Source organism: Clinocottus analis, unplaced genomic scaffold (assembly GCF_023055335.1).
Source record: "Clinocottus analis isolate CAN_PGR_092001 unplaced genomic scaffold, fCliAna1.0.p SCAF_5, whole genome shotgun sequence".
NCBI lineage: Eukaryota > Metazoa > Chordata > Actinopteri > Perciformes > Cottidae > Clinocottus > Clinocottus analis.
Genome location: NW_027176207.1, coordinates 14,231,841 through 14,376,019, shown reverse-complemented (window position 1 = coordinate 14,376,019; position 144,179 = coordinate 14,231,841). Strand labels below are relative to the sequence as shown.

The following is a 144,179-nucleotide window of genomic DNA, read 5'->3' as shown; positions in this document are numbered from 1 at the left end:
TCTCACTTCACAGTGATAATTTGACTCAAACTCGGCATCAACACGCACGCGCGCGTTCACACACACACACACACACACACACACACACACACACACACACAGTCTCTCACTAACATTACCTTAGGGCTTGCAACACCTTGCAGCTTAACTCCCTGATGCGGTGGACACTTGCAGAAAAGGTGGCTGCATGTCTTGCACACACAATTGTGGCTGCTAACTCTCCCACGAGGGTCAACTGCAGACTTGTGTGCTTTTTTGTTGGCAGGTTAAGTGGAGAGGGTATTGGTAGATTTAACAAGTCCATGCATCCATTTTTGTTGCAGCTAGGCGGATTGCATTTCAACCACAGAACCCCATGCACGCAAAGCACTAATTGTGTCAATTAATCATTAATGATCGGTTAAGTTTAATAGCGGTATTCACCATACATAACAATAATAATTATGAGTACTGTAATAAGTTGATAATGATTATAGTGTGGCTTAACTATTACTGTCGTCATTCAGTAAAGCAAAATGTATTTGTGTGAACCACAACTCTGGATCCAAAAAGGTTTTGGTTAAAAAAACAACCAGGAATATGAGGTTTCAAATGTTACATTTGCTTTTTAAAATTGGATGGTTTCTTTTGAATATCTTTCACAAATGATTGGATTTGCCAGTTCCCTTCTGTGAAAGCCAGGCTGACCCATGCGTCTGTCATGGCTGCATATTCTGAATCTTCACAGTGTGAATATAGATCTGGAAATAACCGTTTAATACAACACTTTAGCACAACTGGCCATGTGCTGTGTCTTTTATATATATATATATATATATATATATATATATATATATATATATATATATATATATATATATATATATATAGTATAGCTTAAAGGACAGTGATGGATTTTCTGATTTAACTTTTATTTAAATAAATAATACAATTACAATCATTAAGGATACAAACAAAACAATGTGTTTGTTTTCCATTATGAAACCAACATCCAGATGGGAAAACAACAATACAATTATCTCATCAAAACATGAATATGATGACATCTAGATTCCGATACGATGAATTATTGGAAATCACACCCCAAAAAAATCAAACTTTAAGCATTTGGGACTAAGTCATTATATCTTTTCAACTTCTTTTGCACCTTAACAAATCATGACGTTGTGTCAAAGTCATTGATTAAACACAGAGTAATGCTTGTCTATAATCATTATTTTATGTTCCGATTAGAGGGATTTTCCCAAATCAAATGTATTTCTGTATCTGGCATGTAGAGCTTTCAACCATACTCAACAAAACAAGTGATTGTTTCGTTTTTTATTATCATGAAACATTAGTGTGAAGCCTTTATGAAAGGGGAACAAACAATTTGATGGTTTAAGATGTAATCCATTAACCAAGGACTGTTCCCTTCACAGCTTTTTGAAGTCTCACAGACACAAATCCATCACACACTCACCAATGAAGATCGTTTACTGCAGGGAGTCAGTCTCTGCAGTACAGTATGTCATAGCTTCCAGTAGTCTGCAGGTTCAAGAAGCTGACCAGACATTGTTATTTTAATCCTGAAGCTTAAATGGAAAGTAATGGAAAGTGAAATATCTTTGGCAGGGGTTTATCATCTACTCTGTATATGTGGGACTTTGGTTTGTAGTGTTGCTTAAACGGCAAATATTTCCCTGGATTAAAAAAAAAAAAAACATTTCAAATCTTGGGCAAACTGTCTGAAGTGGAGAGACTCCCTCTTTTTTTGTCTCTCTCTCATTTGCGTTGCCACCAAACCCTCTCCCGCAAACCCCGGTCGCCGACCCTGCCCTTTTACACACACGCATGCACACTCACTCAGCAATATTACTTTGTCAGCCGACATTTAAAAAGATTAACCTCGGAATTGCCGAAGGGCATCCTGACTCCCCTCAGCCACTTCACCCGCCTCTCAGCCAGTGTTCCCCTCCCTGAAGCTCCCTCTCTGGGAATACTTGCGCAACAAGTGGCGCCGCTGTAGAGCCCCCTGGGCATTAGAGGGTTGAGTGGCGTCCCAGAGAGCCGTAATTACACCACCACTCAGGTGATTTAAAGGTCCGGGAACATGCTGACCCAAGCATGGCACCAGAGGTTTACACACATTACACCGACACCCGTGTTCTGTGTGTCAGGACACATTATTTATTCTCCCACCTTGCATGTAACAATCACACTAGTGTAATGTTTTCATAAGCAAACATGTACAAATCATTTCACATGTTTCAACAGAAGTCAAATGAACTTTGTCACATCCCTGCTAACATTTTGTTTTGTTTCGCCTGTCCTTTGAAGGCAATAGTCTGCAATGCAGGTCAGATTGTCTTTATGATGCCTGGTGCTTTGAATAACATCATCTAAAGTGGGTTCATTAAGCCTTTGTGTCTCCCTTCAAGTTAACACAGCTTTGTGATCATTTTTACAACTGCATTTTTATAGACCAATACTGCTGAGTGGACAGTTTAAAAAAATAATAATAATTGTATACAAATGATACTCGCAAGAACTTGGATTTGACAGGCTATAATTCAAGAGAAAGGCTTGATAATTAGGTTTGGTTGACTCTCCACCCCTCGCAGACATTGTGGTGACAACAGGGAATGCTTCTCTTTGAACAAGGTCGGGGCTAATAGTGGGTAATGGGAAGGGGATGTCCCTCTGCCCCAGTACTCTCAGCGCTCACCTCTCCTTAGTTCTCTCTCTTATCTTCTCTGTCTTTCAGTTTAACAAGTTGTTGAGACCGAGTGGTCACAGTGATGTAATGGAAATGCATTGCCGTCCCAGGACTGAAAGTTCCCCCTCTGGAATCTTTGAAGTTGCATTAAATCACTGACTTGCTGCACTTGTCATCAGCGACTACGCTATGCACCGACATTATGTCTAGCTTGGTGCAGGCGCAGAGGTGCATGGAAACCCAGATTTTGCTCGATACAAGTAGATGTATATTAGACAGAGAACCCTTGAGGTTCTCTGATGTCTTGGGCCAAAACACAATGAGTCACATAATAAACATGTGCCATATGTGTTAATTAAAAGATTTCAAAAGAAAAAGGAGGGGGAAAAGATTAAAAGACGAGCATTCGTACAAAGAGGGATTAGAAATAGTTTCCTTTCACTCAAGGTTTTCTCACTGTTAGCAAATAGTTTCCTTTCTTACTATAAAGGTTTGATTTCTGACAGCATTGGTTAAAGGAAGTATACCTTTTCAATTGTAATCCCTGCAATTAAAGCTGTAGGTGCAGCTCCATTACTTCAGTAGGTTTAGTAATGACCCAGGAGAGAATATAATTGCTTCTTAATTTGAAGTTTTGAAGTGCATAAACTACCTGAGGCTCAGCCTGCCGTCTCAGCAATGGTTAGTTCATAGATTAGCTGTCTTTTTTTTTTCCTACGGTCTCTCCTTTTCTTTCCCAAACCAGATCTTTATTGTATAATTATTGTGTTTTAATGACGATGTTTGCACTTGTGACATGCTCTCTGCACAGACGTCATTATGAGAGATCTGTTTCCCCTAATGCTTCAACTGGAAAAATACAGAAAAACCCATACACACATTGGATTTGCCAGTTCCCCTCTGTGAAAGCCAGGCTGACCCATGCATCTGTCACGGCTGCATATTCTGAATCTTCACAGTGTGAATATAGATCTGGAAATAACTGTTTAATACAACACTGGGTGTCAGTTGACACTTTATCTTAATTGTATGGAAAATGGCCAAGTGCTGTGTCTTTTAAGCTATGGTTATTATATATATATATATATATATATATATATATATATATATATATATATATATATATATATATATATATATATATATATATATATATATATATATATATATATATATATTCTTTAACACAGTATCATGTGAGTAAGAAAAGCATTTGTCTTAATTTGTAGAACTAACACTATTGTCACTCAGGCCATTGTGGTGAGTCTCAACTGTAACACCCTTTATTATTCAGGCCTGACATCTGTCCAAGCTGACTGATACCATATAATTACAAGGCCTTTGACCAGCCATAATGGCCTTTTAAAGCCCTGTCTTTTGTCCTCAGTGAGACTTATTCAAAGTGTCCATTAGTGACAATACAAGACTCGCAAGTGACACTTGGGAATAATTATTTAACTGTAGGGTACTAACATGATTGTCACGAGTTGAATATACTCCAAAAGAAATAACAAATTGAAAAAGACCATTCAAACTCCATTTTTCATAGTACTTATGGTTTGTATTTTTCCAGTCGTTTTGTATTGTTAGTTTCGGAGTCCATCATTCCAGCGCTGGATTCCATTTGCCTAAAAGGATGCATGTAATCCTGTTGCTATTTTTATTTTTATCCAAGTGATGTCAGAGTCATTGTAACAGAGCTGCATTAAGTTACTGCTAATTTAAACCAAACGGGTCCTACTACTGCCACAGTAGTTCACATTATAAGCCTTTATTAAAACAAGGTGGGTTTGTTTGGCTGCACTGTAACCACATGAGCCTCTTCTTTTGTACGACTGAAAAATAAGCTGTTTATCGTTGCAGTTGTGTAAAATAACCCGTTCTATTGCCACCACATCTATCGGCTAATCACCCAGGACCAGGAAGTGATATGCATAGCTTTCTAACATAGGTAGCTGACATCCGGGTAAGCTGCTCTACCTGTGTGTCCATGTAGTGCCCATGAACATCTTGTCAAGCCGCTTACCCATCAAAAACTCCTATCAAGCGCATGTAATGAGCTGTCAATCTGAGGGATGCGGTTTCACTTCTCAGGCACGTAAACACTCATCAAGACAAACGTCTGCGTCGAAAAAAACAACAACAGAATCATTTTCCCAGGGCTCATCATGTGGCCTGCATTGTTTGTGTGAGAATGAGGCACCACTGTTCTGATCCAACAAGCAGTAGAAAATGAAAAGAGGCTGACAAGCACAGGATGTCAATTACATGGCAGCAGTGAAATCCACACTTCATGTCGGCTTAAAGCTGTCAACTGTCAATAGAGAGGAATGCCAGACAGCAGTGCTGGAGCCTGCCTCGGAGAACAGAAGGTACTGTTTGTGTGTGTGTGTGTGTGTGTGTGCGTGTAGGTGTGTAGGTGTGTAGATGTGTGTGTGTGTGTGTGTGTGTGTGTGTATGCATGCATTTATACATGTAGTAACTGTAATCGGAAACAGTCATTCACCCATGCACAAGTGTTGCACAAACAACATTTTCACATGGGCAAAAAGACACCTCCTCTGACAGCAAATTCTTAGAAAAAGAAGTCATGTTCACATTTGCCAGTTCTCAGACGGATGCAATTATCACGTTAGTTATTTCCTGTGGTGGTGTTACCGTCAGTTACTATTATTGAAGACGAACAAAGATAGTTTTACACCTTGGTGTATATTCACATTTGCTAGTTGAGACAAACAAATAGAAGACAGTGCAGGGAGTAGGGTGTTACACTGTGTCTCTGTTGAATTGATTTCCTTGTCTTCTGTAAAATGGACAACGTGATTAAAACGACTAAAAGTCTATTGCTAATCTAGCGGCCCATAAGGCTCAATACACAAAAGACAATAACACTGTTAAATGTGTAGCATATGAAACAAATTAGCTATTCGTGGATCCTTCCAAATGTAAAGTTTCGCCCAAGGTTTTAAGGCCCTGTTCTTACCTAAATTTAGTATCCTTGTTGGGAGGAGATCAGGGAGAGTCACCCAAGAGACTGCTCTTTGTGTCCTGTGTGAACCAAGTACTTTTGCTGGATTAACATTACCAAGTACTTTTGTATTCAATTTTGTAGTAATTTTAAGCAAAACCATGATGTTTTTTTTATTTATAAAACCTGACTTATTTTTGTTGCATAATTCTAACCAAGTAACATCATAAAACAACTCGGGTTCCATCCCGGGCGTTCCTTCTGTGTGGACTTTGCCCGTTGTCCCTGTGGTAGTGCGGGTTCCCTCCGGGTTCTCCGGCTTCCCCCCACAGTCCAAAGATAAGCTAAATAGCATGTATAGTTGTGAATGTATTTGTGCCCTGCGATAAACTGGCAACCTTTCCAGAGTGTATCTATGAATATATGTAACCTGGGATCGGCTCCAGCGCCCCCACCAGTCTGAATAGGATAAGCGGTTCACCTCAAAAAGACACGTGTCCGCGATTTAAAGTTATGATTTTAAACTATCAAGTATTACTCAACGAGCCCAAAGACTTGCAAATGCTACGGCTAAAAACACTACTGCGCCAAAAGTTACTCACAACTTTACTTATAATATCCACTTAATTCTCCTTTATGACTACGCATTTGAACTTAAAAGAACATTAAAGAAATAAAGGCGCTAAAAACAAATTAAGTGGCTGAAGTGGCTCTCATCTTCCAATATTTACTCAAGTTGATTGCACTTAGCAGGAGATAAATACAGTGGGTCTTTAGTGACTGCTACTACACAATCAGACCCGTCTGCTTCCTGGCAGTGTGTAATCAACCAAAGCCCTTTTATTACTCTCTAAAAAGAGAACTGCTTTGATTAATGACAGCGGCCCTCCGTCTCCACGTGCTCCAATTAACCAACCTCAATAGGTTTTTTTAGCACACTCTGACTGTTAACACCCAAAACCTGCATGAATGGAGACAGGAATGGTCATATTGAGCTGTTTTCAATACATTACAAATAAACTTTCATTTAACTCGAAATCATTTGTTGAGATGATCGCAACATACATGTTTTAGTGGTCTTTACAAGTCTGAACAACCTTTAGTTGAATTATCCTCAAACCGGACCCCAGAATGTGTAGAGCAGGCAAGGACACGCACACACAAACCATAATTTAGTGAGGAAATAACTCAAACACGATTGGAACTTGCCATTGACATCGTGTGTGTGTGTGTGTGTGTGTGTGTGTGTGTGTGTGTGTGTGTGTGTTTGTGTTCTCTTGCGCGTGTTTCCACTAAATTAAGAACTTATTAGGACTTAAAAACCCTATCCTATTTCACGCTGAGAACCTCTGGGGGAAACGAGGATTACTCTTCAAAGCCTGCGGCCTGGCTCTTTTTATGTTGTAACACTTAATAGTTTATGTCAGTGTGATGGTTGGGACATTTAGAGAGGTCACATGTCATAGTTAGATGGTAACTCTGAATGCATTGCTCTTGCCACTAGCTAAGTGTATGTCTCATGGATTTGATCGTCCTAACAAAAAATAAATGACTTCCAATTCGCCAGGCTTGAATATATTTCGATGGCTTCGTTTCACCCCAAGCCACATTTTGTTTGGGTTTGCTGTTTGCTTGAATCAAATGTAATAATTTGACATATTTTGATGAATGCGACTCAATGTTTTAAAAACCAAACATCCCGTGAAGGTAATTAGAACTCAAGATTATAAGTTACATATTTATACTTTAGTTATTTTGATGACTTGATATTTAGCTTCTTTTTTTTTTTTTTTTTTACCATATCCTGAACAATTAATCCCAAACTGACTACTGTAATGGCTGATATTACATATAGACGATCTTATAAAGTTAGTATTGAGACATATTGAACTCTAATAATTATTCCCCGTCCCCAAAGCTTATTAAAAGCAAAGTTTCACACTGCTGTAAATATAGCAAGACGCTGCATTGAGGTTTTCCAAGACAACAAAGGACTCAATCAGGGCCCCATTATGCCTGCAGTTAATACATCTTCACATAAACGAGCACAGAAGGGAAATGTATTTCTGTTAAAGGGTGGTGTGAAGGCCCCTAATGACTTCAAGTCTGTTGCAAAAAAAGACCACAGTCATGATTAAAAAGACTTTCAGTCGTGAGCCACCACCACTAAAAGTGTTTACACACATCTTAATTTGTAATCAGACTTTTGTAGACTGGGGTGAAGGGAGTCCTCCGACTCCAAAGATTGCTGTCAAGTAAACATACATCTTTGAAATTATTGGCTAAACTTTAAGGAAGACAATTAAACATGAAAGTAATGTATTTGAAGTAAATATAGAAAGACAAGTAAATTAGTCTATTGATGAAAGCTGTGCAAATGAAAACAGATAATAGTGTTTTGCGCTCTTGTCACGTCATGTTTTATTCAATGGAGTCTTTTATTATGAACCAACCTCTGAGGAGATGTCTCTTCACCTCGCTCTGTCATCATATTGCATTAGCTTTCTGGTCTAAATGCACCGAGGGGGGGATATCAGATTTCTCACTGCGATGAGATAGAGATGGATTGTGAATCAAAAAGAGTGAGACAGGTCACTGGTGGAGAAGGTCCTTATGTTCCTCTTCACATCTGCTGCCAACAGCAGGACAGTTTGGGCCCTTTGTTATTTAGAGTCTCTGACACAACAAGGAAACTCTACCCGCCCTCATTATGATGGATTCACTCATAAATGTCGTGGCTCGGTTGCAAACAGGAGAACCTGTTTTGTGATTTTGTATGCCTGTCACTTAACCTGCTCAGTACTCATTAAAACTGTCTCTGGAGATGCATGCTGGGTAGGGTGTGGGTTTGGTGTGTGTGGTTAGGTTACCGCCCGGAAAGGAAACGGACTGTGTTTCACTTTTTTTTTTTTGTTGCTGGTTTTATTTTTTCTATTCAGACTCAAAACAGTTTCATCTTTTCAGGCAAATTGTGAAAAATTGAAATTGTATGTTTTGCGGGTTGCCATTTGTACATTTTCTCACTTTCATTGTCAGATGGACTTTGACCGGAGGGGGAAGTATAGAACAAATTGTTTAGATATTTAAAGTTCTGGAGCTCTTACATGTACAGTACAAGTTGAAACAAGTATCTTCTACAGTGGACCTTTAGCTCTATATGTCCTATGTTGATGTGGTGTCCTTCTTCAGCCTCCAGCCTCTTTCTACTGACTCCTGGTCAATAACTTTGACGTCTTCCTCGAGTTGATGCTCCAAGTCTGGAGTTCACAGCCAGCTACTGTCAGTTTTCTGGTTTTCACACCGTCTCTTGTCCAGGCTCCTAGCCGTTTCACATGAAGTCAGAGAGCTCTGTATGGAAGTGTAGACATTTTCTTAATAAGTTCTGTAGCTCTAGAAATGTAGTCCATCAATTTCAAGGTGACTGGTTAATTAATGGCTGTGTCGTGCATATGCAGTCCCGCAACAATAAAATACCAAACACCAACCTCCAACTAATTAGAACCTTTTGTATCCACAATCTTTCCACACACCCCTGATAACTACACCAGTACTCACTGGAGTACATGTATCCCTGATTAGGAAACAATGCTCTATCGCATCTGCGTCTATAGAAATATATGTTCACTAAACGTTTGCTAATGAGAGTGAGGTCAGTAAATTATCTTGTGCAAGTGCGCCCCCTAGTGGCAAGAGTATGTTCTCATAACAACAGGCTCTTCGTTCCCACAGGAGATCCTGGCGAGATGAGTGTACATTTGCCGTCTTGTTACAGCATCTGAGTGCAGTAGACAAAACATACCGAGGAAAAATCTTGAGGAGCCCAGTGTTACTTTCTCTCCCCAATTTATACAAAGTCATAGAGGAAGTTCACTGGAAAGAAAGAGAATGAATCAGGATGCCCCCAAAGTTAACTCTGAAGTACTAAACTTTCTTTTTTGTGGTAAAAAACCCCCAGCTGATTTGTGACTGAAATGTATAGACCCTGTAAACCTATTTCCTCAATCAGGTTCCTAATATGATATTAATGTAGCATTCTACATGGCATTCTCCAAATTTAATGGAGTTGTTGTTTCACTGAAGATATTTCTGTATTTCTTTCTCTCTGTGCTCTTCTCACTTGTTGGAAGTGGGTGGGTTGAATTTGCAAAAAACATGTATTGTCGTGTACACCATGTTACCAAGTGAATTAGGATGTGACGACAGTTGGTAATTACTGCCGCTGTCAATCCAATGTGATGAAACCACATCCGCACAATCCTGTTGAAGCAGATTAGCTCGGTGTTTAACTCTCAATGAAACCTGAAGATGTTTTTACATTTTAAATTCTTGCAAATTGAGTCACAACAATTGAATTTTTTGAAATCAGGAATGATAGATACCGATATTAGTGCAGAGAAAAGCAGCTCACAGCTTTGTTTTTCTAAAATGTTTTTATTCAGTTTGCAGAGGAAGCTAACTGTGAGTGTACATCATACAAATAAAAAGGGCTTCCCCCCCTGAAAGCTTGCTAAAAACCTGAATAAATATAAGCAGCCAGCAGATGTCCCTGTGCTTCCTCTGATGATGACGAGAGATGAGAAAACTATCACGGTTAGCAGATATTCAATAAACAGATAAAAGAAAGAGACAGTTAAAATGAGAAACTGATGTACCGTCCCAAACAATAATTGCTCTTATTCGACTGTTAGGTTTTTCCAATCACTGCACTCATTGTTTTTTAAAGCTCAGATTCTTTGAGAAATAACAAAAACTTCGTAAATTGGATTTCTGCGTTGTTGTTTTTCTTACTATTGTATAGGAGAAATAAAGAAAATAAATAAATACTCTACAATACTATGATGTATTTAAATGAATGTGATGTATGCTCAAAAAGAAAAAAAAGAAAGGCTTCAATATATTTTTATATAAGAGATAAAAGCAGAGTAATGTCGTATGTGTCACTCAAACAGTGTTTTATCAACAAGTTATGCTTTCTGCTTCTCCAGCTCTTGTGTGTAGTTGTTATTGTATTTGGTGTAACTGCTTCTGTGTTGCATAGGTTGCCAAACACTGCACCACAATCAGGGCCTGTACAGTCCAGCAGTTATTCAAACCCTGACCACGTACTTCAGAGTTGATTCATTCTCCTCAGGAGTGTGTGTGTGTGTGTGTGTGTGTGTGTGTGTGTGTGTGTGTGTGAGTGTGAGTGAGAGAGAGAGAGAGAGAGAGAGAGAGAGAGTTCTTTCAGTTATAATTGCTGCAGATAGAGGGGTCTCTCTCTCTCACACACACACACACACACACACACACACACACACACACACACACACACACACACACACACACGCACACACACACATATAAGAGAACATGCAGCTGTGCGCATGTACATTGGTTGTGACCAAACCAACATGGCTGTGTAATGATTAATCACTGAGCACAGTTTATGTCCCTTGCTGGAATAGCATTAATATCAAATACACACACACACACACACACACACACACACACACACCTCCTTAAAGCTTGGCCATGAGAGAGAGAGAGAGAGAGAGAGAGAGAGAGAGAGAGAGAGAGAGAGAGAGAGAGAGAGAGAGAGGGAGAGAGAGAGAGAGAGAAACAGAAAGAAATGAGAGACAATGGATTTGAGTGTAATTGTGAGTGAACAAAGCAATTATTGATTTCACTCTCTTAATAGCTTTACTGATTGCCTCTGCAAGTATTAAATGTAATTCAGTGAAGACACCATACAACTGGTCCATTAAATTAATTGCAGAGCATTTTAATTGCAGTTTAAAATCCTGGGTTGGTTAAAAATATGAACAGACGTTTGAGTGTGACAATAAAGCTAAGTTACGAAAACTATAAATGCTTTGTTGTCTTTAGGATATTTCATAGAAATTCATGATCTATGCTATCTATGCCTCCCAAGCACCGAACAGCCACTACATTGTACTCGTATGTTCTGCTTAAGACGCATCTGCAAGGTCATACAAATGGAACACATTAGCATTTAAATAGAGTAACAATGCCCTTTTTGGTCTGGTAAATGCATATCAACACAACTGCAGACTTACAGTCATACCTCTTCGTATGGGAATGCCATTAAAGTCCTCTGCTGTTTAATATCTGCACCTTCTACTGATGACACTGCAATATATCTAAAGGTTTGCCTTATCGTGCACATATTTTACAAGCTGGATCGACCAATCCAGCTTAGATGGAAATAGATATGTGCAGTGCAGTGGACATGTGCAACACCACTAATTTTCCCTGTGCCAAGTTGCTTGTCTATCAGGACTGAAGTTGCAATGTACACAAGTGCCTCAAAACTGTCAGCTGCTGTGTGGAGATGTCCGCTCATTGTTGTGCATACAGCTGATACTTCTCTACCGGTTTTGTAATAACTTTTAGTTAATTTAGAGCTGATTAACCCTCGAACACTAACGTTGGGTGATTTTCACCAGAGTGATTGTCGTCACAAAAAAGAAGAAGAACCCATCCAATATAACAGATAACGCCAACAATTGTATTTCTGCACATCGACAAAGTGTCAGCGCCACTCGAGAGGCCAAAGGAACAGATCGGGCTCAATATATTATTGGCAACATGTCAGAAAAAGGCTTTGATATGGGACTCAAGTCTTATATTTAAAAGGAGATTTCAATGTGCGTTCGTGTATACGTGTCAGTGCAAAATTAGAATGTGCCAGGATGTTTTTGATCAAATCGATCTTTGGCTTTGCTAAACCTTTTGTCGTCATTCCTCAAATGTTTTTACAACTTTTATTGTAGAAGGTTAAGACAAAAACTCATACACAACTCATCGCTTGTTTTATTGTCTCGATGGTTGAAGCTATATGAGGAAAGCAAGCAACACCAACACCAACAACTTTATTATGAGTGATGAACTAAGAAAGCCTTAAATCAGAGCTACTCATAGAGTATGGCGTTTTCTGACTTAAATAATCAGGATTTGATGGCAGAGGTTTCAACGCTTTACTTATTTAGACTGTTGAACCTGAGATTTATGAGATTTTTGACTACTTCTGACATCACACTCTTCATGCTTTGATTAATTAATTTCCACCTGTGTGTCTTCCTTTGTTTGTCTCTTGTGTTTTTGCATCAATGTGTCTCCTTTGTCAGAGGGGTATGGCAAGTGGCAAATCTCATTATCTATTAATAACTTGTGAGATTTATAATGTGGGGCTCATGACAAAGAATATCACTTGTCCTGCTATTCTTGTAGAGAGTGTTACCATTTGAAATCAATACATTGACAGATTAAAAAGAATGTGCTATGTAACCAAAGACACTCTCAAATGAACCTGTTTAATATGTTTTTAACAGGATCTGCATCGTATCCTCACCATGCTTTACTTACAATGTACAGAACAATCTTTAGAGTACATAAGGGAAATACAAACAACCCATAATATCCACCATCGACCCATCCATCGACACAGGTGTATGTAATAATTGCCTTGCTGCTTAATTAGACCCTTGATGAAGACTTAAAAGCATGCAAGGTCCTAATGACTTGATTATTTTGCATGTGAGGAAATGTTGCTGTTAGAATGCAGCATGGACATTTCACATAATGTGAAACAGTTTATACCAGACGTAGCATACATCATCTGAGAGCTGGCCGATGCAGCTGAGCACTTGGTGTCTTCTTAAGTTCTGCTCGTCATGAATCTGTAATAAACATTGTGTTTCGGTGAGGCCGGGGCTTCAGCCCCTCTGCGGCTCCCCGAGGCTTTGATAAAAAATAATAAGAAAATAAATAACGATTACTTTTATTTTATTTTCTGCAATCCTTGAAAAAGGGACCACCTCTTATCTTGGAGTTTGAGATGATACTGTGGATGATGATCACTTCTGTTCTAGAAACCGCTATAAAAAGCCTGGTAGTGTCAATAAAATGAGGAAAGCCAGACATCCTCTGAATGCCCTATGTCTCTGCCTTTTCTTTTTAAAGTCGCATGATGCTGTGATTACTTTGGAGGTCACAACCAGACATTTTTTACAATAACATCAAATCAGTTTTCAAGCAGTGGTGGGCCGTGCATTCCCTACCTACGACTTTAATGCCTCTCTACAGCTGAAAAACCTAATCACTCTATTAGCTGTTTAACAGCGTATTGCTGCTTCAGGGCAAACACAGCGCGATCTCCCTATTACGAGCATGGAGGGAGGTCACACACCTGCGGAGCTATTTTAACCACTTTGAAAAGGAAAAAAAAAGGCGCGGCCACTCGCACGGTGGCGCAATGTTCCATTACGCAGCGCTCGTCTTGCGATGTTGCGCATCCTGACTGACCGGCCCAAACTGGGTCAACAACAATGCATGTTGTAGAAATAACCACCAAACAACCAGTCACATTAAGTAATAACAAAACAATCCAACACAATTAAAACACTGCACACACACACACACACACACACCCAAGACAGCAGCAGCTGCACCGTGGAGTCCCGGCTGACCAGCACCAACAGCGCTGTTTATGATTAAATACAACAGCTGATGTCACTACATTTCCGTAATCCTCTGTGCAAAAGGTGTCATCAGTACACAAGTCATCAGTTAATCCACCAGCAAGGTAGCTTTTTGGTTCTAGGTCAAAGCTAGAAGTTTCGAGTAGCTTTGTGCCAAACTGACATATCAGACCGCATGTTGATGGTCACGCTGGGCCACTGACCAATCATATACATCCACGCCATTTTGCATGCCCTGCATGTCAAAGAATCTGCCCAGCTTCTCAAACTAAAGATCTGATTTGTTGAAGACCATGACAGTCAACCACAACATCCACTCTCAGTTTACTTTAATCTGCAAATGCCTGCTTAAACTGCTTTGCTGACATAGACACAAGAGAGGAAAAAATGTGATTGGATGAAAGCCTGGTGCCCTGAAAAGCAGTGCAGGCTCAAGACTGAAGGCAGAGCAACAGAGGAAGACAGGATCTGTGCAATGATAAAATATAGTGATAGGGAAAAATAATCATAAAAATATAATTTTGTAGTGTATACATCTAATGTATACACTACAAATAGTATAAACATGTAGTGTATTCATGAAAAAACAATTACATTATAAAATAGCTATAACTTTGTGATTCTGTTTAGGCCAGCAGTGAAGGCTTAGAGGGCCGTGACTACCACTGGTTTCAAGAAATGGTTACACTCCAATGAAATGGCTAATTTGATGACTAACATCACACATGAATATACAGTAATTAAGCTCATTTGATTGACAAGTGTCAACTTTTCAGCCTTGCTTAAGTTATGCAATTCTATTTAGGGACCCCATTATGCAGAAATAGTCAAATATATAATGTTTCCCCATTAAGGAACTAGATGTGAATGAAGTAAATGAATGGAAGCCTTTTTAATGTCTCTGCTACAGTGAGATCAACTTAGTTTAGCTTAATTACTCAAATGTATTTGGGATTAGTAGCAGCTCTGATCAAAGCAGCTTCCACCACCTTCCATCGTCACACACGCAAGAGCTCTTTGAATCCATTAATCTGTACGTCCCGTTTCCAGCCTTCATTCACATACTCAATCCCTGCCTTCCCGACTTACCGCCACTGATTCAGAGATGTTCTGTCCGACATACTGAGCTCACTGTCAGCCTCGAAGAAGTCACTTCCTGGCTGCGTTGAACAGAAGGAGAGAACCAGACAGGGCAATATGAAACAGATTGAGCTGGAAACAACAGATGTCAATGTCAGAGGTAGCAGACCTCCAGATGAGGTAGGTACAATCATGACCAACAAGCTGCTCTTTTTAAAAACATTTGTATAATTATATAATGTGTTTATTGCAGCTGTTTTAGATATGTGTGATGGTAACAAAATGTTGTGCAGTAAATACTACTTGAAGACAATAAGCCCAATACAGGCTCACAAAAACGTAAGGGCAGAGGTCAAGCTTCTGCAGATGCAATAACACAGAGTACCAACAGGCACAGTGGTCATGGATATCAATGTAACGTCACAAAGAAGTTCATACCTTGGAAAAAGCACAAGAAGTAAGACAAAAATAAAAGATACAAGTTGTGTTTAAAGCCCAATGAAACTGAAAATGCTGCATATTAGCTCAGAGATCTACATTGTTTCTGGATTATAAAATACATCTAGCATTGTTACCAATAAAGCAGTGACCTACATGCATTGTCATTACACCACCTTGATATTATCAAACAGGAAAGCTAACTATCATATTTAGGACTCAAGTATTACTAGGCTTTGTACAGTTTGCCTGACAACACAAAAAAAACTATATATTTACTCTCCCCACATTCAGACATAGTAATGTAATGGAAAGCCAAAGACAATCCTGGAGGCAACCGCCGACAACAATAGCAGCCTTATAGATCAATTTTCCTCCTTGTCGTTACCATGGTGATGACAATGTACTGGCTGCCTGCGATTTAGTTTCAGTTTTTTATACTCATCATTCCTTTGCCCTCTTCTCTTTTCTTCCCATTTTTGTCTATCTTTCAGGATGAAAGGCAGGGTATCAGCCTCTCTCCCCCTTTCCCATCCAGTCAGTTGCAGACCCAAGCAGTGAGAGGGATTATCCCTCTATTTCTATTAGTCACACGCTCATAAGCCATGTATCACTCTGAAGCTTTGTGTCAGCAACTCCACACCCAGAGTGGAGAGACTTCTCATTAATGGCGGATTGAGTGGTTTTAGCTTGCATCGGAAGCGCAATATTCTGAAAGTCAAATCGTGTTTGAAGCACGGCAAATGCATTTCACAGATTACAACATGGTTTCATATATTTTAACATTCATTGCTGCTCTGACTCCTTAATGGGTATATTAGTTAAACTTAGAGAACTATGGATGTATTAGACATGTTCTTTAAATATGCACATTTGTAAAGAAATGTTGGAAATATCATGAAGAGGTTTATGATGCAATGGGGTTGTATTCTATTTTAGCAGTATAACAACTACCATGGCTAGCTTTTTGTTTCAGTTATTTAGGGAAAGTGCTACTTCACAAATTGACAGATACAATCAGCAGTTCCAACAAGGCTCTTAAAGGCCGAATTTTGATGCAATCTTTTTGGTAATTGTTGCGTCGAGTAGTCATTCACCCACAGCCGACTTCCAACTACCATCCATCCGTTTCCTCATCTGCAAACACGGCCATGCTGCTCTTCTCCGACATTTCCCCTCATTAAACTGCGAGGGAAGCGGTAGCTCGACATGCAGGAAGACTGCAACGCTCTTTCCCACACTGCTTATGAGAGGCAGACGGATGGTTTTAATGTGCTGACCTTGAGTGTTTACCACAATCATTTTGCTCTCGGTCATTTTATAAGCCTCACTAACTTTTCTCTGTGAGGGTTGCTCATACAGTGATTCACTCTTCACTACAAAAACTTCCCTTCATCCTGATGAATTACATGTCTTAATTAGTTGTGTTTCTCCTCACTTCAATATACTTCCCTTGCAATTGTCATCAACCTGTGTGCAACATTAACACCGTGTGGGTTGTCAGTGAAGCTTGCACATTTGTGAATCTTTCTCTGCGCATTTACCATTATTGAGACTACTGGCTCCATACTACTGGTGCTTTGCTTGTAGCGAGTGTGTGCTGCGTGAACCGGTTTGCTAATCTCTGCTCACAGCTTCTGCCGTTGGCTTGCCACCTTGATCGAGGGTAAAACGAGGAGCCTGCTCCTGCCTGTAGCCTCTCCACCACCAAGAGTCCTGCAGTGCTTCCTCTTGGCCACACACACAAAAAACAACGGTCTCACCTACTACCACTGTGTGGACACGTTCTGGTGCCTGTGAACCGTTGTCCTGGCCATGGGTATGTAGTGGGAAACATTCCCAGAGAAGCCTTCGCTGGCTCCTCCCCTAATCAGCACCAAAATTAAAGACACCTGTTGGCACAGCCTCATTCCTTTTTGGTTCCTGTCCTGGCACAGTGCTGGCTCGTTGTGAGTTTTACATATATATTGCTGTTTTGCTTTAGTCTGTGTTGTGGAAAAATAACTTTGTTAATGATTAATATTCCCTAAAGATCGATAACTCTAATCTGTCTACTTAACTGACTGTGTGTTGAGAGTCCACCAGCCTCTCAGCAGACACTCGGCACCCCCACTGGACTCACAACACAGGAGAGAGACTGCGTTGACGTTCAATTCACGTCCCGAACAAAAACAGCTTCCAGTAGTTTGGACGATAGCACTCGCCAACATATTTCTAAAACAGCCTCCAAACCACGAAGGAACTTATTATTTATAACACACACACTCAGTGCAGGTAACGCCCTCGTTCATCCTGGTTACATATTTCTCGTCATTTGTTATGGACCATGTCCACCAATCAGTTCCCAGATATTAATGTCTTGATGATACATGATGTTATCCTGGCCTGTGGCCCATACTCTGGTTTTCCCGCTCGAAGCCTCGATTTGGGTCAGTACTTGGACACGCCCCAGGTCACGTTGACTGCTTCCAAGCACCTGAACTCTTCATCAGAGGAACTACGCAGTTTGTGATACGGCTGCATCCGGTTTTCTTAGATCGGCCTGACTTCTGCCCAAAATCTGTGTGTGTCCTTAGACAACCTATATATTAGGGTTGTTAAACTTGTATTTCTTGGGGTGCCAGTCTCCAGGTGGCACTGTCTGTTTCTTTTCATTCCCCCTTCCCCTAAGATCCCATCACAGGTAAATAACCCAATTGCCTGTTAGATTAGTGGTGCGCTAGAGCTGACGGTCTACTGCAGCCTAGATGTGGGACCCGTTTTCCTGGGAGCAACCTTTCCCACTGGGATGTACCTCATCATGGGGATGACGGCACTACTGGGGATGGCGCTCCCCCTCCTGCACATTAAAATCCTCCTTGAGCAGTTCTCCACCAGTTTGTATCACCAGCCTCCTCTGTAGCGGTGAATGTTTGGTAACCTACAGCCCTCGCATCATGTCATTGGAGAGCTTTCACATAAGCTGCCTCATGGGAATTATCTGTGATCATGTGCCTCATACTGATATAATGCACTCGCTAAGACTATATACATGCCCCATTTCCAGGAGAACTTGTAGGTCCACAACGTGAATATTCAGCCATCAAAGAACAGACCATTCAAGAGGTAGACATCACCATGGATTTAGGTCTGTGCGACTATAAATGAATTCTCCTCATGTCACTCGGAAAAAAAGTGAAATACCCTTTTTATACACATTCATCTTTAGGCACAGGAAATGTGTGCCTTTGTGCATTCAAACGTGAAAGAAGGTCCAAAGGCTGACGTAGAGGATAGTTTGATATGATTTAGTAACCTAATGTACCGTGAAAAATCCTTTGGAAACGGCCGCAGAGGAATAAACATGTTATGGATCATTCTAGGCTTGTGAAACAGAACTCCAATTTTGTCTGAGTGAAGGACAATTCAGAGTTTAACTTATTCTATTCAGAGTGTTGTGCCATTTCACACTATCGGTGCTATTCATTTGTTATATTGTCATTAAATACATTTCTTTAACACTTCTTAGTTTGATTTAAGTTAGTCTTTCACTACGAGTTGTATTTACTTCGTGATATGTCTCTTGATTGACTCAACGTATATGGTATTAGTGCATTTGTTTTCCCAAAAAAATCTGAGGCAGAAACGTCCTGTTTGTATTCTCTTGTTTTTTGTAGTGCATCTCATTTTCAGTGATGTGCTGGATTTTTGCTAAATTGTAGTGGAATCACATGAAAGGAACCTTCAGGTCTAAAATAAAGTAAAATCACAACAAAAAAATTCAGTGACCTATTTTCCCTTGAAGTCCACTGATTCAACAATTTTTTTTTTTTAAAAATCAATCAAAAAAATTCAGTGACCTATTTTCCCTTGAAGACCACTGATTCAACGATATATTAACGATGGCTCCGTTTTATTCATGTGCCCCAATAAGCCATGCCAGTGAGGCAGCATGCACAATACCAGGACCCTGAACCTGAAAAGGCCAAACGTAATTTCGGTATTATTCATTTATTATTTACACCTGAGCTTTTACTAATGTGACATGGCAGAATGCTCTCTGTGAAAGAGACAGTTATGTATAGTGTGAAACTGAACATATGAAAGGGCATTGTGAAATAACATGATTGCATGTGATTTATCAAACCATTTGTATGCGTTAATCGACTGTGAAGAAAGCCAAAAGAAATAAGGAAAAAACAAGTTGAGGCTTGCAATTAGTTTTTTAGTTTTGTATTGATTTTTTTTAGAATTGATATTATTCTCCTGGAGCAGTGGAAACAAGTTTTGAATACAACATTGACTCATCATTTCTCATTCTGTATGGTGAACCTGTACGTCGACAGTTGCCTCTTTACACATCCATCAGTAGTAAATCCAATATGAATTATCTTTTATCTCTGTTTTCGGTCACAATCAACTCCTGAGAGAAATATCTGTCTCATATGGGTATCAGATATATATTATAGCCATAGAAAAAAAAGAAGGAACAAAAAAAAGGATAAATTACTAACTCAATGAATGAGGAAGATGAGAGCGAACTCAACAAACAAAAAAGACCAACTAACTCAAATAGTTGTGGCTCTGAGTGGCTTTCAGCTTCACTTCATATACGGAAGACGTCAGTGAGACACTAACCGCCGCAGAGAGAGCAGATGATGCAGCACGCCTCAATTCTGATACCCCTCACATCTTTAACTACAGGGATCAATATTTTCTCTTGTCCAGTAAATGAACAAGAGATTTCAATTTTGGACATCTATTCTTTGTCACTTGATGTCAATTTCGATCTCTTTCTCACTGAAGTCTACAGAGTATTCAGGCGGAGTAGATTCGCTCACTGTTCTTATTGCAGACGATTCACAGATGAATTATCTTGCACTTTTTCAACACATGCAAACTAACCACAAGGTCATATTTAAGTTGCGACAAGGAACCTTGAACTCGTTATGAAACAATCCCAATTTAATACTGATGCCTCTCACCGCAAAGCTTTTGAACAATTGAATAATACACATTCATGTGAATGCTGAGCAATAACATGTGACCATATATCTCTTACATAACCTGGAAAAATAAAAAAAAAGAATCTGGATCAGCTGTAAGTAATTTGTATTATTGTACTCACCGAGTATGACCACATCTACTTCCTCAATGAATATATATTGAAAACTTATAGAATCCTCTTTTTTTGTGCTGAGGAGTCTGAGAACACAGTCATTATCTCTGAGTCTGTGGGTTGGAGTGATCCGGCCGGATGTGGTGAGGTATCAAACACACAGCAAAACAGTATGAGATGGAAACCTGTTGTATGCGGACCTATTTTTTGCTTGCACAGTGTGTGTGTGAGCCGGAATCATGGTAGAGTGGACACTTGTGGAAAAGAGGTCACTTCTTCATCTGAAACATCATCTGAAACATCGGAGAGAAGCCTTCCCGTTGAATGCTCCTGAAAGTGATTATATATATAAGGTGAATGCCTTTTGCTATTATATCTGGTGGCTAAAAGGGTGTGGAAGCTGCAATTATGTTTAATTCAACTTGCCTTGACTTCCAAAATACAGCCTGTAACTCAATTGTAGTGTGTTCCAGTGACTGTATGCAGTCTGGGGCGTGGTTGCCATTTTTTTGTGGGAGCATGTTTACCCGTCTGTGTGTGTGTGCTTAATGTTTTTTCATTGATTTTTGGGCAGTTATTCCCATTATAGATACACAGATGTTATATTCATTCAGAGACGCGACTGTAGAGGAAATAGTACATCAGCCACATTCAGATTTAATAATCTTACGTTGTGCAGCACACCTGAATCCAAAATGTGTCACTGCCCCCATCCCTCTCCTCCAGGCCCCACCCACGGTGCAGGCTATAGCGGATTCTGGTCACCGACCCGGTACTCTTCCGGCTGGCAGAGTCACAGAGCTTAGCTTGGAACCCCTGGAGGCGTCCGCACAAGGGGGGATGATTCATTTATCTCGGCTAAAGCCTCCCACCTTCTCTTCAATGAGCTGATGTTGCCACAGCACATGTACAAGGGAGTGTTCATCTATAGCAACCGCCATCCGGCTTCACAAAGCGTTCTGCCACAGTCGTTACCTCTGTCTACTCTTCCATGACTCTCTCTGTTCTTACTGTATTCTAAAGGAAAGTGTAGCAAATGTGGCATTAGATATTTACTGTATGTTAGCAGAATAATGGATATGTTTGGTAAAATATTTCTGGACACAAATAAAATGTAATGATACAGCTACATTATGTCACATCTGGAGACATTTATTTTATGTTACCTTCATATAAATGTCGGTCGTATGGGGATAAGTGATATTTAGTGACCTAGATTGTTTTGGGAGAATAAATATAAAACATGCAGATACTGTACAAACAAACAAAGGTTTTCCTTTAAATCTCTTAGTGGATATCCTTTATTGTTACATTATTCTTTGCACACCAACTGTATCCTTTTTGCATTGTATCAATATTGGTTCTGTGCAGCTGCATTGAACCCATTTTCCCTGGAGTCATTAAAGTTTCATCTACTTATCTAATCCAAGTCTTTCTAAATGGATAAAAAGCCAGCAAAGATTACATTTGGTCGACATTAGTTGATCGAAATCAAAGGACAAGAACAACGTTGACCTTAGATTTGGATGCTTTGCTCAGCGAGACAACGGTTGGCACAAAGGAAAGAAAAGAGGGCCGTTCCTTTGAACATGTTCTGAATTAATTTGTTCGTTGTTTGGCGGATTCTTACAGCACAGAGGTTTTAAAATACCTGGCAGGGGGGTAATTACTGGGCAGAGAAACAAACAGATTTGGAAGATATGAGGAGGAAACGGAAAGGAAGTAAGCAGTGATAGAGAGAAGGTGGGCATCCTGCAAGGTGTTTATGATGTGGCTAAATAAATGAAACAACAGGAATGTCACAGGCACTTTCAAGATGATGTCCATGTTCAATAACAGCCTTTGTTCGACAGCATGTAATTATCACACCCACTTGTTTTACAAAATAAATAGCAGCACTGCATGTCACTGGGGGGGAGGGAATTCGAGACCGGGTGAACAACTGCTCTGTTATTTTTGAAACCACATAAAATATAAGCTGAAAACAATTGTCTGTCAAAATAGTATGTACTAGCAACAAGTTTGTGTATTATTATTGTTGTTAGTTGCCTAAATACGTATTTTCTTGGTCCAGTGACAAATAAGGTGGCAACTTCCAAATCCAAGTTTCAACTTGTCACTTTACAAACCAGCAAGTCACAGATGTTATTCATGTTACAGTCAAACTGTATTACCTCTACATATTTGTGGCAGAGCTTTCTAGCTGTTGTCCAACTAACCGATGTTAGTGTAACAAACCCACCAGACACAAACACGTTCTGCCTCTGTCTCAGTTTACCAGAGTAGAAATAACCCCATCAGCAGAGGATAGTGTTCTCTGTTGTGAAAATTATTTCAACTTGTCCTTGAAGAATGAGATCAAAAGGGCCAAAGTGGACCTTGATGTGCTGACAGCTCGTATACATGTATGCTGGGTACACACAGTAGCCAGTTTACAAATGCACTAACGCAACAGCCACTGGCAGTTTGGTTAGATTTGGGTGCGCTATATACACTTGGGTGTAAATAGCCACATTGGCTTTTCCAAGCGGGTGCAAATAGTATTGTTGGCTTCTGACACCTGGGCGCTAATGGCGTCTCCATAATAAAATTACAGGTACCACAAATTACGGCCTTCAAAATGGCCATGCGGTACATTATAACATTCATACCAGCAGAATGTTTGTATTTAATTCATTTCCAACCTTTATCTGTTGTTCAACGGAGACCTGACCAAGATAGCAATATAAATAGTTAAACATGTTGTCCTTATCATTGCAGATCTGTTGTAAAAGGCAGTAGTTTTTATATGGATAGCGAATAAACGGACAGCTGATTGTATGAACAACATGTTAGAAGCTATTGCCAGCAGTATTACTATGAAGCTGTGGTGTAATGAGAGAGGGAGTCAGGAGTCGCTCTGCGGCTCAGACACGGTTAGAGGGAAAGCCGATAGCAGCTGAGTAAGGAGCAGTGCATGGTTCGGGGATTATAATTGACTACAAATGTCTAAATGCAAATATTGCTTTTACTGTAAGCACTCTGGGAAAGCATAAGCTAGCTAAAACAGAATCACGCTCCAAAACAAAGTAAAGCTTCATGAGTATTTGTGTTTGTGTGCAGCTGGTGGCACGTCTCAAAAATCATAACTGAATTAATATTACGTGCAGCAGTGACACCAGGTTGACTCACACTGCAGGGATTAATCCAGAATGTATTGTTCAAGAGGTTCATTAACATCCTGACAGTAGTTAATTACTTACATTGTAGAAACAATGAAAGACAATCACGATAACTTTTAGTTCTTCAAGCGGTTTCTTTCTGCAATTTCACCTCTCAGGGACCTGCAAAATGGTTTTACTTTCATTATTTGTTCTTGATAATTTAAAGAGTCACTTTTGGGCACTCTTGGAGTGTCACAGTTAAAGCTTTACTTCCACTCCTCACAGAGGTTTTGTTAGTTGGTGATGTAGCTTTGTGAGATGTTTGAAAACACAATGACAAATAAGCATGTTGTGTATACTGTAAGTGAAGCAAGAAAAACACTGAAGAACCTATTTTGGATACTTACATTAAGGTATTGCCAGAGAACAAAAAAATCCGGAGAACATACAAACTGCACACAGAAGTAACGCCAAAATGGGGATCGAACCCAGGCCCCGCTTGCAGTGAGGGGACAGTGCAAGCCACTACACCACTGTGCGGCCCAAAATGTGACATTATATGAGAAAATATAGGTACTTGAGTCATCGGATCTGTCGTCCTTGTATCTCAATACAAGGAATAAGTGAGCATGAGGGTGGATTAGACTCACAAAGCCACTCTTAAAGTCCCGCAACACAAATATCGTCCATATACTTTTTTATTATTCCAATCTGTGTTACATGAAGCCGCAGTTATAAATGTGCTGTTGACGGACGGACGCGAACATAGGAAATGCACGGCCCGCCACTGCCTTTTTAGTATGGTTGGTCCTTTTCCAGACGACAGGACTGAACAGTTGTGGTTGGAGATACCTATGTTTGTTACTTTGCTCAAAATGCAATATTATCAGAAATCTTCTGCTTCCTCTCTGCCTGATCACTGAAAATACTCTGTCCTTATCTGGTATTTGGGCACAGCAAATTGCTGTTGGGATTCTCTCCTGTAACAACAACAAAAGAGAAAAACATTGTATGACTCAACAAACTGACGCTACAAAACCTAGTGCCTGATTTGTGGTCTGCCTCTTTTTTTCTTTTCCCAACATCTGTGCATTTCTGTTATTATTGCTGGTCATCATGCCTCATTCAGTTTGTCATTAGTTGAAAGTATTGTCAATCTTTTAATCCATCAACTAATATTTAAAAATCAGGTCTATATATGCAGGTGCCATTTATTTATACAGTGCTTGAAAATAGAGTGTGGTAATATGAATACATGACTGTATATCACACTACGTTTATGTAGCAACAATGCAAGCCACTGTTCAGAGAAACTATCCGGATAGAACTTTCCTTTTTTCTATAAAGCATGTGAGACACTTACATGTGACAGCCTGAAGGCATTCTTCAAGTGTGGGATGTCCTTCAAATGATCTACTCAGCATTCTGGTAATAATGTATTTTTGGCTCATCCATCTTTCTTCACATCGAGGAGTGAAGTTCCCTGTTTGGACATTTTAAGATTCTAATTGGATTGTGGGAGTCGGGTGTTTCGTTTGATAGGAATGTTGCCCATCTGTCAGGATGTAATGCACCAAGCAACATGCTACCTAAAATGTAATCGATCTAATTTAAAATATTGTCTAAATATTGAATAAATAATAATAATACAAAGGTAATGAGCTTCTCTGACAAAATTGAAAATATTGAATATTTATGACAAAATCTACATTATTATTTTTAAGAAATCCAAACTCATAGTGGTCATGGACCAAAATACCGTCATTATATACATTTAAATTGCCATTTAAAACTCTACTTGGATATCAGATTCCATCTTGTACTTGTATTAAGGCCTTCAACATCCTCAAAAATAGACTAAGAAAAAGATCTGGCCACTCTGCTTGCTCTAAAGTCAGTGTATTGTTGATTTCTGAAAAAAAAAAAAATCAAAATTACAACATAGCATTATCAATGTATGCGTCACAATGCATATCACAGGATGGTTTATCCCTAAAGTTTATTTTACAAAACAAAATATGTTCTGGCTTCAGGTGTGCAAAACTCCATGTGTGAGGAGTTCCTGAAGTCAGAGCAATAACTTCTGGCAAATCCCCCGTCTTCCATGCTCGGTCAGGCTTTGTCTCTCAGGAAAATCCTTGTTTTCAATCAGCTCGTTCAGACAATATTCACAGAGAGGGGAGACAGGATAGGCAATGTCAGTATCTTCCAACACAGCAATGGGTTGCAAAATATGTTTTGCTTGTAAATCTTTTGAGCACAATAATAAGTCACGTCAAATTATTATTTTTTTAAACATGGTTGGCAACTTGTTTCACTGCCACAAGCAGTTGGCAGCATTGCATCCATTTGCAAAATGAAAAAAAAAGAAAAAAAAAGATGACCTTGTTAACAACAGTTAACAAGGTCATCTTTTTTTATTACGACGGGCTTGGAGTCAAGATTTTCAAACATAGCTTTTTAAAAAGAGTTTTAAATGTTTTAATGGGTTTTTAGTTCATCATGAAGACATGAAAAACACCCTCTACACTGGAGAAGTGGCCAACATCCATGTGCTTTACATATCCTGCCTTTTAAGGTTGCACTTAGGGTTGAAATGCTGCCACTGAGAATTAAGTGACTTGGAGCGGCAAGGGGTGTCAATCTGTGCCAGAATATAGATGCAACAATCTGAGTCAGTCCTTGGTTGTCTACAGTGTGGGGGTTGGTGTCCCGTAGCTGACCATCTTCAGAGATGCTAACTTCTAGATGTTAAATCACATTCAAACTGACTGAGAGGTGACACTACAAGCTAATTGAAATAAAAGAAGCTAAAAAAAGACATTTTTACATTAAAGAAAAACATATACTGAGAAGCTAGAGTTCAGAAAAACACCATGGTTGCGCTAAAAAGGTATGTAAGCACGTAAACCTTTTTGGCAACAAAACCAATAGGTACAAGTTAAACAACATAACAGATGCAACACAAAACAGCGTTCTCCTAGCTGAGAGTCCTGTTTGTTGGACCCCTCCATCTCCTTGTATGTGTTTTTTTTTCCATCTGTGCTTTACATCATCATACTCCTTGAGCATTTTCTCTAAACATCTCATATTTAGATGGTGGGTTTACATTTTGCTTACTTGAAAGCCTGCTGCAACTTATAGAGACGCTTGTAGGTGCCTTGTGTGTTGTGCGTCAGGCAATCGAAGCATCTTTAGTTTCTACATCTTGTATCATTCATGTTTGTAAGGATGTTCATGGGCAGGAAACTGTAATTACCTCATGGAGAGCCAGATTTATCCTGGCTATGCATTAATAGAAAACTGCATTTTCTTCTGATTCAGATCACTGAGAGATTCCTACACCTTGTAGCTACTCGTCATACTTGTTGCTACAAACACCTGAATGAACTGCACATGTGTGTCATAATACCGAGGATGATGAGTTGTGGTTAAAGCATTCATTTGCATATCAATCCTTTAGACCACAACCCGTCTCTGTGATTTTATCTCTGCTTCTAACCTTGTAGGTAATTTTAAGTTGTCACCTCAATTCTAGTGTCCTTGCTTTGTTATGAACACTGTCAGCTCCAGGAATGTTTTTTTGCATCACAGTTTCTGTGTACATTGATCGTGATAAACTGCTCTTAGTATCCCAGATTAAGATTACTCTGAGTTGAAACAGTATTTGTAGAAGTTGGTTTAACTCATGGTAGATATTGTCCATGCTCGAGGAAAATTCAATCTTTAAAGTCACTGAGCTACATCATCTGACCACAATGGATGTCCGCACAATCTTTTATGGCAATTCCTCCCGTAGGGTTTGAGATGTCAGTCTCCACAAAAAAGTAAACAGAGTGGAATGTAATGTCTATCTGATTATAGATAGCAGATTTTAACATCTCCAAACATCTATTTCATAATTCCCTGCATGGCAAACCCCCCTCAATTTCAGGAATTTCATGAAGTGAAGCTCCAACCCAGAAGGATAGTAAGAGGAAACACAATTATTGCAGTTGGAATAACCCCAGGTTGTCAAAAGCTGGACTTTGTCTCCAAGCAGCACCCAGAAGAAATGGTTGACATTCTGCACCTTCAGCAGAGGTGAATTTGCCAGATCATCATCATGAGATGTGTAGATTGGGCAAATGCTCAATCATAACTATGAGATAATCTCATAGTGGACTCTGTGTTACACAGTTAGGCCCTGACTCCGCTAGCGCATGTCGAAGTGTCCTTGAGCAAGACACTTAACCCTAAATTGCTCCCGTAGCTGTGCCTACGGTGTAGAAATGGGTCGTAGCGACAACAAAACAGGATGCTAGTCAACTCCTAGCTTGAGGGGGAGCTCAAATGCCTAGTTAGATAGATGAAAGTTGAGGATGGAAAATGTAACATATCAGAAATTTAATCCCAAACTGGAATCCTGTTTTTAAATGCACAGTTTTCTATATACAGGACGAGAGTGAGTCAATGCAATGATCTTCTCCCTTCGAGTCTAGTATGTTTCTTTATCGGTTTATATGGACTATTTATTCCCAAAGGGTTTCCTCGCACTGTTGTAGATGAGTCCGACACTTTGCAAACACCAGAGAAGAGATCCTGCAGCCTAGTTGTGTAATTGAATGGCTCTTCACGATGCATTTATCTTTCTCCTATCTCTTCCAACATGCTCACTACCTGCTCTCCTACACTTCCACTAATTGAAACTCCTCTCTCTTTTTCCGTCATTCATCTCTTCTAGTGAGAGTCTATTTAATCTCTGTGTGTGAGTATATGAGTTTTTTTAGTGTGTGTTTGTATTCTTCTCTGCATATGGTTTTCCGTTCAGTCTCTCTGATTCCACTCATCGCTCAGAAACTGTCTTTCATATGATAATTCAAATGACATTCAGTACTGTAGTTCAAGGTGTTTAGATGTATGGAAAGAGGCATGCAGAGCAGATGTGACATCGAGCATGAAACATGAATAGAAGAGGCCCAAACTAAAGAAGCAGTGACAGAAAAGCTAAATAATTGGCACATAAATATATGGAGATGGGCAAAATGCGTGGTATTGTATCTTAAAAACTGACAGATGTGTCTTGAATATAGGCTCCAGTATTATATTTCTACACTATCTTCATTTTTTATTTCAAAGCTAATGCTTAGGCCTGCAAAAATCTTTATCCTCTGGGACTAAAGTATCGTATCCTAGAACAGCTAATACAGGACTCAACTTTTGTCATGTAGTCTTACAAATGCATCATAACATTTCCAAATTGTTCACGTTGAAATGTCAAGAACAATAATATGTTGAAAAGGCAAAATGATTTCCTCTACTGTTCCATTACATGTAAATAGTGGAAATACCTGTGCGATCTAATTTAAATGAATCCGGGTCTGGATGTCTGGTGTGTTATTGAAATAAGGTAAGAAAGAGAAAAGCACGAGAAATTGGCAAAGTCCTGAACACATCATTTTAAGCACCAGGCTGCATTTAAATGTGTTTCATAGTCAAAATACCAAAAACTGTATTTACATTTTGTGACATTCAGTTTGGTTCTTGAATGGAGATTAGGATTATCAGCAGAGCAATTACCATTTCTAAAAAGAGCCTGTTTTTGACTTTAAACATAAGGATGATGTGAGAGAATTCTTCTGATACATTTCCCTCTTTGAATTTTATTCTGACAGAGCAGTGAACAGATTAGGGGGATTATAAAAAGCTCTCTTTCGCTCCTCGGTGCCATACACAGACTGGCATAACAATCATACGCTAATGTAGCGCCTGGATATGTGCCCGAATGTGTCATTCATTTTTGTGTCGATTAACTGGATATCAGTTAATGCAGTTGGTGTTGATTGGAAGGGCTCTATGTATATGAAGCATATTAACGCAATACATACTTATACAACAACTTTGTATTCAAGCATTGTATCTCAGCGTCACATTATTTTGAAATCGGTTCAAACTTGATTGAATACAAAAATAAAAACAGGGTCAAAATAGCTGAAAGACTAAATTTCATATGAAGCATGAGATATATAAATGTACTGATTAATTCATTTATAAAAATAACATATTTGGGAATAATCTTAGTTACTATTTGACAATCATGATGATAATGTTAAGTTACCATTTTGACTCTTAACTTTTAATATACAAACCCTGCAGCATATCACAAACAGTGTTTCCTCTTTTTAATGATCATTTACATGCTGTTAAAAACATGTTTCAATTCAGGCTGTTTGTCCGAGCCTCTTCTATTTATCAGAAGTTGTTACTCCACACAGAACAAGGTACAGTGATGCAGTTATTCATCAGTCCACCCATCAGAGTTGCTGTGGCAACAAGGTGAGCAGAGACGCTCAAACACCTTTTCTGCAGCTTGGTGAGGTGTCCTCAGGTGCTCATTGGCCAAATGAAGAATGTGTTCCCTCTCCAAGGAGAGTGGGGCCACGAGGCATCCAGACTCTGTACCTGAACCGTATCAACTGACTTCTACCAAAGCAAAGGAGTGGAAGCTTAGCGCCCAAAGAGCCTCACTCCATCACACAGACAGAGAAACCTAATCTTAGCCACTTAAGTGTCATGGCAGATGAGGGTAGAATTGAAGATTGGACAGGACGTGGGGAGCTTGGCTTCTCAATTTGTTTGTCCCAATCGTACATTCCTGCAGCTTCACAGTCATCGCAACCATTGCCTTTGCAGTCTCACACGTGGAGTTGCTGGTTGTCATGAATATCCACATCAGCACACTCCAGTGCACATCAGAGGTCACCAAAAAATAACGGCATCTGCAAATGAAAGAGCTCACTCGTAAATCAACAAGCTGGATGTGTAAGGCGCAGCGAGTACTTGAGTTCAGAGGCAGATGGCAGGCAAAGTGCTTTAGTTGTGTTGTCAGGCAGGAGTCAAAAACCAGGAGCTCAATCAGAACATGCAAACAAATCTGAGAAGGGGCAAGCAGAATGCAGCGTCAGCAAAACGGGGTCAGGACAGGTAGACAATAATACAAAAGTCCACTGGAGAGTTTGGCACTTAACGGACAAGACAATCTAGAGGACAAGTGCAAGTGAGGGGACCTAAATAGTGAGAGCCAATGAGGGAACGGGCTGCAGGTGAGATGGGCGTGAGGACCAGGTGACGGGGATGAGCGATAGTCAGGCGTGAGTGGCGGGATCTGAAATGACAGGAGAGTTAATTAAACTGGCAGACAGGCTGAAAACACTTTATGTGAAGGGAAATCCGTGACAAGATGTGCGTCAGACTTCAGATCCTGCATTTGAACGTCGCAAACAGAAGCAGCAATGGCTGCCCTTGTGAGGCCAAAGCCCACTTTGAATGTGGCCTTCTTCACCTGCCATAATGTATGTAGGGTCAATAATGCTTGGAACCACCAGGTCCCTTTTTAATACAATAACACCCCTGCTTTTGCTTCAGTCTCACATCTATTCACCCAGTGAGGTCAACGATGCTCAAAGTCGTCACTGTCGCAAGGACAATGTACCTTACTTCTTTGAACTGAAAGTAATATGCATTAGATCACATTTTATAAGTATATTCCCCATCTGTGCAGGCCATGCAGCAAGGTCAAGCAGTCTACTTGCATCGCTGTGTTTGAACTTGTGAGGTAAACACTACAATGTTAGGTCCTTTCTTCTTGCTTTTTCACTTCAGTCAAACTTTGAGCTTGAACTTGTTTGTTTTCCTTCTTCGTTGTTTAGACATTTTGCGCTCTAACGGACCTGTCTCGATTTTTTCCCAAAGACACACTTAAGAGGAAAGTTTTGAAATAATACCTGGATGAAAGCACCACTAGATGTCAAATATAATTCAAACAGACAGGCAATAATAGTTGTTTAGTAGCAAAGACCTTTCCACTGATCCATAAGGATGTAGAAGGATGTTTTATCTTTCAAACACACACTGACAAGCCAGGAGCTGGGTATTTTACTGTGTACTTTGAATGAATCAAATGACTAGTTGCAACCAGAAAATAAATCTACAATACCCTTTATCACTTTTTGTAATAGAACCCCTAAAACAGCGTTGCCTTCATCCTATACAGTTTTTGCCTACATGAAGGGCCCCCCAATATTTTAATCTCCTTCCAAAACTGTTTGCGATTATGAGTTTGTATTTAATTAATATGCAATAAAAGTGCATTTCACAGTGGGTATATCTTGTCAAATTTGGTTTGACCTTCCTTGAATTCTCTCTTCAGCCCTTCCCTCCAGTTTATGTCCTTACTGCTTAGAGAAGATTTATCCGCTGTGCTTAGATTGTCCCATAAAGTCTTCAAATCTTGGTTCCTGTAAGGTTTGCAAGATTTCTAAAAACCTTTATGTCTGTTAAATGCCTTCCTCATTTATAACATATTTATTCCATGCTATATCTACACAGCCACACAATCTTTTTGTACAAAGCATCTAAACACCTTTGGCTGTTCTTCTGCTGAATAAAGTCCAGCGGTATGAAGTTACATAGGCTAGAGGAGAAAAATGTATCTAAAAAAAAGTGGTGCATTTTTCCTGCTACATGGTAAATGTGAATCCTCAAGGCCTTACTTGAAACTTTAACATTAGTAGAGAATGGTCATGTATGTAGTATGTTACATCTATCGCCCAGTGAAGAGGAGCCCACCGCCTCATCTCTCAATTCACTTAAGGTGAAGACACAGAACCTCGCTCAATTATAAACGCCTTCATGTGGAGCAATACTATCGTCTACTACTCAAAGTAAATCAAAGTAAAGTGAAGAATAAAAAGAACGACATAGTGTAATGTACAGCCATAAGATGATATCCATTCTGACTAAATATTGCCTTTGTCTGGAGCAGATGGCCAGAGTCATAGGAGCTTTATTTATTCAGGCTTACTGTGTCTTAGAGAGCTACTGTACTGCTAATTTTAACGATAGAGGGCTGATTGTGAGACTATTTTATGCATTTTGGGATGGAAACAAATTAAATTGACTTTAAGAGTAGAAAAACATCAACTGAAATAAATAATGCAATGAATGAACGGACAGCGATGTGTCCCTCCCTCGGCGTTGGATATGTCAGCGGAGGACTGCACGGTTTCTACTTGGATGCACCCATCCAGTTCAGAAAGTGCCAGCTATGTCAGCCGCAGGATGTCGGGAGGACGCTGGAGTCCTCTGTGTGTGTGTGTGTGTGTGTGTGTGTGTGTGTGTTTTGTGCATTTTCAGATGCATATAGAGTCGGTGAATGTCACAAGGCGAGCACGTGCTGGACACGTATTTAATTGCTGTGGATATATTATTTATAGACACAAATATAGCTCCAAATAATAAACTCCCTCACAATACGTTCACGCTCCTTAATAAAAAAAGTGTATACACCTACAATTAAGTATGCTGCACTCACTGTGAGTCGCCTCAGGTAGGTGTGTGTTTCTGGAGACGTGGGTGAGCAGAACCTTGATTCTCTTGACATTTTCAGAGGAATGGCGATAGCTTTATTTTCGAGTCAAGAGAAGAGGTAGTATTTGTTTTTTTGAAAACATGTCTTGACCTCTGTAATATTGTGTGTCCTCTATTTTGTGACATTCCAAGTAACGTAAATTTAGCATTTGTGAGAAAGTTAACATGGCGCACAAAGTCTGATTATACTTAGCACTTCAGGCGCGTTTGTCCCGTCACATCATGTTTGTAGTGAGTGGACATTTTTACATTTTCTTTCTTTTTTGCTGTATTCTTATATTCCAAAAGAAAGACAAAATCAGGCTTATGAACCTTGTTTGACGATATTTAATAAGTAGAGCTGTGAAGGAAAACAATTCCATACAGCTATTTGATTGATTGAAAACTGGTTAGAAAATAAGTATTTGGAGAAGGAAGAGAAGATTGACATTGATTTTTCTCTCAGCTGAGGAGTGAGTTTGTTTAAGTTTTCCCTTGGATGCACCCGTCCAGCCAGTCACGTCAGCCTCAGGACCGCGAGACAGACAACAACAGTACATTGTGTGCATTTGTGTGTGTGTGTGTGTGTGTGTGTGTGTGTGTGTGTGTGTGTGTGTGTGTGTGTGTGTGTGTTAGAGGCAGACAGATAGTTTCCTTTGCTCCATGTGTGTGTGGTGTGCAAATCAAAACATATCTGTATCCACTGCATGTTACTGTGGCTGTCAGAGTGAGAGCTTGATTCGATGCAGAAGACCTGTCATGCCGGGAGTATCAAAGGGATGGGTCGAGAGAGAGAGAGAGAGAGAGAGAGAGAGAGAGAGAGAGAGAGAGAGAGAGAGAGAGAGAGAGAGAGAGAGAGAGAGAGAGAGAGAGAGAGAGAGAGAGAGAGAGAGAGAGAGAGAGAATGTACTCTACGCTATATGGCATGTGCCATATCTCATGTGATCTGCTGATTGATTCATGTGTCTCACTATAGTAGATGTCTCTGAACTATCACATATGGTTTATGATTTATTGAAGCTGCTACGCAAAAAAAACAACATAATATTAAATTGCCTGCCAATCCATATACACCTTCACCATATTGGACATGACACACAACTACATAATTTCCGTAATAATCAATTATCATTTACACTGTTAAATATCAGCCTCTCCTGTTGAAGTGAAACTAAAGTGTGTGGGTGTGTTTGTGGGTGTGTTTGTGTGTGTGTGTGTGTGTGTGTGTGTGTGTGTGTGTGTGTGTGTGTGTGTGTGTGTGTGTGTGTTTGGGGGAAGGGAGGGGTCTTTTCAGCTGAGTAAACGTATGCGTATTTAACAAATTAAGCAAGTGGACCAAATGAGCAAAGAAAGTGCAGAGTCCGTTGAGGCAGTTGTGATTAAATGCCAGACATTGTTTGATAGTTCTATTAGCACTGAAACAACAGCAGTATCAGAAATGTCAGCTCCGTTCAAAGTGCCTGAGGCAGTAATGCTGTATTAAAGCCTGTGGGGCTTCAGCGAAATAGCTTCATTATTTTCAATACATAATTAAATCATCTTTGATTTTTTTCTCTTGAATGTCAGCATGTATATGTTAATTACATGTCAGATGGACATGTTGTCTTCATTCTCTGCACAGAGTGTCTTTATTTATTCTTAAAAAGATGACCAGCTGTTGAGCATCACAATTAAGCATTACCCACAATGCTTGTTCTTCACATTGTGTTTTTACACACGGGGAAAGTATACCAGTAATACTTTTACAATGACACTGAAACAAAATACATACAATAACAACTAGAACAATTAAAGGCAGCATTATACAACATTCACTTTGCTGAAATTCTCAAAAAAAAAAAAATATACATATATATTTTTTGACAAAACATAATCCTACATATGCTAATTTGTTACTGCACATCTGCAGGATCCAGGCAGAGAATACTGAGGCATTTAGTGGGCAGACTATTTGCAGCTTGGTTTATCCCATTCTGCACCTGTGGTCGTCACTGTGTCAAATCTTAGCAGGATATTCTTCTATTCTGCAACCGCCAACTTCAGGAGAATTCTGCGGTCTTCCCTCTAACTCTCTGTCGCAGTGCATCTGTGCAAGTAACTTTAGCTTGCCATTCATTTATCTTTTCTCCCCTCTTTACAAGAACAACAACACTGGGACGTTTTTATGTGGAAGGCAGTCCTTTTGTAAAGAATTACAATTTAAGGATTTTACCTGAATCAGGATTTCCACCTTTGCTCTCTATTGTTTTTGCATCATTGGAAACGTGTATCTGACCATCATTGCTGTAGCCTGGAGCCGCCAGCCTCCAGCAGAGATGAGGACTGGCCTACAGCGGTCTGCTTTCTTTGTAACTCCAAACGCTCAGATTTTCTAACTTGTCTTCCGGCGAAAATATTACAAACAAAACAGCGACCGACAAATGCCAAACGTAATGCTTCAAAATGGTCCATAACCACTGGGTGATGTCATGGTGGCTACATCCACTTCTTTTCTCCAGTCGATGAACCCCATGAAACTGAATCTTTGGCTAAACTCCGAGGTAGAGATGCATGTAGTCACAGGCTTTGACAATCAAGAAGCATGGGTGGAATGAAAAATATAATATACCTGTTCTGCAAAATTAATTTTCATCCTTTTTTTTAAAAAAAACAAAAAAAACTTAACATTGTAAGAGTACCAAAATAGATGGATTACTCTTTTAAGGACACTTAAATACCTGCATATATTTTACAGTAAATTATCAACAAATCAATGCACCTCTGCAGTATTTTTTTGTTCATTCTCTCAGGTAGAAAACAAACACATTAGCTCATTGTCGGAGAAAACCATTCCTCATCAACAAGTGATGCGATTGCCCTCTCCTTCTCTCTTTTCTTCAACTAAAATGGAGCGGTTTCTCACTGTAATTATCTTACTTCCTGTGTGGTTACTCCTTGTATTTATATGACTCATCCAGCTCTCTTTTGCACTGCATGTTTTGTTCTCCAAATTCTTTCTGGCATTCTCTTCCCATTGATTTTATCCCTGTTTTCTGCAGAAGAAATGAGAAGTGAAAAATGTGGTTACCCAAAGCACAGTACACACTATGTACGTGTCATAGCTCCTGAAAGTGCAGATTGGAGGCCTGGAGTTAGTCAATTTGTTGGGCAAGGACTTTGACATGATCTTCCAGTTCATTAACTTTGCTGTCCTTGGCGGCAAGCTCACCTGTCGTCTGTAGTTCTATTGCTGTTAGTTTAATCTTGTGCTCAGCCTCAGCCTGGGTGATTTCGCTCTCCTTGTTTTTAAGCTCGGCTTCGGTCTCTATGTTCTTTTCTTCCAGATCCTTCCTTTCGCTGGATGTTTTTATGAAGAGCTTTTCGTGTTCTAGGACGACCTGGTTCATCCTCTTTTTCAAGATTGCACTATCCTCATCAAACCTTTCATCCTGGTGGGACTGGGACCTCCTCTGGCGTTCGATATCCTGCCTATCCATCACCTCTTGTCTCAGAGCGTTGGTATCATCCTGGTACTTCTTCTCGATGACTGTAATGGTCGCGCCTGTGCTTGCTTCCTTTCGATCTTTCCTCTCTGCTTTGAGAGCTCCAACTATTCTTCATTTTTCATCTTCCCATTTGAGCTCAGTGGAGCTGATGTGTTTCTTCAGGGAGTCGTTTTCCAAAGCCACCTCCTTAAGTTGCTTTGTAAGATCCTGGTGCTCCACTCCTACAACAGGGCTGGGACAATGTTCGAGTTTGCTGATGGCATCCTCCAACTCTTTTTTGATGGCTTTCTTGTCCGCCTCTAATGTTTTCCTATTAACTCTTTCGGATTTGAGAGCTTTTAGGATTTTCTCCTTCTCCTGTTCCCATTGGAGCTTCCTGTTTGCCATCTGCTTTTTAAGGCCCGCAATTCTGTGGTCCTGCATTTTTAGAGTTCAATTGCTGGTTGAGTACTGTAATGGTGGTTGAATACCACCATTACCAGTTATAATACCAAATTATGACTGGTTTTGGGTTACACCTCCACCCTTGTTTGTCGGAGGCCAAGAAAAATCCATTAAAATCTCAATCTGATCAAAAAGAAGCCCAAAGCCAAGACAGCATATACAGTCATTTAGGGCTATCAATGACTGGCGAGCATGTCTCCAACCCCATGCGGCTGAAGCCACACTGAAAGAACAAACAGTTTATTAACGCAGAGCAAAGCATTATTAAAACAATGTTTTTAAAAAAATCTTCATTTACACAAGTTTGTAAACAACAGAGTGAAAATAGTGGATTTCAACTAATATCATTGTTTTGTGCTTTCTAAGAATGACACCCTGAGTGTTGACAATCCACTTGAAGAAAAAAAAACTAAAAACAAACAATTAAAAAAGGTGCAAAATACAACTCCATGTTGCAGGCAGTGTGGTGAGACCAGTGGCAAACCTTTTACATTCATTTAAACTGAATTTTCTTTATATTAACAACAATTTGGTTCATGACACAGAGTTTATCTCGTCGCAGGTTTCCTGGTTTCAGCTCGTTATGAACAATCTGCATCCAATATTTCTAAATTTCTTAAAGCTTACCATCGCGGCCGACCCATCCGGGTTGCATATCTTCTACTGTTTGTCTACGGTGTGTGAAACAGCTGACGCTTCAAATAATCGTTACATTTTTTTTCCTGAAAGCCTTGGTTTGCTAATTCAATGCCACTAAAGTCGTTCTAGAAATGAACTGGAAAAGCATTATTACATCCATGAGCTGTGTTGTTGGAAAACTAAATGTGATCTTAATAGCTTTCAAGCATCTGAGAGATTCAAGTGATTCCCTGCTTAAAACCATGTGTTCTTTGTTGTTATACAGAAATAAATTGAACATGGTAAAAAGGTAAAACCTTGTGGTACGCTTTTGGAGAAGCACTGATGTTGAGCAGCGTGTGAGTGTTGCAGAAACACACAAAAGCCCCTGTGTGGTACTTTGAGGTTGCAGGTGCGGGCAAGTCCAAGTCCACTGTCCCTCGTATGACCTCACTGTACCTTTATGTCACCGGTACGGAGACAACGCCGGCCCTAGCTCACAAAATACTGCAGAGTACATCTCTTCACAGGCAGGGAAATGTGTGGCACAGTTTGCTGTCTGCTGCAAGCGGTGACTTGGCATCCATTCTTAAATATGACTGACATCTGACCAGGGATTATCCCATTGCCCCAGTTTCACTAAGACTGGCAAGCATGGAGTGCTGTGGAGCAAAAAAGCTCCACAGACTACACAAAGACCAGCGTGGGGGTTGTGTGTTTGTGTGTGTAAGTGCCTTTTATGTGTGATTGAGTATGAATGTCCATGTCCAATGAGCATATGTCTGCTTAGAGGCACAGCCTACCGCTCTGTCTGTTTTCAGCGAGTGTGTCTGTCTGTCTCCAGAATTAAGGTACTTAAGAAAAACTAATTAGGCATGATGAATGTATTTGCAGACCTATGACCTAATGAGTCTTGGAGGAAATTATGTAAACAATAAAAATCGGACTCATTGCTGAGCCATATTTCCTGTTTATTGCAATAACAAATACTACAGACAGACAGATTATTATGCTCTGAAGCGTCTCCCTGAGAGAGAGGCACAACTTGCATCCCATAACCCAGACATTTTTTCTAAATAATTGAGCTGCGCTGAGTATTTTTAATATTGTATGTATACGCAGCGGGAGTTTCCCAGCAGCAGTAAGAGGTTGTAGACTTAACTGACATGCCCGTAAATGGGTGGGAGGAACTAGGCTGGAACAAACATCTGTAAAAAAAAAAAAAAAGAGCCACATCTGTAGCTGGTAGGTATTACCATTCAGAGTCAGTCTGTCCATCACTAAGTGACCTTGACATTGGACCTTTTTCCAGTTCTCTTACATCAGATTCCAGCTATTGCTGACTACAGTGAACATAAACATGATTGATTCAGATAGCCTGCGATACATTTCTCAAGATTGGGAACACGTACACATTTTTGAGGTCATGTGGCGTAACAACACCACATCCACAAATATCAGATTAAAAGGACAATGTTCTATATCTAGCTATTTAAATGTTAAAAACCACCTGTGGTTAAGTTTTTCCATTCCTGGGATCTCTTGTGGGCATGACATTCATTTCTGTTCGCTCTCAGAGGCAAAGGCGGAAATAACGTGAAGTTATAGCGCTGGAAAGTCTCTTGGAAGCAGGCTGGGGTGGAGGGTTGCAGCATACAAAGAGACAGACTTTTACACAAGAGACTGCAGTTTATAGACTGTCTTCTAACTTTGGTCACATTATGTCACACATAACATGATTTGCAATCCTTCATATTCTGTTAGTGGCAATTTAGTGACTGGATTACTTTTTCAGTCATGTGAACATATGATCTGTTTTGCAGGGTCTTGCATGACAAACATTTATTTTTTTTCATTCAAGTTTTTCCTGACAGAGAAAAATCAGATCCTCATTAAAATTGAGAAGAATATTCAGTGTTTTGAAGTGACTCACCAGTAATCTGTAGTGCATAAAGTCATGTATTTGTGATTCGGATGGAAGAAAATAATATTTTTTCTGTTTTATATTGTATTTTCTCTGTAGTTGTATAGTTTAAAACTGTGAAACACTAATGGAACATTTTTTGTTTGACTTGATATTTAGTACAGCTAAAACACCAGACATGTGAAAGGTCACTTATTTTTGTTCTTTTTTTTCTCTTTGTAGCTTTAAAACGACACTACTTTTATGTTAAAACACATGTCCACAAAGTAAAGCTGCCATGAAATACCCCAGGAGTAAAACATACATTTGTCCTTTCAGCTCATATGTTGAGCACAATGTAATACATAACTGTCAGCATGTGCAGTGTGTAAGTCTGTCCAGTGCACTTTTGATAAAACTCCTGATGCCTCCTCTTGTAAATCCATCCGGCTCTGTTCCTCTCCAATGTTATTTTTCTCCTTCCATTCCTTCTATTTTCCTCTTCTAGACCTCTGAGAGCCAACTGCTGAGAAGCAGCCTTGTGTGACAGCAGGGGAGATGGCTGAGGGATGGATGGAGGTGTGTAACACAATGACACAGATGGCCATATGTGTGTGTGTCTGAGAGCCTGTGTATTTTAGTGTATGTGTGGGTGTAAAAAAACGGAGGACAAAGAAAAGACACAAGGCTGCACTGTTTCTTTGGTCATTGAATTACATTTTCTATTTGGATATTTGTTGTCAATATTTGGAGAGTTCTATCAAAAGCAACAAATGTTTGCTGAGACATTTATGAATGTCTTTTTTATAATTAGAATATTATACTATATAAAATATTGGAACATGTAGTCATATAAATAACTGGGGAGAATACAGTGCAGTGAGGTGGACTATACAGGATTCAGAGTCTTAATTTAGCTGCAAACCATTTGCTCTGTAAAGATAAAATAAAATGTATGTAGTAATGGCTAATGAATCTGCTCTCCTGTGTGTGTTGTAATCATAGATCTCCCCCATTGGTTTTGTGGACTGCCGTTTTGAAGTGCAGCAATTAGTTTTTTCCGCAACCAATGAACAGAAGTTTCCATACATGAAGTGTGGAGGAGTGATGTAGAGACACGTATACGGCTCTGAGAGCAACAGCAACCTCTGAATTAAAGTCAGAGCATACTCTGCTTTATGGTCTATTTAACTCTCAGATTTACCATGGTAAATTAACACATCATGCTGCATTAAATATGACTTAAAACTATCCATTGAAACCTTACATTTAAGTTTACAATGTTTACTGAGGGAGTAAATCAAGCTCAGTCTGTGTCGAGTGCCATATTGAGAGTTTTTAAGAGGCAATGGCCTTGCTTACAATCTAGTGTATAGCAGCTTCTTATTTTTTATGGCAAGGAGTTATTATTAAAAAGATGTTATTATGAAAAAAGAAACCATTGCAAATAGGCCCAAATAAATATTGGCAAATAAAACAGGGCCTAAAATAGAACCATATTCTACGTAATTAATTCAGTCTTGCATTGTGTTCATATTTAATGATCTTAATACAGATGCTAGGATTATTTTGAAGTGTTTTTTCTAAAGCATAAAAAGAAAAGTGTTGCATCAGTCCTGCCGATGACAATTTAAATCGACATAGAAACTAACCGTGGTATGTAGCTAAAATAGACATATATTGCTGCTCATTTCCACATGTCAAACCTTATTTCCCTCAGTGCAAATCAAAACGGAGCCTTTCTTCTCACCCTCTCCTTCCTCCAACAGCCCTCTCTACTGTGAGAAAACACCAATGACCTGTCTGCAACAATCAGTCCTTTCTCGGGTCAATATCTAATATCCTGCATTGGCAAAAAATTTGCATGAATTATACCACTGGAAGCCATTTGCTGTTATAATTAGAGAGCCAGAGAGAGAATTAAGCCACAGTTCATCCCATATCTGATTGCCAATTGTCCCTCGTAAGTAATCAGGGCCATAAGGTCTTTTAGATGAATGGTCTAATAAGGATCGTACGCTGACGCAGTGTGAAGAGAAGAAATGGATCCCACATTAAGCAGTCCTGCTAAAATCAGTGAGCTTAACAAATCATACATGTTATTGTCTTGTAGCATTGACAAAAGGAAATGAGCAGTTGTAAGCGAGGGCGTTTTTGTTACAAGATCCACTTAAAACTATGTTTTTTTGTGTAGCTATTATATTGATCTCTTTGTTGCCAAGGTTTATTGGCATTTAAAGGAACACTTTTTTGCAACAAAACCCCCATATTAAAGTTGCTGCTCTGAGCATTTGCAACCAACCAATCTGAGTCAGTTCTGTTGTGTATGTGGGAGGAAAGAAAACTGCAAACATCAGGATAACCATGAAAAAATCTAATGATCAGTTCTTCATTCTACCTCTTCTAACAACAACTTTACAGTTCATGCTTTTTGCTTACAATGAGGTGAGTCGCCACACACTCAGGTCCTCCTCAGCTTCAGCATGAACTGTAACACATTTGGTTGACGTGTGATGCTGAATTAAGATGAAGGAACATGGTAAAAATGATAGCTGCTTAACATCAGCATGTTGGCATTTTTGCTTTGACCGTATTATAGTAGCACTCCGCAATTATATACAATCAATGCAAAGAGGCAGATCACTAGACGAGAAAGGTTGAGCCAACTTGTATTTTCATTCGACACCTGACCAATAAACATGACGTCATTTCGATGTGTTTATTTTTAAGAGGAGATTATTTGCATAGCTGAAGGTGTTTCAATAAGCCTTATTGACAATGATCAACAACAGGTGCCCCGCCAAAGCTCTCTCAGAAGAACAATGAACTGGTGTGTCCATCAACTGGTTTGCGTAGAATACATTTGGCTCCAGCGTTTGGTCAGTGACCGGTGTAGGCCATGCTCTCAGTAACAGTATAGGAAATGTAGAGGTTGGGAACCCGAAACAAAACAATTCACCGTGGCCATCAAACTCAATAGCGATAGAAACATTTAGAGAGGTCTTCAGTAATTTGTTTCAATTGAGCGACTTTCAATTGTTGTTTCCTGCCAGAGAGAATTGGCCACAGTTCATTCTGTCCAGAGATGAAGGTAAGCAGTCGTGTGTTATGCAAATATCCCATTTTAATTTTCTGGCATTGCAACACTGCTGCCACTGATTGACTTGATTCAACATAAAACCCTGAAAACGTATTTTCATACTAACATTAAATTATCAATTATTATTGTCTGATTCTGCTTAACACGGTTTGATTGCGTGCGTCTCATTTCCGGTGCCCGGATCATTTATTACTATTTAAAGCCCATGTCCTGGACGGTTTAAATGTTTTGTCATTTTCTCCTTGTTGCGTTTCCTTCTCTCTCTTTTGCTGAACGCTCTGTTGCATTCAGCGGACGTTTCACACTGACAGATTAATTATAATACAAGCCTGTAATTAGAAAAGCTAGCTATTCTTGTCCCTTACTGAAGACACTGTTGTTTGTGCTGCTCATCAGAAGAACAGAGGCTGTATCTGCCATTCACAGTGTATACACTATGTAGATGCATAATGGATCCTATAGCCATTACAGATCCAGGTATTCTTCTGGTACTTTTTTGCTGTCAATCACAGCTAGTCATCATTACGACCAACAAATCTCTCTGCAGCTCTGCAACGTCCTATGCACAGACAACAGAAAACGCATCTAATGTAGTATGAATTTGAGTAGGAGTATGAATATCTGAATAATATAATGTGCTGCATGAAAAGCCCTTACTGCACTGCCTCGGGCTGCAATAAGTGTTGTGTGAGTGCTACAGAGACACAGCGGTAAGTGGGACTGACAGAGACACACTGTCCAGGTCACAGCTTGTTTTATTTTGAATTCAAACCAAGAGAACAGGAACAAGGATGCACACTGATAAATTACACCAGGTATTGCTACATATCAACTAACAACATCACAATATCTCATAAAAGCGCTCTTAACAACAGATCCAACATTACCAAATGAAAAAACAAAAACGCTACAGGAACAGAACTCGACTGCAGTTGAAGCCCATCAATAAATTTATCAAATCTCAATGGAAAAAGAGTGTGGGCAAGAGACGGTGATACGCACCGTATTTCCTTGCCCGTCTGCAACATTGTGGTTCATGGAGCTACAACACTGAAGCAATATTAACTATAAGTAACTTGCATGAAAGAATTGTAGGTCTGTAGAAACAGAATGAAAAACCTCCTAATAAAAGCTACTACACTGCATACACACAAAAGAACTAGTCTGAGCGCACAGTTGTATGTACAGTTTGGGTCACTGGGAGATATCAGGATTTAAATTGTATAACACAGCACATTGAATTTTCGCTGTATATCAGCTATCAAACAGCCAAGATGGAAAAATAAATTACATCAACTGAGGACGTGCTGTGGATCTGGACCCTGGCGTCGAGCCTTCCTCAGACAGTACAGCTAAAATGTGGTGTTTAAAAATGTGTTACAGCAATACAAGACCATACTGACATTTTTGGGGGGTTGGAATATGAAGAGATCTGATAAAAGGTGCTGTGAATGAGTTTACATTAACTACAGTAATACACTTGAAGAAAAAAAAACTTGAAACTTCTGAGAATCTCACTTAGAGGAAGCGTGAAATTCAGTATCGACTCGTGCCTTTGTACAAAGATAATCACATAAAAATCATCCATACATTACAGTAAAAAATAAATATATCAAGACAGTCAATGAATAATAAATTAAGGGGACGGGCTTAAAAACATGGTAACGAGAGAGCAGGCTGTGTTTGTATGTGGGAGTGTGTATCAGCAGACGATGATAATCCCAAGAAGGTTCAATGGGAAATGCCCCTCAGTAAGGAAGTGAGCACATAAATGGGCAGTCAAGGGAAATCAGAATAAGACCTAGCATGTGCTTGTGTGTTTTTATGTCTGCATGCATGTTTTCACTCTATACTGCCATTATAATGGATGTGTTTCTGTTGCGTCTCTTTTATCTATATCTATTAAAGATGTTCACCTACGTGTGTGTGTGTGTGTGTGTGTGTGTCTGTCTATCTATCTGCCCGTGTGTCTCCACGTCTGCATGTGTTTACTACACACTTTAACCGCTCGGCTAACTCAGTGGCCCTCGCCAGCGGGAGGTTTAGCGTCGTGCTGCTGCCCCGCCGGCCCTCCGGGCAGCCAGGGGGAGACGGAGTGCGAGGTGGTCTGCTTGGCCATGCTGTAGTGGCTGATCACTGTGTAGAATCGGCCCCTCGAGTTGGCATCCTGGGCAGCGTAGTAGGCCTCCAGAGACGCTGGGATACACCTCTTGTGCTTTGAGGGAGAAAGAGGAAAAATAAAAAAAATATATATAACATTTAAATTACAAGTCTGTAGTTGTGGTGTGCATAGTTTGAAACAAGATATGCTTGCACTGAGCATAATCACATTTATCTTATTTTTACATGAATATAATCGAGAGAAAATGATCCAGTTGTTGTTGTTGTTGTTGTTGTTGAAGTCGTCTCGGTCCTAACCCTTCAGGGACAAAGAAAATTCAAACTCTACATAAAATTGCACCAAGTCTATAATCTGTATTGTTGTACAGCCCTGCTTTTATTAGGGGAACGGGGATGAGATAGAAGAAGCCATTTACATTACTGACTCTAATGCAGCAACATTTGGAAGGGAGGGGACCCACAGGACATAATACTGTAATGCATGTGCATATTAGTGTATTTTGAGTCCATAGAGCATTATAATGTGCTTCAGTGTGTACACATTAACAACCTTTTGTGCAGTGCATGTGCCATATTGTGTGAGCGATTGCAAGTTTTTCTCTCAACACTTTTACACCCGGTGAACATACATGTGACACCGCTAATAATAGCTCTGCAGACCGCAGGCAGAGCCCCTGTAGAGACTCTGAGCCTGCAACCAGATTTATTCCACCTTAAAGAGCAGTTTTGTCTCGAGACACAGACTTCCAAGGTGACATTTTCACAAAGTACAAACTGGAGAAGAGAGGTGCAGAGAGAGGAAAGGAAAGGTAAAGCTGTGTGGGTCATATGCCGCAGAACTTTGAAGATTCAACACTAATACTGTGTATATATGGAAAGCATATTGTTGGATAGAACGACTGTATGAGACAATTTCTTCTGTGACCTAATCCATATAAATTGGGGGTTAATGATCCTAATGTGGTCATTATTGTCAAATAGGCCGTAAGTCTAATTTGCATCTAATAGTCGACATGGCTAATGGCATATGAGAGCAGGCTCAATAGAGTCTCTTTCTTTGGATTCTGTGTCAAGGAACAAAAGCCTGAATTACATTTAATTATACTGGTCATAACAAAATCACTGATATTACCGATTGATGATTGCTTTAGCTTCCTCTAACATGACCTCAGAAATGAGTCACAGTAGGGAGGGAGTTCTCCTCATGGTGACAGGCAGTACGCTCCCCTTTACTTCTTTATTTAGATTAGAAAGAGAGGAGATTGTATAGAAAGGAGTCAGTGCCTTGCACAAGGACTCTTAGATATAGAGGATATGCAACTCTAGTGCTCAGAAGGATAGTTAATTGGTCAATTACTGGAATAAATCATTTTGGAAATACATGTATTAATTATTTTGTAAACATTGATACCACACATATTTGTTCATTAAATGTAAAGAGTGGAGAAGGAGGCTGTGTGTTAAAGACTGGAAACAACAACAAAGAAACAATAAGAAACAGGGTTTGGCTCTGTGCAAAGAAACCAAATCCTCCAGCCAGAATCTTCAAACGTTCCAAATTGCTCATTCTTTACGGTCCAATTTGCAACTTGACCAGATTGATTCACAAGTAGCCGGTTTACAAGCAGATTTGTAAACAAATAAAAAGCAAAATCATTGCCGGAGGGGTTTCGAGATTGCGTTTCTGTTAATGCTTTCCAACTCTTTTGCTTTCCACACGGACTGTTTACCTTCATTCAACCACAGCCTGCTGAAACTTGATTGGTCAATACTCGTCTACAAACGGAGACCTGAATGCTTCCAATACCAAAATCTTCAATGTATGAATGCAAAATCTGTTGATAGAGCTTTCATAACAAAGCCATCATAACATGGACAATTATTGTTCTTCGTCTTTGTTGCTTGTGGGGATTAAACACTAGAAAGCGTCAGAGGTGTTGCAAGGTGGAATTTGAATTTCCCCCTCAAGTTAACCAGCTCCTTCCTGCAGCTTCATATCACAAGGCCAGGTTTAAGAGTAATATCGGTCTTCTCTAACTCAAATAGAAAGCAAATACAAATTGTCTCCCAAGGTGTCAACCGTTTACCTAAATTGATTGACAAATGGCAATAACTAATCATGTTACCCCTTTTTCCTTCATGTGTTTGTTTTTGTTTCCACAAAACCAGTAACCTGACAACGTAACCTCAGGCTGTTGGAAATGTCTACCTATTTTAGGGTATTTTAAAAACTTAAAAATCCAATTAAAACCTGTATCAATAATTAAAATGATCATTACCCATAGTTGGAGCTCCATTTTACTCATCCTGTGGAGGCTTACTTTCAACACACTGTACTTTACAGCTGCCCTGTTAACCACCTGACTTTCTCTGAAATGTGAGTAGGTGTGTTGTAACGCCGTAAAATGAAAAACTAGCCACTTATGGGTCTTACCTTGTAAATGAATCCATCTGGGCAGGCGTGGTCGTAGGTGAAGGCTTTATAAACCACCAGGAACACGATGCAGGCGAGGAAGGCCAGGGCAAGGATGATTAGAATTGTCACCTGGGGGGAGGACAAACGCTGGTCAGTGTGTGCGTGCGTGTGTGTGTGTGTGTGTGTGTGTGTGTGTGTGTGTGTGTGTGTGTGGGTGCCAGAGCAATAAAACAGGATTGAGAATGTGTGTCTTATATGTGAGGCAGGGTAGGGTGAGACAGTGAAAAAGATGGAGTGTGTGTGTGCGTGTGTGTGTCTAGTCATAATAAATGGTACAGTAAGAGGCCACTGACTGAGGTGAATGGCCCCTCAGGGCAAGGTGTTCCTGTTGAGTTGCGTGATGGATGACTCGGGTTGTGACCGAGCACCAAGACCTGTGCCTTATAGTATAATAGACCCTTCGCACAACAGATTTATCATAGTAGGAAAAGCACCGGTGCAACTAATAACATTAACAATGACTCTGTTCTTTTCAAGTGTCCCAGCAAGCCATGACAGCAAGCCAGTGACCCAGAATGCACAGTGCCATGACCCTGAAACTGAAGCAGTAATGTAATTCAACCGTCTTTAAGTCAATCGTCAAACATCTAGCTATGCTTTTCCTACTGACATGTTAAAAAAAGGTCTTCAGAGAAAAAGTGTATATGTAGGTACAAATCAAGAAAAAAAACATGGTATACATCCCCCTCCCCTCCTCCCCAAAAAAAACATGCCAGATATCAAATTAAACATAAAAATCAGGGCTACAATACTATATAATAATCATGTAACTACTAAACACAACTCAAACATAAATAACGGTTTAATTAATATGGTTGAAAATGTTCTGAAAGTTTCCTTATTAGATTACAAAAGTAAAAGAGCACTAAAGCTAAAGCAGACTTGTCTCGGCTTGCGTAAAATCTTTGTGTAATCCTAAAAGATATCCCCTCCTGTCATGCAGATGGGGACATTTTGTCATGTGATGTGAGCTTAATATAAAGGACTTCCTTAAGTCAAGCTGTGTCTCCATAAAGACCTAATGAATTACAACTGGGCCATGATCAATTTGTGTGTATCAGGTCTAATATCATCACATTACATTCATTTGGCTTTTGTGTATAGTTTTTGCATATATACATATTGTATTGTACAGAGCATTTAGGCATCTTTATTAAGGACTTCATTATGTTTCACAACAGTTTGTTTTTCTCTACTGTATTTATTATTTCAAGCAAAAAATGTGAATCAAAACTACATCATTTTTCACTTTTAATATGAGGGTTTATGAGGGTTATGAGGGCAAACATATTGTTACATACGCTGGTGCTGATGATTGTGAGAGTGTAAATGCATGGATTAATGTTGTTGTTGTGTGTGTGTGTGTTTTTCTTCAGCCTCATGAATCAAGCAGTCGTGTTGATTGTCAGTGCACTCAAGTCAACGAGAAAAATCAATTAGCTCCCAGCTGTTTTTGGCGAGATACAGAAGAATGGAAAAAAAAAAGCTCTTCCCTTTTTTCTTGTAAATAGGAAAGTGGCAAACTGATTTATGACTTTTATTTTTGGAGATTGCAAGCAGCTTTGATGTTTTCAAGTGTGCCAATGTAGCCGTTCAATAGCTGGCATGAAGAAAATCTATTAGTTAAAACAAACTAAAGAGTTTTGGTCAGTTTTCACAACATTTATAAAATGTTATCAAGATTTGCTTCGAAAAGATCAAAATGCATCTGCAGTGTAAAAATGCTTAATAGCAGCCCAAAAGCACAGCTAATCTAAAATGATGCAATAACACTTTTATGTATGTGCACTGTATCAAATACCTCTGTGTAATTTGAGGTACGAAATATTAATTTTCCTGACAGGCTAGACAATGTCATAGTAAAGCAGATTAACATATAAAAGGATTTACTCCTACTTTCTACTTGACACCCTGATTGGGTCCTTCTGAGCAAGCATTTAATTAGAATTATGCAAATAAAATGCAAATGATAGCTCTGTTTAAAAATGGTGCTGTCTGCCAAGTCACACATGCCAGTGCAGATGTGTTCAACGTGCATGTATGTATCTGCGTGTGGCCATGTACCCGTTGACCCCACACGCTCTGGAAAAGAAGAGAAAAAAAAATCCAACCTTCCATAGTGGATGAATGTTTCTAATTTCCATTCCTGGATTTTATTTAAAGCCGTTCCCGATTTACAGCTCTATATGGTCAGTCCCTGTGAGATGTCAGAGCAATTACACACACATGGGTGTGATCATTAGTCTCCATCAGCGTTATGGGGGTGGACAGGGACACGCAGGCTAAGTGACTGTTTACTCGGTGTCAACTGGGGGACACGACTCTCAGCCTTGGTTGCTGCTGACACTCTCTAAATGACATCTCCCACATCACACACTGTGATACACTAAAAGGACACATTAAAAGTCATGACAGTCCGCCTTTTGGAGCAGAAACAGACGTAGAAGGAATGATTAAGACTCACTCTGGCCCCCTTTTTGAAATATGAGGCATATGAAACAGCTTATTAAGGAGAGGGATTACTGTAAAGCTCCCAAATCAGACAGCAAGCAATCAGAGTCTTATTCATGTACAGACCCGACTTTGCACACACTTTGGAACATGAAACGAAGACTTAAGTTGCTAATGACTGAAGAGATTAGCTTTTTTTCTTTGCACAATTAAAATGAGGGAAATTACAACGGCACATATTTGAATTATGTGTCTGTGTAGCCCACCCTTCGGAAAAAGCCAAGCAGAATTAAACTTCTTCCTGCAACATATTTGATCTGTCAGGAAGGGGGCCGAACAGAAGAAATGGCGTGACCCTTTCTAAAAAGGTCCCTTGACCTCTCATCTCTGAATGAAAATGGATTCTATTGTTACCCATTAGCGTCCACTTTACAGACATGTCCACTTTATGCTAATTCCAGTCAGTTTTTTCCAGTCAGTTTTCAAAAACCATGCTCCTTTTCTAAAATGTTATATATTTCTGCATCCCTGAGTCCCTAAACAGTCTAGGATATGCATGAATTGGGTATGGCTAGAAAGCTGAGACTCTTTTCTGAAGTAAAATTGTATTCATATGTGATATTGTTAGTGCCCATAGCAGCTGTTTCATTGTAGTTAGACCATTTTGTGTAACTTACTGTTCAAAATGACCTGTTGTAACTTCTGGGATAATCACAGTCTCATGAAACAAGGTCAATCTGGAGCCTGAGGGCATTCAGAGAATGTATGGCTGAGGTATCTCGACTCTACCAGTGTTTCTGAGCAGCTCTTAGAACAGAAGTGCTCACCATCTAATTGTTGCTGCAACAACTCATGAGACATAATTTGATTAATTGATAACTTTGTTAAAATATCAGACTCATGACGAGAACAACTGAAGACACACTGCTGAGCTGCATCTCAAATTAATGTGCACAATGTTTTGATTTAGAGGATGTATGCCTGACCCCCTCAGGCAAGAACACACCCCGCCCTTAGTGAGGGAACTGATCGCTCCAGAATCCTTGTAGATGCAGTTACGGCCATGTGGTCCATAAATCCATTGAAAATCTATCCTGACCTTTCTCCATTATTCATAATCTGGCCGAATCCCGCAGTAAACCCAAGGAGGTTGTCAGGGTAACGCTACAGCTCACGGATGAAGACTCCCTCCGTGCATACTAGTATGTCCTGATGTAATATTCCTCTATGATGAGACAGTGCTCTAATACTTCTGATAGGGCTGTCTGAATCTGTGCCCACATATAAATATAATAGAACAGAACCAAATACAGTTGTGTTTAGTCACTACAAGGCTATAATATGTCCCAGAATGGCAGCTTCTCCCACACACATCAACATCATCGTATTATCTGTTGAACAGTCGATGGAGATGTTTTGTCATTAGCGCTCCAGTATGTGCCATCCGACGCTATCGCCACCAACACAACCGTCATCGTGTTCTCTGTGAAGCACAGATAACACACAGACGTTTGTTTTTTTCTTGGATGCAGGTAGAAGCACAGCATGCTGCTGTAATTTGGACTGAAAGCAACATGTGCTTCTAACAAGAATTGGCTCCATCAAAAAATAATGGATTGACTACATGGCAGGTGACCGTGTCCGCTGGGCTCTATTTGTTTCACTTACTGCAATCCACTCAGGAACCGATAGAAAAACCTCTCTTCCACTATATATATATATATATATATATATATATATATATATATATATATATATATATATATATACACCTTAAAGACAATATACAATCTTCAGATTTACAAAAGGCAAATAATGCTTGATTAAACCTGCTAAATTTCCTAAAGACATTTTACATTTTAACTAATAATATATTAATATAATTCCTTGATTTGATCTTATAAATGTACATTTAATTCATTGCTCGCTATTCTTTCCATCAGTTGAATTTATTATACTGCATATATTCAAACACATGTTTTTCCCGTCCTTTGTTTTTCCACAGAGCGTGCAGCTGTTGACGGTTGTGTGTTATAGAATAAAACAAACAATCAAACTGAATAATTACACATCCACTGGGATTGTTCCTCATCTCTTTCAAGAACACCACCTGCTTACTTTTTCTAACGCCGCATCCCTCTAGGTTGTCGAAAATCATTGATTTATAATGCATAGTTTCCACAATATACATTATTTACGGCTGTAGAGGTATTTTAAATTCAAAGGCAGTACCTTTCTATGGATGTTCTTCTCCACGGCCTATTTCACCACCATTTAACATATGATTTCTCTCCTTTTTTTAACAGCATGCTATGTTAGAATGCAACACACCTCCCACACTCTCACTACTGGAACTTGACAGGCCATATGGGGGGAGCAGACACCTTCTCATATTCGCTCGAGGAAAAGAGAAGAATATGTAAGTGTGTGTTTGAGCGAGAGAACAGGAAGTTGGGCGTGTGACAGGAGAGTGGTGTGCGAGAGAGAGAAAAATGACGCTGATAAAAACAGATAACAGAGTGACAAAGTGAGCCAAGTGAGAAATAAAGGAGGCGATGACAGAGAGACTGAAGCAGCAAGAGTAAGGAAAGCAGAGAGCGAGTGATGGAGATCCAGGGGCAGATGGAGAAGCGTGTTCCCTCTCCTGGAAGCAGGTGACAGAGACGGACAGACAAAGAGGTGGGCAGGCGGCAGCAAACACAGTGGGATATTGGTTGACGCATCAATCAATACATCAGTGATGGAAGCATAAACCACTGTTTTTCATTGATCTCCCTATTACTCTTTGACACTTTCTCGGTAGCAGCACTAAAGGCAGCTCAATTCCTTAAATCTTCATGGAAAATGTTCTTTTGCTCTACAGAGAAGCCTTGTGCTGACACGTCAAGATGCATGCATGAAAAAAGAGCTATTAATATTAAATGAGAAAGTTCTAATATTAAACACATTTTCTTTCGGCTGTAATAACCTCCAATGTCTTCAGGCTAAGTTTGTTGATTAATGAAATTAATGAACTCGGTGACAACGTGCGGTAGTACGAAGAGAAAGCGTTCTCTTAAAGGACAAATTAAAAAAAAGAGAAGCTTGAAGGTCACTGGTCAGATGGCGGCAGAAAACAGTATATGTGCACCAGATTTGACAGTAAAAGTTATGGTTGGGGAGTGCCCCGTAAAAGGTTTGGCCATCAATCTATTATATAAGCTTTGTGCTCACCAAGTTAATTGGAAAATTGGGATATTCTAACTGTCTGTTGTAAATATCCATCAAGGTTTATGGACTATATTCTCGGTCAAATTTGACCTCCACTATTTTGGCAGTTGGACAGTTTTCCCCATCTGTCATTGTGAGGTATTATTCACAAAAAGACTATTGCACTCACACATATACGTAACTGCATATATTATTTTCCCTTCTTCCTTGAGTGCTTCTTTTATATAATTTGCTCTATTGTATTGTTTAGACTCTACTCTGATTCAAACCTGTTCAAAATCTGTTCATACATTTCCTGTGTATGTATCATGGAGAGGGAACTACATTTTATTGTGCAATCACATACCGTATTATGACAATCATGCATAAATCCTTCATTCATTTAGGTAATTTAATATTCTTAACCTGAATCAGATGTTTATTTAATTTATTTTGAAAGGTGTTGTTGTGATATATACAGTATGTAAGCACAACCGATAAAAACATTGGACAAAACAACACAAAAAGGACACAAGGTAAAATTAACTGTTGCTTTCATCAGCAGATTCAAATAACAATCCGCTGTATTGCCGAGTGTGTTTTGACACACAACAACCTGGGCCTTCACTGCTATGACAAAAAAAAGTCGCATTTGTCAAGTAAAACATTCTCTAAACAATTTTCTAGTATTTTATAGTAAACCTCAGATAATTAATATAATTGTTGCAGCCATAATCTTAACTGACGACTTAACTGTTCCTACATTAAATATAAAAAAAGTCAAACAAATATTGTTTTTTCATTCCCTCTGGAACCCATAATTAGATGGAAATGTATGACACTTTCATCGAGACACTAAGCCCCCGCCTATAAGCGATCAAATCAGGGATCAGCTTGCTACATCAAAATGTAAATGAAATATTCTCTCGTCCTCCAAGGCAATTTCGTAATGATAAATTAATGAAGCGGGTAACCACATACCTATTAGGGCAAGTGGTTGGAATCTACAACCGATAAATGAAAGGTCGTGCATTTGATCCCTGCGTGTCCTTGAGCAATACACAGAGCCCCCAGCTATGTCACGGCGCATGGAATATAAATGTGTCGGTAGTGGATAAGGGCATTAGATAACTGGCAAATGGTGTAGTGTGGAACAAGATAGCAGTCATTATTCTGGGTGCAGAAGATATCTCTAACCCTTGTGGGTTTTCAGTGAGGGAAGAAATATTTAGTTTGAGTAAAAGTACCATAATAACAGTATACAAATACTGTAGTCCTGCTTTCAAAATCATACTTCGATTTTAAATGCTTTTGTTAGTCTCTGCGGACAAAGACTGTACTTTTTCTGAGCACCAGAGTCCATTCAGAAAACATCACATTTAACAGCAACACCACCTGGACCTCCAGCAGCGAGGTGTTGGTTCGGCCGAGCAGGGAGTCGAACTCTGCACCTGCTGCTGCCGGGCAGATAGCTCTTCACCTCCTGCCGGAGCTCTGAAGCCGGATGTGGGTCTGTCCTCAGTGGACAGTGGACTTTCTGGTTAACCTGCATCCTTTTGTCTGATTCAACCCGGTGGCACCAATGACAAGAATTAAGCATAACTTTTTTAGAAATAGCCAATATTTTCACTAGTGGTCTTTGTCATAGAGGCATTAGTATTACATTGATTGAGACATTGTTTTATAACAAGTTCAACGTTTCTGGCAGCAACTTTAAGTAAAACTTCAGCAGTATTGAAAGAAAAAATGTACTTAATGAAATTACTGGTGCAGAAGAAATATGACTGAAATAGATGATGTATGCTGTTGGATATGTTTGTAACTGGAGTTAGTTTTAACAACCTTTTCTACAGTTGAGTAGTTTCGTCAAGTCACATCATCACAGGGGCACAAGGTAAATCTAAGGGTCATGAGGGGATCCATAAGATCGGTTATCCAATAGTTTGATCTCTTTGAGCAATAGAAACATCATGAGAACCACTGGTTTCATAAGTATGAAAAGTATAATACACCCCCTTTATATCAGTGAGGTAGCAGTATAAATCATAAAATGTTACACACCTAAAAATACTACTGGCACCGTGCAAGAGAAATTGATTTTTCGAGCACTACATGCCAGAAAAGACACTTTTTTCCATTGATTTTCTTCCAGGAAATTCTTTGCAGGCGTGACTGCTAAACTCTTTGCTCCTAAAGCGTCCTAGTGCAAAGTTCTCATTGTTATCATTCAATGGAACAAAAACAACTCTCAAAGCAAAGATCTCTGAGAAGCCAGCTACCTGAGAGCGGAGTATCCGAGATGGCGAAGAGGGACGTCAAGGTGACGTGTACAAACGTGACAAAACACATGATTTTCCTCCTCTGATCTCGGGTCATTGTTCAATATTTTGCATGAACAATGAATAGAACATGGATTTAGTGGATACTAAGCTGTGTTCCTTTTTTATATGTGAAGGGATTTTATGATAGATATACATTTTTACATAAAGGTCATATGGATGCAATAAAGAAACAGCTCCCATGTTAAAGCTACGTTTGGGTGTACATGTAGGGTCACTTGTCTTGGATCACAGAAATCCAGGAAATCCAGGATCCCTTTGCCAAATATACATAAACAAATACATTAATGCACAAGTTCTGGCATAAAGGAATATAATATATTTCTGTGTGGTTGTGCACACCCAGAAGTGAATGACTTACAAACACTGTGTACTTTACGTCCTCCGTAGCCTCCCCCATAAAAGTGTAGTTGGAGTTGCTGACTTTCCTTTTAAGGTAAACCAGGTCGGCACATTGCAGTTGCAAACTAAGGGCTCTGCAGCTTCAAATATGTGTGTTCAAGCCTTAAGGGCAATAAGCCATTTAAAAAAAAACAACCGAGGCAATTTGAAAATATGAATCAGGCGTGTGATAACTGATTTAAAAATACATGTAAGAAATTCAACATCTCAGCTGTAATCATGAAGAATCCAACTGTTCTGATGCTTAGCTCCTTAAATGCTGCACACTGAGAGACAATTGCTGCATGCTAAATTTCAGAGCTCTCTTTACAATCATGGGAAGGTTATGGTATCGTAATCAGCTTGTATCATATGTAGTGCGTTGGGATTTTTCTCAGGGATAATGCTTTTTAGAAACAGGCAACTATAGTTGAACAATGACAGGGGTTTGACTGGAAATGTAAGGTGTTTTTTTTATTTCCGCTGTTTTGAAGTTACATCAAAAGTCTTTCTTTCACATGAACACGTAATCCAATAGTTCAGTGCACAGTGAAACAGTGCATGTTCAGCAGTAGATAGATGCTAATTATGCTAATATATCCCAATTAAGCAAGGTCTCTATGGAGACAAAGCTTCAAAGGTTTTGTCTGAGCCTGCTGTCATATTGGTTAGAGGAGAATGTGCCCTTGGGGGTATAGACTCCAAATAGCAGGTGGCCTTAAAGTGACTTTCCATACAACTAAACTGCACTCTCAATTATGTTTCGAGGGAAACATATTCATATCTGGATAACAATTGCTTCTTGCAACAGTTTAAAAATATGAATAACGAAAAATGAAACAAAACTAAACAAACAGCAACAACAAGAAAGCTCTGAAACTGCTTCATTTAGTTGAGTCAACAACATCACTTGGTAAGGTTAGTAAAAAGGATTTGTCTTAAGATTACTGAGACAAAAGTACTTAAATATATATGCAACATGTATGATTCACACAGGACGCAAACAGATGTCTCCTCGGTTAAAGTCCTGTGTTTCTTTACCGATAAAGAAATTATTTGTGAAAATTCAAAAGGAAACAAAATCCACAAGAAAATGTGTTACCCTTAAAACGTGATTCACAGGGACAGGGCTGAAATTCCCTGAAACAGGAAACGTCTGACGAGACAAAGACAGAAAATGTATAAAACAAGAGCACAATACATAAACATCACATTTCCCTTTTCCAGGGACAAGACGATGCTCAGCTGTTAAAAAACGATCTGACACCTCGCCTCACCCGTATAAAACATGTGCAATGAGGAAGTAGACAGTACTAATCATTAATGAGAATTAACTCCAAATGCATCCAATAATGTGAACACATGAGCACACAAAACCACACTCAAAGAGCAACTAATTACGAATCAGTAATATGTCTCTGATGAGACACTAAACATCTGGATTGGATTTGCTAATCAGCTCCTACTTCTGCTGGATGAAGATGTTTCAAGAGAGGAGATATTATTAATGATGGGACCCGTCTCGACACACACACACACACACACACACACACACACACACACACACACACACACACACCTCTAAAATGTTGTTTACATCATTTACATCATAAGACAAGGTTCATTACTCTAATGTATCCCCAGCTCTAAATCTCCTGGGTATCTTTTATGTACCTGCATATGTTCACCATATTGAGATCTGTGTGTGTGTGTGTGTGTGGCTATGTGTGTGTGTGTGGCTATGTGTCTGTGAGTGTGTGTGGCTGTGTGTGCGTGCGTGTGTGTGTGTTTGTGTCGGGTTGCTACTTTGTCTCTCTTAATGTGTATAACTTTGCAAGTCATTTTAATAGATGACTTGAAGTCTTATATTTGAATAATTTGGTAAATTACAAAACGTTTGTTGTCCTACATAGTGTGTTAACTAATTAGTGTTTCAGTGATTTAATTGAAGTTATTGCATTTAATCATTTTATTTCTATATGTATTTGACCCCTTAAAGCAAAATATCTTATTTTTCAGCTGCAATATAAAGTGGAGTAGCAGTAGCAACCGTGTTTGTATTCCCTTTTGATAGTTGCATAGAGTTTACTGCATAATTTCAAATAATATGTGAGGTGTTTGTGTGGCGCTCTTATCCAAAGCCATTTCCAGATATTACCAAACTAAATTAGCTTCAGGTATGGGATCAGCCAACCGCAGGATCCTACCAATGCTGCTGATACAATCACAAGAGATTTATGTTCAGAGAAGAAGTAAAAGAAATTAAAGTTGTTGAGACAGATAGAAAGGATTTTAAAACTTAGAGTAGATGGAGAGATTTTGAAAAGGGATATGATTCAGTGGAGAGCGGATGGAGAGAAGCTTTATGCTCTCTCCTACCCTATACACCATTTTGACCATTTCACAGTCAGTTGAAGATAAGGACAGTAAGGTATGTCAATCAACACACTTTACAATAAAAATAATGTTCAGAATATGTGGATTAGCCTTAATAGATAGGACACCTGTGGAACATGAATGATAATCATGATAACTGAACAGAAGGATGATTAATGATAATATTTTTTAAAAAAAACCTTGATGTCTGAACTGCGAGTGCAGCGTGACATGAGTAACATGGGATTGGTGGATTAGTCACAAAGACAGATGTTAAAGTTAGAGGGAACAACAGAGAAGAGACGGGTCAGACTATTATCTGCAGTCTGTCTGTCTCCTAATTGCTTCCATGGCTCAGCCTGTCAGAACAACAGCAGCAAAGTGAAGGACTCTGGTTGAGGACACAGAGCACGAAGACTGCTCGCTTTCCTTCTTCACTTCATCATTTTCAAGATGAAAACATCAAAGCCTGGCTTTTTCATATAAGCTCGCCTCCCCACTTCTATTGTGGCAGAATGAACAGATGCTGAACGGCCATGAAACCAGAATGCAACTGAGCTCTCGGAGCTGCAGGAATTCGTTATTTTGAGTCTTATCTGCCTGAAGTTCATTATATCTGCAGAGGCCTTAAATCCAAAAAATACATGTCAATCCCACATATCAGGGAAGAGAATTAAAATTAAATGAAAAAATACATTATTTAGAAATTGAGCCATGTTGCAACATAAACAACACTGGTTAAGGTTTGTTATAAGCAAATAAAACAACTTGGTTAAGGTTTAGGAGCTTCATGGTTTGGCCACAGCAATATCTGGCCTCAATGACAAGACAATCTTGCTTTTCTTGGGGTGGTCTCAAAGGTAATAACTGATACTTGCTTCAAATAAGCCCACAAAACTACATATGATGAAACATGGTCTACTATCTATACTTTTAAAAAGCATTTAAAAATAACGTATTGACGCTATATAAGTGCTGTTTATTTCAAAGCATTCAACATAACATAACTCAGCTAAGCAATGGCAGAAATCATAATATAGTTGTGCCAGATATTTTTTTTTATTCAAGTAACTGCAATAATTCATGATAAAGTGGCCAAAAAATAACCATATAAATGCCTTATCTTGCAACGTTAAGAAATCCTTTGAATATTGCTAGATCAGCACCATTTGTCCCTGCGGCAATGACCTAATCCACGAAATTGTATTGAAATATGCTAAAACGTTTTAGAGAAATCCAGTGAGGTATCAAAACAAAAGACATAGTTTAGAATAATGTTTGCAGGCAGTTTTCATCTAAGCAATGATATCTATAACAAAAACTGTGACCTGATTTAATCCCCTCACTAAAGCTCTGGTAAAACATAATTGGATTAGATGGTGTTGTGATAATTAAAAACAAAAAGGTATTTCAAAAACATCATGGACATTCCTATCCTGAGATTTAATGCTGTCACACGGCAGAAATCCGTTTTTGGCCTAAACAACTAAGTTATTGAGTTCTACAATAGCGTTTGGATGCATCGGGTCCTCATAAAAACAAAACAAGATGGTTAATCCTAGAGGGAGTTTGAGATCAAATTGAACGTGCAAAGATATCAGTTCCTCGTAAAACAGATGATTTGTATGTATTCACATCTGGTAATATTGATGGGCAGACGGTCTCCTGTCCTTTTGAGGCGCTGCTTTACATCCGAAATGAGAAGTAGAGCAGAACAGAAGCCATCTGGACTTATGAATCATCTCAAATATCACTCACACAGCAGCAATGTCAGTCTCTGTTGTTATCCGTCTGTTGTCCTTCTATGCTCCCGAAGATTGCGACTTGTTCGTCCGTCCCCCGTGTCTCAGTCTGTTCGCCTCTTTACGGTGACAAATGACTTAAGGCTGACTTAACCATGACGGTGTTCGTGGTTCGGCTGACCGTGATGACGCACATACTGTACGTTGGATTTGGTTTACAAAGTTTCATGATTTTCATCCTTTTCCTGTCTGTTTTACGCTGATAAGTGATAACTTCTCTCGCACACATAAAGCCAATACAACCTTCATATTCATCTGAGGCCTAAACTGAGCATCGCAGCGCGTACCAATTCATAATGCAACAATGACAGTCAGCAGCAGCTCAACGTGCATAGACTTCAAGTGTGTGTGTGAGCACAACCGAGGCTCCAGGATCTGGGGATCGCAAATGGCAAGTTCACTTTATCAGAAGCCAATTTTGAACAATAAGATGTCTGTGAATATCTGCCAATGGGAGCTGGCACGATTATAACAGGGATTGTGCGCCTGTGTGTGTTAGAAATGTTGTAAAGTGCTTCCCAGAGTTGGATTTGATGAAAGAGCGTGAGCGTGCTGCCGCTAATTGTTGGCTTGCTATGACACGATGGCGAGGGAAAGGGAAAGAGAGGAAGAGGGTTAAAGGATGGCAAACACATGTGAGCGCTGGACAGATGATGAGAGGGAGAGGACGGAAAGACAAAAATATTCAAATTTCTCGACTGATGTCTCCGAGTTCTTTTGAATGCAGCACACATCTACTCTTCTGTGAGTATAACAGATGTGCTACAATTATATATGTTGTCTATATTTCAAATCTGAGTGAGACAGTGAAAAAAGTAGAGCCCTTAAATATGAAGTACCTTAACAACTACTACATGGATTACCATGAAATAAGATACGGACATTCATGTCTCCCTCAGAAGGAATTGTAATAACTTTCGTGATCCCTGAACTTTTTATTTCACACTAGCAGCTAGCGTATTTTTTTTCATCACCACATGCTTATATAGTGTTATATTTATTGAAGTGTTTGCCTCTTTATACATCTATTACTTGTATACTGCCATTTATTGTGCACACTGAAAAACAGTTCAGTGTATGTGCTTGTTCTACTCAACTTGTTTTTATTCCTGAGGTTGCTTGGCGAGGATGTTGCTCCACTTTCTCAGTTCCTAAAGTTTCAATTGCAAAAAGCTCCGGAGAGAGGTTTCACACTCGTAGCCACTTATGCCCGTAATCTCTCGAGACCAGCACCAGTAAGTCTGTGAATCGTGTTGCTGCAGAGGTGGTTCTTAGTGTATATTCTGCACGACCATGTCGACCTGCTCTCTCCAGAGCTCTGCATATCGTTTAACAGGTGGTGTTCTTGCTGCATAATCCACTCATGGAAGTTAACCCTTAAATCATTGCATTTCGTCGTGGGATTTTAGCAGCAAACTTATCTGTATCCTGTTCTGTGTTGGCGGAAGTAATCCCCTCCTGACCCTGTCGCTAAGCAACCATGACAAAGTTTTTTTTTTCTTCCATGCGGACTGAACGTACATCAGACGTCATATTAGTGGTGTGTGACTATCTTACGAACCTATTTGGTAGTAGATGGAAATCTTATGAACATTAATTGTATAAGATACAGAGTAAAAATCAGGTTTCCCGCCCCCGTCCACGCCATTTTCCTTTCTACTTTCCATTACTGGAGCCCTATTCCAAGCTGCCATTTTCACAAGCGTGATGGATCTTGATGAGAGTAAACTGTGCAGCAAGGAACACAACATTTTTGTTGATGCGTTGGAGTGTATAATTCAAGTGAAAATCAGTTCAAACAACTCAAACAATTAGAATTGAAGAGTAGTTTTAGATGTAGAGTGTGTACAAAACAGGTGACAATAGCGGGAGTCGATGCTTGCAACACATTATGACACACACACACACACACACACACACACACACACACACACACACACACACACTTGCTCTCCAAGTGCAGCTGATGAGTTTAGTCAGTGTTGCACCCACACCAGCAAATAAAAAGCCTCCGCCCTTTCCTTCTCCTCCTCCTGATGTTCCCTTCTTCAACAACGCGGGTGAGGACTGGAACACTATTGCTGAGTGTAAATCAATTGCTCCCCCATTGCTCATTTGTACCTCCCTTGAATGTGTGTGTGTGTGTGTGTGTGTGTGTGTGTGTGTGTGTGTGTGTGTGTGTGTGTGTGTGTGTGTGTGTGTGTGTGTGTGTGTGTGTGTAGGCGTGTAGTGCCGTGTGCATGCGTTTGTTTAAGTGAGAGCAGACGACAGCTATAAACACTCCCGATGACGAGCATCCTTTTAGTCCTCCATACAAAACAAGATAGAGCAATATGTGGAAAAGGAGTCCGTGCGAGGTTCTGAACCACAACAGTAATTACCTCCAACCTGACAAACGGTGGAGGCCTTCTGTGGAGGTGGTGGATTGCAGCAAAGCTTTTATCAGAAGGCGAAGTGGAAGTAATAATGGGATAATTGTTTTGGATGATGGCTGCCTCTCCCACCGCGAGACCTGCACAGGCCCGCTAACTTCTGCTGGCACCGAGCGGGTTGGGCTTGGCAGTCACGGCGCTGTCGTGTGGTCAGTGTTTCTGTGTGCATGTATGTGTGTGTGTGTGTGTGTGTGTGTGTGTGTGTGTGTGCATAATGAGGTTTGTGTTGGAGTGCCAGTCCTGTAGTGGGTGGTGCACGTGTGTTTGAAGTGTTCGGGGGGCGAGAGCTGGCTAAGTGCACCATATTTTCTGGATAGCAAGCGAGCCAGAAACCAAGCAGGGCAACACAAATTAAATCTCCCTTTCATCAATCTCTACACCTGCATCTCTCCATCCCTGCCCCGAGAGCACCGGACTAATCCTTTCCTCTCTTCCAAGTCCTCATTTTCAGGGACGCTGTTGCAAATCAGTCGTATATAGACATCATTTTTTTTCCGGAAAGTCAGGATTAAATCTTGTTACTACGAATTGACTAAAACATTCAGTCCAAAAATAAACTCTTAAAAACAGAACATTGTAAGTATACAAGTAAATAAATGAACAGAAAACTAAAAAAAAAATTCAAACACAAATTCAAAGAAAGTAGAATGTGTAAAACATATAATACAGTACATAACACTATAATAAACATTAAAAAAAAAGGTTCAGTTTGCTCGACACATTGAGAAATTCAGGAGCTTGAAACCTGGCTGTATATCAGAATTCCAATAGTTAATGAGGGTGGAAGCGTGCCCTTCTCCGTTTGCTTATGAAACAAAACTACAGGGAATACTTTGTATCTCTGGTCTGCCGGGAGTAATCAGAAAGACAGAGAAAGACAGGGAGGGGGAGGCTAAAAGGCAGGCGGCAAGGGACAGAATGAGAGTGGGAGGGAAGGAAGATGGAAGGGACTGGGACTCGGTTAGAAATGACACATGAACATGGTCCAAAGGGAGGAATATTTGAAATAGAGGGTTGAAGTGAGGGAGAGAATTAATGAGAGAGGCAGAAGCGGATAGCAGGGAAGAAGGAGCACTTGTGAGAATCCATCTTTGTATATCTAATCTCAGGCCCTTCTTCCACCAAATTATAACGGTCAGGTTTGATTCTATAGGCAATACTGCATTGTGGATATCAACATGTCTGTCTTTTACCCTCCCCTATCATATGCTATCCTTGCAGAAGGAGTGCTCTGTGTTCACAGCAACACTGGCATGGCCACATGTCTCCCTGTAGATTTAAAGCTGCAACTAAACCCTTGTCCTTTATTAAAAACAAGCTGCATAGAATTTTTAAAAAAACAACAACAAAAAAACAGTTGAAATCTGAAAAGGGAAAAGCAATGGAGCAAGCAAAACATCCGAGGGGAGGAAAGAAAACAGCAGCAGGAGAGAGAAGTGGAGGAAAGGATGGAGAGTGGTAAGCAGTGAGGGAGGGCAGATTAGAGAGCATTTTACACTCTGAGCTCTTCATCCATCAACACAATCTGCAAAGCTTTGAAGAGAGAAGAGATGTGCAAGCTTTCCATCCAGAAATGTTTGCTCTGCACTGCACACCACGCTTTGTGTGTGCGTGTGTGCGTGTGTGTGTGTGTGTGTGTGTGTGTGTGTGTGTGTGTGTGTGTGTGTGTGTGTGTGTGTGTGGACATGCCTGTGTGCCTGCAGAATCAGCTCTGTCAGTCAAGCAAAGCAAGCCGTTCAGTCGAGCGCCCCAAAACTAAACGACATCGCACAAAATCACACAGACTGGATTGCATTTTTGCCTAACAAAAGCTGATGCAATGTGGCAAGCCAGAAAGGACAGTGAAGTCAGCGGCAGAATTTTGGAGAACTCTGAAAAGCAACAATCTCCAAGAAGTCGGCTCGTCATTGCTGCCTGGCAATGTGCACATTTTTTAACGCTGTGTCCGGATTTGTCTCCCCTATGGCAAGTGTCACACATCCACAAGTCTCCAAAACATCTGTCAACTGTATCCACACTCCACTGATTTATTACTGCACTCCAACCCTATGCTGTTTGACATTGTCAGACTCACAACGGACTGCAGACACATCACAATTGATGCACAAGAAATGGAGATGCTGTCTTTTTTATTATTCTTCCTTAACAAATCCCGGCACCTTCCTTACCCACATCAGCTCCACATCTGGCAGTGTGTCAGAGGCTCTGGTGTCTTATGCTACTAACGGCTCATGTAGCCTTTACTATTTAGCCTTTAGAAATCAATTAAATGCAAGCATTAGACACATTTCTAGTCTTTGTTTCAAATGCAGACTTCTCATAAGTGCTCATCACTGTGCAAAGCAATATGACAACACCACAAGAAGATACACATGAATCAATTGTCAGAGATACCTTCTATAGTTCTGGTTGTATTGGTTTGTATTTGTGGGAAACCGTCCAATTATTAAAGAAATGGGAATGATGTATGTCAGTGAGTGACCAGCAATTATGAAATAGTATGATACTTGACCTTATAATTCATTAAAAAATCATCATATCGTCATAGAAACTGTGGGTCGGACGTATGAAGGGGAGGAAGTCCTTCGGCTTGTGAGTAATATAAGAAAGTTTGAGCAGGGAAGAGGGGTGGAGAAAATGTTCTGTCACCATATGTAATATAGTATCTTTTTTTAATGAAAAATGTATACAATTGTCTGTGTACATTATTTTATATTCTATTGTAAATGTAATATGTTTCTATTTCTTTCATTGTCTTGATTGTTGTTGTTTGTCTAATGTATGCACCACCCACCAAGACACGTTCCTTATATGTGTATGATACCCGGCAAATAAATGGTTCTGATTCAATGCCATAAGCAGATTATAATGTCTTATGGAAATGTTAATAATGCATTATAGACATGTTGATAATGCATTATAGACATGTTGATAATGCACTATAGACATGGGCATCATAGACAGTTTACCAATGTGGACAGATAGTTTCTCAATAGAGGAGAAGTACTTGTCCTCCGATGCCAATACTAAAACATAGAGCTCATTGCATTGCTTCTGAGTGCTAAATGTTTTTATTTAACCTTGACACGGCTTCAGTTTAGCATGTTTGTGTGTGTGTATGTGTGTGTGTGTGTGTGTGTGTGTGTGTGTGTGTGTGTGTGTGTGTGTGTGTGTGTGTGTGTGTGTGGGTCATGTAAACACGCAGTCTCAGATGGATTTCACAGCCTCTTTTGGTACCTGAGATCTCATTCTACCCTCTTCCGTTTTTGAAGGACCTTTCACGCTGGAGTTTCTCCTCACTTCACACACACACACACACACACACACACACACACACACACACACACACACACAGACCTTTGCACACTTCTGCCGGTGCACTTTCTCTCCTCTCTCTCTCTCCTTCTCTAAATCTCTATCTCTCTCACTCTCAGTCAGGGTTGCCATGGGGGAGGTTTTCTTTGCTGCCATGACAACATGAATTCTCTTTGGTCTCCCCTAACGACAGAAGAATGGAACGGACAGCGTCCGGGTGATGTAGATGTGTTTGGACCGACACCTCAGTGATTCACACCGCGCTGAAGTCACCTGTCCTACTCTCTGCCAGGGAAGTGAAGTGGAGGAGGAAGTTTTCAGCTCCCTCACTGAAGTAAAAGTAGCATTAATATGTAAAAATATTCCAACTAAATTCCTAATTATGTAAAAGTGCTGCTCAGTGATCATGTCATTACCAATTATTCCATTGCTTAGTCATTCGCAGGTCTATTTCTACCTGGTCACACATATTTAATTTTATGAAGCCAGGAGGAGAAATGTCAGATGAATAAATATGCTGCTTCTAAATAGAGGCAAGTATTGCTTCAACCCACACAGGAAATGTTTCCCTTGGTAGGCTACAAAACAGTACTATATGTTTTCTTTAAGAAAGCCATATGAAATTGAGGCCATCCACGTAAAGCAAGCATCGATCCGACACCAGTGCTGCACGAATGCAACTGATGGCAAAGATTTACTATTATCAGTTCATTCATCACAAGTTTACAAGCTCATTCCTTCTAACCTTGAGTCTCTCAGACACCCCGTCGGTAAAGCTGATGGTGAACTCCTCCACCTTGGGAACCTTCAGCCTTTTCTTCTCTGTCTGGTACTCAGTGCGGGTTTTCACCACCACCTGGAGGAGGGAGAATAAAAACATGGTTAAATACTTGGTATGCTGACGGCAATGATGTTAATACAGGAGGCAACTGTCAAATGTTTTCACATTTTTAAAAAGTCACCCGACCTTTCAGGATCAAATGAAAGGCAACGACGTCACATGTACATGCTGTCGCAGGTAATTCACATGAATGTTGCTGCATTTTTGTCTTTGTTGTCTTTTTGTCTTCACACTGGAGCACTTATGGCATATGACCTAGTAGAGTCATCAACATTGGAGAAGAACAAGTTGGGATTGAATAATTTGGGGTGGGGGGGTGGGGGGGGGGCGATCTTGGGACGATCATCACCCAAAGTCGCCCACTCAGCCGGAGCTGCAGGACCAAACGCTACGGGGGTGGCTTGGACCGCCGCAGGAGGAGAGCTGAGTTTTGAGCCAAGCCCAACCAGCTCGGACCTCAGCTTATTTCCCTACTCAATCTGCTCAGGGCTAATGGCCGATCGCAGGAAAATCCAGGCTAACCCGGCAACGGTTGATCTGTGCCTATTTTATAGAAACCGGGCAAAAATGCTCCGGTCACTAGTAAGACAGATGGGAGCGATATGACAGCATGAAGCAAATGATCTCAATAAAGAAGCACGGCACACCGTGACCACGTTTTAGATCGAGTTACGGCTGTGAGTCAGCTTTCTCCTCTATGAACATTATTAACACCAAGTAATGACTCAGGTACATGAATGAGCAAGTACACATGCCATAACTCCATTTGAGGCAAGATGCAAACTAATGACACAGTAGTCAGGGGCAGATTGCAGAAAAAGGAAAGTACAAAATAATAATAACAAAGAGAAAAGATGCTGCTCAAAGCTTGGTTTGCACTTTTTCTAAAAGAGGCAATTGTATTCATTGTTCAGACAGATTTACATAAAAATGCCATACAAGTTCAATATATATGTAGACAAGGAATTGTTGAAATGATATATGGAAATGTATGCAGTTGGTTTTATTTTAGAGACAGAGGGTACACAGGCTAGAGGACTCCATTTTGATTGAGATTGGTGCACAGCTTAATACACAAAGGTCTAAGGACGGATATAGAATAGTAGATGAGAGCATAAAGGCTGCTATTAGATACCTGGACCTAGGCAGTAATGTCATGGACTCCACTTTTATTTTGGCGTCGGATCAAACCTCGGCTTCACAATGTAAATTTCACCCTACGCTAGAAACCATCCTGTAGGAAACAGCGATGCCAGGCATCTGTTAAAGCTTTACTGTATGTTAATAAAATCCGGTGCCCAGAATTTAAGACGCTCGGTCCAAAGGGGAAACACTGTGCTTTGTGCCGGCGGCGAGATGGGAAAAAAAGAGGCATGTAGGGCAGTACAACCCTGCCCCAGTAATGTCAGTATAACTCTCCTCAAGCAAAATGATTTAGAGGGATGAGACGGCGAAGAGACGAGGTGAAACTCACAAACTCTGAGACGTGTCTACACTTTCAACATTCGCTGTGGAAGGTACTGGTTTAAAACTGTGGGTGAGGAAAGCGGATGGAATTTTCACCATTAATTTAGCAAAAATTCCAGTCCCCCATGAAAGGATGATGCTGATTCTTAACAAATTATTATTTTAAGATAGTATCGGTCATTTCAGCAATATAACAAAGCTCTCGTGGGGCGGAGCAAAGGATCTGCACAGAGCAGACGGTCAGACCATTCTGCAGTATAATGACATTTTATAATTCATATGAAGAGTCTTCTGCTTGGAAACCCTGCTGCCTTTGCCCACGGAGACTGCCAAAATCAACATAAAATGATCATCCATCATTGTAACTTTAAGATATTGCTTGAAAAAAATTTTTTTTTGATGCAACAGATCAGTCTGCGAGTAAAATTTTGAACAATTTAAAACTATGCATGCATTCACGACTTATTTACTCACTTCGACAGCAGAATATTTCATATCAATCATATCCAGCATGACATTTCTGGGTTATCCTCTAAAAACGGACTTGTAAAAATCCTGATTGTTAATTCTAAAAAACTTGATTCACTTGTTGCCTCAGCTTTAGTATCATCTCCTCTTTTTGTAGCACTGACTTCATTGACCAAGCGAAACACTTTTTCAGCCTTCTCTCATCACTGCACCTATAGAGAAAGTGTTCCTACTGTTTTGTGCATTCACTGTATATTAATGTGCACAAGAGGATATGGCAGATAGAGAGAAGGTGTACAAATGGCAAGGCAGAGGAGAGGTGGAGGAAGTGAAAGAGAACAATGTCTCAGTGTCCTTGTGGCTAATGGCGTTGCTTCTAAGCGACCCTCTTCCACTTTGAGACAAAGCCAGAAACTGCTGTGCTCACAAACCGGCTCTACTATCTGAATAACAAAGCCTTCAGTTGGCTCGAGAAATCCCTTATCTAACACTCGAAGGCTGCAATAGGTGCACTGAATACATCGCATTTGATTGGACCCCCTGGGGCTTCGGAGCCTTGTGGCTTTCAGTGCAGTGACACGATCATAGCCCGAACTTATGTCTCAATTTCGCCTCAACTTTCTCTTTCTCTGAGTCATTTCACAATAACATCTTCAGGGCCCCCAGGTTCGAACACAGCAGCGCTTCTTGTTGCTTCATTACTCTCTCCCCACCTGTATCTCGCACTCCTTTTTTTCACATCAGCTAATGACGTGGCTATCAGTCAACGTTGCCTCATTTCCACAGCCATTTCGCTCCCAGCAGCAGCGAGGAATCTACCTGATTAGACAGCTCCAAATAGTCCTTGGGAAATCATTAGTTTATAAACAATGGTGTATTGTTTAACTAAGCTTAATGTAAAAAAAATAAATAAATAAAATGACAATAAACAGTCGTGATAGTATTTTTTTTTTTATGATAACTTACTCACTTAATATTCCACAGAGGTAGCGGCTCATTTATCATTCATAATTTCTCTTGAGAATTGGTTTATGTGTATTTGTGGGCATGTGTATTCTTTTTTTTCACAGTGGATTTGGCGATAGCAATACTGGTCAGTCAGACCTCTTGAGAAAGAAACTCAACCACAAGTTTCTCCCCAAGTGCTTCACTAGGGGCTCCTTAAAAAATACTAAGGATGGTCCCAATGCAGAGAATACATTGTGGGACTAATAAAGGATTATTTATTTCTTCTTTCTTTTTTTTTTTAAAGAATTGCATGCAGATAGAGTAAGAGTAAATACATTTCTATATTACTTAGTCTTGGGTTATTTTGTTGCATATAACGTTAAGGCATGGAGTACCATTACTAGCCTACTTTAGCTATCGCCTATGCTTACTTTTAAGTACCAGTAGAAACAGGTAAGTATGTTTTGGTACCTGATCCATGCAACACAATCAGACTGCATGTTGTGATGATAAAGTGTTACCATGAATTGAAATAACTGTGGTGAATCCCAGACTTTTTATCTCAACTTCTTTCTTACAATTTAAGTTCTTGAAAGCGAGCCGAACAGCCTCGCCCGTTAGCTGTAGACTTCTTTTAAATGAAACGTCTTCACTCGTGACCTTTGAATATGTCAATACAATTGATAGAGACTTCTACATTAGTAACAGGAAGGTAAATGAGTCCAGCGCACAGATGCTCACCCTCTGCTCCAATTTCCTTTGAGAATCTACTCACATATATTCAATTAGTCCTGTACAGCCAAGGCAAACATCTCTATTCAATGTGACCTTTTAATATTGCCATGACTGACACAGACTCGCCTTTAGATCAGTAATAGACCTCCAAATTATTTCTCTCTCTCACTCTCTCTCTCTCTTCCTCTCCTCTCCCCCATCCTTCTGTCTCCTCTAATCCTCGTCATCGTTTTTTCCATGGTTCGATATTGTACGAGCTGACAAAACGTTCTTTTCTTCTCGTCTTCCCCAGTATTTTATTCCTCAGACCTGTTATCACTAAGATTGCTGTTTCATTTCTCATCCCCAAAGACTGAGCGGCAGAAGAATTGGTTTCAGTGTGGAAGGAAGCTGCAGACACTTTTCTTGACATGTTTGATTCTATTCTTTCCTCGAATAATCCATATGAGCACGAGGGAGCTCCTTGTGGCAGCTGCACAACATACATTCTGACAGGATGAAGCGCACAGCATACGTAAACAAGCTGTAAACACAACATTGACATTATCATCTTTTAACTTCACAAAGTACACATTAGCTGCCTATTTACAAATCAAGCAATATATTTTTGGGGGGGATTTAAATATTCATAATATTCCCTGTACTTATGTTTTTGGTTTCCATAAACTCAAAACAAAGTGGGTTTTTTTAGATCTTTTTTTCTGACAGCAGCTGCCTGCTCTCAGAAAACGACACCAAAACCAAAACGATTAGATGAAAGACATTACTGCATTGTTATCTGTGGCTCTGTCTCCACGAGCAACGCTTTTCATATACAGTGATTTGATGGAGTGTTAAAATGAACAATCTTAAATGTTATAGCTTAAAAAGAAGAAGAAAAAAAGCTACACTAAAAAAGTATTGGGCTCACTGTTTGCTGAGCCTAACTATGCTGGTCTGTAAGTGAGAGCAGTTATTTGCATTTCTCTGGCATCAGCGGTGTAAATCGATCCCGGTCCACACAGCTAGAATATAATCCAGCAGAGTCCTGAAGAGCAGGACTGAAACCACTGGACCTCCAACTAACAGGCAGCACTGCAGTACTGTTGGATGACACAGTGTGCAGTATAATAATATGAAATAAATACATAAATAACTATCAAGCACAATATGTATGCATGTTTTTTCATTATTTAAAATACTAAAGATATTAATATTTCCCTTTTTTTAGAGTTATTTCCTGCTATTTCTGTTTCGGACTGTTTGAAGACGTCACCTTAATCGGGGATAATCATACTCTTTTCACAATTTTTTTTCATTTCAAAGAGTCTCCCAGCCCTTTAGTTGTTGTTGTTGTTGTTGTTGTTGTTGTTGTTGTTGTTGTTGTTGTTGTTGTTAAACCAGCAATCCAATCAAGTTGCTGGTGACCCAGCATTGGCTGTGACGCGTCCCTGTCCAGATGGAATCAAATCTAATACCTCTGTAATGCCTCAACCTCTGCAGGCCGAAGCAGCGTTGTTATGAGCCGGTGCGTCCGTACGTAGGTGCATGAACTTTGCTGCGACTGCACCCTGCCCCTGTAAATGTCCGTGGGTAACCCTGTAGTCGGGGAGGTCACGCTATAATCAGGCAGGATCAGAGTGAAAACAGCTGGGGTTGTATTTGTAAAGCTGCTCAGAACCGCACTGCTGATCGAGGGAACTCGACAGGTCACATGACCCAATAAATCTTGCTGTAGCTTTAAAGGACAAAGAGAATGAAACTGGTCCCAGACCAGATTCTGACTGGCTAAAAGCTGATTAACGATGAACCCCTTCTGGTTGGGGCAGGTGGTAAAAACAACATTAAATTCTGTCAGATAAAGAGATTTTATTGGTGGGCCATATTTAGGTTTAGAGAAATCACACAAAGGGTATGGCTTCCTACAAGATTACCATTTATCTTCAAAGTGACCTCAATAAGTATGACAATATGAAAAAGGATTCCCTCGTAATGATGAACCTACAGAGGCAATTATCCCCTGAATGTGCAGCTCCCCTCGGCTTTATGGAGTTTTATGGTGGTTTCAGCTCAATGTTAAGCTGACCGGCCCAAAACTCTTTATTTGTCCGGTCCCCCCAACTTTGGACAAATTTCCAGCATGCAGTTCAGTCAGAATATGTATATGTAATGTCCATATTTAAGACAACATGTAATAAGGAGAGAGAGTTGTTGAGGCATTTTCAAAAACAAAGTCTGCAGGAAATAATACTGCTATTCCTCTCATAATTTACTGTACCACTGTGCGCTGATAGTGAATCTAATGTACTGGAGGCCATGCCCACTGCCAATTCCCCTGTTACAAATTTTGCAAATTCTCATCTGGTCACCCTAATTACAGGTCTATCCTTTTGGGATGAATTTGGGATTGAAAATCAACAGAGAAGTTCTAGACTTAATCACATCTCAAATTTGGTCTGGCGTTGTCAGGCTTGTGCAAAAATAAATAAACACTCAGAGTACCTGCTCAGCAGCAGAAAGACACAGGTGGCGACAAGTTGCTAAACATATTGAAGCATTTGTAAGCTAAAGAGCCAGATATGTTTAAACTCAGTAGTTGGTAGAGAGTTATAAAAGAATTAATATTGGACGTTCATCTGCCAGGTGTCCATAAACAACTCCAAATGAATGAAAATGTTCTTTCTGTCTGCAGAATGATTAAATCATAGCCCTACCAAACAAATAGGCAAGGCCATTATGTGGGCTCATATTGCATCAGTAAAAGTGTGATGTGTTTTACTTTATGGCAGGATTACAAATGAATACTGGAAACTGGCCTCAAAAGGACAACAATCATGCCATGTGGTATTCTATAAGCACAGAAGAGTGTGATCATACACACACATGCAGTACAGAGTGCAGAATTCTCATTAAATGAACTGTGATAGCCATCATTGACACCTCCCACACGCTGATGTCTAATAACAGATTTAATTATTATTTCTCTTGGCCTCGGTTGCGTTCATGCATCACTCGTCAGGAAGACAAACTCGCATGCTTAGAGCTGGAGACAAATTTAAAGATTTAACTGCAAATTGACCTTTATAACTCCCACACAGACCCAGGAAAACAACAAGCTGACCCAAAAGGGAAGTGTATCCAGAAGCAACAAACAACCCCAATCTTTGTGCCCACATCTCTCGAGACACGGAAAAAAAAATCCACTGATCAACAAAACAGCAAGCCTCTTCTCTGTCGTCTTTTGCTTTCATATGTCAACGACAATTGCTCGCTGGTGTGCCGCAGGAGCTAATACTCCACCCTACTTATGCTCTCTGTCACTCTACCTGATCAAGAAATCAGTAAACTACACTTGACAGGGTGTGTGTGTGTGTGTGTGTGTGTGTGTGTGTGTGTGTGTGTGTGTTTTGCGATGGCAGCTTTGGCTACATCCGTTGTGATGTTTTCAAGTCTAGTGGGACTGATTTAATCAGTGGCAAATGTCTGACAGCGTTATGAATGTCATGTTACGAACTGATGGATGCTGACAGAAACGACTTGTCACTCACGCACACGCATGCTCACATGCCTGAATAGTACACCCACACCACACACAATGCGAGCATGCCTGTGTGTTGTGCTGCGTGTGTGTGTGTGTGTGTGTGTGTGTGTGTGTGTGTGTGTGTGTGTGTGTGTGTGTGTGCAGTGAATGACAAGTCGGTTAACAGGAAAATAAAATGTAAAGAGATTGTGCCTCCATCAGCAGACGCACAGCGAGGGTTTAGTCTGTGTGTGTGTGTCTGTCTGCAGCAGAAATGGACATCCATTTTTCAAATTATTTTTTGGGGAGTTTCTGAGAATTCTCAACGATTAGACCACTTGAAGAGATTGAATCCAAAATAGATACATTGTCATGCTTTTAAAAGCCAGGCAGCGGTAACTTTGGTCCATAGCTCCTGTACCTTGGACACGTTGCTATAAAAGGCCTTTGCCCTCTCGAGTTTGCTCTATTTTCAAGGCCCCACGGATTGATCATTTTTCCTTTTTCCAGGGATTTCACCAATGTTTTTTTAATTCCGGAAAGAAAGCCTCTCTCTCTCCCTCTCTCTCCTACTTCCTCTCCCTCTCTCTCGTTTGTAATGATGAGATGGGCAGAAATGTGAAACTTGTTTAAAAAAATTGGATGTAGGGCTGCAACTCACACTAATTCAATTCCTAAAATATGTTCTGGTTTGGCAATTATTCTCTAAAAAAAATATAAGAAAGCCATTTAAAAAAAATAGCAATCTCGTTTTCCATGAAGCCATGAAGCCAATTACTTTTGCGAAGTGTTTGTCTTAATCTAGGTTCACTTGTCTTTATTAATAGAGCGCATATGACATATGACAGAATACACACATCAGCCTCGGCAAAGGAAGCGTGGGGATTGGATTCATTCGTGGGAAGAGGTTGTTGAGACGACCAGCCACTGGAAGCAGAGTCAAGAGGAGGAGAGACGAGATGGAAACTAAGCTAACACAGCGAGGCTCTCCGGCCATTCAATCACCCTTAACCTGGCTGAGGCCTGGTCACAAAAGACATCAGGCTAACACAGAAACCGGAGGTTGGTGGCTGTTTCCTCTCATCTCGAGAGATATCTGACTCCATCGTGGCATCCAGGATCAAGCTGCGTTTGAAGGGTCACTGCAGGACCGAGCAGAGGACTCTAATGGGATCAGCGGTGGCAGATTCCACTTACTTCAATGATGCTTGGTGCTCAACCATAGTCAACATTGATGGACAGTGTTTCCCTGATCTACATGTTTTGTGTAAATATGTTGGCCATGTTATCTGACAGAAGAATAGTTGTGTTGCTGCTTACAATCCTCCAGATGCAAGTTAAACAAAAATGCACAGGAATGCATGCTGTTTTTGTTCGTCGTGTTTTTCTTGAGTAGAAAATGGGCTCCAGCTGCATTTTGTTGTGCAACCCTGGGTTGCATGATGGCAATAAATTATCCCCAAATCCTTGAATCTTTAGCTGTAGCCAAGAGAGGTTGACTTAGCTAGACTGGAAACAGGTTGAACTGGGTAGCCTGTCTCTATCCAATAGTGACATTATTCACCTACCAGCACCCTTAAAGCACACTGTTGAAATGTGATTTTTGTTTGTTTAGTCCATCACAAATGATTCAGTGAGCTTTAGAGGGGCCGGTCGGTGGGTTTTGTTGTGATTACCTTTCTGAAAATCCTCTAATCCATCATTCAACTAATCATTTTTAGCTCTATTGTATGGTTGGCTTGTTTATGCCTCCTAGTAGGATTATGTCACTAGGAAGGATGTCAGGTTTTTCAGGGAGTTAGTCTCCACTTCATGTTATGTTCTTAAATGTCAAATCTCAAGTCATGACTGGACTGTTGTTGCTACACTGACATCGAGGATATAGGTAACGCACAATGCTGACCGATATAACTAAAGGATAATTGTGAGGGTAAACTCAAGGAGGCAGGGTGGTTTGGCATTATTATAAAGTACCAAATTCCTGTTTGAAACTGAATTGCTTGTCCTAACAGACTCCTGTCCAAAACCTTATCAGGAAGCGTTTCAATAAAGTTGTCCATCGACAATCCTTCTGATACTTTATGAAGTGAGTTAACCAATTCATACAATGATTCTGTTATAAATGATGTCGTCTTGCAGCTCTACAAGAAGCTCAGAGTAGAAATATGGATTCAAACAGCTGCAAAAAGGCAATCATAACACTGTAACTGTGGTCTTGAAACGAGGGGGACGGCGTCACACAATCAATGCATTATAAAGCTCCTATATTATCTAATTCCATTCATTTTTATAATGTGCAATCAATGCAGCACTCTGTCACAACCTCATAGAAACACCAATCAGGCGCTCCACATTGCGCTGCCACCATGGTAACTGGATTAACGAGCTGCGGCGCAGTTACTATTGGATGTCGAGATGATAAATGACAGTCTGTCTGGCACCAAATCTGTCTCCTAATCTCAGCTGGAAAACAAAGGGCACAGCTGGGAGACAGTTGAGATGAATAATTTGTTAATGAATGAAAGGGGTATGAGGGTGGGGGGATATACATATACACGTGTGTGTGCGTGTATGTGCGTGCGTGTGTGCGTGCGTGTTTCACACAAAGACTCAACCAGCTGGAGTTTCGTACCTTGTCAGGTGCTTGGCTCTGGAGGTTGCCGACATCCAGTGGAGTGATGAGGGGCACATTCTGAAAGCCGTCCTCCACACTCACAGGTTTGGCCCCTTTGTCTTGAAGATTACTCCCCAGTTTCACCATTTTTCACCGCCTTTATAAATATCCCTTTTATTTCCCCGAAGACTGCTCCTGAACAGAGGTGGTGTTGAGAAAGAATGTTTATTTGTTACCTCTCAGCCTTTCAACTCAAAGAAACCCTCGCACACACAGGCAATTTGATGGGGAATATTCTCGTGTAACAGAAGATCAAATTATTGAAATGTCCACTTAATATAAGCCTTAAAGTACACAATAGCTTACATATGACTCCGTTGCTTTTGCTGTTTAATCAAATTGGGGTCATGCGATTCATTAGTGAACGATAAAAGCAGCAACATACTCCACAAAAAGCACATTTTATTCCCAATATTGATGTATCTATTCTATTAACCAATAAAGAAAAAGGGGGGAAAACTCCCCCAAAGGCATCATCTTCTCAACCTTTCCCCACCACGCACACGCACACTCACACACACAAAACTACATTGCATCGCTCAAAAAAAAAAAAAACAGTACAAAAGCAGTTACTTACAACTGATCGTCCTTGTACGTCTGTCCCTCTGTGCTGCGGCAATGTTTGTTTCTCGTCTCAGAGGCGGGGGGACGCGCAGACAGAAGCAGGTGAAGCTGGAGGCTGGAGGCTGCGCTGCTGCGGTGTTGCTGCTGCTGATGCTGCGGGAAAGCAACGCTGCGCCGCCGGAGTCCAACTGAATGTCTGGCGGCAGGTTTCCTACCAGCAGGCAGCCCAACCCCCTAATCCAAACACAGCCTCCTCTCCCCCGTGCTGCTGCACCCAGCTGCTGGAGCTGCCACTAGGGGGCGTCTTTGTTGTTGTTTTCATTTCAGGAGTGCACCGTTTGTTTGTCTGAAGTGGAAAGTGAATTAATGCTGCCCTTCAAGGCTCCTTGTTAACTGATGCACCCGGGCCGACACGTGGGAAAGCGTATCCAATGCATTTATATCTGAAACATGCTTAAAAGATTTTAGTTATCGTGGCATGGTATATGCCCCGCTGCTATAGTTTTCTTTCAGTGCAGTTTGAGTTGACGTCTCAAAATTAACCGCAATTTGAAAAAGACAACTTTAACAGAATGTTCAAAAAAATGTTGTCTTCCCAAATAATGAGGTTAATGATTCCAAATCAATTTACTTACGCATCCCGATTCATCAGCAATTATATAAAATGCACACTTAAACAGCTGTGTTTTTAAAAGATAGAAAAATACATCATGTGAAAACATATTTGATATGCAAATTCCCCCACAGTACTTGAAAGCAGCAAAAACCGCGTGCCAGTCAAAATGGTTGTATTTTGTCTATGGTCAAACAGCGCTGCCTGGTGGCTGAATGAGTGACACACACAGTCAGATTTAAGTTTATCTTTACGTAAAATATATATAATACATATGTAATCAGAGCATAAGTGTACTATCAGTGTGTAAAACCGCTTGAACGATAGATGCTAGTATATATGTTTGGGGAAACAGAGCTTAATATGACATGTGTTGTTTCACTGGAGTAACAAGTGGTTTGTCTGAAAAAAAAATCATTCATGAAAGCGAATTAGACATCAAATGATTACTTCCACAAATTTGAACACTTAGCTTTCTGGTAGGAGTTAGAAAAGGATATAAAGAGGCCACAAGATGGTGGTGTTTTTTTTTAGATAGCCCCCCAAATTCCTTCTGTCTAGGTCGATAAACCTTGACGAGAAATTCCGAAAATATGCTCAACGACAGTTTCTTATTGCATTTTTGTAATTCTTTTAGTTGCTGTGTCATATCATATGAGTACTTCATTTATCAATTTATGAATGAAAATGTTATAGTTGGATGTCATGTATTGCATGTTCACTGACTTGCTGCACCGACTAAAACAAACTGCTGGTTCATGCTTTAGGGAGGATTTGGACGTTTATCAATCAAGTGCTGCTTCTTTTTCTTCATAAACATTAACAGTTTCAGGAAATGCCCAAGGACATCATGACATGGACATCTGAAAGTGTTCCCTGTAACACACTGGTCGATTGATAAAAGTAAATTGGACGGTGAGAATGCAGCAAGGAAGAGAAACGAGCCATTGATGGCCATTTAAGACCACTCCAGGTGTCATGGGAGAAATAGTTACTTCGTCAGACTTGGTGATCATAGACATCTTAAAGAACAGCATCAATATTTCAGATTCAAGAGAATCACAGTTGAGCTGCATCAACAAATTAAAAGCACTACGTGGTCTGAATATATTCAAGAAATTGGCAGCACTGAAGGAACAGACTCATTTCCCTGTCATTTTAATACTAGGTCAGAATGATAACTGAATCCTAAAATGAAAGCAATGCCAGACAGCATGCTCACAACAAACTTACTTCAGTTATTAATGCATGCTACATATGTGCACATTGTACAGATTTAGATTTAATGGAAGACCAAGGAAACCCTGGCATTTGCTGGGTTATAAACCATCAAAACCCACTGAATCATCAACAGTGCCCCATCATCCCCATAATAAACTGTTCAACTGAGTATTTGGGAACTCTGAATGTGTCTTTCTGCTGAACAAAACACAAGAAAAACAAATGAATGACTGACTGACATCTTTGTTTTAATTCATATTCTTCTCATCTCAATAGCGGCTTTGCTTTTCTAAATACTTTGATGCAGCAATCATGACAATAGATGTCAAACTTTCTGGGTTTTACGGAATAAGCTACATTTAGCAAATATTCCGACTGTATTCATTGCTAAGTGCATTACCTTTTTTGCTAGCTTAAAGTCACTTAGGTGCACATGTCAAATTATACAAAAACTTCAGGTTTCTCATATTTTACATCAACAAATAAAGAGGGGAAGGACACGGACCATTCTTACAGAAGTTGTTGACCCATCGGAAAAACTGTACAATAACACAAAATCAACAATGTGTGGATAGAAAATATAATATCAGAGGACATCAATTTAGAATTAAACATGAAAGGACGTGGACTTAAATGGGAATGTAAAGGGAAATACGGTAATATGTAAAAGTTCTCATGGCATTCCTACATAAGGTTAATATTGAATGGGCTGATTTAGAAAAAAAGGAATACCAGATACATTTTTTAAACATATTTCCGTATTTGAGATCTAAGATGCAGATTGAGAATAAAAGATCAATGCAACAAGGAGACCAATGATAAGAAAAAACACAATTTAAATGGAACAAAAAACAGTTTAAAAAACAATAATTACAAAAAATGTTTAACAAACAAACAAATAAACATATCCCTTGTCTGTATTGAGTATTTCTTTAAACGTGAAATGAAATTAAAGAGGAGCAGACATTGACATGTTTTGTACATTTAAAATGAGCCACTGATAAGGTTTTGGCTCCCGGGCGGTCTTTTTGGGTTCACTGCCGACAAGCGACCCCACGTTCGTACTGTGAGACGTTTGTGTGTGTGTGTGTGTGTGTGTGTGTGTGTGTTTTGCATATCGTGGATCGGAATAAACAGAGTGGCACACGGAGGTTACAGAGTTCTGCGTCGGACGCATGTGTTTGGCCTGCGTGTTTCCCAAAAGCCATGTTTGCAGAAGCACTTGTATGAGCCGGCGGTGTTCACACAGCGAGCGTTCTTGCATGGACTGGCATGAGCTCCGGGGTCTGCACACTCGTCAATGTCTGAAGAAAAAAAAACATCAAAAAGGAGATGAACAGTGCTCAATACAAGGTTGTTACAAACAGATATTAGTCTGTGTATTTCAATTTTTAGTCTGTGAATGTTTAACATGTTAAAATGGTTTTGGGGATTATGCAAAAGGTGCCAACCTATGCAGCGAGTTCTTGAATGGTCCAGCCTGAAGCCTGCGTTACAGTCACACATGGTGCCCAGATAGGAGCGGACACAGCGGCCATTTGCACAGCTGCACTCATCTGAATCCTCCTCTGAACTGTCACCTGTTATAGACAAACAGGCGGGGCAGAAGTGGGGGAAAAGAATAAGGATTACTTGGTGGGAGTGTGTCTGACATATGATTGCAAAAGGACAAAGAAAGTGTATAGTTTTACCTGGGTTGTAGTTGGCAAAAGCTGCCAGGAAATCCTGCTCCCCATCAGACTCCGTCTCCAGATGCATCTCGCACAGACGACTGAACATCTCTGAGCACAAGAATTTGAACGTCTTTTCAGCTCGAAATAAAGAGAAAGCGGAAGTTGACAGTCGAAGCTGAGCGGCCAGGCTGGCCTTCAGTGCGCTCACCTGAATTTCTCTGTGGACAGGTGTTACACTCGGGCCCCCAGCCACGGCCGTAATGGCAGCAGCACTCCGAGTAGGTCACCACCAGGCCGTTCCTGGGCTCGCTGCAGATCAAGCCCTCATCAACTCGCAAGAAACACACGTCCTTGTGGGCTGCGGTGCGATCTGGGATATATATTTTTAAAAAAGAGCGCAAATAAACTGTTATTTCCATTCCTGTTAAAGGACACAGGTTAAGTACAGGAAGCCACATTAAACTGTTCTCTGAGCTCAAAGATTAATATTTGGTTTTCTAAGTAGAACAGTGCTGTGCAAGACAGTGGACAATGCCATCAACACATGAAATGTGAGGCATATAAATCAGTACCTCTAGAAATAAAATATCATTTTGAGTGTATTTAGCATGTATAAAGCAAGAATGTAGCTGAAATAAAAATATGGCAATTGGAAAATCAGTTCACAGTGTTTGTGACAATATACTTTTAGATGACAGATGTCCCTCACATCTAAATATATCTAAATGAATCTAACATGTATTATGAGAACAAATTGAAAAAATGTTTTAGTGAAAAATATTTAGAAATCAGCGTGAATTTGCACAAAATGTATTTATCTATTTATTTTCTGTACAAGCTCAGCGTGGTTGGGTGAAACGGAGGTCGGGAGCCTATCTAAGCATGTATGAGCAAGTGAAAGTGCAGAAATGAGTTTGCCCCGTAATAAATGAGGAACCCGTATTTCCCCCATTAGCCACTTTTTTCAGATAGCTATGTTATACAGCATAATTATTATGGAAGAAATAGAATCCAGCAAAAGAAAAGCCTAACTAAATCTAGTATAAATAGTATGCACAATATGGAGATCTGGCCACGGCACATAGAAGCTGATACGCTTTAATAGATTAAACGATTTGTTTGTACTTACAACTATTAAAAACTAAAGACAAATGCTAAAGTTACTAAACTCATATCTACAAATGACAATGTAAAAAACGATCACAAGCACTTATCAGTGAGTGTAAGATGAATGGCTGTGTGATTTGAGTTGCCGCATGTGTTGCATTGTTGATGAAGCTATATCAACGGTTAACTCTCATTAGACAGATGAGAGGCACACAGATGATTGTTACAGCTCCTTGTTCATAGTTCAGTATGCTTCCTTGTCTTATATCATTATGAAGATAGAGTATAATAGTGTTTAAAGTCATTTTCTGCTCCGCTTTTTATGATGCGTCACATTTAAATAGCCGTGTAGCGCTTATTACAGATGTTAAACCAGCCAAATTAAAGACATTCATCACTCTTAAAATGGCAATTGAAAACATTACAGTACTGTGAATCACATATTTCACATGCAAAATGAGCACACACCATTATCCGCTAAATAAGCAGTTTATAAATACTGACTCTTTCTTTACTCAGAACAAATCATTCTTAACATCTATACAAGCACAGACACCGTTTGTTTGGGGAAAAAAATAGACATGCAGAGGAAATGCTTAAAGTATTTCTTCTCACACTGGACATGCTTTGATATTGCTTAGTGTGCATAAATGCATACATTTGCTGCATATTTTTAATAACTACACAATGTGGAATTTTATCCAAAGAATGGGAAACTGACTATGAAGTTGTTAAGAGGGGAAACATACAGCCAGTACAGGCCAAATTGGGAGGAATTGCAAAGAGCAACATGAGTGGCAGATGACGAGGTAAGCCAAAACTCATTTTGATCGGTCATGCTCAGGTGAGCTGATGCTGATTTTACCCACCGTCATAGACGCACTGCTTCAGCGCTGCACTGAAGGTGAGGGGAGGGTCGCAAAAACAGTGAAAGGAGCCGGGCGTGTTCTCACACCTCCCATTCTCACAGTACGAGGGGTCCTCGCACTCATTCACATCTGAAAAGGGCACCACAGACACTGGTTACAGTATGAACATCTGCTTGGGGCCAGCTCTTAGTCTGTGGGTGGTGGACACAATAAGAATGAAAAAATTGTGCTACATCATGAAATTCAGTACAATAATCCTGCAATAAATATAACGTTTACTGCACAATGTTCAGTTCTCCCCAAGATGTTTAACTTAACAGGTCACAGTGAGTTGAATCAACTCGGACACAAAAACTCGACAAAAACTGAACATTTGAAGTCACGGCATTCATTGCAGTGATATTGTATGCTCGGATAACAATGCACAGTGTGTACGGTTATTGTGTCCAACCCCCGTATGTTCCGCTTGCTTTATCTTTACGTTTTTACCATAAATGTTGCATGCAATTTCTGATGACAAAATGAGCTTCGGTCATGCGTTACAATGCAGGTTGTCTCGAATAAACATGCAACCACACTGTGAAATCTGCAAAAAAGGCTGCGGGTTAACAAAGGACGCTCGGTTCCAGCAACACTTCAGCTGAGGAATGTTTTTTATCTGTTAAGAAGTATGCAGGCGTTTTGCAGAGAGAATGATAATGCCATGAAGGCCAGTTTGTACTGGGATATGGATACAGAAAGTTTGCTCTTGGTATTCATGTTTTTGATGCTTAAATAAAACCAAATATGGTGTCACTAGACTGAAACCTAAAGAATGAGTCCCCGGCTCCGCCAGTCCATGTCGTTGTGTCCTTGAGCAAGACACTTAACCCCTAATTGCTCCCCGTTGCTGTGTCTACGGTGTATTGAGCAACAATGTAAGTCGCTTTGGAAAAAAAGCGTTAGCATGTAATGTCAAATGACATGTAATGTCATTTAGATGGCATTATTAAAATTGACTGGGTTTTCCAACACTCTCAAAATTCGACCTGTTCTAAATCCAGGCTAGTATTCAGGTTAACCAATTGCTTTCTAAAATGAAGAGGTAAATGGCAAATTGTAACAGTCGTAGTGGTAACAGGAAGACCAGAGCCACCAGTCCCAGCGCTACCCTGGACTAAGAAGTCCGATGAGGAATGTTAAGCAACACCTTTTCTATGTTTGTGTCTCTTTCATTTCAGTCATGACTGAACACTAACAAAAGGAGGCTTTCCAGGTGAACACCTGTTGGAGTCCAGAGACCACATGTTTGACCTAACAGCAAGAATGCAAACACATCCCCTGTTCTGAGTGTGAACAGAACAAATGTTTGCCACATTTGCAGACAATACTTTCCTTACAATGCCTTTGGTAACTTTGTAATCGCGTGGCCATCTGAAATGTGTCCTTCATAACCATTCTATACTCATTCCTCACTGAATTTGCTTCTGCAAGGGGGAAATTTAACTGCATGTTTTCAATCTGTGGCAGGGAGGATGAACAGCTTCTCCACCAATGACGAGGTCGAACTCGCCTGTCTGGGATCTGATGTGACATCAGGTGGTGATCAGTTCAGATCCCCTTCAATAATACGACACTTGAGAATTAGCTTCAGGTTATATGGAACAACTGCACCGGCTACTCCTTTTACTTCACAACATGACGTTTAGCCAGCAAACATCCAAGAACCACTCATATGTCATTTGGAACAAAGTGCCCACTTCTGATATCATTTGTAAATGTAGATACATTTTTGGGGGGTTTTACGTTTGCACCGGATGCACCAGCAATACAGGCAGCAAATACAAAGACAACGACTCACTTGAGTTGTATTTAGATTGTAGAATAAGTAATCCTTGATAAAGCCGGAACTACTCTTTAGGAATTTTTTACACCACTATATGAAACCAGCACTTCTTTTTATTACAGCCAAAACAAATATGAGCATTGAGCTGCATGAACAAACAACACATTGTGTTGTCGTGTACACAATGTCCATGGCTATATGAATAGATACACGTATCTTGTGTGTATATTTTTCCTTTCACTATCCATAAGATAGTCCTTGATTTAAAACCCATGTTTACTTTTGACACCACAAGTTATTTTATTATTTCGTGCGGTTTAGGAGAGTCAGCTCAGGGTGGCTCTATAATGCTTCTTCTATCATCATACTGAGTTTGCTGCCCTGCGTAAACTCACACGGTTGTTACTCTGGAATGTAAGTCATAAAGTAAGACCTCAAAAACCATCTTCAGACGCTCAAAACTCGATGAAAACATTTCAAAAACACGAGAAAGTGTAATGTCTATTCGTGTCTCTATTTAGTACAATGAAGCCTTCCAAAAGCCTTTTTTGTTCCACCTGGCACCGAATCTGTTTTGTCTCACACACACACACACACACACACACGCACACACACGCACACACACACACCACCTCCCACAAGCTCAAACAGACAGCTCTATGATTAATTGTTGTGTTTATTTTTCCCCAGAATAAACGTGCGATTGCGTACCACTGCCTTTTAACTCTTCAAACCCCACACCCCTTTTAACTGCAGACGGACTGCACTCACCAGCTTGCTCCTCAGGAGTCACACAGCTGTTACGATCAATGGCCAGGGTCCAGGGCGGAGAGCAGATGCAGTAGTACGACCCTGGCGTGTCCTCGCAGTGGCCGTGCTTACAGTTGGCCGGGTCCTCACACTCATTCACATCTGTCGAGCACAAAGGTTTACTCTAAGCTTCAGCTAATTCCTCAAGTGGCTCAACTAATGCATCATACGTTGTCAGGGTCACTGGGAGACGACGCTCTTACTCACCTGCTACTGTTGCGATCACACACTTCTTCTTGTTGGAGTCTGGAGTCCAGGGTCGGTTACAGTTACAGTAAAAAGACCCTTCGGTGTTGAGGCAGCGACCATTAGTGCACAGAGACTCGTCGTGGCATTCGTTGACATCTGACGGAGAGCAACATGCATCTGTCATGAAGCATCTCCAAAAGTATGTTTTTACAGCACTTTAATGTTTTTTAGGAGTCACTCCATGGTGTGTATTGAAGCACTCACCAATGCACTCCAGAAGATTGCCGTCATAGTAAAACCCCTGCTGACAGTAACACTCGTAGCCCGGCTGCGTGTTCTCGCAGCGACCCTTCTTGCAGATTTCATCGGCAAACAAAGAGCACTCGTCGATATCTGCAGACAAAGAAAGAAAAGTCTCTTCTCAGGAACAGACTAACGGTCTTCCCATGAAGTTGATTAATGTAATGAGCCGACAACTCATTTGGACAACTACAAAGATATTAAACTTGGGAATATGTATAGTGTATTATAACACAGAATTTTGGTGCAAATGTAGGAATGTCCTATCACAGCGTGGCTCAAGTTGTGTACTATCTACCATGGTAGACGGGCAGGCTGTACAGGAGTCCTTCATCATAGTAGAGGCCTTGCCCGTTTGGACACAGGAAGTGGAACTCGGCTGAATGGAGAGAACCAGAGTTTAATTAATAAAGAGTAAGGTGCACAGTAGATACAGAATATGACATGAGATTCATCATTCAACACACTGAGCGACGAACCCACAAATCAGTAGCACCAAAAAGGATTAATTGAATCGAAGATTAGTTCTCATCAAAGTTGAGCAAAACCAGGAGATGCTTGCTGACCCAAATTAAATTAAATTCTATCAGAGCTCTATTCTATCAGAAGATAAAACACAGACAACAGCACAGTAAGGAAACATGTTTTACCAGTCAGGATAAAAAAGACTGTTGATCCAATCTTCCTTTTAAGCTTCAAAACAGCTTCCTTCCTGAACCAGTATCTTGTGATAAATTCAGCAGCACCATGAGCATCATCATCATACAACTAAACTCGGTTGAGTCGGTCCTTTCACTTTCTTTGATGAACTTGATTAAATCTTTTTAAATCCATCTCAAAAGTTACCTCCTCAAGTGAATGCTTTAAGTTAATACTGGATATAATTTTAGACGTATCTGAATTACATGCAATCTAGGTGCGACTTCAATGTTTCTTAATTTTAAGATAGTTTTCAAGTTGTGTGATGATTTAAAGTCAAAACATTCATAAAAAATGAATTGTTGTAGGTCCAACCCAGCCTCTAATTGAATGTGTGTTTCCTGCATTATGCACTCTGGAATGTAAACTTACATGATTGGGAGACCGGACAGGGGTAGATCTCACAGTGATCTCCCCATCCCACCCCGATGGAGCAGCAGCACTCCTGCTTGGTGACATTGGTGGCTAGGACGCTATCGCAGAACACGGTGTCATCGAGGTTCAAGTAGCATTCCTTCTTCTCATCCGTCATCACTCGAACTGCTGCAGGAGCAAACATGGGGAATCTTTTGAAGGTTTTGGTGTGCACATCCAGTGACTCGACTGAACCAGGCTGGTCTTGCTTTTAATTGATGTTACGTTTGTGTCTTGGTTCCTATAGAATAAATGATTTGGTCATGTATTACCAAGAATTATAATTGTTTGGCTGTCAGGGCCTCAGATTGGTTTGAACTGATGTGTTTTGGGTTTGGGAAAAGCAGGGATGAAATGTTGAGGCTTGGTTTAAGCTCCTGGATAAATGTGGGTGTACAATAAAGCAGAAGGAATCAGAGCAGGCTTACCCTCACAGCTGTGTTTGTCCTCTGAGAGGACATAGCCGTGATTGCAGGCACACAAATACGAGCCTTGCCTGTTCTCACAAGAGCCGAAGGGCTGGCAGAGACTTCTGTCTGCGGCACATTCGTCGATGTCTGAAAGGAAAAAAATCACACATGCTGCTGATTGAGAATTTCTTTCAATCAAAACAATCTGAATTGCAAACAAATATATTTTGACATTTATCTCAGAAAAAAAGTAAGAAAACATTCTGTCACAAATATATTCGTTGAGACATTTTCAATATCTGGGATTGCAGTGTGTCCAGAGCATGTAAAATATGTTTTACCCACAATGCGATGCATTGCCTTATATTAAACGTGTCAGTGACACAGAATAATGTTTATTTATTGGTTAAAGATAAGGATGGAAAATGAAGATAGTGTAAATAACAAAAAGAGTTACACAACACTGACCTTGGCATCTCCTGCCCCCGACCAGTGTGTAGCCCGTCTGGCAGTCACACTGGTATGAGCCCATACTGTTGATGCAGCGGCCCCTCTGACAGTTGGATGGTCTCTCACATTCATTGATATCTGGAGGGAAGGAAACAAAAATAATGTTGGATGGGAAGCATGTTGTGAGCAGGATTAATAAACTGGTCAAACTCAGTGAATGTATATTTGGACAATCCAGTGGTGAGTACTTATCAAGTTTCAGGTGATACATTATTGCATATTGTGAATTCCAGGTGAACTTGCACTTTTAAATAATAATGAAAGGATGATTCATGCCTTCACAGTGGCTGCCTTCCTGTGTGCGCTGGTATCCCGGGTAGCACTGGCACTGGAAGGATCCTTCTGTGTTGATGCAGTGGCCGTAAGCACACAGCCTGACATCCTCACACTCATCAATGTCTGTTTGGGAGAAGGAAACACACGCGGAACACAACTTCATGAAAAATAATTCGTCATTACACGTTCAGCACCAAATGGCCATTAAGTCACTCAACTGCTTAATAAGCAACGGAGTCGAGGTAAGGTCATGTAACGGTGAGGTAAGCATTACTCACCACTGCAACCTTTGCTGTCTGAAGACGGGAGGAAGCCCTCGTTGCACAGACAGCGGTAAGTACCGGGGAGGTTCTCACAGCGCCCGTTAGGACAAATGCCAGGCTTCTGACACTCATTAATGTCTGGTGGAATACGTGGGAGACAAAACATTACAGCGATGAAACGTTTGTAGCAATGATTTTTACTTTGACTCTTTGTAAAACAGACTGAATATTATTGACCTGTCTTGAATTATAGCTTTTAAGAAGGACTTATCATGCAGTATTTCACAATATTATACACCATATTTCCAAGGTATTTTTCCATAGTTTGGTTTTATACTGGAACTTATATATTAATAAAACTGGAAGCTTTCAGGGGCAAATCCAACTAGTAGGAGACCCCAGGGAAGATCCAGAACACGATGCAGTGATTATATCTCCCAGCTGGCCTGGGAACGGCTTAGGAACCCCCAGAATGAGCCGGAAAATGTTGCGGGCGGTAGTCCGGGACAGCCGGCTAGGCCTGCTGCCACCGTGACCCGATCCGGATAAGCGGCTGAAAATGGATGGTGGATAAATGGAACTAATATATTTTACATGATTGCAATATCACTACTTTATATTTGTTTTAGATTTTTTCTGATTCATCACAACACAATAACATGACAACATTGTCTGTAACAGTGTCTGAAACCATTGAAGAAATGGGGGACAGATTACGTTGTTTATTATTATTCCAATAAGTTCTAACGTGTGTAATTTATATCATGACGTAACACTTTAAGAAATAGGGTTTTCCTTCCACAGAAGGTTAATCAAAGATGTTCGGCAGTGCCCTGAAACTCTTTTGCAGTACGGCCGGGTTGCACTCACCATAGCAGGTGCCGCTGCGGGCCTCGTGACCAGGCAAGCAAGGAACACACTCGTATGAGCCGGGCGTGTTCTCACATTGCTCATTGGGACACGTTTCGGGATTCAAACACTCGTTTATGTCTGGAATAATTGAGAAGACGCGTCACGTAAACCGAGTTTGAAAAAGTGTTCATCAACACAGACACAGAGCACAGACACGAGAACAATACATGTTTTGTTAGTGGAGAGCCATTGCTCTCATATCAATTCTGTCATAACAATCAGTGTCTTTGTACCTTCACAGGCTGGGTGACGGTGTGACTTGCTCCTGAAGCCACTGTGACATTCACATTTATAAGAGCCGGGCAGGTTTACACACTGGCCTCCGACTCCACATGAGTGCACATGAGATGAGTGCTTCTTAGAGCACTCATCCACGTCTGCAAAACAGAAACGGTTATAGCCAATGCAGGATTGTAACAGGGAAATCACTAAACATTGAAATCACTAAACCTAACTTACCTACGCACTTGTGTCTCCCATACTGCACCATGCGTTTATAGCCCAGACGACAATGACATCTGTAACCTCCTTCTATGTTGACGCAAAGGCCTCTGCCGTGGCCGCATGGTTCTAAGTCACATTCATTATTATCTGAACAGGAGAGAAGAACGGTGATGACACATGATGAAAGCAGTGTTGAGTATTACAGACACACAACAGAGGGTCATGCAGATCAGAGGACACGCTGCTCTGATTCCAGAAAGTGTTTTCCACGAGCTGTCCTAACACTGTACTTTATATATAAACATAAATATGAAAGCATGACACATATTACAACATTTCCGTTTTGAAGAAACTTGCTGAATTCACAAGAAAGGGTCAGCCAGGAGCTCACGTTAACCTTGAGCACCAAAATGGAGTCAGTCCATGTGGACGTTCGTAACAAATAAGAGGAAATTCCCTCGAGGCGTTCTTGGCATCTTGTCTGGACACGGCTGTTGCCAATGTGGAGGCATAAACACGTTTATTCTCGGTTTTTGGCTTGATCTTGTGGGATTTTTAGATGCAAGGATATCATTTTAACCAGTCCAAATCAATGTATGAAAGCAACTGGATTCACTGTTTTAGGAAAATGTGTTGTGCCTTTTAAAATGTATTTTATGACTTATCTACTTTCACATTGTACTTTTAAGCCCAAAAATATCTCAAAAGTGCAAATGCTGTGTTTTTTCACAGTTCAATTTTGTAAAACTCCAAGCACAAGATGTCATTGTATCCTAACTTGTAGTCCCTAGTGCATACCCTGCACTGGGTCCTGCATTTCCCATGATGCAACTTATTAACTTATTTCATTAGCACACACCCTGACTAGTACATGTCCGCATCTTTTTAAACTCCAGACCTCTAGTTTGCGATGCAGGGTTTTGTTCAAACTGTCGGTTTCTAAGCTCAAGATGAAAGTTGTTTTTTTTTCTCAAACTTTAAAAAGCAAAACAGATAATAATGAACTGCTTTTGCAGGTGGACTTGTAGTCAGTGAAAGGCCCCTTTACTAAAGCAAAACATTAATTGAGTTGGATAGGGGAAAATTGAAAGCTTGCACATCACACACAATCGAGTTGAATGTAATTGCGGAAGCCAAAAACTGACTGTAAATATTATGCAGTAATATTAAGGACCATTGACAGCTGCAATTATATTTATATTTATAATATCAAAAGTAAATGGACCTCAACAGTCAAGATACAAAAGGCATGATGAGGTTCATGTTTGAGAATTTTCAGGGGATTTTTGTCTGTCGGAGGACACCCCTGCATAAGAAACTTCAGGATAAACTTCTTGGCGCTATCCATCACCACCTTCTCGAGGCACCGTGTCTACCAATCGCTCTTACCCTCACAGATGTTCCTCTGCGGGTTGAGATGGTAACCAGGGTGACAGTGACAGATGTGGCCGTTCAGGCTGTTCACACACTCTCCGTGACCACAAATGTTCCTGTTTAGCCTGCATTCATCTGTCTCTGCTTCAAGAAGGGAACAAAAGCATCATTTATATACATGCAAATGTATATAGATGCGTTTGTGTGTGTACATCCCAAAGATCTTTAGGAATGCCTTTTGTCTTTTTATGGAAGTGTTTCACATAACCTGCTTTTTAAAAGCAGCATGACATCAGGGTGGGGCAACATATAGAAAATCAAAGACCTCGATATGGTGGACATAATGATAATGTGGGCGAGACAAATATTAACTGCTTTAAAAAGGCAGCTAGTAATTTAAATCACTTTACTGTAATGCAGTCTTTAAAATCAGGATTACGTTATCCACACACCACAATAATTATATAATATTGATATATTACCCAACCCAACACAAAATACTTCCATAAAACCCAAAGAGTGTGAAGATAGCCTTAGGGCCGGTTCATGCTTCATGGTTGGATGCACTCAACATGCAAAGTGTCCAAAACTGTCAGTTAAGCATTAAAGAAGCATGCATCTGACAAGAATGTATTGCTATCAACAGGGATTGCCTCTGGGTCGAAATAACTCTTTTGCATGCAGTCATAAATACATGTTATTACATTGAGAAAGTCAAGATGTAATTTGTGACTGATGGTCCCAAAGCTCACCACAATATCATCTCCTACTGGGGAATGTGGAGCTGGGTTTTCCAGTTTAAGGTGCTTAAAACATGAACAAGCTTCTTTTTTTTTTTAAGTGACTCTCTATAAGGTTAAAGAAGAATAGATGTTTGAGTCAGTTTGCAGGAACTCACGCAAGACTTTTGTCTGTGTTTCGAAGGGGTCATTGCCTGGGGTCATTCTGATGATAGTTGGAGGGGTGGGTTTAACAACTGTGGATCCAACAGAGGAGAGATGAAGTGGACCGACTTCAGGAGGAAATATGACATTTTGATATTTCTGTCTTCACCACACACATGGAACATTTCTTTCCACCAGCCGCTGTTGCAGAAACCTTCCCCTCATTGTGCCAGCAAAGGTACATTAAGTATCACTACCGATCACATTGTATCCTGCGATTTCAACCTGTTCTATCGCTGGAGGTATAGGGTATGAATCTGGGGTTAGAGGCAAGTTTACCAGGCACACGAGGACTGCTGGTACTGGTGGGAGAATGTTGGGCAGCAGTCGTCGTCTCTGGAGGCCTCTCCTGATAGAAAAAGATAGTCTGACTTTATAACCGCAACAATTTGAATTAATTGATCATTAAAAGTACTAACAATGTCTTACCGGCCACTTTGGTTCTAAAAAGGAAAAAAAATAGCGAGGTGTTACTACTGTCAATTGACATGATCCGTACGAAGCACAACAGTACAAGTAGTCTTAGTGTTGTTTAAGAACTCCTGAGTGGTGGGAATCGTGTTGGAGGACTCACCCTCATTGTCGAGCTTGCGGGGGAAGATGATGGGAGGGAACGCCACAGTCTCTCTGATATATTGGAGATAGTATCCTTTCCCAGCTGGGCAGATCTTACTGAAGGCCACTGAACACCACATGGAGAGAGGAGAGGATTTTAGTGTTACTTTATTGGACTTTTATCAGCATCTCAACTTTACTTTTAAAATTTGCAAGCAGCACTGATTACTTCCTGGAATCCAACGGGACAGAGTTACTGCCTGGTGTTAGTATGCTTCTACCAACTTGTAACGCAGTTTACATCCATGTCTGACCCCAAATGTTAACACTTTATCAAGTCATCCTGCTAAACATTTGTGTGAAATTGTCTTGATTAGCGTATGAACTCTTGAGTTAAGAGGTCACCGTGACTTTTGACCACCAATTCTAATGTGTTCATCCTTGAGACTGAAGTGGACCTTTGTCTCAAATTTGCCTGAAATTATAACACCTACGGCCATTGCTGTCACCGGGCAGATAGCCCTAAAAATGTATGACATCCAATCACTTCCACTATGTTATTCTAATTAATGTCAGAGTAGACAAACACACTGCATCTTGAGTGTTCCAAATCAGTGCATATTCACTACAAATAAAGAAATGTAGAAATCAGAAGTAACATAATAAGATACAAGCTTTGTCACATTCCTTATAGTAATATCTCAAACTTGAGATTTCAAAGCCCAAATATAAGAAAATCTACATTAACAGAAATGAATGCAGGGAAGAATTCCCCTTTAACAGGGAAACCTGTGGAGAAAGTAGGAAGGCATCTTGTTCTTCGATAATTGAGGAATTGTTTCCGTTTGATGAACATTTCCTTTATTGAAAACCATTAGGATATTGTGTCCGTCTGTCTCCGTCCACTCACCTGTGCCCACCTGAGGACATCTTTCACAGTTGCGGCCCCAGGCTTTGCCGACCGTGCAGCAGCACATCTCTTGGGTGAGGTGGGTAGGCAGCGCGTGCTGGCAGCCCCGAGCCTCGTACGCGATCAGGAAGCACTGAGCCTGCTCAGCTGGAGACTCTGACAGAGGAGACAATGAAGTTTCATTCAGGTATTCCCTTATATATTTGAAGATAATGTAAGTCAATTAAAGTTATCTGACTCACCAACACATCGATTCCTGTCCAACACCATTCCTGCCTTGCAGGAACATTTAAAGCTGCCCAATGTGTTCAGACAGTCTCCGCTCTGACAGACGCCCTGCATGGAGCACTCGTTGATATCTTCAAGATCGGAAATTGGTGTGTAAAAAGGAAAAGATTATGTTTGATATACTGTAAAGGATGATGTCTGTTCAGAAAGTTATCCCAAGGCTGCATCACATGGAAACTGTAGCTCTGAAATGTACACGAGAACTAAACCAACTCCCAAACTGAGTTCTGTACTTGTTAAAAGTTGGATCCTGCTTGTGTTACCTTGACAGTGAGTGCTATTGAATCTTTTATAGCCTTGCGGACAAGTAGAGCCGTAGTCTTCCACAATGATATGCTTGACTGATGCATCTGAGGGAGCAGAAGATATCGCAGAGGGAAAGGTGAGAAAAGCCTGAATGGAATAGTGTTTCTGGAATGAGAAGGTGTGAACAATACTGTACAAACTAAAATAAAACTGTAAAAGCTCAACCATTAATTTACTTTAAAAATAGTTGCAGCAATGCAAACCTACAGCTTTAAAGCTGTCTCTACCGGTGTCACAAAACTGTTACTATTATTAGAAAAATATTTTCATCTTTGTAAGTATTCATCCTGTAAAAGGTGAAACTTGTTTAAGGTCTAACAAAGTCAGGAAACCTTACAGGATGCTTAGCTTATCTTTAAGCTCCCACATGGAGTTTTCCTGAACAAACTGCGTTAGAGCTCCAACCAGCAAACATTCTTCAGCAAACAATTCAACATCACTCACTTTACGCAGCCATTGGACAGGTGCACAGCGGTGTAAAAGTACAGTTTGAACCTCTCTCTCAAGCACTTTGTTTAACTCGATCGCACAACTACTTCCATCAGTGCTCATGTGTACCACCGACTGCATCGCCGTGAAAGCCTTTGAGGAAAGACCGTCAGAAAGAGTGGATGTTCATGCCATTCCCTAGTTGTTGCTTCTAAAACGGACTAATTAACACGTTGCATCTCCTTCATTTATCCATTTGCAAACAGATATTTGTGTATAAACAACATGTTTTAGTTTCTAGTAAGAAAGGAAGTACATTTATCTCAAAATGCCAAATTATTTATTTAATATGTGTGTTAATATTAGTCCAAAAACATATAAATACAATAGTATACTAAGCTGTATTACATGCAGTCACATTATAGAGGCAGTTTTATTTTTTTGGCAATAACACTGTTACAGTTAGAAGTCCCTGTTGCTTTGTCAAGCAAACGTTTGACATTTTGAGTACATTTGTTCACTTGCTGGCTGAGAGTTTGATGAGAACATTGACGTGCAAGTGTGGTATCAATGTCCTCCTCTTAGTCTCTGCCTAGAAGAAGCGTGTTTCCCAAAATGTCAAACTACTTGATTTTATAATTGGACAAACTATGATGTTCTTTTCTTCTTTCTTTGCCCTTCTTGTTTTTTCTAATGACCTTTTTTATGAGGTCTTTGATGAAGTGTAGCTCGTCGTTATAAAATAGAAAAGTCTTTCATGAGGTTTAAACTAACAAAGTATTATTCTTGTTCTTATTCTTACCCTCAATGAGCCTTGAACCTCTAACACAGAAGAATGTTCCTCTCCATAAGGGAGTAAAAACATGTCGGCATTTTATGAGCGAGCTGTGGGATGACTGCATTCACACAAACATTTAGAAAGCACAATGAAAAGAGGGGAAAGATCACATCTCACTTTTGCCATCTTCATTTAAAAAATAAGAAAAAAAAATTGAGATTATAAATGGATATGAATGTAATAAAATAGACAGCACTACGGGCAGCAATCCAATTGTATAAAGACTAACCAGACGCACAGTATCAGGTTTTGTCAAAGGCCACATTGTCTGAGTCAGAACTGAGACACGGAATAATAGCGGAGTGGAAAAACGTAAGTAGCCAAGATTTTCTTGAAATTCAATCTCCAGCAATGTGATGACAGTCCCGCACTGGGCAGGCCCATAGGAACATGCTTAAGTAGAGGGTTATTTTCCACATTCTCTTTTTCTACTCACTGTCTGTGTGCAATTCCCGTAATTTCATCTGTTTTCTCTTTCCCAGCCGTTCACACACTACCTCACCTCACCACTAACTTTCATGTACCATTTAAACACATCTTTTTATTGAGGTATGAAGTGATTGTTTTAATCCAGGGCCATAATTTCATAAAATGGGAGGGGATAAATTGCAGGGAATGCTAAGTATTTTTGGCTCAATAAACAATCATTTATTCCACCGAAATGTAGTAAAATGAGAGTTCCACGCAGAAGAGGTATGTGAAGCACATTGCAACTCACTTGGTAGTTTGGGGCACTGGTAACACTTGTTTTGTCCCCATGAATTCCCCACGCTGCCGCAGCAATCCTCCTGATTGGTCAGAACAGGAAGCGGGGTGCTGGTGCACTAAAACGCAAGACGCGACAGAGAAACGTTATCAGTGCATGCGAGAAAACAAAAGCTTTCAGGGTTGTCCATCCCTGCAGCATTGTGTCTTAACTCACAGCTTGCTTGGGTGTGGTCTCCTGGAAGCAGCGCCCCTTCGGTTTGTGTCTGGAGGGGATCGGGCGTGGTCCCGTCTTGTGAGGAAGCTTGACATCTGATTGGTCGAGCGGTTGAATGACTACAGAGGTGTCTGGCGTATGGTGAACACGTACATTAAACTGTACTGGAAAAAAGAAGACAAGTGAAACATCACAAATGTATATTTACCACATCAATGAAAACCAACCGACAGATGTAAGAGCTCTGTCGTGAACTGTAGTGAGTTATAGATACCTTCAGATGAGTGTGACATGGGCAAGGTGAGAATCGAGTGTGTTTGCGTTAACTGAGTCCGCCCTATGCTTAATTGCTCCACCAGTTTATGGCCTTCTGGCTTCAAAGATATGGGGTAGACAGGCTGCTTGTTGCCACGCGCTGCCTGAGCTTGCTGCGTCTGGTGGAGTGGAAACTGGCAGAGCCTACCGGTGAAGCCAGACGGGCACAGGCAGTGCTTCCTCGAGCTGCATACTCCTCCGTTCATACACGTCAGGGGACATACAACTGCAGAGAGGAGGGGGGGGGGGTCAGGGGGGTAGAGTTGTCACACCGAGACCGGCAGAGGGTCAACAGTTCATAGCTATGAAAGCTATGAATCACATCAGATGAGAGGATGAGGAGACGCTTACACACACACGAGCAACATCAGCAAATTACTAAAACGAAAAGGGAGTCTCGACAGAAGCGCTTATTTTGGAGCCGCTCGCATCAGAGACAGACGGAGCTTGATGATTTAGTGCTGCGTCACATAAATACGGCAGACAGACAGAAAAGTGTGGGTCCTGAGCAGGGCCATGTGAAAAATTCACTTTGAGCTGCACCACTGTAAAAGTCCCTTCAGCTTGACGGACTAACAGGTCCCTCAAGCCGGTCGGCAGCAGCTTCGTCTGAGTAGGAAAGCAGGTAAAGTCATTGATCTGCTCAACAGCTTTATTCTGACATGTGGGGAATATCTTAAAACCTCTGGGAACGTTTCTGGCTGGAGAGAGATTCATGGCATATACAGTATTCACTGCGCTTTTATTAGGTCTCCCATTGTGTTTATGTTAAGTCTCGTTGTTTTTTGAAATTCACTTCAATAGAACAATCTGAGGAAAGAGAGAACAAGGAGATGACGATTCCAGGGAGAGATGTGAGAGAAAACATAAGAAACGGAGTACTACTATGAAGTAATACTAGTGAAGGTTCAGTCAAGAAGGCCACATCATCTCAGCAGTCCTCACACATGCTCGGGCTGGTAACGACACTGGAGCCAACATCCCTGAGTTTTAGTACCACAAACAAAAAGGCTTTTCTTTGAATGCATGTTATTATGTAAGAGTATTTTTTTATTTATCAAAGCAGCCAAAAGCATACAAACAAACAGCCATATATTTCAGAAAAGTAATAAATACCAGAATGTTATTGAACCATTGTATTGACTGGTCGATCATTAGTAAATTAATCCGCACTAATTGAGATAATTAATCAAGCAGTTGCCAGGCAACCTGTGGAGATGTTTGCCATCCAGAAATATTCCTGCAGATAATGTCCCAGAAGACGTGAATGTTTTTGACACTTTATGTACAGATTAAACAAATAAGATATGCCATGTTAATGAGTGGTGCTGCGAAGTAAATTATAATATATTGTGAATTAAAACCTGCTTGTCAAATACACACAGTATACATGCTTAACATCAGATTAATGTCTTTCAGTGCAGAGCAACATTCCTCCTCCTTGCCGAGAACTTGCTTAACACTGATGGTTACCGCCTCTTTATGTCCATTATCTCTCTCACATAAACTCATTAATATCATCCTTCATTTTACACAAAGGTAACATCCTTAATAAAATGCAATGCTACTTCTGCTTCCACTTGAAATGTAAGAACTACACCCAGTAGAACTACAAAAACTACCATTACTGTCAGCACTCTCCCCTGAAAAGGTATTTCTTTGGATATTTAAATTGTTCAACAAAAGATTTTTTCTAAACAGGTGAACAATTAGGAATAATAGCTTTCTACTGTTGTTCCCTCAATATAATGCCTCACAGACAGACCTCGCCAAACATGTTCCGTGTAGTCCACTGACGAGCTGATGAAGATTGTTGACTTAAGGAGAGAAGACGAGACGAGACGAGACGAGAGGAGGAGAGATGAGATGTGGCGAGATAAGAGGATATAAGAGAAGACGAGAGAAGACTAGAGAAGAGAAGACGAGAGGTGGCAAGAGGAGAGGACACAAGAAGACACGAGGAGAAGAAAGTAGACAAGAAGAGGAGAGGAAATGAGGAGGCGAGAGGAGGCGAGAGGAGATGTGGCGAGATGAGAGGAGACAAGAGAAGACGAGATGAGAGGACTAGAGAAGATGAGAGCTGGCAAGAGGGAAGGAGATGAGAGGACATAAGACGAGAGGAGACAAGGGGATGTGAAGAGAAAAGAGGAGAGGTAACGAGAAAAGACGACAGGAGAGGCCTCTTTCTGCTGTCGAGCCAAGTGTGCACACATGGAAGTAATTAGAGGTGAACTGCCAGGGAGTCTGGGAGGCTGTGGCGTAATTGGGGGACTAGATCACTTTAAACACAGCGGGGACATCCTCACATAGTGAAAGTCTGGCAGAAAAATTAAAGGACCTCAATGAAACACCCAACTAGTGTGGTAACATTTTAAATCTGAACTAAGATGGATACTTCAGAAGCAGCCTTCCACTTCCACTACCGCACACCATGTGACAGCGGTCTGTAGCTACTACGACTGAGAGCAGGCAGCAACACGCAGAATAGAGCTGGAAGGCTCAGGCATGGCAGGAGGAAAAAAAGCACAGGCTGTAGAAGACAGAAAACTCTACTTCAGAGCTCCAGTTTCCATGACTTCGATTTCTTCTCCGTTCTGGATTTAGAATGAGAGGAAACTGGGAATGATACGGGGGTTGAAAATTAGGATTGCAGACACTCAAAGTCAGGAAAAGGACCTCTTTCCAAACGTGATTACACAATCTAAACCCACAGAAACTGGAGAGACGACATCTCGGAGGGAAAGTCTGGGCTGAGGCCTCGTCTGGCTGGGAAGGTGTCTGAAGGGGACCGGCACTCTGATGTAGCACAGACGGGCTCAATGCCACGCTAATGAACACAAAAGAAGGGGAATCGTATCCCACATTTTGGCTCTCAGGTGGGGGACAGAAGTGGGGGCCAAGAGAAGGAGATCCAAAATTCAGCCAGTGTGATGACATGCAATACGCAGTAAAAAAAAAAAAAGTACAATGCGCACAACTGCCAGTATACATCTTTCTAAAATCCTGACAGATCCAAATTCTGATTCCTCAAAACAGGATATGTGTGCACTGATCTTGCACCCTTGCTCTCCTGAATCATCTTTATGACTTGAGACTCGTCGCTGTAATTTCGGTGTCTTGGTTTCATCTGTTTCAAGTGTCGACAGGAAACACACAAAATAAACAGGTGTGCACTTCACTGTACACATAACACTATTGTTGTAGTCTTGATATGAAGGAAACTTCAGTTTTAGGGATAATTGATGTTGGAAAGACATTTTTAGTGGTTCAATTTGCAACATTATTTATAAAGTCTCCATTTTCACTATAAACCCATTACTATTACCCATTTCATTACTGGGTCAGTATTGAATTATCAAATATTAAATATTCTCTTACTGTTCAGGCAAGCTGCTCTGCAGTAATTCAATAAGCTATATATAGCTATATATATGCTTTTATAGAACATCTTACTTGTTGCAAACCAGCATGTTTTCAATCTGCACACACAGCCATAACAGTACAGCAAATAACACATATATGCCCCTTAAATGTGTTGAATCAAACTAAAGTTCTCAACAAGCGGTGGTATCAGGACCGCACTTCATGCCAGTATTATTCTGATTATTGGATTCGGTTCAAATGAGCTGTCTCGAGTCTGTTTGTCTTCAGCACTCCTGGAGGACTGAATCATTTGTATGTTATAATAACACACGATGGCTGTTCTCCTTCACATCTGCCTCCTCCATTTAAACTCCAGCCTCACAGGCGATGCACAGGCTAATGTTTTCTGCAGACCGTACATGTGAATGGGTGTGTTCGTCCGTGCATGTGAGAGCTAATAAGTGGAGGGTGTACTGTCTCCTGGAGCGCCTCTGTGGTCGGGTGACTGCACCACACACACTGAAAAACTAAAAGCACAACGCTTTAAAGCTGAGATCATAATAAGGATTTTACTTTCCAGCGGACTTTCCCTTTAAATCTTCACCTCAGAGAACATTAGCAGGATTTATGACTCAAAATTGCTCATTGACGCCCCTCGTCAGTTAGCGTAGCGCCACAAACGCAGCCGCCCTCTGTTCTGAGCCACGCCTTTGTCATTATGGATCTAACACATTCCTCAGACTAGAGGTGGTGTGTTATTAAAAATCAAATGCACCTAAGAGTTATTTGTTCGGTATGATTGCGAGGCATGAACAGGCTGAGTGATGGGGAGTAATTTTGAACCTTATTTTCCGCACGTCAAAGAAAATGGAGGCACAATCCAGGATCCCAGTCAAAGATGACTCATCTTGTATGGAATTTAGATCAGCACAAAACTGTAACTTAAGGATTTGAATGGAGACAGCCATTAAATATGTTTTACCAAATATAGATTCAGTCAGCATAAGAGAACATTCAAAGTTGACTTGATCCTTTGTGGCTCTCTGAAACCTAATGTAATATTGAATGTCAGCTTGCAGGTACGTTCCAAGACAGGCATGAAGCGTAACATTTTCCCATGCAGCGTTCACTCAAAGTAAAAGAGTGAACTAAAGTGAAAAACAAGACAATGGAGTGTGGGGGGCTTTGTCTTCAAGCTCTTCTCGTTGTGGTGTTTCATGTGACATACGCGCGAGAGCTCCTTCTTCATAATGTCATGATTCACTTCGTGAGGAGGAAGACAGATCCCCTCGCAGCATGACATCGCAGAGGGGAGTTATATTGTTGTATACTGGATATTATATAGCTGGCAAAGTGATGGAATGAAATTTTAAAAAACAGGCAGAGGTTTAAAGTCCAGAAAATAAAAAATGATGTGATGTTTAAATGGGATTATTGTTATTCCCAGACACTACCTTTGCCTTTAAAGAAAAAATACACTGTGCATTCAAAGTAAGCAAGCATAATAGATCAAAAATACACCATGTATGTCCATGAAAACATATAGAAACTGGGACACACATTTTTTTACCAACATACAGCTGACAACTGGTGGAGGGAAACTTTTACTAGTCTGCGCAGGTATGACAAATGAAATGACAAATAGTAAAGAAATAAAGACACAAAAAAAGAAAGTAAATGTTGCCCTCTGAGTGCCCGGTGACCACCCACCCACTCACTCCTGTCTGTCTGGAGATGACGCATCTCCAGCCCCCTCCCTCCATGGCGTCCTCTCAGCCGCAGCCGCACCCTCCCAGCACAAAAACAACAAATTACAGCCCCACAAACCACAGCTCAAAAGCTCCCCAAAAGCTACTGCACACATCATCTCTCACAGATGTTGCAAAGGCCTGATCTGTTCCTTTTCTTTGAACACAGTCATATTCTTCACCCGGTCTTCAGGAATCAAACACCCAAAGTCAGTGATGATGCTCACTGGGTCACTTTCTCAATGATGATGATCTTAACATTAGATGTCAAAACTTTTAATGTCAAAAAGCGTTGGTCACGTCAGCTGACTCCGCTACCGCGATGAGCCCACTGGTGGAGTTTTCTTATTGTTAACTGTGATGCACTATGCACACTACAAACCACGGTGAACTTAAATGTAAAAAGAAATATAGTTTTATATAATCCTTCCAAATCTGTTTGCTTCGTTGACATAGATCGCTCTTGAAACTTTTTATTGCATCCGTCAGCACACAATTAGTCATCAACAACAAAAAAGATTGCATTGTTACTGAGTAGGCTTTAGAGCTGCTGGTGGTGTCCTTGTTTCCAGTCCTTGTGCTATGGTAGCACAAGGACTAATAATCATAATAATAAACGATTCCAGAGAGTAACAATCTTCTCATCTAACTCTCGGCATGAACACAAACTATTTTCTGGAAGTTGCTCATGGCTGTTATGGCTACAAGTCCAATATTCACTCTGTTTGGTTACAATATTTGCATCTTAAGTTGGCTCGTTGCTTGAATGTTTTCAACATCAATTTTTTTTTAGGTTCCAGCCTTCTGCCTCTTGTTTGCTAAAGATGTAACAAAAAAACAAAACAGCTTTTCTGAGTGTGTTTGCTGAAATTGGCTACCTGTGGCTATGGAAGCAGTCGGGCTCAATCACACTGCCAATGTGCAGCCTGGAAAACCAAAACAATGAGCAGCTGAAGCTGCATACCAAACAACAACACTGACTAAAACAACAAATGTCTTGTAACAATGACCTGGGCACCAGATGGCAATAGCAGAGGAAGACCAAGAAGTACCTGGAGGCAAACAGTTGAGACAGAAAGAGAGGAGACAGGCCGGAAATCATGGAGCAGGTTGCGTGCCAAAGCAACTAACTGGGAAAAGGTGAACACACACTCTGAAGTAGAGGAAAAAAAAATGGATTTGGTACTTTGAGTGACCCTTTCACATTTCACACATTTTATTACATATCATTGTCAAAAGAAGATTGATTATAGATTTACAAAGTATTTCCACTAGTATTGCTACTATCCAACGGCATCTTTAATGACCTATGAGAACCATGACTAAACAACATTGGTTCCAATAAACTGTAAACACACAGTTGTCACAGTATAAAAAAAGAATGGCGACCATCAAAAGAGGTGCTTCCCTTCACCATCAGCCCAAAAGCAGGAAACCACATCCCCAAGTACGCCTACCATCGACTGGCACTGTGCGACCACATACCACACCGAGAGAGAAAGAGCGACGCATAATGTTGGTCAGACTCCTACAGCTGAGCCAGACGTTGGGAGTAAATGACATAATCACTGCCTTTTGAAACAAACACACAGCCTGCGTAGGCATTCCTCCTCCCCTGCACAACTCTCTGCCCTGCGACAATTCCCAGAGCCTCTAAGCGGCCTCTATCCAAACAATGGTGCTGCCCTTTGCCAGTGTCGACCATTGTCCCCAAAAAGGTATTCATTACCTCTCGCAGTACGCCAAAAACTACAGTTTGTTGAAGTTCAGAGAAACAGGAGGGCGAGCAGACTCCTGAGAATCAGAAGCCGCCATCATCCAGAAGATCGAATCTGAGCAAGGAGCTCTGCAATTATCCCAATCTAACTCCAAACTCCACCTCGCACAATGTGACTTTGTCGTGGAAATACGCAACGTGGTTTCCCTCGTCACTCCCCTCTCTCTGGCAGAGATGTTTGTGGAAAGAGAGTCAGACAGGATCTTGGCATGGATAGGAATGATGTCATATAATGACTGTCTCGAAGTATAGGTTATCGAGACCAGAGGGCAGGCAGGTAGAGGAGCGCTGACAGCGCTTTGCTGAGATTATGTCAGATACCTGCCCCGCGGGACACTCAGCATTCAGCGCTGGAGCGCGTGGCAGGTAATGTCTGTAGGCTGCAGTGTCGGGCCATGGCGGCAGGCAGCGCTGGCAGAGGCCGTGTTCTTCTGTTTACCCTGGCTAATCGCTTCAGCTCCAGGGTCCTGCGCGATGTGGGTGCAGTCCCTGGCGCTCGCATTCCTCCGCGCGGCTTTAAATAACTGCTCCGTTTTTCTCCCCCTCGCTAAGCAAATGGGAGGAGAGTGTTAAAGATGGCAAAGAAGGCTGTTTGTTTGAGCTGGGTTTAGTACACTGCTCATGAGCACCGAATACACACACATGCAAATATACACGCTGTTCCTGTGGGACGTTCGAAACAACATCTAATTGCTGCTTTGTTTTCAGAACTGCATTTGCTGCGTTTGTTTTTGTAATTTTTTGGCTTCTCTTTTTTTTTTTTTCCTCTCTCCAGAAAGTGATGACATGGAGGAGTCTGATTTCACAGGAAACTCCTGCTCAGATCACATGGATTTTCTCTCTGCAATATGGTTGTGGTGAGACTGCAGATTCAACCCTTTTAAAAACAAGCTTTTAAGGTTTCACTTGTACTCTCCTGTGAAAAGTACCTGGAGTCTTCCTACAACTGGGCATTCTTTTGGAAAATGACCCAAAAGATTAAGAAAAATACAGTATATTACAATTCCATATTCATGTCACCTTTCATAGCATTTACAGTATACTTAGTGACAGTGTCCTACTTGCGAAACATTGGTCAAAGGTTACCTCAAATAACCTCATGTGTTAATTCCCCAACATGCATAAATAGACAGGGAGAGGTGACAGAATGTGTTCCATAAATATGAAAACATACCCTTGTAAAGAGGTAATGATCATCTTACAAATGGACATGATCAATGTGATATCATCAAGACGAAGAGGCGCTCATAGTCATCTCATAAATGTGCATGAGCCTCCCGCACAAGTATGTGTTTTGAAGAGGCAGTGAGCACAGGAGCCGTGCCCAGCTTCGCCTCTGATTTCAGTCCAACCTGTGGCAAAAATACGGAGTGCTGCAGGGTTTTGGTTGCCCGCGTTAGACCGCCTTCTCCGGAGTCTGGCACCAGAGAAAGGAGTGTGTGTGGGGGAAGAGCAAATGGCTTTGAAAGGTCAAATAAACTCACCTCCTAAATAGAGAGAAAGCAGAACTGGCTGTGTCTACTGTATTTGTCTGACTTGTCTCCATTTTCCGGCTCCCATGGACCTCTGACCCGTGCCAAGAGAAAGCCCAAACAAACCACAGGGCTACTACTGTCACTTTACTCTAAATTAAGAACCACGTGGGAAATCCTGAAATAGCCATATCCCACTTTTCATGATGCCCATTTTAGGGTTGAGAAGCCAAGCCACATGATAAGATCCCTTCCTGTGCAATACGGGGGGGCCTGGTGCTTTTAGGTATTCCAGAAAAAAGATGAGAATCTGGAGTCGCCTGGAAGTCTGGAGCCCCGGTTGAGAGAGGATGCTGCTGAGATGCAGAAGAGAGACGAGACTCAGAGGGCCGTCTGGGAGCCGAGCAGCTGCTGCCAGAGCGGCTGATAGATGGGATGTCTCTGTGCAAGCAACGGTAAAGACACATTTGGACTAAAACACACAACTGAGGCATGTGGTCAAATACAGATTTGTCTCGTGTGACCACCTTATTTTGAAAGGATATCTTTGAAATAGAAGTATTCCTTTCATAAGTGGACAGAAGAGTGAGATAGATGTATACACAATACCACCTCGTCTCCAAGGAGAAGAAAAGCATCCTGTTACCTTCTCTCCTTCCCCGTGTCCTGCAATGTGCATGGAGCTTTCAAGTGCTGAGGATTTTCCTTTTCTTTTCTTTTTTTTTTTTTAAATAAGTTGGCCGATGGACATTTTGTCAGCCAAACACATGGAGATGATTACACAGACATCTGCTGATAAACAGGTTCAGGTTCCATAGAGACACAAAGAGGACATGAGCATGCAAACATTCATTTATGGTGTTTACAATTTGGTGATTTATGAATGGAAATTGCAACTGCTCTCACACGCTTCAAGATGCACTCGTCTGTTTTTTTTTTTTACTGACATAAACAATAAGGATGCCTGCAGCAACGCGCACCCGATAATGACTTACATACAGTAGATACAATGTGGAATCCAAGAAGAAGGCCGTTAACACCAACTTTTCTCTGCCTGCCAACTCCATCGGTTTTAGGATGTGTACAGTGAAATATGGATCCATTAATGTGAACTCCCTGCAAACATATGACCGGAGCATAGCATATTGTATCTTCACAGCAGTGATGGGTTTTAGATTAAATACGTTGAGTAAGCGTTGACTTGTTAATGAAAGAGCATATAAAGCATACTTGTGTATACTCGGACTCAGAGAAACATGTGAGATAATTAATACACAGACAGGACAATATGCTGTACACTGTGTATTAAAGAGACCAGTACTAGGTTTAACTGCTACTTACTTTCCCAGAACAGATATTCTGTCATCTCTGACTGTCCGAGTGTAAGGTCTCCGGGAGAAGATTTTTACGTCTATGTTTTTTTGGATGTACTACTTTTAGTGCTTCTCACAGTTCTGAGGCAGTTTGCTTCAACAATAATGGCATGCAATTCCTCTTGACGGGGGACATGTGTGTCTAATTCATGGCAATCCATCCAAAGGTTAAGGAAATATGTTACTCAAAACCACAAGTGGAGCTGGTTGAAAAGGTCTAGGTATCACCGAAGACATTGAGATCCATCCTTTGGGTATCACGGACGTCTGTCCCAAACATCATGGGACTCCAACAGTTCAAAGAGTTGGACTGACAGACGTGTACCATCCATAGAGACGCGTGGCTCACAATATCCAACGTTAAATCTGGGGTTTGCTTTGCTTTTCACGGTTTCATGTCACTGTGAATAGAATGCTTTGGGTATTTAGGTCAGCGGATCAAAAAGAGTAAACAATTTTAACTACTCTTTGGAAGCAGGAACCTCTGCCAACACTGCCATGCTCTCCACTTTGCTCGAGAAATTTAAGATGCATTTCTGATCCTGTAAACATGCTGTTAGCATTTCAAATGCATGTTTTTGGAGCAGATGTTTTCCATTCCACACAGATGTCTTCAGTTTCTAATCACCTGGCTTTCGGTTACTTTATCCTGTCCTTTCATAAACTCTCTTACTTTCAAAAATGGCCATAGAAGTGAGTCATCTATTGGCCAAAATTCCAGGTCACCGCATTGGCCTATCCACCAAATTCAGGCAATACCTTTTCCGACTGTGAAATTCCTTTGGAATATTGTAGCACACTCATTGGTGTTCCTGCACTCTTCCACACCGACTTCTTTTGAGGAAAAGTTTACTCAGATTGGGCCATGCTGCGCTGACGTCACAACAACTCAAATATGGAAAAGTCTTCATATTGTTGCTTCTACAGCCACAGCCGTTTTGACACGGGAGAGAGAAATTTCCACTTGTCCGCACCACATTCCAGCCCTCACACTGAACAACACACGTCTCCTCTCCAAGCTGAACCCTCTATCCACTGCTGCAGAAAACGTCTGCACAGATCTTTTTCGGATACTTCTCCTGTAAAAACCCGGGAGGCCGGTGACTGAAGAGCTTCAGTATCCGGACTAAATGTGAAGCAGCATTAGGTATCTCAGGAATCTAAAACGTCTCACACTGAGGCTCCGAAACGTGACGCACCACAAAGAAATCAGGGGCAGAGGAGGGAGGACCGGCGGCGGAGCCAACTCTCTGACTCTTCAACACTGCATGGCGTCAAGGAGGGAGAGAACTGCCAAGGCGCGACAAGAAGGATTCACTTGACCTCGATTAAATCCGGCCGGCCTGCTTACTTCCACACGGGCACACTAATGACAACAGTTGGAAGGAATACATCTATGACTAACTACAGCCTCCCCGTACTGCGCAACACTATTTTGATGAATATAAGATGTTTTTCATTCAGTGTTACTCCGTCTTCCTTTAAAATGTGTGTGAGAATCCAGAGAAGGTGGTTCACACTGGACGAATTAAGAATTTAGGGAGAAAAAAAGCAGGGTTTTTGAAGATAGGCAGATGTGGGTTTCAAACGAGTGTTTCAGATAATGATGTTTTATTTCTTGCAAAACAGAGGAGAAAGGAAGATGGCTCTGTTGCCAAAGTGATGTCGACAGAAATATGAAGCTGTTTTCACACATCATGCTGACTGATATTTCAGGCTTGTGCTGCAGCTTAACGAGGGGATTCATATCAATTTTGGAAAGTGATCAATAATTCAAATTGGTTTATACAAAGAGAGAAATGACAACTGTGTCCACCACAGGTCTGTCACATCGAAGTTAAAAGAAGTTGTTGTTGTTTTTTACAGCCGATCAACCAATGTGTAAAGTTCTTGTTTGGCATCTTGTTCTCTCCACCAAGTGAGAAAGAGACACGAGAAGCAGTGAATTGCAGTTCTGGGCTGGACACTGACGTAGACTGCGAGGCTCCACGTCTCACCACAGCTGATCTGATACAGCGCAGAAAGGCCCCACTCAAGCCAACCAGACACTGGAGTACAGATCTTAGGAGTACATTTATATGCTATGTAATGAGCCATGCCTCAGTAATTAAAGCGTAATACATGTTCCAGCAATGCAGTGGAGGGTGAACCCAGCTCACCTCGTCTTAGCCACCTATTTATTTGCGGAGCAGAGTTTGTACTCATCTTAATGACATGTGTCCATGATGGATTTGAGGAGCTGGTGTCAAATATGTAGGCTACAAAGAAGATAGAACCTTTTAAGGGAATAAAAGGTCTGATTGAAAAGTTATAATTGTCATTTACTGTACTCTAGTCCCATTTTATGAGACAGTATTTGTACAGTATTTGACTTTAAATTGTCATCACAAAGCAGGCACAGTCTGCACTTTTGAACTCAGTTATCCTTAACTGATCTGAAACAAAGGGGTGTATACTTTTAAACATAAGGGAAGATCATTAATCATGATGTTAAGAACCTATTGAGATGTTGTTCTAGGCAACACAAGCGTAACTTTACCAACTATTGATTAATGAAAAACACTGAAAGAGGTCAATCTGCATTGTGAGTACTTTCACTATTGATACTTGAGCTTGTTTTTCTGCTAATACTGCTGTATTGTTCTTGTAGGACTTTGATTCCAGGACTTTTCTCTGCAATGGAGCAGAAATTGACACGTTTACTTCATCAAGTCGTTGATTTTAATGCTTTTTTTCCACCACCTTGTAATAGCATTGGGCGACACACACTAGGCCCATTTTACAATTTTTATGGAGTTTTGTGCAAGTAATTGGCATTTTTATTGCCTAAATTATTACTCCCCCTGAATAATCTCAAAAAATGCTGCTAGTGATAGTGTTACAGTCAAATTATCTTTATGGCATCCACAGAAAAACTCAATTTATGAGCGACAGGCCTCCTCTCCCTCCCTTCACCAACGGGAGAAACCCATAAACCCCAGAGGTCAGAGCAGCACTTTTACTTAATCGCGGCGGCCTAATTATATCCCTCCCTCATAAATAAACAGCATTGTTCCACTCACCGACCCTGAAGCCCTGTCCGATGAGCGTGTCGGCCGCCTGGCCGTTCTCCGCGATCAGCGTGGTGTTGTTGCCCTGCTCGCAGGTATCCTGACACTGGCCCTTCAGGCAGATCCTCTTGCAGATGAGCGGCGCGATGACCACCTTGAAGCGCTCCCGTGTGGAGGAGCGCTCCGTGCACCACACCAGCCTGTGGACGCTCAGCCAGATGACAAGCAGATGGGAGATCAGAATGGGCATCGTGGCATCCTTCGCTGCCCTCCACAGAGACCCGGGGGCATTAAGATCACCAGAAGAGGAGTGAAGAGGGGGGAACGGGGGGGGTGTTCAGGTCCGGCTGAAAAAGCGCGTGCTTTTGTTAACCGAGGAGGATTTTTGACGTCTCATACGTCGGAGGAAGAAACAAAAAAAAAGAAAAAGAAGCGCGTCCTCCCTCCCGTTTTCTCCTTAAGGAAATAAGGGAAGAAAGGAAGAAAAAAAAAAAGATAATCACTTCCCTTGCGTATCCAAGTGATCCGTCTGGAGAGCCGACACGTTTGACATCTTTTAAGAAGTTTCTCGTTGTCCCCGTTGCAGTTTTTTTTAAGTTTGTTTTATTTGCCGTCGCTTTTGTCGCTCTTCCTTCTTCTCGCCCGCTGCTCTGGAGAGGTGGAGAGAGAGAGAGAGTGAGTGTGCGTATGCGGGTTTGTGAGAGAACGAAGGGAGGAGAGGAGAAGGGGTGAGCCAACCCTCTCTGGAGAAAGCTGGCTGCGGGCCAGCCAGGCGGCGCAGGAGCAAAGCTGAAAGTGGTTTCCTTGTTGGTTATTTCTCCAAACACCCCTCTTCTCTCCTCTCCTCTCCTCTTCTTTCCTCTCCTCCGCGCAGACCCCCACTCTGCAAATCATAGCCGCACAGATGTGTGTGTCACTCGGAGAAAAAAAACATACTGACATGTGATGATGCATTGTTGTATACACCTGTGTTTGGTTAGTTTCTGATGTGTAAAACCTTTTAAAACGAGCGTGGGACTCAGCTATCCGTTATAAATCAGCAACCCCTATGACTTAATTCCGTAATATTTCTGAATTTCTTAGAAAATGTCATATTTTTGTCTTTCGTTTCAGCCCGGTGTTGACACTTAGCATATATTACTTATTCTATTTTTTTATGTTTTGAAAGTTTCAGAAATGGTCTTGAAAGCGTTTAGACGTTTTCTGCAAAAGGTCATCAGGGTCACGCTGAGGTCAGTGTCACTCCACCTGCAGGGATGCAACCAGGTGGACATCTGCTTTTTGTCTCATAATAGTTTGACTCTTCGCTTATCCCCTTGCAGGGAAAAGTATGTGACATCTGCACAACAGCTCTACAGATGTGTGTTACATGTGGAGTTGAGTTCACAGGTCAGTTTATCCATCGCAAATGGCAAACTCAAACATGCAACCAGAAGGTTTACTGTGGCAAACCACAAAGAGGATGGGCATTGCCCTTTTGTCAAATCTAAGACAATATTTTTCCCTGTGATGGACAAAGTGCTCAAATGCTTTATTTAAGAAGAAAACACCAAACTCAGCTAAACCTACTACATGGCTTCCTGTGTGTAGTTAGTAACTAGAATCGTCAGATCAATTCAACAGAAAATGGGGATAATGAGTAGAAGTTGTAATGTTATGAAACAAAGTTTTTAAAAAGCAATGCACTGAGCAGAAGGCCTTTTAAACAGCTTGATGTCATCCATTTAGATGTTTAACTGCGACGCTGACGCCTGGGAAAAGTCGGCATGCCGATCAACTGCACGTAATTGTTAAAAATATGAAGTTGCACAGCTTTAAGTGTCCCGGGGGGGGGGGGCAGTTTTGAGACACATGGGAAAGCTGTGAAAGTGAGAAAGCGACAAAGAGAAAGGGAGAAAAGGAGAAAGAGGGCAAGAGAGTTGAGTCACTTCCGCTCCAAAAAGTGAGTGTTTACCTTCCGTCGCTGAGGAAATGACGGCATGGGCCTAAAGAGAGTTCACAGGCCGCACATTTCCCTCTGCTTCTGGTACTCGCCATCACTGCATCAACGGCTGCCAAGAAACACTCTCTCTCTCACACACACACACACACACGTACACACACTGCAAATAACATTGCAGCTCAGACATAAACCACCCCAAGATAAGACACATGATATTTACTTCCCTTCTGAAACCTGAAACCTCAGTGACAGCAGATAATCATAACAAGCAGGAACGATTTAAAAAACAGATGTATTACTCAACCTAAAGATAAAACCAGCTTTTACTGAAGAAAAAGTGGCAAAGCCAGTGTAAAAAGTACTTCATTACAAGCAAAACTCTTGCATTCAAATTGTACTCTGTTAGAACTGAATCAATGTACTCAAAGTGTCGACAGTAAGAATAAACGCCTTCACTATGCTGCAGAATGGCCCGTGACAGTGTTAAGGTACTGTAGAGGAAGAGGCTTCAGAACGTGAGGATCACATGTATTTAAATTTCAGGGTCTGACAGTGACTTTGAAGAAGAAGATGAGATGGAGCATCAGCTTGTTTCAAAATGAAGACGAGCACCAGGAACAACCCGTCCACAGGCAGGACCAGAACAAGCCCGTCAGGCCAGCTTGTGTATGCTTTGTGCAAAAGCAAGGCAGGAATGTGGTACTCATGCGTGCTACACAGGGTTGGGAGGATCTGTGTCAAGGAGCATCACTCATATCTTGATTAAAATGCATTTCATTTTTTTAAATAAAAAAAAAACAAGTAGCACATTACTTAATAAATGTGATCGAACAAAGGTAAAGGGCAAATATTAACCATATATGTTGTTTATATTTCTTGTAATTAGGATGACGTAAACACCTGTTGAGTATCTTTAACATACAATTGTGTTTAATTAAAAAAAATAAAAATTCAGCGCTCCACTAGACCCACGAACACTGGCTGAATAACAAAAATAGGATCATCACACAAGGGTTAAAATAGCCGTTTTGACTTGTTTGGATGCATTTGTTGGGACGGTCATGGTACAATAACCCCAACCCATTCACCGCCGTCAGCTGCATGTGGCGATTACGGCCGCCATCGTCAGCTGGTTGAAAAAAAAAAAAAAAAAACACGCCACAATTCCAGGTGGCAAACACTCAAATGCTCACACCCATCCCTCGACGAACTTTGCATCAAGGCGCTTCAGCAAGTTGTTGTTTTTCATGAACTACAAGCACGGCCACGTAAACATCCGCTGATGTGAAGAGGGAAGTATCGTCTCTGTGTGCCTTCCGCAGCACTCGCTTCAACTTGACGTCGTTCTTGGAACATATTTGCATCCTTCCAAGTGAGTCTCAGGGTCACCTTCAGTCAGTTTCATTAAGATGGGAAATGCATACGTGGGGTTGGAAATTTTAGATCAACACCCACTTTGCCCCGGGTTCTGTTAGTTTAACAAACCTTAGTTTGGTTTACTCCGATGAGATTATCGACTTGTAATTAAGCAGCTTTGGATATTCCTGTTGCACTGAAAAACATCAACAAAATGATTACAGCACTACAAACTAGTACAATACTCTAAACTTAGAAAATAGCATTGGAACAATCAATATATTTGTCCAAATAACACTAGAAAGGGAGTTCAAATGGGTTTAATACCAAAGGCCACCTCACATATGTGACTGTGTGTATGAACACAGCTGTCGTGGCTCAGCAGCGAGAGGAGAGCGAGGTATTATTTGAGCGCTGTGTTCGGGCGCGTCCGCAGCACCTACACAATCTGTTTGGCAACGTTTCAGTCGGTATGAAAGCGCTCCTCCAGGGTTTATGTGGTTTTCCTGTCATGATACAAAGAAACTGAAGTAATAACGCCGGGATGAACAGACAGGGATGATCTAAAAGGATCATGTATTTGCAAATTGCCGCATTGTCGTCCCGTTTAATCATTTTATTGCAGTTATGGTTTTCAAAAAGGAACCTCTAGTTAATATGGAATAAATAGCCATAAAAAAAAGAAGTACAAACAAGGCCCTTTAATATAGTAACATTTACAGCAGGTAACAGAGTGAATGTGATGTGGTGGAATATATGTTGAACACAAATGCATTAAAAAATAAACAAATGTCATATTTTAACACTGACTTTCTTTCGGAAATATGCCATTTCGGTTTAAACCTACATGCAAAGGCCCCCTCTGTATGCAATACAAAAAACAATAAATATGATTATACGGGATCAAGTTTACTATGGCAAATCGTATTCTGGGTGTACAGTAACAGTAACATTATCAGTGCTGTTTTAAAATGACTCAGTCTTGTAAATGTACATAGAGTATACATGGGGATTGTTATAGTAGTATACATGGTAAATGACCCCAGAGACCTACAGTACAGCTCAAAAGGCTGCGGAGAGTAATGCTCTGCTGTTAAGCCTGATGCATCACATGAGGAAGAATTTTAATAAGAGTATATATAATTACATTGCATGTGAGCATACTGACGTTGTCATAGCACGTTACTTTTTCTTTTAAGTCGTTGCACATTAACTTTTCCACACATGTTAAACCCTCATTAATCCAGATAAAATGGCTAAAACCACAGTCTTATGTACAGAAACAGCAGGGAGGCGAGCGACGCCGGCGGAGGAACAGAAATGCACATGCAGGCACCAAAAAACCTGTCCACTAGTAGTTGTGAGCGGACCGGCTGGTTACATTAACACGGGTCCAGAGAAGGTAAAGCTTTCCAGACAAACAGCAGCAGCTTGAACAACAAAAGCGGAATGCAGAGACGTGGTCCGTACAACAGAGAAGACAGACAGGAGGTGTTTACGCTGTTGAACCGGGTGCATGCTGATGCCAACGGACTGAGCCGTCTTCGAATGACTGAACGGAGAAATTAATGGACAGACACCTCAAAATGGAAGATATTCTTGAGATGAGAGATAAGACAGAGCAGAGCTTTAGGATGGAACCCTGTCGACTGCTGTGTAAGTCCTTAAAACTACACTTTAGCCACCAGGAACAGGGATTTGAAATTATTAATTATAACTAAAAAAAAATTTGTGGTGACATCTGTGGCATTACAATGATAAAAGGCAGGGCAATATCTCAATACAGTGACGTGCGGCGAGATGTCATCTTAGCTTTTGGATATCGTAATAATATGACATATTTACATAGTTTTAAAGGCTGCATTACAGTAAAGTGATGTCATTTTCATTTTTCACAGCTTTTTAACTGTTCTGCTTTCACCCACTAAGAAATGATATCTACATTACTAATGATTATTGATCAAATCTCACTCACTGTGTACATTTTTGGTATATTTGTGTTAACCAAAATCAATACAACAGGTCTATGGTTATCCACAACTGACCATTTATTTGAGTTAAAAATATTGTGGAAGAAATACCACAACTCAAATATTATTGTTTTTTTTCAAGATCAAAAACTAGATGTGAAGGTGAGGACATTGTTGAAGCACAATAACACTTAAATTTAAAAATGGTATTTGGGCAAATATTTTGCATTAAACAAATATGCCTCTCGCTATTTGAAAATAGCGTACGACCACATTGCAACTTCAATACAAATTCTGCCGCTCTAGATCCATCCCTATGTATGAGAGCAGCTCAGTGCGTTGGCAAAAGTATGCGTGGTTAGAAATTGTCGATAATTCAACAGCAAATCCAATCTTTCTAATGTGTGAGACTATAAAAAGAAAGTCGTGATCAGAGTCGTAATGTAACAGTTTGTCGAGACTGAAATCCAGATGGACCTTCAACAGCAGCAGAAGCAGAGACTCAGTTGATGGTTGAGTGTGTGTCCAAGGCACTAATATATTTAAAGAGAGGAAACAGCTTTTGTCCACTTCAGCCATCAATTTTCCAAACTATTGCCAGGAAGTTAGCAAACCAGCGACTCCATGTGCCAAGAACCACCTGTATGCTCCTACTGCTGCTTTTTGAATGGTTAGAAATAATACTCGCTGTTGAAAAATGATTTGTGCATATTTCAATCTCTTTTTTCCGTCTAAGAGAGTGTAAAGCATTAAATATGACCAAAGATCTCCAAGGCTAGGGTTGTAAGTAGCCTGAGTAATCACTTCAACAGCATAGAACAGAGATGATCTTATCCATCCATCTTGTTTAGAAACTGGCCTTATTCCATGTTCTTCATCCAGATAAAGTCTCAAGGAAAGAATACCAACCATCCTTAAATCAAGCCCTACACACAGTCCACAACTGAGCTGTCATCCTCCTCAGGTCCCCACTCCCCAAACCTCATCTGAGGGGATGGCGCGGCCGGATGGAGGTTGTTAATGTCATCCAAAGCATCGGGGTCCGTGTCATCACTGGCCACGATCCCCATGTGACCACCTTCCTCCCGGTGCGTGCGGATGTGCTTCCGCAGCGCCGCGGGCTCCTTGAAGCTGCGGTTGCAGAAGGGGCAGCAGCACGGCCTTTCTCCGGTGTGGATGAGCTGGTGGTGTTTGAGATGCTGCAGGCGGCTAAGGCGTTTCCCGCAGATGGCACACACGTAGGGTTTCTCTCCGGTGTGCGTGCGGCGGTGTTTGCGCAAACCGTCCAAGTGGCGGAAGCAGTTGCCGCACTCGGAGCAGGAGTACGGCTTTTCACCCGTGTGTATGCGCAGGTGGGTTTTAAGCGCCCCTGACTCGCGGAAGCGACGGCCGCAGACTGCACACGGGTAGGGCTTCTCTCCGGTGTGGATGCGGATGTGCTTCTTCAGGCTGGAGATCAGACGGAAAGTCTTTCCACACTCCAAGCAGTGGTGAGGCCGATCTAAAGAGGGCTCCCCTATTGTGTCAGAGGCCGAAGGTCCTGCAGAGTCTTCTGCTCTGCCTGGTGAAACACTGTCTACTCTCCCGGCTACAGCGGTCCTGGCCAATTGCTTCTGTCCATCAAGTCCCCCTTGCTGCAAGGCACTCGTGCATTCTCGCACAGGTCTTTGGTGACGTAGAGGCTGAGTGAAGGAACGCTGGGAAACTCCCTCACCTTCAACTTGAACGTAGCTAAGGTCTGCTCCCCCGACTCTGTTGTCGTTACGCAACCCAGGCTCCTTCCTGCTGGGCTGACAAGAGCCTGAAGCGGACCCCTGCTCCTCTTTAATTTCAAACCCAGACCCTCCGCTTGGTCCCGTAGACTGCCTCTCATCTTAAGACAAACAGAAAGATGCAGAGGTGGTTAATGTAGAAGCGTTACTATATCAAAACACAAAATCCTCTACATGCTCATTCAAAGCAACTTATTGATTCATTTTTAATTTATTGAGTTTAACACACAGTACACATTCAATATCTACCTGGCCTGTTGGAATCGGAGCACATGTGAGATGCGTTGGAAGTGAAGGAGTCCAGAGCGTGGTTCGTCACGGACCCATCTGGCTGGATTGAAAGCTGGCACATTTTGTAGTCGTCTCTCGGCTCAAACCCATGAAGAGAATCGTCCACAGAGCCACTGAGACCCAAGTCCACACCAGCTCCGTTCACATTCCGGCCGTTCTGGTGGTCCCGGTCCAGGTCGGAAGTCATTGACGCCATGGAAGACAGCGACGGGGCGAAAACGGACTGACTGATGGCCTGAGGGCCCGTGTAGGAGATCTGGAGCTGGTCTATGAGCTTCTGGGCGCTGCAGAGGCACTCCTGTAACGTCTTCAGCTCCCTCTCCGACACCTCCAGGCGCACTTTGAGTCTCTCGTTCTCCTGCTCCTTGTGGAGCAACTCTTGCTGAGTCTCGTTTAGCACGAGCACCACTTCGCCGAGCAGAGTATCGACGGCAGCGGACATGGCCGTCTGAATGGTCGGGGCGAGCCGGGACTTCAGAGACGTGACGGTCACGCCGCCCTGCGGAGCTCCGTATCCAGCCTTGTCCGCTTTCCGATCATAACAAGACTCGACCCCGGTTCTGTCGGGAATGTTGATTATACTTTGTTTCCGGTTCCCACTGTGGACTGAGCTGTTGCCACTATTGGAAGAAGAATCCATGCTACCAGCGTAGCCCGTCCTCCTGGAAGTCATGATTTTTAATTCAGTCAGCTAACGTTTTCTGGCGATGCTAAGCTTTAATGTGCACCTAAAAAAAAATATATATATCAACAAGCCGGATGAATAATGCGGATCTTGTTGGGATTAGTTAGAGCAATTAGTCAAGTGGCAGTGATCGCATATGTCCTATAGCCGCTTGGCAATCCGCTCAGTGCGACTCTCCGTGGGCCGTGGCGCCGTTAGCTAACAACCCGCTCGCTCTAAAACTAACGACGACCGCCCGTCAGAGACGAGCTCGTGCAAACCCTGCGGCTCTGCGGGTGAAGCTCGCTGCTGGTGTTAAACTGCGATATTCAAGTCCGTAAATTATTGTTTAAAGACTTTCATACCATGGCCCTCAGCTGCGACTCACCCATTTCCAGCATCTGTCCAGAACTCGGCAGGACGCTGTACGCTGAGGCCTGTCGCACAGCAATGACGTCAACAAATGTTCGCGATGTGCTGTATGCCCCTGGGCGTTGACTTGAAGGGTTTTTTTGTGTGTGTTTTTTAAATCTCTTCAACATGCATTACAAAGAAACCAGAGTGGCATGATTTCCCTTATCTTTGATTGAATCATTCAGTTTTGTATGACTTGCCGTTTTTGTTTCGATAAAATCGTGCATGTTACATTTTTTTGTTTTTCCCAATGTCTGAAAAATAAGAACATGCTTTGTAAACCCCACATACACACTTTGTAAATGATCATGTGTGATCTCCTTCTGTAGAAATACTTCAGTCTTGTATTTTGTGTGTGCACGATATTTTAGTCTTCAGCAGTGGGTGAAATGAGCAGGATGATCTTAATTCATTTAATTTGTCTTTTGATAATACATTTTCCTCAGTTAACCATGGTAGGAAAGTTTTTGTTTTAATCTACAGATTATACAAGACGGACCACATGTTAAAAATGTAGCAACATATTCACCTTGCATACCCACACAACATGAAGAAGCACCGCTAAAATATCATGATAACTATTTTGACAAAAGAAACACAGTTCCGACACCAAGAAACTAATATTACATGATCACACAGCAGAAACTTAACAACTGCACATATTAAAGTAGCAGTCAACTTCTTCTTCTTTTTTACAGCCGTAACCATAAATTATATCTTACTTTTGTGATCAGTGTTTAAGGTGACACATGCTGTTAATGGCTACTACAGTGTTTCTGGATCATTTGACTCAATTCCAGCAAACTGTTTTCTTGTGCATATCATGGAGGAGTATTTGTGGTTTGCATTCCTTCAGCATCAAAGAGCCTATCCTCATTCATCCACATTTTGTTCTGGTGGATGAATCATGGTAATACACTCATCCTGGAGGCATTACTAAGCTTCAATACAGGCAGGTGTCCACTGGCAGGCAGTGTTCTTTAAATGTGAACATGTATAGAGGCCGTTCAAAGCAAAAACTAAAACATATGGAATAAATACCATTGGTGATGTGTAAATTAAATTCAAGAATTTCTACAGTTACCTCACGATACACAAATGAACCCAAATATTCAACCTTAACATGCCTCAAATAAAACCTCTTCAACTTTGCCTTTACGTGCAGTCACATCCCGACGCCTACACCTCTGCAGACCTACACCTTTGTGTTACCTTTATTGTGATACAAAGATGATTCAAAGAAAACTTGTAGGTGCAGAAACTTTTGCATGCAGGACATTGAGCTTGAGGCCTAGTGTTTAAGATGTTGATATCTAACTGGATAATAGAAACAGGAATTAATTAAATATTTTCCAAATATGTTGGTTATTTTAATAAAACAGGTTAAACTAGTTATTCAGAGTCAACACCTGTCTTGTAGTCTATAATGTATATGATTACTTATCTTTTATTTATATTTTGCAGCATATTGGCTTGTGTTGCAAGTCTAATAGGGAAACACTCGCATTCCTTTATATTGCCTAGATCCAAAAAAAAATGTTCTAATTAGCATATGTCTTGATGCCCTTTATGTCACGAGTTCAGACGAAATCATGGATGTCGGGTTAGTCTTTTTTTAAATTTTTATTCAAGCCTGACTTCATGTCTGACAAATGTCTTTGCCTTTTCTTTTTTTCCGAGTTGAGTCTGTGTGCAAGTGCATGCATCCTTTTGTCAGTCTGTAAGTTTTAATATAGGGTAAAACGCGATCAAACCTCCTGACAATACAGCAGCCATTTGCGGAGAAAAGCTGACGTTTTGCTCTTTTCAATATAAAAAAAATACTTTGAGCTTTCAAAATTGAAAGTGCCCGCGAGTCATTGACCTCTCAGTGGGTTATGTAAACTTGGTAATTCCCGGACAAGATAACAGTTGATCCCACAGTCCTGTGAATACAGGATGCTGAAACACTGGCCAAATGTACAAATGCAGATGAACTTGTCCGTCACAGTGCAATCAATCATACAAACTAATAACTGTCACACACACCCAGTTGTGTAACTAAAAAGACAGACCTCGCCTGCCTCTTATTATTTTTGGGCTCTAGGAGGCAGTGTAGACTGTTTTAATATGACTGATACTGAGATCAAGCCGGACATGAATTCTATCCCATGAACATACTGAGCACATTCAAACATGTAGATTAAGTTAATGTATTTCTTGTTCACCACGTTATTATTATTTGTTCAGAAAGAGGAGGTTAGGCAATACAGTTTACTTAATACTGCCTGAAGAATATGTGTTGCAGTGCTTCATTTCTGCAGCAGCTCTTTTAGAGATCATATGATTCTAGTTTTATGGATCACATTTGCCTCATTCAGGGGGTGAGTGGAAAAAAGTTGCCACTTCAACTATTTTTTTTCTCTCCAAGGCTGTTGAAAAATAATAATTTACTGGACCATTTATTTGTGAAATGTGCATTATTGGGCCAATAGCCGATTCTATGCCACGATCTTATCTTACTGTGCATGTTTGCTTTAAATCAAACACTCTTCATATTATTGTTTTTTTGTTCTGCAAATCTCACTATAACAGAACCTTGTAGTATTCATTGTGGCTGCTTCCATTTCATATATACAAATAATTGTATGCATACGCACTCGTTTCTGATGTGGAAAGAAGACTCATCTCAGCCACACAGGAAAAAGGGACGTGGTCCATTGCAAAGAGATGCAGTGCATTTTGGGATTATGCAACAGTTACCATCTGTTTGACTTCGTGTCACTTCCAGAGTCACAGCATAAGTATTTCTTCCTCAGTGACTTCACTTCTGTCTTAGACTCACCCATGTTACCCGTCATACCATCTTTGGTCCTACAACCTTGTTAAAATGTTTGTGTCAATGTTTGTTTCGTGGGCTTGTTGTGGTCGTGGATGAACTCTTTACCGGCCTACAACTGACTCACTTCACCATACACATACATTATCATGAAATAAAGCAAGATACTACATGTTTATCAGTATTAGTCAGATGTCATACATACACACAACCCGTATCACACAAGAAACCCACATGTCTTCCACACTTCCACACCTACATGCTCTTTCCTGCTGGTGCTGACGCTCACATTCACTCACCCGCAGACGAATGCTCTTACAAGACAGAAAGAAAATATACAATAATAATATAATATGATGCAGCTTTTATCTCAGAAACAAGTTGTTATTCATAAAGTAACACCACTCAACCTGCAGAGTCATTCGAAAAAGATAAAATATAGATTTAAATACCATAGCAGAAATATGGCACATTCAGTCAACTGACATTCTCCGTTAAGTCGACTTTTACTGAGTTGTTGTTTCTCAGCAGCTGACTGAACTCATTTCTTCTGCTCGAGGACAATGTGGTTACTTGTTCTGCAGAATGAGCTAAAATCAGAGTGGAGTTGTGAGCAGACATCTGGATTTTTAGCCACAGCTGCCACATAAAGATGATTTTCCACATGTCATATCAACAAAACATTTTGTTCAGTTCTTCTCTTTCCTGAAAGCGCTGGGTGGAGTTTTCTTGGTGTTATCTCAAATTACTTAGCACCACTTGTTATTTTATCTGTTATCTTAATCCATTTCTGTTTTTTTGAAGAAAAGTACCTGCATCAACTAATCATTTCCAGTACAAGTCCAGTCAGGTTGATTTCTAGCATTCTGGTGAACAGATGCACAACAGTTTGAGTCCTTTCGGTTTTACTGCAGGGTTTGGAGTCAAGTCATACATTCGATTTAGGTGAGAGGTTATGTGGCATAAATGTCATATGCGGTCTCGAGCCACTGGCATATGTCAGTGATGATACATTCCAATAAATCAAAGCCCTGACAGAGAGGTTTCCTATTCAATTTCCCTAAAAGGAAAACAAGGGCTCATTAACAAGTGAGACACGCTCTGAAAAACCTGCACACCACAAAGGAATGCAACAGGAATCCACTTCACCAGGAAATTAGGTAGCAGGGATGTAACTAATAGCAGACGATAGTAATACCACTAACCGCACACACTCAGTCACTTATAGGACGAGGCCATTTAGCAAGGAGGAGGGGATCTGGAGCAGAAGGGTCGGGAATAAGGGGGGATGGTGGGAGGGCAGAAAGAAGGAGGTGATTGTTTGGGAGACGGGAAACATATAAAGGTGGAGAGAGCAAGAGAGGGAGCAACAGGAGAAAAGACCAGGATTACGGAGCTCCTTCACATTTTGATAGAGACTACCAACTTTTTTGCAAACAACAGGTAAGTTCATGTAACTTCATTTTACAGATTTTCACTCTAACGGAATCAAACAGAGCTTAGCTTTGACAAAAGCAAGAAAGAGCACAGAGGAAATTAGTATCCAATCGTGGCTCCTGCTCCGTTTTTAATAACACACATTTATATTAGTAAAGTTTTGAATGGGCTTCCTTGGTGTCTTTATATGCATGCCCACTATAAAGCACATTTCAGGCATCTTTGTATGGATTATTGTGGAAATGGCTCAGGCAGCTTTCCTGGAACTGGACCCTGCTGACAGCGTTTAATCTTGGGTGTGTAGGCATGTGGACTTGTTATGCAACACTGCCTGGAATGTTGAATTAGAAAGTACCTCAAAATCTTAACAAATGAGGATTATTCCTCACAGCTGTGTACACAAAACCATAAATAATTGGCAAACATGCCACAAGATAATATGTTTCAACTAATTAACTGTCCACAGTTTTGCCATTTGCTTACTCAAACGTAAAACGGTGTGCTGTGGTTTTGAGAAAACAGTTTATGCAAGGTTTTTTTTATTTTCCAGCAGACACTCAGGCTGATTTTTTAAGCCATTTGTTTCATTCCCTGGAGTCATATCATCTCTAAACGACACAGCACTAGTGGAGAAACAACTCTGTGTCCTTATTCTGGCTCTTTCTTGCAACAACAACAACAACAAAAAAAAACAGGGTTTGTGCATTTGATTGAAAACCCAAGAGGCTGATACTTTTCATTCCTATGAAAATAAAAAATAGATTTTCCAACTGACTGATGGGATTTGACTTTCCAGGATCTCCAGACAACTTAATGGCTGCCAGCAGGGACCTTGCTTTCCCCCTGGTTATCGTTTGCCTGGTCGTCATCAGAGGTTACTCTCCCCTGCCTACGACGTCCCAAGTTCCAGAGACGAACCCCAAGAGACCTCAGACACCACGTGGGCCTGCGACTGGGGCCTTTTCTCCAGATGACTACACTAACAACGACGAAGACCCAGTCACCACTGTTGCAGGGAGGAACAAGTTTCCATCTGGAGAGAACCTCCAGCCATGTGACTACAACCCCTGTCTCGAGAATCAGATCCCCTGCATCACCCAGACAAGAGCCTTCACCCAGACTGGGTGCATGTGCCCAGGATTCACGTTAAATAGTGTGGTTCCAGAGGCTCCCGAGCTGAAGTCGGTGTCCTGGAACGGGTCAGAGGTCGTCGCTCGGTGGTGTGCACCTTATTCATACGTCACAGCTTTCATTGTGACGGTAAAAGGGGAAGAGAGGCAGAGGTTTGGGAAGGACCAAAGGAGCGGTGGAGTGGGAGACATTGACCACGAGCAGGACGTTTGTGTGGTTGCGGTGAATGATGCCGGGGACAGCAAGGAGTCCTGTTTGACGTACAAGCTTACGGACAGCAGTCTGCCTCTGAAAGCAGGACTCATCGGGGGAGGTCTGGGCTTCCTGCTGCTATTCTTGCTGGCTGTGCTGCTCTGCAGGCACAAGAAGCAAAAGAAGCAGGAGGCCAGCATCTCTATGCATGACACGGCAGAGACGGAGTGAACGAGAATGGAAGCGCAGCCAGATAAGACTCGCAGATAATGTGATTACATTATAACGTCTGAGGTTTTCTGCAAACAGACGCTTCTTGAAGATGCAGACGGCAGCGTTCGTCATCACATATGAATATATCATAAGTGTAAAAGAAAGCCCCCGTATCCATGATTTCAAATAGCTTTGCAGAACATTATTGCACATATTCTCCAACACAGAGGAAAAAACAATTGATGCAAGATAGATTACTTCTATTAAAACTATTTTTTTGCATTAAAAGTAGTTTTTTGTATTAAAAAATAGGTTTTTGTTGAACAGCTCTCAGGACTTCAAGGAATATTCCAACATATATAGTCTGCTTGCGACTGCTCTTTGTACTTTAGATCATTAGTTAATGGAATAAAACTTGCAAAACCACCAGTACGGTTATTTAAGTATTTATTAATTCCAGGAATTTAATATTTTTGTTTTTGATTTTTGTTGATTTCTCCAAAAACTTCCTTTTAACAGAAGTAGCCATGGTCCTAAAGCATGCACCTCCAAAACATCAGCTTAGGAATATGATCTTGTTTTCATGTAATCTAATTAGTGTGTACATTGTGTATTTAGCTTATTGAAGGTGTCTGAACATTTAAAACAAAAAAAAATCAAATTTAGAGATACTTGTTTTTATGTGTGGTTAGATGATTAATACAAGATTTATTGATCGTTTTGAATACGATGAAAATAATGATTTATACCAGAGACCAAAGTTAAAATGATTTTTTATATTTTTGACATTATTTGTAGTCATGTTACAATAATTTGATTGAGGTTAGGTAGCAGTCAGGTAGCACTCGTTGTGTTTGTATGTATTTAATTACAGGTAAAGTGATGTATTGTTCTATAGGACTGAAAGGGAATTATGTGCTATATGTATTATGGTCTGTATTTATGAAAATCCTTTGGTATGTTATAATCTTAATATATTGTATGAGTTTGATTGATAAGATTCCTTAAACACTAAAGAAACAAACTGAAGTCTAAAGCTCACAAAACAAGGCTGACAATTCAAACTGAAACTACTGGTTGTGAAAAGTATGTAAAAGGTTATTTAATACTTTTGGATGGGTGTGTTTTTTCCATCTCTGTCGGAAGTTGTGTCAGCGGACTGGATGAGCAAGTGTTCAGTGCTGTTTTTTTCCAGCTGTCATACAATAGCCTTTTCACCGGATTTGGGTTTTGTGAGGCTTGTCTTACTCCAGCTGTGACTTCCAGTCATCCAGCACTGAGCTGGTGAGAAGCTTCAGGCTTCTTTTTCTCTTTTTTTTTCTTGCCATGATGAAAAAGAGAAGAAAGTCCAATATTTAAATCCCCCCTAACAGTTTATCTCACGTTCAAGCCTCCATCTGCATGTCTCGCAGCCTTGTTATAATTCCTTTCTGCTCGGGCTGCTGCCACAGAGTAGTTCCACTGCTGCTGGCCTCTTCCTGCTTCCAACTGCACTGCGTAACGTCGCAACGAGCTGCATGGAAGTCATCTAACATCTGTAATTTGGAGACACAACAGCTTGTTCATTGCACTGGCTGAAACGGCCTCAAGATGTTTTATGACACATAACCAGCCATGGATGCAGCCGCTCTCAAGCTGGGAAGGAAATCTTTATGTAAACGGGCCGGCGTGAGATGAAATGCAAAAACACGGGCGTACAATATGTTTTTTTTAGTAACCTGCAAAATATGTTTGAGAAGAACTACAAGCAGAGCAGTGCAATTCTGCTGATGGTACCAGAACAGAACTACGTGTTGTTTGTATTGTTTCAAAATGAATGTGGTTTTGTCTTTTTTTTAATAAACTTTTTACTTTTGAGACGTGTGGTTTGGGAATGATTATGAAGAGAATCTAGACGTTTATGAGTTAGAATAACACATTCACTGATGTCTGATTTTCAACATTCAGTCATGATGTAGCGTCATTAATAGTTTTATTGACCTATTAGTTATCTTTTGCAGTAGAAAATGTGAGTTAAAGACAAAAAATGATAGAAGGAAAACAACTCATATTTCTTACAGATGATACAGACTATTATTTAAACCTGCTGATTAATTGCTGAGGCAGATTTCTGCTTCTAATAAAATATTTTCTCTGTGTTTTCTTTACTGGTGTATCTGTGGCCCTGCTCCAGGAATAAAGTGGACATGTGACGTAGAAAATGCGTCAGAAAGATTTCTCAGTCATTTTTTTTCCACTTGCCAAGGTAAAGATAACGAAGATACAGTAACAGATAATAAGGAAACCTCAGAGATGATGCCGCTTTATTTTTATAACGGCAAATTTTGCAGCAAGGTCAGCGGCAGGGATGGGTGTTGTTGTCAGGACGGAGTCACGTTGAATCACTGCGATATCATTCAGTAAACCCGTTGAATCATGTTACTTTTATGGTAAATTGGTTTCACATGAAGGAGTGAATCAGCTAAATTCAGACTGGAGGATTTCACAATAAAATACTTTGTGTCGACCTCTATGTCCCACATCTGTTACTGTAACTGTGACAGTGGAGTTTGTTAGAAGAATGAGTAATAATGTCAACGAACTGCTGCTCGACTTTGTTTTTAAGTTCTCCCCGCAGGTCTTGCATTATGTGATGATGCTAATGATGATTAAAGAAGCCATGTTGAGAAATGACTCATCTAATTCACTCTACTAAACATGGAAATGTCACGTAAACCACGCAGCGGGCTAGACTTTAAGAGGCATTGAGTAATCAGTGACGTTTTAAAGTGTCTGTCAGCATCCAAGGTAATGTTTACAAAAGATCCCTCTGAAAGGCCTCTGCTGACTGACCTCACCTTATTGCCCTCTGCTGGTCACATCCAACCCTGACACAAGAAGCCTCAATGCAAGGGCGGAAAAGGGCAATGAAGCTGGATCAAATAATCCCAGGGTCTTATTTCCCACATTCCAGCACATTGAAACGTGAGGTGTCAACGTGAGACAAAACAGGTCTTCAGTGGGGCCAACAGGAAAACACAGTAACTAACGATGTATGAAAACCACTTGCTTTCAAAATGTTTCTCACATTACAGGAATCTTCACTCACAAAATGTTTTTTTTTTCATAATAACTTAGTTTTTTCCGAATGCCTCTAGAATGTTGTGGGAGGAGTATTCCTAAGGTGCTATTGATGCATTAACATGTCAGTTTTATTGAACAATGAAAAACGATTTTGATATTGAAGCTTGGGTACATGAAGGTATCATACCCATCTTAAATATTTAAGGTAGTTTATAAGAAGAAAATTAAAAAATAATTACGTTATGCACAATCAAAAGCTGTTCATATCTGTAAAAAGTATAATATGGAAGTGAAGTAGAAGTGCAAAGTGGTGTAAAAAATTAAAAGAATAAAGTGAATCTTCCACCACTGTGAAAAATATCAATGACACTTATATTAACCTTTTGTAATATGATGGATAAACTGTTTACAAATCATTGTTTGTGAATTGATCACATTATTTTGTCTACCCGCTGTGTTATACATGCAATTAATTAAGGAGTGATTGTTTCGTTTTTCCATAAAAACGCTGGCTGGGTGTCTTCATGGCAGCAGCATGTCGCTGAGGCTTTAAGAGGCTTTCCTGCAATTAATGTAATTGTAGGTTGTAATATTATGTTCATCTCATAACATCCTACTGGTACCTATTACGAACAGTCATTTATAAACATGAAATTAATTAATCGTGCAAAAAATTAATTTGCATTTACTGCTGGGGAAATGAATGTTATTTTGTGTTGTTATTAATAATCCACCAGCAGAGGCACTAATGGCTGTTTTCTTTGCACACAGGGGTCAGCTTTAACAGGGCATAACGTCTTAAAAGTGGGTCAGGCATCCATCAGTGCCCATTATTGGATCTAGACAGACCTGAATGCATTCTGGCTTTATTCAAATGCAGAAAAGATTTTCACTTCTTTGGTCTTCTAAGCTTTTTGTAGCCAGTATACTGAATAAAGAGAAGAGCAAATGAAAGGGTGTCAATCAAAGAGCTCCATCCTAAACATCTAGGTGACGTTCAGAGTTAGAAACAGCTTTTCTTCCAGAGGGAAGCCATGCTGCGGCCTTCATCAGCTGAAGCGGTGGGTCTAAGTGGGTGGTTGTAGAACGTAACCCCCCCCCCCGCCGGCGTCTCATCCTGTTTACTGCTGTTAGACTGTGTCTGTCTGACTTGGCTCAGACCACAACTCTGTAAATAAAAGATTACCTTCAGTCTCAAAGTGTCACTCTGGTGTCACTGGAAGGACGAGCGGGGTTTATGTAAATGCAACAAGGTGTGCGTCAGATTACATTTCTTATTTTTGGCCCTGTCACAAACTAGCAAAAAACTAAAACAAGAGTGTGACATCTTTCATCACGCGGACATCTTTCAAAACAGGTTCAGCGTGAGTCAGAGCTACTTTTCTATTTGTTTTCACATGAACCACTAGAGGTCATTATCGCAGAGAGCACTGTTCAAAGCCACCTCTGGCGTGCACTTGGTGATTATGTAGTGGAACTGGAAATTAGCTGCTCTAATAAGGATGAAAATGAGTTTGCAGCGGTAATCAGCTCAGCCACATTTCAGCATCGCAGGGGGAGAGCAAGTGTTTGAAGAAGCCGATAAATGTTTGCTCTCCATCACTGTTTCTTTCCCCCGCTATTTTTCATCCACTGCTCGACAGGCAGGTCAGCGCTCGCCTCTCAACCCCCCATGATGGCTCAGTAAGAGCGTTTCAGAAAGAAGAGGAGGAGGAAAATATTTCCCTTTTTTTTTCTCCCTATTTCCTTGTATGAAAAGCGAGGGTAACCATGGCAACCTGGCATTATACAGGACAGAGTTGAGGAGGTTGAAACTGAGCTCGAGCTCGGAGAGGAGAGTTATCAATCACTTTGGCATCAGCCCCTAACACTCTCTCTCTCTCTCTCTCTCTCTCTCTCTCTCTCTCTCTCTCTCTCTCTCTCTCTCTCTCTCTCTCTCTCTCTCTCTCTCTCTCTCTCTCTCTCTCTCTCTCTTCGCTCACACTCACACTCACACTCACACACACACACACACACACACACACACACACACACACACACACACACACCTGCTCATTCAACCGTTGCATGCCTTCAGAGGCCAGGATAACGACATTTTCCTTTTCATCAGAGAACAAAAAAAACATCCTCTTCAGCGTCCAGACGACTGATCTGAACCATCATGCTCATGTTAAAGTGGAAAGGTGTTTGCCGAGGCCGGTCTACCAGGTTACTGTTTGTCATCTTATCAGCCAAACTGAGAAAATCCACTCCAATCATATAATTCGATGTATTTAGTTTATTTATTAAAAAAAAAACAAAAAAAAAAACAACAGAATAAGATTCTGGAAATGAAAGAGGAATATGATTTCTTTGTATTTTCATGTTTCAGTTTGTCTTGCAGGAGGGAGATATGACAGGTATTAGCGTTTGTCAGTTTCATTCCCAGCTCCTCGTCTCCGTGTGTCAAAGTGTCAAAGTGTCCTTGAGCCTAAAGTGTTTCGGATGGGTTAAATGCAGAGATCCAATTTCACGTAATTACCTGCATGTAAATGACAATTAACATGTTTTGTTGTGCAATAATAATTTGTTCTGCAATAATTGAAAATTTGTTGCGCCACTTATTGATCTCTGTGGAGATTTTTCAGGCTCACGATGACAGTGAAACAATGAGGATTTGCCATCCTGAAGATTTGGCTAAAAGCTATGATAACCATTGTTTTCTGATCGACATACAACTGCTACACAAAGCCACTAAATAAGCACAAACCAAGAACAACGTACGATGAATTCATGCGGAGAGGTGCTGGCTAGTGATGATTACAGCTCTTTGAAGACAGATCTTAAGGCTCCGTTCCTTTCTGAGAAGTCATAAGAGGCAGATGCGCTGCAAAAATAAAAATGTCCCCTTTTGTTTCTGTCAAAGAGCTCTTCAAAAGATGTTGGATGTCCCAACGGTACAAGTCGCATCAATCATTTATTTCAGTTCAGTTGTTAAAATCCTGTTCTCGGCCTTGAACGTGATAACAATCCGGTGGATGAAAAGTAGTACTGCACTCATCCTGCAGGCATAGAGACCAATAGGATATGGTTATATCTTCGAATGGCAACAGTTCTGCTTCCCTTTAGAGTCGGTCTGTGCGAAGGAAACGTTCAGATGTCGAGATATGGTTTGCAAGCGAGTTTGTGCTGCGACTGCATCCATTGCAAAGGGATAGTCACTAGTTTGTTGAGGCCGAAAGGCAATCGCTCGTTTATTCTGTGTTCCATCTTGATTTATCTACACAGAGTAACATGTATACTGATGATAACACTGCAGAAATCACACAGGTGATACTTTCATCATGATACCAAGATTATTCAAATAGATTATGTTGCAGAAATTATTGCATTTTAGCAATGTCCTTTTCACGTATCACTACAAACCAAGAACCTGTCCAGATAACACCACAGTAACCAGGTCACAACAGGTGAGCATTATGACACAAGACTTAGTACACGTTGAAAGAAGATTCACAACATGGTTTTCACAAATTTTCCCCTTGCAAGATTAATAAAGTATCTATCCATCTTTGTAAGCGATAAAAACACATTTTAACCCACTTTCCCACTTCTTTAGACTTCTTGTCCTACATAATAATATTGCAATGAACTAACTGCTTATGAAAGAAAAACATATGAATACATATAATCGCCAAATGCTAATGTATTCTTTGTGTGATCAGTCATTATCTATAATATATTTTAATATGTTTAGAAAAAGGCTATAGTCCCTGCTCAGGTGCCGCCAGCTGAATCTTTAAAAGCGTGTAGGAAGCCTTGGGATGTGGAGCCAGAGCTGTATTTAACCCTGTGAGGTTAAGTAGTTTTCCAAGAGAGGCTGCACTGCACTGTTCCAGCTCCCCACTGTGATCTAGCTGGTCCTGAGTAAGCGGCTCTTCATGCGCATTATAAAATAACATGTTCTTTGTTGCCTCAGAGGACAAGCGCACAGTTAAAAAGCTCTCTGTGTGTGAACTGCATCATACTGTCTGTATCTCACCACCCATTTATATTCTTTACCTGTTTTTTTTTTTCCTTTTTCTTGTCATAGGGGCACTGGAGCATATCCCAGCATGCATTGGGATGGAGATAAGGAGACACTTTGGACAGGCTGTCAGTCACTCACAGTCTCCAATCCACTTTGAACTACAGGAGGAAACTTGCATGAAAAAGTGGGAGAACACGGACACAGAAAGAGTTTAATGCAATAACTGTATAAAGAGTGAGCACCTTATTCATCAGAATCAATGTGACAACATGACAGCAGTGAATTAGGGTATTTTTTAATGCAAAATACAAAGAGGTAGTTTTGTACGTCCTGCCCTGCATTTAGGCCTACAGATTAGGTGAAAAAAAATTCAATCTGTTTGAGGATGCACGCACACAGAGTACCTTCAGAGAAACAACTGAGGCAGAAACTAGAATCTAGGACTGATGCATGGCCAGATGTTGAACAAAACCAATCTCCATTACTCCTCCCATTTTGTCTTATAATATAAAAAAAAAACACACTGCAGCTGGGGCAGGAACAAGCACTGGAACAAGAGATGAATCAGGGACAGATTATTCAGGACACAGTCACAGAGGGATAGAGAGCTCAAGAGGAGAGCAAGGACTTGACCTTTTCTGAATATTCATGATGAGAGAGAGAGAGAGAGGAAAGAGATTTAAACCTTTTCTGTGAACTGAAACCTTCGGGGAGTGTAATAACACAAGGCAGCTTGTGAGTCAATGCAAAAAAAATAAAATATATATATCTAGCAGGAGTAACGTCAGGATATCTTGGCTGTCTGCCAGTCAAAAGGATCAATATCCGTTAACACCATCATGCATGCAGTCAGAGGACAGCAGGGATCTGTGGCTCTGCAGAGTGTTTTACTATGAGGGTCAGAGCTTTGGTTACTGTAAGAGCATCCCTGTCCCCCTCGCTGCTGAGAGCGAGGCTGTCGGACCGACAATGTCATCAGTGTGCTGTGTATGTAAACACACCCAGCAGCCTGAAGAATCTAGGTCATTTTCTGGCTGGGATGAGATGAGAGGAGAGGAGGAGCCGTCTGGAGACACACCGAGTGGCAAAATGTGTGCTGTGTTCATGTGTCAGGAGTCAGGTCGTAATCCACACGCACCTCTTTTATCCGCTTTATGAATCAAGGGAACGCGTCTCCAGTGGTGGTGAAATCCGCTGAGAAACACAGGTAGTGAAGCAGAGAGGGGGAGGATGAGGACGAGGGGGGAGGCGTAGGGAACGCTTGTAATTTCTTGCTCCAGTTCTCTTTGCTTTAGCAGAGAATTCATTAAAAATCCAAGCCTTCAGTCTTCAGGACACACAAAGCTCTGAGTCATGTAATATTGACATTGGCTTGCAACACCACAATGCAACAGTGTTTTAGGAATTGCACACTGCATCTGGAACATCATGTGCTGCATCGTTACAGAGATTGTGGATATGCTGAGGTGGATTTTTTTTTGTGTCCTCAAAAGTGCTCTCTGCACAGTCAAAAAAGATTCATTAAAGTGTCAATGCTCTTATGTCTTCCCTTAAAACCATTTAAAAATCAATTCATGCTTTAAAATGTGTCTGAGCAGCTGAGTGCCATTGTAAAACTGACTGCAATCTCTGTGGTTCGATTGGTGCAACAATGGTCATGCTGAGGCAGAGGAAAGGGTAGCATGATATTTACCTCCATAATATTTATGGAGGTTTGTAGACTGTTATATCTAGGGAGGTTTAAAAATTGAATTACAATCTGAAATGTTACAAAAATCATACAATAAGATAAGAGTCTATAGCAATGCTAGCGGCTCTTTAAGGCAATACCTAAACCCGGTGGTTTGGACATCAGCTGGCCAACATGCTCACAATGCTAATGCTAGCATGTTGATGCTTGGCAGGTGTAATGTAGACATGTTCAGCATCTTTGTTTCGCACGTAGGTCAAAGTGAGTGCATCCTCTGGGGACCATAAACGCCTCTACAAAAATGTCTCACGGTGAGGTAATCACCAAAATCCTGGGGATGATGAATGTATGACATTTTACAGAAATCCATCCAATAGTTAATTCAATATTTCAGTCAGATTGAAACAAGCATTGGACCGACACTAACCTTGCCATCCAGAGAGCCACAATGCTAGCATGTACACAATATTCCATTAAAGCACTCCTGCATTGATTTGCTAATCTGCCTACAATGACCTAATAGTCCCAGGAGATATTTTAAAGATAAATACAACAGTACAAACGGTCTTACAGTTTCCATCTTCATATCTGAACATTGAGGTGTTTATTGCGCGAGGACTCAAACAGCACACTTTTTAAAATCACACACTAATAATGCATCTGTTGTCACAGCCACATGTAGCTGCAAACATGCAGAGCACTTTAAATTGAGTAAGTTATAACTTACACACAGAGGTAGCAAAGGCAACATATTTTCAGCATAACTGGAGCTGTATCACCTTCACATCATATTTTTCCAAGAAGGGTTGTTGTGGCGATTTATCTTCGACAGCGTCACTCCATCTTCTCTTTTGACCCTGATGCCTTCAGGTCCAGGTGATACAGAGGAGGGTGGACGGTCAGTACAGTGTGATTTACTTGCAGTGAAATGTCCGGAGAAAGATGGCTCTAAATTTAATCTTTCGACCATCTCCTGTAATGTCTGCCTTTGCCAGTAGCTGGGCACGTTCCATTTTTGCTCTTCTGTTTATTCAGTGACTTTCCATTAAAGGATTACAATCGGCCTATTTTTAAATGATGCAAACTGTTTCATCAAAAGGACTTAACAATAAGCTGCTGCACAAAATAGAGCTTTTGAAATGGTATTAACAGCTCTCAAAACAAGATGACGTCAGACAATCACAAATATATATTAAAAAAAACAAAACAAGTCTTGCCATAAAAAGGAGAAGACGACTGCATAAGACAACATGAAAAAAAAAAAAGATAAGGGAAAAAACAGAGCAAATCATTGAAAAGGCACTAACTCAAGTGAAAGACCGTGCCATGACCAACACGGGGACAGGCGGTCACATTTGAGATCAGCCACTCTGCGGCACTCCATTAATAGGATATAATGAGGGTATAATGAGGACTAGACGCTCCAGAGCAAACTCACCTGATGATTACACAAATCTTTTATTCCTGCTCACAGCGTGAAGCGGACACCTCGGACACCATATGCTGCCATTAAGGCTGTAATCGGCCGGGAGCAGGTGGGCAGATTGTGGGTGATATTACCATCCGTCTTGATGCAAGGAAGAGCGGCGGCAGCGGTGGAAGTGCCAGTTTCCAGTTGGTACTGGTCAGCGGCAGACTGCTTACATCCCTGGCTGGCTAGGTCACATATGACCACGGACAAGGCCAATATTGAACCAGATTACAGAGATTGGAAAAGCCTGAATGCTACAAGTTGTATTTTAAAACACTGCCATCAAATATTTGAATAGCGTCATCTCTGCAGCATATTCACAACATTTAGATTTACAGAAACACATTTAAAAAGGAAACTAGCCTCTTTCTTACAGCTGTGTTAAGGTCACAAGATTCATTTATTTGCCATTTTACAACACAGGGTTGCACAAGAAAATATATGTTGTATATGTTGAAAAGTTGTAAAGGCCACACATCTTGTTGCAGAGTCAGACGGCTTCACTCAAATCATCAACAATGGCAGCCTCTAGCGTCTAAATACACACTGAGCAGTTCATTGAGCCCAACCAACCAGTCTAAACCATCCATCATGAACAAAACTATATCACAAGAAAAACACATTATGTTCTTTGAAAATGAGACAACTCGGTAAACTGCGCACAGGCTGCACATTAAGCTGTTTCTTCTCCAGTTACTACATCCAAACGACTTCTGCTTTTAAAAGGATCAACCTGGGTCTGCTGTAGTCAGTAATGACAACAACGTTTAAATTATTTTCAAAACCATGTTTATTAAATTTAGAAAACACCATTTTGTGAACAGTTTCATAGCAATAGCAGGAAAGAACTGAAACTGTAAGAGAGCAACGTAGAAGGGGCCTGGGCCAACCCCTGAGTTAAAAACCAGCTGTGTTTTGGAGCTTAATTGTCCCTACGCTTCTGCTTTCTGGAGTCACCTGCATCTAACCTGGCATAGACTAGAGGAGAGTCAGTGCGGTAGTCAACATCTCAAGGTAGAAGGCTTAAAGAAACGAGACATAAGAAAACTTTGTAGACATCAGGTAGAAAAGTTGATTTGCAAAGTCACTTTTTAAGTCAAGATATTTCCTGCCAAAATATACCGAGTATGCAACATTAACATGTAATTAGGTTGCCGGTACGTAGGTTTAATCACTTGGGGAGTGGTTTCTGCACAGCTTGAGGGGATGTGGACTTGGAGATACTTAGGGATGCAGTACAGACGTAGTCCAAAGAGGAAGTGCAAACAATGTCTAAAAGGAGTGTTTGTTGAAGGGGTTGGGGTGGTCGAGGGGTCACGGGGGTAAGAGCAAAACAAGGCTCCCCCCTTTTACTCATCAAGGTGCCGAGAGGGGCGACTCTCTGGAGGGCGAGCCCGAGATATCCTCAGGGGGGAAAACTGTGAGTGTGCAGGCTCGGATCCCGCCCAGCGACTCGGGTAAGTCAAACACTTTGTGCCATTCATCCTTCTCGGGGTCGTACTTTTGTACTATTTCCACCATGCAGCGATTGTTCCACGAGTAGCCGCCCACCACATAGATCTTATTCTCAAACACGGCCACGCCCACGTCACTCTGGCCTCGCAACATGGCCGCGATAGGTGTCCACAGGTCGAGGGCCGGGGAGTAGTATTCGCAGCTCAGCACGTCGTCGTAGTCGCTGGTGCCCCGGAAGTGATTGCCCCCGATCACGTAAAGGCGGTCGCCCACTGTGCACATGCAGTGGAGGCCGCGCACTGTCGTCATGGGTGCTTTCTGAGTCCATTTATCTGCATCTGGGTCAAAGCACATCAACTCCTTCTGAAAAGTGTCGTGAGTGATTCCCCCTGCAGCAAAAAAAAAAAGAAAAAGAGCACAAATTAGCCACCTCACTAATCATATGGGGGAAGTAGAAACAGCTTTGTGGACTCGTCAATCAGACCGATCCGTGACTCATTCAACCGTGTCAACCTACATTTATTCATTTCGGCCAAGCGGAGCGCTAGCCACAACACTGGAACATTTGCTTCCGCAAGATTATGGAGAACAGGAGTCAGGACAAAGTCTGTACATTTTGTAGATCACACCTTTTCCGAAATCTTTTTTCAAACCTTGATCAAACAAACTCAACAGCCACTATACAGGGTAAATCGAGATTGTTACAAAGATTTACATCAACATTGGTTTCTAGGGCATGAAATAATGCTGATGATGAGCACGGTACAAAGAGGAACACCGCTACGAAAACGATCATGAACATCCGCACAAACAGACTGTAGACGGCGGGACACAGAAAGCTGAGGGAAAAGGGGGAGGAAAAAAAAACACAAAAAAAAACAGGACATGTCTACAGGGAAGGCTTAAAATAAAGAGGAACACAATCCCAGCATGCATTTGGGTTGAAGCCAGCCCACCCCTCCTCCCCTTAAGCAGAGTGACTAGGAGCAAATTCGGAGAAGATTTGCAGAGCATGCCGAATAGAGCCAGAATCCCTCTTTTGCTGCTGCCCAGTGATCGTGTGCTTGGTTTATTGTTGAGGCCTAAGCCGTCTATTCAGCTGCCATGACTCAGATCTGTGGCGCTGCACTTCCTTAACTGATCAAACCCAAAAGATAGCCTGACTATCCACTTTCTTTATCCAAGTGGTCCACGGGGCAGGGCTGCCATTGAAATCCTGACAAGGGAACAGTGCCGGAGCAGCCGTATGGCCCTTATAATTCCTCTCAAGAGGCCCTGCTGCTATTCTGATTCAGTTTAAGCTTTGGCCTTTCTCTGATACAATGATGTCTGATCAGTATCCCAGTATCCTAATGTCTAATCAGTGCCATTAGTGAGACACCAAGAGAGGACAAGGCTTAGCCAAATTGAGATTGAGAGAGAACGGGCTAAACGCTTTTACCTTTCTCCAAACATCACAGGAGCGGTTTATTGTTGGTATTGTCTGCCACGTAGGCCGTTTAAAAACTTTGCTCTCTTCAGCCATGTACTGTCAATATGAAATAGCCATAGAGCTCCCTCGTAAAAACAGTGACCCGCTTGGTTGGTTCAATGGGTGCCGGCAGAAGTGGGAACCAAAGAAAAGAGGAAGACTGAGGTGAGGCAGGAAAAGGCGACTCAGCATTTTCTAAAGATCCCTCATATTGATAGAAAGTGACCGGACCGGAATTAAAGACAACAAAAACAAGTGTACAGCTAAAGCCCTCGAGGATGCACATTGCCAAAGACAAGCTACAGGATGGCTCTTTTCAGATGTGTATGAACCCATTCACCACTCCCTTCATAAACAGACAGTAATTTACCCTCAGTAGTGAGTAGCAGATTGAAATTTCAGACACTTATGAATCAGTCATTTTGGGTCATCACATAATTTTACATCTAGAAAAATCCAACATATTGCATTGTGGGATTGTTAGCAGGAAAAACAAGTTTTTGAACACTCAAGTAAAATGGCAGATCTTTGCCCAAATAAATTATTTGCAGAGCTGCAATAATACACACAATATTTAATAAAAGATCAAGTGTGAAAAAAACTTGCAGACATTAAAGATCACCGCCCTTTAAAATAATCCAATTACGAGCCACCGTTATGAGACCATTTCCACTCAAATTCAAACAACGACCATAACAAACCAGCTTTCTTTTGAATACACTAAAATGCCTAATGAGCTTCGTTTCCACACCAAGACAGCTTTTGAGACTCTTCCTCAGGTTGTGTGTCACCCCCTGGCACGGTGGAAACGTATCTCTAAAAACCTAACCATTTTATATATGAAGCTTACAGCGTATACCCTGGGGCATAAATCAGGGAATAAATAAATCAAAGGCTCCTAAGAACGTTAATTTTATCTACAAAGACGACAAACGCCTCACAAACCGTCACATTACCAGCTCTACTTGTATCTTCTGCACAAAAGATCTGACAAGAGCTAGTAACACATACATACAAGGATAATAGGAAGTAAAAAAAAAAAGAAATTACATCTTTCTTAGTTGGTGTCTAATTTTCGAAAAATATTGGTAACAGACATGGCCAATAGTATCTTAATGCAGATGCATCTTGGCATCTGTGGATATATTGGCCGGTAAAACACAAGACATGGCTTCATAAATGCCAAAAAGTAGATTTGCGTTAAGAAAGGAGGATTTGTTTTCAAATTTAAAACATCCTTCTCAATATACATCTTCGGCAAGATTTAAAAAAAAAAAGTAATCCAAGAGACCCGCAAATATCAATATCAGAAACAAAATCCAGAAACAGTCGGGCTACAGTTAATCTCTCTGGTAAAGCCGTAAACCAGAGGCCGAGTTCTGGTTCAGAAGTTGCGTCTGAACTCTGACGCACTACTTGAGCGCTGACGCTCTGTGGCTTGAGTGCATTTGTCAGCTTCATCCAGCTGACAGAATACCTTCAGACAGCGCCGCAGCGCAGCTGGAGAATGTGACCTGATCCGCTGTGACAGACGGACACAGAACTGCACTTCAGCAGGGTCACCTTGCACAGCAAGACTGGAGCGCCCACAGGGACTGTGTGGGCGCTACAGTGGGGCCTCAGAGCAACTAAATTCCTCTAATGGGTAATGCTCTGTACCTTCTGCATTAAGAAGCACTACAGTCCATTACAGTTTTAATTTGAGGCATGCTGCATGTCTTTTTCTTGTGACATGACCCACAGCTGTATTCAGAACACTAATTCACAAGCTTCATCCTGTAACACATAAATATTCATGGCCCCCCTCACATGTAGCATTAGCTGCTGCAGGTGCAAAGCATGACATTGCGTTATTGTGTCAGTGAAATTCACCAGGCTATTGGCCGGCTATTGAGCGCATCAGTGAAACATGAACCAACAGAAAAGGAATCCATTAAAATATCAAAAAGGTTGAGTGATAAATATGATGTACTGCAGAGTACAGCCTGAGGCAGAAAAAAAAAAGATTGCAAAACAGCCGGCTACACGCAGATTAGCGTAGTCTGTGACCATTACGGTATTCATCATTTCACTTGTTTTTATTATAAAAAGCGAAAAGAAGCCTTTCATCTTTGCTCCTCATTAATATTAGGCTTGCTACATCATGCAGTCTGTGTGGTCCCAAATATGTTTCAGTTCTTTTTCATCCCAAGAGAAAAGCTAACCAACTATGAAATAAATAAATGCAATTTAATTTCTTAAAAACTAAAACCAAACATATCACATGCATGGTACATATCAGTGCAGGACTTACTAAGTGGAACAGAAAAAATAAACTAATAGAGTGGCTAATATGTTGTGTATACATCAATATAATACTGACAGAGATTTGCAGAAATAATGAGATATGTGGAAATTAAATTATCTGGTTGTTTGCACAGTAATCAAAATCCAGGAGTGCATATAATAATAAAAAATAAAAAAAAGCATGAATGCTGGTCAGCATCCTGTATTGTAAATACGCTTAATACTGCAGTTAACAAGGTTTTGGATGTTTTATTTTTTACTTGCATGTGACAACATTGTTCATGTTAATTCACCAAGGCTGGCAAGGCAAATCCATTTCCTGTAGCAAAAGGACATCTCTTAAAACAGTTAATGGGCTCACTAATATATTAAAATTCTGAGACTTGCAATTGCTTTAAAAACAGTCAAAACAGCTCATGTTAATTATTTTGGTGGTGTATGTTCTCAGATTTCCACTTGAAACTAGCTATAGTCGGTAAATATGCTGAAAGATAACCTGATCATGTAACCGTTATCCAGTAATGATATTCAGTGTAAAAATTACCATAAACTCCCCGTTTCTCAGTTTTTCTCCTTCACTGCCTCCGTTTCACCAGAAGACATATAGAAAACCAATCAGTTTGTAAACTCCTGTGATGTTTATGAACAGTGTTCATGTTTACGTGTTGTAGAATGATGGCAGTACCAACGGCCAGGAGGGATTAACACAGGCTCCTCCGTATTACACCTCCCACTCATGCTTCAGTCCTCTACTTTGCTCCATCCTTCCCAATTTCCCTTCCACCCCTCCTATCCCCGGCTGCCTTTGTAGCACCACTCTGGATTAGTCACACAGCGAAAACTGGGGCTCATCTCCATAACGCAGGATCCGTTTCCAATCCTATGAAGTGAACAAGTATTGAGGTGACGCCTCAAGAACAATCTCGGTGTCCACCCCTTCTGCCCTGAGCATTGAACCCTCGCAGACATTAAACTCATTTCATCTTGCATGCCCGGCACAGAGGAATCAAGTGAGTGAGGAGGGATCAAGTGGAAGAGGAATCAAGTGAGTGAGGAGGGATTTGTAAAAAAGTGTGCAATTGTGAAAGACACTTTTTTTTATATGATGAATCAAATTACGTATCATTAGCATACCGTCAGTAATTGACACCCTGAAAACACTCAACCGAGAATGAACTGGATGTACACTTTAAAAAAAAAGTAAAAATAAATTCCCGAATAACACTGAATTATTGTTATATTGTGACTCCACTTCCCATGCAACCCTCCAATGCGCACGTCAATCACAAACTGAATGTGGCTTGAACATGTGCAGAACACACACAGCCTCTCTCAATGAGTCATGGCAATGCATGATACATCCAGTTGAGTTTGAACGAAAGAGACCAGATGAGCAAACCGCAGATTAGATTTCATGGTCTTGCATGTTGTAAAATCTAATCAGCCATTTCCTTCTTGTGAAGAAAGAAATGATCTAATTGGATATCAAAATGCACTGACAATCATTCTAATTATGACTTGGGGACATGAAATCCATCTTTAAACTAGCTAACTGCACATTCACCCACATTACATATGCATCTTCATTTGTGTAGATTATAAATTATCTTACCTGAAATATACATATAACCGCCATACACCGTCCCAGCGTGGCCATAATGTGGTTCATTCATTTTGGCAACATATGTCCATTCATTTGTTCTTGGGTTGTAGCACTCCACAGTAGCTTGAAGAAAAAGACGGGTAGAAAAGAAAAAAAAAGGATGCATTAGTAGAAAGTAGGTCAAGACACAACTAAGGAGGACAAACAGCAGCAAATGAGGCCTTGGAGGGTCTCAGCGTGGGAGCTAAAACAGATTAAAATACACAGTACACATCTCTACGACCCCACCAGCACCAAATGCACCGACTGCACAGGAAATGAGGAGATTGGAAGATCCTTTTATTTTAAAGCCTCTGAGGAAAGCTCTATAAACCAGAATAGGGACACAGGGATTTATGAGTGACACTCGAGTCGTAGGTGAGCGATCCCTGAACAAGCAGCCAGAGTCCATCACCTATGAGCTTGAGAAACTGTTCCGATTGTGCGCCGAGTCAGTTGGACAACCAGCAGGACTCTGATACAGAAACACACATTAAGGAATGTACACCCTCGAAGACGTAAGCTTCAATGAAGTGTCATACATTAATATTTTAGATTACAATGAGAGGCTGTGCTTTGCACTTTTCATCTGCAAGCGGTCAGAGGAGCACACTGGTACATTTTACCACAGCATTATGGGCCATAAATGAGCTATTCTCTTATCTTTACAGCTGAGGAACGTCTCATTTGCATAGAACAGGATGAAGATTTAGAATATTTATTTAAACATGGGTGGAACAATGGTAAAAAAAAAAGTAGGAGAAAAGTAGTTGGTGAACTGACAGTGGTCAAAGAAAATAAGGACTCAGTTGAACATCAAGAAGAAAAAACAGCTTTAAATGGCTTTAGTTAAATCAAAAGAATGATGTGATAAAAAAAAAAAAAAAAGATTTCATATCGACTCGAAAAAGCAGTCTGCGCCACCCGGGGGAAATCTCAGTGGGAGAAATGAGTGAATGCCTTCCACCGCTTGCTCAACAACCATCATGAAAGTGACCTTGAGCTGTACACAGAATCTTGCAGCAGCTCAGAGGAAGTAGAACAGACATATTAGGAAACAATGCTTAATTAAATTGGTTAAATTAAGGGGAAAAATTAAGAGAGCAGGGTCGGACAAAAAAAAAAAAAGCACTATTATTTAAAATCCTTTAATAAAACAAATGATGAATGAACGTGAGCATAAACATATGTTGTAGTTTTATCTACAGAGACCAGAGGCTTTTGGAAATTTAAAAAGGGCTTTTTTTTTACCCTACCATCAGACTTTCCTATGATCAACTAAGAAGGTCATATGCCTAATTTGCATGATATTCACTTCCTGCAGGCTGTTCACCAAAATAGGACACTCAGAGGATTGAGCTGGTCGCTGGTGACATCTAGTTATAATCAGCGTACGTCTCTGACCTACAGCAGTTCCATGTCGGGTCGGGACCCCGTGATGGGATCGAAAGTTACCGTGAATGATCTGTGCTGCCTTTGACAAGTCATTGCCGAAAATCATTGAATGGTTGTTAACTGATCAAGGTACACTTTATGAGAACATGTTTTTTTTTCTCTCAATATCGGGAATGACAGTTAACAAAAAGAGAGTCTGAATATATTTTTGTCCTTTAAAAAAAGAAAAAAAGACGCAATAAGCAAACCACCAAGCCTTAATGAGAAAAGGTGCCTGACCGTGAAACAGTTAAGGTTGAAAGCTTCTTCCTGTAAATATGCATTTTGATGTAGTGGAGCTTTTATTTTATAATCTGGCTATTTTCAAACGTAACAATAAAGCCACACCCGTATGACCTACCCAGAGTAAACAGATATAATGTCAGGGTTGGGTGCATCCAGAAAAGCATCAAGGCTAAACCACACGCAGTGAAAGGGCAGCGAGACGTAAAGCAGAAAAAGGCAGTTGTGTAGACAGGCAGTGAACCGGGCCGTGTTCTTTGGTCTAATTATAACACAGAGGAGAGGACGGCTCACACAGTGGCCTCTCCCTCTCTCCGCTGCAGTTACAGAGCTGCATTTAAGTATTGGGTGGCACCTCTGTGGTCCACAGTTACGGGTGCTGAGATTCCAGACTGGCTACGCAGCAACTAAACTACAATGGACAGATATAAATATACCACTTCATTGAAGTGCTTCTAGCAGAGGGGTGAGCCGTCTGTGGAAATGTCATACAATTCACTTTAAACGAGGAAAAGTAGTCAGATTACGGACCAAAAATGATCCAACACAATTTCTTCATAAGCTCTTACTATTTTTCACTTCCTGTGTCATGTGCCAGCTTCAACTGTCACAATCAGAACCTAAATACTTGAAAATGGTATCTGACATAGCATTGTGGCCAAATACAAATGCTGCGATCTTAAATATTCAGTAAATTTTAACACTTCAACTCAACTTAAATACTTAACTGTGTGTAGGTTATCTGCTGTTGGATTACTCTATATTATCTATCCTTTTATATAATATATTTTGACTTTTGGACATGACAGACATGGAAAGAGAGCAGCATTGCTCACTGTTTGTATCAGAGCGAATGAAAGAAAGAGAACATAAAAAAAGAGAAAGGGAGAGATGGACTATTGCATGCAATGCTTCTGCAAGTTAATAATAATTATAATCTTTGAACGGCCATGTTAGAAACTATTAGGTACAACCCTTGCTGTAACATTTTTATACTTTACGATCTACTGTAATCAATCTACTGTAATCTTTAAGGAGTTCATAATAATGTGCACATCGTCTAAATCATATTAAATTACAGAGATTATGCATGCAACATGTTGAAACAGCAAATGATGTGCAGGCACAACATTTTTTTTTTCATTACCCGCACCAGTATGCCATTAAACTGTACAGTTTGTTTTTTTTAACCACTGCTCCTCGATATTTAAGTGTATAACCCCATACAATATTAATTAAAGGCTTCTGTTGTTGCTTAAAAAGGGAAACTAAAAAAACAAACAAGCAGGGAAATAAACTCACCAAGTTCCCCCGCAGCGTTCCGTCCACCAACAGCATACAGGTGTCCCTTGAGCGCACTGAGGTGGAAGAAGGTGCGCTTCTCATTAAGGCATGCCACCTGCATCCACTTGTTGTAGCGCGGGTCATACCGGAACACGGTGTCCACTGCCGTTTTGCCTTTGGTGTCGTAGTTGCTTTGGCCACCCACCACATAGAGAAAGTTGCCAATGACCGCGATGCCGTGTTGGTAGCGGGGCGCATCCATGGGCGCCAGCGCCTTCCACTCGTGAGCTTTCTCATCAAAAAGACGCAGCTCCTTGCTCACGACGAGCTGCTGGCGCAGAACGCCGCCCAGGGTGACCAGGTGGGCGCTGTCCGAGCGGATGGCTGTCCGTTCCGACTGCATAACCGGCTGCATGTATGGCATCATTTGGTAGTTGCTGGCCTCCAGGAGAAGGTTGACGCAGGTGTTGTCCGTGCGCATAAAGTCCACTGTCTGCACGTGATTGATGAGTTCCTGTGGGTTCATGAGGGGGAAGCGGATGTTCTTCATGAGCTTCGGGGCAAAGTCCATACGGCTGTCCTCGTAGCGTAACCAGCGGCAAGCGGCCTTGAACAGGTCCAACTCAGTGCAGTGTTTCAAGCTGTTGCTGGACAGTACAAACGCCAACCGTTCAAACGGTAGCTTGACGAACTCTCCCGTGCCCAACAGTGAGGGGAAGTTCTTCAGGATGAAGTTGTTGACATATTTGTCCACCTCTGTGAGGTTGTACGCGTTGGCGATGCGCCCCACCTCGACACAGTTGTCTAGAGAA

At 40.9% G+C, this 144,179-nt stretch overlaps 5 protein-coding genes across 12 annotated transcripts in view; 1 reads left to right on the top strand and 4 right to left on the bottom strand.

The window, feature by feature from the left end:
- Positions 1-43,579: 43,579 nt before the first annotated feature.
- On the bottom strand, positions 43,580-77,162 carry nsg2 (neuronal vesicle trafficking associated 2). Its single transcript, XM_068599697.1, has 5 exons — positions 76,934-77,162; positions 76,315-76,491; positions 66,470-66,580; positions 47,398-47,508; positions 43,580-45,057 (listed from the first exon to the last, which is right to left on the bottom strand). Exons 2-5 carry the CDS (start codon positions 76,441-76,443, stop codon positions 44,860-44,862), a joined length of 549 nt encoding a protein of 182 aa, XP_068455798.1. The 5' UTR covers positions 76,444-76,491; positions 76,934-77,162; the 3' UTR covers positions 43,580-44,859.
- Positions 77,163-78,981: 1,819 nt separating this feature from the next.
- Positions 78,982-109,750, bottom strand: ltbp3 (latent transforming growth factor beta binding protein 3). 5 transcript variants are annotated; one of them, XM_068600352.1, is made up of 29 exons: positions 109,132-109,750; positions 96,296-96,562; positions 96,022-96,185; positions 95,818-95,923; positions 93,790-93,876; positions 93,481-93,597; positions 93,239-93,394; positions 92,348-92,455; positions 92,203-92,216; positions 92,053-92,122; positions 91,728-91,805; positions 90,845-90,973; positions 89,471-89,602; positions 89,245-89,388; positions 88,970-89,089; positions 88,115-88,237; positions 87,837-87,959; positions 87,519-87,638; positions 87,069-87,197; positions 86,599-86,769; positions 85,826-85,906; positions 85,492-85,620; positions 85,246-85,383; positions 85,000-85,140; positions 82,404-82,532; positions 80,636-80,797; positions 80,446-80,535; positions 80,206-80,334; positions 78,982-80,058 (listed from the first exon to the last, which is right to left on the bottom strand). In XM_068600352.1, exons 1-29 carry the CDS (start codon positions 109,367-109,369, stop codon positions 79,907-79,909), a joined length of 3,747 nt encoding a protein of 1,248 aa, XP_068456453.1. In that variant the 5' UTR covers positions 109,370-109,750; the 3' UTR covers positions 78,982-79,906. The 5 variants fall into 5 exon arrangements, with proteins under 5 accessions (XP_068456453.1, XP_068456455.1, XP_068456456.1 ...); XM_068600354.1 differs by lacking the exon at positions 82,404-82,532; XM_068600355.1 differs by lacking the exon at positions 90,845-90,973.
- Positions 109,751-113,065: 3,315 nt separating this feature from the next.
- On the bottom strand, positions 113,066-117,546 carry si:ch1073-224n8.1 (uncharacterized). The gene is made up of 2 exons (XM_068601436.1): positions 116,409-117,546; positions 113,066-116,260 (listed from the first exon to the last, which is right to left on the bottom strand). The coding sequence occupies exons 1-2, from the start codon at positions 117,121-117,123 to the stop codon at positions 115,314-115,316; spliced, it is 1,662 nt and encodes a 553-aa protein (XP_068457537.1). The 5' UTR covers positions 117,124-117,546; the 3' UTR covers positions 113,066-115,313.
- Positions 117,547-121,726: 4,180 nt separating this feature from the next.
- Positions 121,727-123,337, top strand: LOC137803084 (LRRN4 C-terminal-like protein). The gene is made up of 2 exons (XM_068601350.1): positions 121,727-121,789; positions 122,580-123,337. Exon 2 carries the CDS (start codon positions 122,597-122,599, stop codon positions 123,335-123,337), a length of 741 nt encoding a protein of 246 aa, XP_068457451.1. The 5' UTR covers positions 121,727-121,789; positions 122,580-122,596.
- A 10,981-nt stretch (positions 123,338-134,318) lies between these two features.
- The window catches only part of klhl13 (kelch-like family member 13), a 32,772-nt gene continuing 22,911 nt past the window's right edge, over positions 134,319-144,179 (bottom strand). For all 4 annotated transcript variants that reach the window (XM_068600786.1, XM_068600789.1, XM_068600787.1 and 1 more), the window contains 3 exons: positions 143,386-144,179; positions 140,377-140,490; positions 134,319-135,396 (listed from right to left, as the gene is read on the bottom strand). The exon at positions 143,386-144,179 is cut by the window's right edge and continues 2 nt beyond it. In XM_068600786.1, the coding sequence (XP_068456887.1) occupies positions 134,909-135,396; positions 140,377-140,490; positions 143,386-144,179 (1,396 nt within the window). In that variant the 3' untranslated portion in view covers positions 134,319-134,908. The remainder of the gene's footprint in view (positions 135,397-140,376; positions 140,491-143,385) is intronic.

Excerpts from the sequence above, each read along its gene's own strand:
- si:ch1073-224n8.1 (XM_068601436.1), bottom strand. The coding sequence starts at position 117,123 with ATGACTTCCAGGAGGACGGGCTACGCTGGTAGCATGGATTCTTCTTCC. Across the intron at positions 116,261-116,408 it reads CTCCGATTCCAACAGGCCAG|ATGAGAGGCAGTCTACGGGA; the intron begins GTAGATATTGAA and ends GTTTGTCTTAAG.
- LOC137803084 (XM_068601350.1), top strand. The coding sequence starts at position 122,597 with ATGGCTGCCAGCAGGGACCTTGCTTTCCCCCTGGTTATCGTTTGCCTG.
- ltbp3 (XM_068600352.1), bottom strand. The coding sequence starts at position 109,369 with ATGCCCATTCTGATCTCCCATCTGCTTGTCATCTGGCTGAGCGTCCAC. Across the intron at positions 93,395-93,480 it reads GGACAGGAATCGATGTGTTG|AGTCTCCAGCTGAGCAGGCT; the intron begins GTGAGTCAGATA and ends CTCCTCTGTCAG. Across the intron at positions 86,770-87,068 it reads GGACAAACACAGCTGTGAGG|CAGTTCGAGTGATGACGGAT; the intron begins GTAAGCCTGCTC and ends TTGCTCCTGCAG.
- nsg2 (XM_068599697.1), bottom strand. The coding sequence starts at position 76,443 with ATGGTGAAACTGGGGAGTAATCTTCAAGACAAAGGGGCCAAACCTGTG. Across the intron at positions 47,509-66,469 it reads GGGTGTCTGAGAGACTCAAG|GTGACAATTCTAATCATCCT; the intron begins GTTAGAAGGAAT and ends TCCTCCCCCCAG. Across the intron at positions 45,058-47,397 it reads CAGATGGATTCATTTACAAG|CACAAGAGGTGTATCCCAGC; the intron begins GTAAGACCCATA and ends TCTCCCTCAAAG.